Source organism: Saccopteryx bilineata, chromosome 1 (genome assembly GCF_036850765.1).
Source record: "Saccopteryx bilineata isolate mSacBil1 chromosome 1, mSacBil1_pri_phased_curated, whole genome shotgun sequence".
NCBI classification, from domain to species: domain Eukaryota; kingdom Metazoa; phylum Chordata; class Mammalia; order Chiroptera; family Emballonuridae; genus Saccopteryx; species Saccopteryx bilineata.
The window spans coordinates 274,637,822-274,782,000 of record NC_089490.1 but is presented as its reverse complement, the minus strand read 5'-3'; the positions used below and the strand labels follow the sequence as shown (position 1 = coordinate 274,782,000).

The following is a 144,179-nucleotide window of genomic DNA, read 5'->3' as shown; positions in this document are numbered from 1 at the left end:
AATTGCCAGTTTGAGCAAAGGCTCACCTAGCTTGAGTGCAGGGTTGCTGGCTTCAGCATGAGATCATAGACATGACCCCATGGTCTCTGGTTTGAGCTGAGAGGTTGCTGGTTTGAAGCCTAAGATCCCTGGCTTGAGCAAGAGGTCACACTGGCTCAGCTGCAGCCCCCTGGTCAAGGCACATATGTGAAAGCAATCACTGAACAACTAAGGTGCCACAATTAGGAGTGGATGCTTCTCATCTCTCTCCCTTCCTGTCTGTCCTTGTCTGTCCCTCCATATCTCTCTCTCTCTCTCTCTCTCTCACTCTCTCTCTCTCTCTCATAAAAAAAAAATAGGGGAAATGAGTAATTTTACAGCTATCCATGCAGTAATTTATTCAGACTTATTGAACAGCTGCATCACTTTTAGCTCTGTTGGTCTATCTTTCACCCCAGGTTAATGCTGGAAGAGCCAGTTCCCCTATGCAAGACAGGAAAGCACTGGGAGACCCAAGAATGAAACATGGGCTTAGATGAGGCATGGAACATTGTCTCAGTGTATGATGACAGTGAGCAATGACTTCTGGTAGCCAGAAGGCAAGCTTCCCACGTGCCCAGAAGAAAACCTTGCTCATGCAGGATGGTGAAATGATGATCTACCATGCAGCTTGAGGACCATCATTTTCATCTCCTTCAAGGAGACGCCAGCAAAGGTAAATCTTGGAAGAGCTGCATTAGACAGTGCTCTCTCATCCTTAGAAACTTCGAGACATCAGGTAAAGTTATCCCATCTCTGCCTTTCCAACTAAGAAATTAACCTATTCTCTCCAGCCTTCAGAACTATAAAATAAGCTCAATGCACCTATCCAAGAAGATTATCAGGAAGAAAGCAGATAACAAATTACAAGAACATTGTACAGTCTCAAAGCAGATCTGTTAATCAGCTTCATTATTGTGCTTAACTTTCCATTATAGTTCACATCCCATTCACAGCCTGGAACAGGGCAGCCAGGTTCTACCACATGGTCCCTCCCACAACTACAACTGATTGGACCTATTCAGCTGCCAATCATATTCTGTTTCTTGAGGATTTTAATTAAGAATCACAGAGACTGAGAGAAATAGAATGTGAATTATATCTGTTAAGAACTACCACAAACTTCTTGTTGGTAAAACCCAAGATTTGATGAATTTAATAAAATGAAAATAATCTCCTTTTTCTTGAGCTAGTTTAAATGTATTTTCTGTTTGTTTGTTATAGCTAACTAGTTCCAGGTTGAGCTAACACTCAGAGACATTGGTTTCCTGTTCCCATTTAATGAGAGAGCCACAGACGGAGGGGGTGGCTTTCATATTGTCAAATTCTTACAGTGAGTCAGTAATGGATCTGGGTATGACACCAAACTCTTCTTCTGACATATAAACCAGACTTTTTGGCGTATCATATTCATTTGTTGTGTTTAGATAATGACAAATTTTATTCAACAGACTATTAATTATTTTACTCAGCATGAGTATTGAGTAATTGTGTCATCTTATAAGAATAAATGAATATAGGAACTTTTGGAATAGACCTTGTGGCTATTAATCATGCCTTTAATTATTCAATCAAACAGAGTAAAATTTATCTATATTTTAATCTCAAATTTTGATTTTTTTAGTATTCAATGAACCAAAAGATTGGTTCATACTTGGCATTTCAGAAAAGTTTATTAAATGGATAATAAATAGCAATAATGCCAATAAAACAAATAACAATAATAAAGGCTCATGGTTGAGACAGAGGTTAATTTTTTACAGCTCATGTAATGGTGGAACTGAGATCTGAACCCACACAATTCAGGTATAGTGAACATCATGGTACCTCAGCCAGTCCTCTTCACCAGGCTGTACCACCTACCAACTGCCATGAACGTTGATTGCTAATAGCCCTTCACCTAAGAAATTAAGTCCTCCAACCCGTTGGCCCACAGCCAGTGGCTTACTGATAAGGGGTACAAAAGACTGTCCCCTACTTCAAGGGGCTAGCGACTTGGTGGTGTGATTTAAGCTCCACAGCTCCCCTGCCCTGACCTGCATCTTTCCCTGAGACCATCTGCTGCTCAGCTTTCTCCTTCCCTGTTCTGAATCGTTTCTCTTTTACAGGTTTTTACAGAGAAACACTGCCTCTATGTGCATGTGCATCTAAATCTCTGTCTCTGACTCTGTTTCCTAGGAGTATGACCTAAGATAGTTGGGACCATGCCCTCAAAGGTGGAATTATCGCACCTGGAAAACAAGGAGGAGAAGTAAGGTGCCCCACCCACCATCACTCCTAAATGACTCACTTGGGGGAACTGTATTTCCCATCTTAACATTTGTGGCTCAGTCTGAATTCCAAGTCTAAAGGTCATTTCAGCAAGAGTGCGGATGCTGTTAATGGGACACAAGATTAGTCCTTTTAAATGTAAAGAAAAGGCTGTTGCCTGGTCATTTAGGTTCCATGTAAGAGAAATCTACCTCACCCGCAGGAGTAATTTAGCTTGGGCACTATGAGAGCAATATAGCTTTAATGCTCTTAGGTTATACACAAGGTGTTTATTGGTGTCCCATGCACAGTTTAAAAAATAATAAACACAGAGAATAGTCTAATAAAGTTTTGGTCACCAGAGAGTTTCAGACCCATTAAAAATGAGGGTTGAGGCCTGACCTGTGGTAGCACAGTGGATAAAGCATCAACCTGGAAACATTGAGGTCGCCAGTTTGAAACCCTGGGCCTGCCTGGTCAAGGCATATATAGGAGTTGATGCTTTCTGCTCCTCCCCCTTCTCTCTCTCTCTCTCTCTCTCTCTCTCTTTCTCTCTCTCTCTCTCCCTCTCTTTCCTCTCTGAAATGAATAAATAAATTTAAAATGTTAAAAAAATCTTTAAAAATTATTTTTTTTTAAAAATGAGGGTTGGGTCAGCCTACCAGGCAGTTCACCTAAATATGCCAAAGCACTGGTTAAGAGAGAGAAAAATTCAGATCTGGTAGTAGAGGAGGAAACATTTTTAGTCATAGCCTCAGGACCATCTGTGAAAGTGGTGGGAGTAATTTCTCCACCAACTCCTGTTTGTCAGTTTCTGCACACTTGTGATCTCAGAATCATGGGTGGAGTGAATTTAATGTGGGAAACAAGTGGATTTGAGCACTGCATGGGGTGGATTGCTGTAGGCAGAGTGTGTCCCCCCCACATCCCCTTCACCAGGCTGGTACCCCCACCTCCCAGCTTCTGTGTGTCAACTGGTAGCTCACAGCTGCCCCCTTCCCCACAGAATTGTTTTGTGCTGTCTGGAATTGTTTTCTCTGGGAAGTTACACAATCTCTCCCGGGTGTGGCCCAAAACCAATGAGTGATTGATATGACTCTAGAAGCACAACTCTGTGGGGTCTCCCTTCTTTCCTTTCCCATCTCACTCCCTCCCTTCCAGATTTTCCCACAGAGCTGCCCTCAATAAATCATGAGCAAATCCATTTTCAACTCTGCTTTTAAGAAATCTACATAAGCCTGACCAGGTGGTGGTGCAGTGGATAGAGCATCAGACTAGGATGCCGAGGACCCAGGTTCGAGACCCTGAGGTTGCCAGCTTGAGTGTGGGCTCATCTGGTTTGAGCAAAAGCTCACCGGTTTGGACCCAAGGTCGCTGGCTTGAGCAAGGGGTTACTCGGTCTGCTGAAGGCCCGTGGTCAAGGCACATATGAAAAAACAATCAATGAACAACTAAGGTGTCGCAATGTGCAACAAAAAACTAATGATTGATGCTTCTCATCTCTCCATTTCTGTCTTTCTGTCCCTGTCTATCCCTCTTTCTGTCTCTGTAAAAAAAAAAAAAAGAAACCTACCTAAGCCACTGAGTGTTAGGTTAATCTACAGTTAGTTATCATTCCTACAGGAAAAAAAAAATGTAACTATATTTTTCAGTTGGTTGTTACAACTCATCTTAAAATTTTACAGGGTATAATACAATTATGAACTATAGCAACATATGGTACACAAGAGTAAAAGACATAATGATGTTATGGACAACTGAGATGCCAAAATTAAAGTTAAAACCATGATATAATTGATCTACTAAAAAGTAAAAATTCAATATCTGCCTATGCAGAGCACTGAGTCATCAATAAATGACTTTCTAATTACCCAAGAGTCCAAATGGATTATTTTAATTCATTCCTATTGTCACTTGCTAAAATTTTGTCCTATTTGAGGTATAAAGTAAGTTTTGATCTATCTTCTCAAAAGTGACTCTTATTTTTAACAACAAAATTATTTTCTTCATGGTCTTCAAGAACTTACCATCAAAAATTTTGAAAAAGTGTTTAATTATATTTTAAAAATAATGTCTCTCTTATCAATCCAAATTATGACAACTTGTCAGTTACATAGTTTTGCTTATGATTTAAGAATATAGAAATTTTCACAGAAAGTCTTTCATTTAGCAAGGACATGGTGTCTTTGAATATGTGTATATGTTTTCAAATTATGTAAATCAAAGCCCAGATGTTTATGTTGGGGTACCCAGGTAATTTTCAATGAAATAGAAGAAATAAATGACAACACAGAAGTTTACTATAAGAGGGGTTCTTAAAAATAACTCTGTAGCCTGACACCTCCAAGCCCCACCTTACTCCTTCATAGTTTCAAATGTCCTTCAAGCTTTTCTTATTTTTTTAAAATTTATTTATTGATTTGAGAGAGAGAGAGAGAGAGAAACATCAATATGTTCCTATATGAGCCATGACTGGGGATCAAACCCACAACATTGGCTTACCTGGACGATGCTCTAACCCAGTGGTTCTCAAACTTTTTGAAGTCATGGTGCATTTAAAATCGTACAAATAATTGTAGGCACATATATACAAATTTCTGATAAGTATGTTATAATAATTAAGTAAAATATTAAAGAAAAAATATAAAGTCCAAGCATGCTTTTATAGTAATTAAATGAAATAAATATGACAAAATTAAATTTATTCTGACATTAAAAAACATTTTTATGTTATATTTTTTGAGTTATGCTTTTTAGAATTCATAAAAAAGAGGGGTTAAAAAACAAAATGACAAAAAAGTTATCTTCATATATATATATATACACATAGATACATTCTTTGTAAGATTTAGTAAATTTGGCAGGTCCCTTCATAAATGTGTTAAGTTTTTTCATTCTTGTGTTTATGAGAAAAATGAGCCTTATGCGTCTTAGTGATTCCTTCAATGTTCAGGCATATATTTGAAAGGCAAACTCTCATTTCCTTGTCAATTCATTGAAGAATTCCTCTTTTTACTCTTACCTGTGTTGAGTGCAGAAAACCCCTACCATACATATCATCTTAACTTTACACCAAACAAAGGATAGAAGAAACTTGCCTCAGTCTTTCTGGGGAACATGGAGGGTAGTGTAAACAATCCAGCACCACAGCTTAACAGCCTTTTGCAACCTAATTAGGCAGGTGAGGTGGGGGGTTGGGCAGACTGTCAGCTTATAGCCAATTCCCCACACCTCTGTCCCCCCAAAATCTAAACTCCAAAAACCCTGTTGGTTTTTTGGTCCCCAACAGGGACATGTTTCTCTGGAATACTATAGGGCACACCTGAAAATCTTATAGGGTGCACCAGTGCACCCTGGCACACACTTTGAGAGCCACTGTTCAAACCAATTAAGCTATTCAGATATACAAGGTTTTTCTTATTTGTGATTTTATTATAATGTGGTGAGACCACTTAACATGATATTTACACTTTAAAATATTTATATTTAGTTGTAGAATACAGTACTGCTTACAATAAGTACAATGCCGTTCAGATTTCTAGGCTAGAACTGGTTCACGTTGCTTACCTGAAACCTTATGTTCATTGATTAGTAACTCCTCAAAAGGAACTGGGATGCTTTCTTGATCTTTTAGCTTTCTAAAATCTGAACAGTTTGTATCAATACATGATAGGAGTTATCTAGTGCAGTGGTCCCCAACCCCTGGGCCGTGGACTAGTACCAGTCCGTGGGCCATTTGGTACCAGTCCGCAGAGAAAGAATAAATAATTTACATTATTTTTGTTTTATTTATATGATATTTAAGTCTGAACGATGTTTTATTTTTTTAAATGACCAGATTCCCTCTTTTACATCCGTCTAAGACTCACTCTTGATGCTTGTCTCGGTCACATGATACATTTATCCATCCCACCCTAAAGGCCGGTCTGTAAAAATATTTTCTGACATTAAACTGGTCCGTGGCCCAAAGAAGGTTGGGGACCACTGATCTAGTGCATGAAGTTTGGTTAAAATTGCCAGTAAAATCACCTGTCCCTGCTACATTTTTGTGGATAGTTTTGAGAATTAATTCAGAGTTTATACGGACTATTGTTTTTCTTGTGGGTCACTTTTGGTAAATTGCTTTTTATTTATTTTTTTTTTTTTCCATTTTTCTGACGCTGGAAACAGGGAGAGACAGCCAGACAGACTCCCGCATGCGCCCGACCGGGATCCACCCGGCACGCCCACCAGGGGCGACGCTCTGCCCACCAGGGGGCGATGCTCTGCCCATCCTGGGCGTCGCCATGTTGCGACCAGAGCCACTCTAGCGCCTGGGGCAGAGGCCACAGAGCGATCCCCAGCGCCCGGGCCATCTTTGCTCCAACGGAGCCTTGGCTGCGGGAGGGGAAGAGAGAGACAGAGAGGGAAAGCGCAGCGGAGGGGTGGAGAAGCAAATGGGCGCTTCTCCTGTGTGCCCTGGCCGGAATCGAACCCGGGTCCTCCGCACGCTAGGCCGACGCTCTACCGCTGAGCCAACCGGCCAGGGCGTAAATTGCTTTTTAAAAATGTCACTGGCATTAAAATTTCTCTGGATATTGCCTTATGGCTTTTAGGTTCTCTTCTATCTTTAGATATATCTTCAGTTTTACTCTCAATATTCATTTATCTCTGTCTTGTCTTGAATGGTTTTGGTTAAGACTAGTTAGCTTCAAACGTTCTTTGCAAAATAGCAGCTTTCTACGGTTGTTGTTTACCTTTTCTAAGGGTCAGTATTTATATATTTTATTAATTCCTTGCCTTACTTTTATTGTTTCTTTCATTCTGTTTGTTGCACTATTTTTATTCTTTAATTTGGGTATAAAACTTGGCTCATTAATTTTCTGTTTCTTCTTTTATGGCATATAAAATTTGACACAATCAAATTTCCCATAGGAGTTTCTTATGCTGTATCTTAAACGTTTTAATATGTAGCATTTCCATTATAGTTCGGTTCCAAATTTTAAGTTTTATTATGATTCATCTTCTGACCAATGAGCTATATAAAAAATTATGTTAATAGTTATTTCTAATGTATGGTTATTTTTTATATGAGTTTTATTTACTGATTTTAAATTTGTGTTAGTCAGAGAGTTGAAGAATGTGTTTTCTATTACATCAAAAAGGCTTTTTTATATTTAGAAAATGACAGGGTTATTGATCATCACAATATTAATCTTTAAAGATCTTGAAAAATACAGAGCAATGTCAGAGTTTTTTTAAAGGTCAATGAATCTTTGATATAACAAGTCACATCAAATGGCACTCAGAGGCAATAAAAGGACAAAAACAAGGGGCATAAGTCATTACTAGGTACACTAGAAAGATGCCATATTACACACAAACCATTTTAAAGAATTATTCTCAATGCAATCCTTTTAAATAGTTCCAACACCAGCAGAGACATTCTGGAATAAAATACTTCATTATAATATGGTTCCAACCAAGATAACATTTATCTTGAAGTTAGAATATTTTAGATTCTGTCCAATATAAAATATTCAACCGTTAATTAGAAAAGTACCTTATTGACAACAGAACCATGCAGTGAATTGGGCTGTGGATTTTCTGAGCTACCTGAGTCCTCAGGTCATTATCGTGTCTTGTCAAACAGTGTGCTTTGGTGCACTGGTGGACAGAGCAGCTGCCCCTAAGAAGGACGCACACACCCAGCTGGGCCACAGTCTACAGTAAAGTGAAGAAGAACCTGTACTATTGGTCATTTCAGCCACACTGTTCTCCAAATCAAAGAAATAGAGGCAAAAAGAAAAGGGTCAGATGAGAATTGTCATGGAGAATTTGAGTTCCAGGTGGTCATTATTTTTTCTGTTCATTATCAAAGCAATGGCAAAAACCACTAATCTTTATTAACTCTCCCATGCCAAGTTACATTGCAGGCTACAAAGCCTCTTCTCATCTCAGATGTATCAGCGAGGATGGGTGCTGGCCTTGCTCAGCAGAAACTGGCCAACAGCTCTGGTACCAGATGGACACAACAGATAAATCACCTCCCAAGTGGATTTGATGCTGTGGGAAGGTGCCTGGGCCAACAGATCAAGCTGCCCCTAAACTATCTCCACAACTGAATACCTATTCGAGTTCCAAACACCTAAGGCCCCTTTTAGGACTGACCCATGTTTCTTCAAACCCACTCTAATCGGACACATCACTAGGCATGACCTCTAAATGTTTCTATAAACTTGTAGAAACAGTTTGTGCCTCTGCTCAGGCACAAACTCCAGACTATGTCTGTTGTCAGAATGAAGTGATTTGAATACATTAGCTTCCTCCTTAACACTATTCATGAGGGTTATTAACTAAACCACCCAGCAAAGAGCTTCTTCTTTGATTTTTAGTTCAAATTATTATAGCCATTTTTCAGGTCTTTATTTTGCTTAAAACTATCTTTAATTACCAACACTTCTTCCAGAACAAGACATAGCATATTAAAGACATGATTGATCTTTGAATGGCTACTAGCTATCTTTGTTTCTGTGGTCATAGATACAGGCAAACCTGACATGAATTTAAATTCTTGAATTGAAACTGGAAACCAACAGATAACAGAATGTTTTTCCTTGACCTCTTCTTTCCCCAACTTGTGCATTTTTTACACTTTTTCTTTTTAAACACTTTTTTTGGTTTGAAATTGTCCTTTCCCATTTTCTACTTAATCTGCTTCTAATAAAAGAATCACATTTTTTTTAATGTAATGTGTATTAAGCTTTCAACTTGAACAGTTGAATGTTTAAGATGACTGAGGAATGGTCAAACTAATGGCCACTTATCCCCATGTGGCCTTTCCCAACTGTCCCACCTCTGACTTCATCCTTATTCTTCCAGGGACCTCACCCAACTTTGGTCCTTGGACATTGGCCTTAGAGTTCTTCCACACTTCTTGTGAAAATCTCTCTCCTGAGCTCTATTGCTGTCCTTGGCTTATCACCTGCACAGTCACGAAGAAGCCAGCAGGTAGCTCTGTCCCTGCCCTACTTTGATCCTCTTTTTTCCTGGGAACTATTAATGTTCTCAATCATTGGCCTTCTCAGAGTTCAAGTTAGAGTCCCCTCAGGTTAAGCCGAAGAAGATGGCCCCTGGCTGAGGACCTCTATGCACCATCTGACCATGGCTTTCCAGGTCTTATCCTGCCTCCCACTCCTACACCAAGTCATGAGCTGCAGGCCTCCCTCTGAAGGTCAGTCTAAATTGGAAACATTAGCCTTTCTTGTGATAAAAACAGAGAACTTCCCAGTTTTTTTAGGGTATGGTGGCTCTGGAGGACTACAGCAAGATAAGGAAGTTCACAGTAGGATAAAAGTACTGAGAATTTTTATTTTTTCTTGCATCTTGAGGTAGCTACTGACAAGAATGAATAAAAATAGTGAGATTAAACAACCACATAGAAGATCTTTTTTACATAGTTTTTAAAAATCTATTGGACAGTGACAATGAGAGAGCAATAGATAAAGGAGAAACAACAACCACAATATTTCTTTGATGTTAAATGGTGGGTGAGCTTTTCTCTATGGCTTATCTTATTTATCCCCACACCACTACCAAGATAAGAGTACTAGAATTATTTCCAAATAACAGGTAAGGAAACATAAACCTTGAGAGATAGTTTTCCCAAGTAGACATGGCCAGGAATAGACAGAATGAGACTGACCCTTCCAAAATATGGGCTTTGGACATCTGTGCTCTCCCATCTGCCTAGGAGAATGAGTGGAGAGCAGGACAGCAGTCTGTGTGCCCAAACTGTCACCCAGCTGGCATTGCTCAGCTCCACCTGCTAGCTGGGCAGTTGACAGAAAGAGTATACAGCAATGGAGACCATGTGACAAACAGAGGGCAGAGTTCACAGGGAGAAAAGTCAATGAAGGTAACAAGAACTAGTTATCTCCCTACTAGGTAAGTATTTGCTTATTTACAGTTTTACCAACCAAAGTATTTATTCCCCTGCACTTAGAAGAATGAGACCTTTGTAGTTAAAGACACCCTGATGACTTAACTGCCTCTGTCTTGCTCAGATGGCTTTGCCTGTCTGCTCTCAGCATCGCCCAGTGCTTAGCACCAAAAGTCTGAGAGGCAGCCAATGGTGATGACATACCACCTGGGCAATCCTTGCTTGGTCCTGAAATCCCAACCATCTGCTTGGCCCCTCCTATGTCCAAAAACACCCTGGAGTGAGCATGGTATAGGGTCATCATGGCCTGCTTCTTATTTTTCCCACAATGAAGCAGCAATTCAGTGATTGTGTCTTCAGAGACAAGGCAAAATATGTGACACTGGATAATGTCACTTGTTATAGAAGGTGTTGCTTTTTAGCATATGGCTGGCAAGTACAACACAAGGAATTTTAGAGGACACTGTAAGCTAGCTGCTTGCAGACACTGTCTGGGTCTTTGTACTGTAATCACATTAGAAGGATGTAAGAAGTATACCATGAAAACCTAATCAATGTAAGCACAGCTTAGTGACCTATTTATGGTGGCAATTCGATAAACAGATGGAAAATTTCTATCTAGCTAGTAGGCGTAAACTCTGTCCTTGTTAGGGAACCTAATATTTTCGGATGTTGGAAACTGAGACTGCTTCTGGACAACCACTAGGAGATGAAGTGAAAGGTCAGCAGAGTCCAGAGCGGGGCAGTTCAGGGGCTCACTGCTGACCTTCTCCTCTGGCTTTTGCATAAATGGTTTCTGTGATTTGACCATCACAGTTTGTCATGAAGGTTACCTTCAGTTCCTCCTTTTCTCTTATCTGGATAGCTTAAATCAAGTAGAATTGTTACTAATCATCTAGTATGTGAACAAGACCCCAAAAACATATCTGTTATTTTCAATAACCTAATTTCAGCAAGCCAGATGCACCACTTCCCGCGAGAGATCATGTGGGAAGCTTATGACCATGACAGCAGATAATGAGCTCTTTACATAAATCTTCACTCTGCCTCCCACCTCCACACTTCCACTCCTAGGCCTCCAGCCTTCCTAATTGCTCCCAAATTTGCTCAACCTTTCAGGGTATGAATATGAACCAATATTATCCCAGTTCTGCTGAAGGGAAACCAATCATGGATATTTTTCTCCATTCTGGTATTTATGTCATTTTCGTTTCCTCTTACATAAGAGTGCTATAGAGTATTACTCTAAAGTATCAAGAAAATATGGGCTATAAATGCATGATAGCTTCCCCCACTGCCCATGTGCTGATGACTGTAGGTTGCATCTGGTCAGTTTTCACAGACAAATCACTTTGTACTTTAGATGAAACACAGGGTCTCAGAAGCCTGCAGAATTCTGAACCACTGCAAAGGCCTGGTTGGGGGGGGGGGGAGATACCCAGATTTGGGAAAGGAGTCTGCTGTCTCTGGGGACAGATTTGTTCAACATTCAAAGAAAAAGATTAAGTCCCATTCTAGCACACTTGTTCATTCTTAACTGAAACCAAATTCTTAAAAGTTATTATTCGCTCTTGTGGGATTATTGTGTTCTCACGCACACCCAGAAAACCACATCTACACTTAAAACCATCATTTTCAAAGTCCAATTATAAAGCATTATCCCAGTACAGCACAGGCAGGAAAAGAAGCTTCAAGAACTTCATCAGAGCTCAGTTTTCCCAAATGGGTAATGGAGTGCAACCAATCTGCTTACTTAGGAAATTAGCAGAATGTTAAGAATCTTCCCATAGGTGTTTTAATAAAAGTTTAGAACTTGGATATCTCACTCAAAGCCACAAAGCTCAACCTTAGGGAAAAAACAACCACCATAACCACAGCAAAAGGAGTTGTAATATCCATAAACTGCTGGCATTTGCAGGCTAGCCCATCACCAAGGACAGCTCCTCACCGCGCTTTTCTCTGCTCAGCATGGCACCAGCCATCTGACTTTTTATCTTCCCCTTCGCCAGGATTGCATCGACAATGTCTCTGCAGCTCCCAATCCCTCCCTTGAGAAGTCCAGAGGCCTGTCCTCAGTCTTCACTTCTCAGCCTTAACATTACTTGGCAACACCTCCCTTCCTGTGATTCTCTCCCACTGGGTTCCCCTCTGTTACACTGCTGTCAGGGAACTCTTAGCTTCTGCTCCTTTTCACTCTTCTGACTTAACAGTTCTCATTCTTTCGTGTGGTTTGTGCCATCCAGTTAACCTTTATATGAATATCCTGCCTGAAAGTACCTCCTAAACATTAGTCCCCATGCCCAAATTTCGACTGTTCATCTGCACTGATGTTGCATAATCATGTCTCATTCAGCAGGCTGAATGCTGAACTTAGCGTTTCCTCAATTAACTCTACCTCCAAATACTTCTATTTTCCACTCTTTTCAGTCTCCTAATTGAAAGAATATCCTTAATAACTTCCTCTCATACTTTTCCCAGTTGATTTCTGAAGCTCTTCTTTTAAAGTCTCTTTAGTCTGCATTTTATTTCTATTTGCACTGCCATAATTATTACTCATGCATGGATTTTGGATAGTTATATTCTAACTGTCTCTATCCTTTTTCTCTCCAGTTCATAGCAAAACTAATCACTATGAAACCCTGCTTTGAACAAGTCATCCTCTTCTGCCAACTATAAATGGCTGCTCATTTCCTGGCTGATCATGTGTTACTCCTTAGTCTGACTCCCATGCTATCACCTATGACTCTTCAAGCTGCTATATTATTTTAATTTTTATTATTTAGGCATTTTTTTTAATTTAGTGCCTATTGTGAGCCAAGTTTACGGCCACATATTGGCCACTCACTATTTCACTGAGTTATCACGACAACCTGCCACATTTGACACAAGGATTCCATTGTGCAGAAGAGGAGGATGCTAGATAGCAAAGTAAGGTAGCTGAGGCAGTCTTAAGCCTGAGACTCTGCAGTTGTGGTCTTAACCACAGCACATGTCTTCATCCATGTCATTGATAGTTTTGTCCTTATGATTCAACATGTAGCTCTATGTATGTGGTGGAACAAGAGTTCAGTGACTGAATGCATTCAGATTAGATGAAGATTTTCACTCCAGTTCATGTCAGCTTTGCAACAGTGCTCAGAGCAATAGCTTAACTAAATTCATTAAATCACAATGTCAGGATTTTCTTCTTTTAAATGTTAATTAAGTGCCCTCAAGTCCTTCACTTTCCATCATTAAAGGAACTTTGTCTGGTAACAGAAAATAATGAGAATTCCAGTTTTATATTTTCTTTATTAAATCAGGTACCAGCCAAGAGACAACGCCATGGTCTCAATCAACTCTGAACATTGTCAGATAGCGTCAGAGTGAGAGATTGAAAACCAGCCTTGGAATCCTAACACAGGAGGCAAAGGTCAGTGAGGGGATGCTGACTCTTAGACAGAAAATGCCAGTACCAATTGCTTTCCAAGTTTTCTTTTATCTTAAACACTCGTGAGGCATGCTAGAAACATATAAGTAGACTGTGTGGCCAGTAGGCACGGCCACCATCACAGCCGCCTGGCCCGTGTAGGTTCGCATTGGATTCAGACAGTCGGTAAAGAAACAGCAGGGTCGGAGGATGGTGGGCCATCATCTTTAATCCTAGCTTGCACCTGGTGGGCAAGTAAAAACACACACTGGGCTCCAAAACCCACTCATTCAGTGCTCACAAAGCTACTGACTTATCCGAGTTTCCTAGAATCAAAGGTTTCTAGCTCATCAGCCTTACTCACCTCTGTTCCTCACCTCCTTTTCTCTGCACACAAACTGGCTTCTCCTTCAGCAATCCACCATCTTGACTGCTTCTCCTGGCCTCCTCCATGTGGCCTTTCCCTGCTCTCCACTCTAATGCTAATCTCAGGAACCGAGCAAGCAAGCTCCTGGTCTGCCCCACTTTATAGTGCAGAAATCAAAAGCTTTAATCCAATATACAAAATAGGGAAGTCTGTAATACAAAGTCACTTATCTGAGGTATGATGGGATTGCACCACCCCACATCAAAAGGCTTAGTCCTAAAACCAAGCCCCAGGCTATAAGGATCCTGCCTGCCCACAGCCCATCCCCAATACATATTAATATCTATAATTACGCCCATTCCAAGCATAAGGGCAACTAATATCATCACCTGGGTGAAGGGCTTCCACGTGGACAGCGCCATCTTTAACAAAGTGAGCATAATATATTTTATCTGTCCAACATGGACCCCAAATCTCAATCAAAAGTACTTTTTCAGAATAGAATACACATCTTCAAGCTGTTCATTGTACTTTTTACATTTCTGTGTAATCCAGTGTCTGACCTTGGGAAGCTATAGATATTTAACTATCAGGACTGAGGACTTAAGTACGGTATTGGCCTCATCATTGCTCTGAGTGCTTTTCTCCAAAGAAATCCTGGAGTGAGGTGAAGCCTTGCTCTAATAATGCTAATGTGTGTTACTGACAGACTCCACTCAAGTAACTTACTTCTACATATGATCACATCTGTGATTATCTCTCTAAGATAATGTTTTTATAAGTGCAATTTGTGAGCTTAAGTGTATGTTTATGTTAAAGGATTTTGGTATTCATCTGTTTTTTAATTTTGTGGGCTTGTGGGGAGATCTGTTATTTCTGCTCTCACCCACCCTATTATACACCATAGTAAACTCACCTTCAGTCAAACGAGAGCTCTCTCCCAGAGTCACATGGCTTTCTTTGCTTGCATTGTATTTTTTGGGGTGGCCCGAGCTGACTTCAGCTTTGTCACTGATAAAGAAACAGCACAGGGTGCTTTTATGGAGCTGGGGCATTGTGCCCACTGAAATCTGAAACTGGCCTTCGACCAACACCATGTGCAAATGTATTCATTTAGTAGTTCCACCAGCCTGTTGAGGATTCAGCGCCAAGGTCTATCAATGGCTTTATTTGGAAAGAGTCCCTTGCCCCAGCGTGGCTGTAGGTGATAGATATGAATCCAGATCAATATGTGAATAGACAGTAAGTCCATTTTCATTCAGGTTCCAGCAGAGGGTCCCTTTTCAATTTATGGTCTTGCTCAGCAGCTCTTTTCTTTTGTTTCTCATTTACTAGAAGCTTCCAAGTACAATGTGCTCAGGATTGAATTAAATCAATATCCACATTAACATTCTTTCAAAGGCAACAGCCATCAGCCAAGGTTTTCACTTCCTGCGACCTTGCTCCACATGCAGGCTTGGTGCATGACTAGTGCCATCCTTGTGATCCCCCAGCACTGGGCAAGCGTCATCTCCCAGATAAAACCCAAGTTAATTAACCTTTAAGTGAAAATGCCGGGATCCCTGTGACACTCACTTCCTTCTTGCTCATTACGTTCAGCCCGAAAAGCAGCAAGAAGCTGCAATAAATGCATTAATTAGAAAAATGATGAAATGCAGTTGCCTTTATTACCTTGGCAGTTAATCTCCTCGGCAAGGCGCCTGAAAAGTCATCTCATCGGGGGGGAATGGCAGCTGCTCAGAGCCCTGGGACCCTCACTCTTTCATTAGAAGATGAACTCAAGCTTCCACCAGGTAATCACCGCAAAGTAAGGGAGATGCCCAAAGGGTATGTGGTCCTTTCTTCTCCCATGCCACCCTGCCCAAGAAGTCTATCTTAGAAGAAGCCATGAATATTGTAGCCTTTGCCACCATCAGTCAGTACAAACCCCATCACTGACAAGCAGGGATGCTGGATGGCTCTCTAGTAGCTCATGATGCTGAGACTAAAAAAAGAAAGTTCTCTTTGTGATTGAATGGAAATTAATAACAATATTCAGGGACTGCAAGAAGGGGTAACATTTTCAAAGAAAAATTAAAAAGTAGTTAGTTGACATATCCCTTTATCAAGAATATGTGATCAAAGCTAAATAGTGTTCTGCACCGTTTCTCACCCCAGATGGATATGTTGGACGCTGATCTACCTTGTTCAACCAGGGACGTTCACTGGTGTTGAGTTAAACTTCAGCTCCCGGGGGATGTCTGGAGCACTCACTCCCTCTTCTGGGCTGTGGACCAGCCCTATGAGACCCCAGGGTGCTCTTCCTCCTTTATTCCCCTTTGCCATCCAATTCAGGGATCGTGCAGCCTCCTTCCATCTTTCAGTTCCCTTTTCATCTCCACAGACATTATTCACCCCTTACCTTTCTCCCAGTGACCTTCACACATATCACACTGTCACACTCTTTCCAATATGTTGGAACTTATTTGCTTACATCACATTTATGCCCATGTCCTCAGTACCCCAGGAGGTTGCTTACCACGTAGTAGGTTCTCTGTGACCTGCTATAGGACAGAGTAGAGAAAGGAGGCGGACCCCACAGCTGTGCTTGCTAATGGTACAAGATACTGCAGGGTGAGCTGTGAGCTTCAGGTCAAGGCCAGCAAACCTGCTTACAGCCAGACCTCTGCCCCACTCCCTGCAGGCCTGCCAATGTTCTGATTCGCCGTTCTATCTTCTGTATGTCTCACTGAAAAACGTAACCAAATCTCATAAAAGGTGAAGTCCCAGAGTCAGGGATTTTGACATTTTCCATTTTCTCTAAGAAGAAATTATCAAATTATTACACTTATTACCAAAAGTAATTGAAATCCTCTTTTCCCGCAATGAGCTCTAAGCATTTGTCATTGGCAGAACCCTCACAAGCCCTGGTTGGGACCCCCGCACCAGAGGCTTCTGTCACACAGTGATGGATCCAGAAAATTACAGCTACATTTTCTACAAGAAAAAGTATAAGAAAAGTCCAGCTTCTTGAGACTGGTGTCTCTTTTAATGACTCTGAGTGAAGAAGGCACTAACTCACTGAACTATTCTCAGAGGGGTTTGCTCTTCTAACTGGAGAACAGCTTTAAGGTCCCAGAATCCCTCAGTCAGCTTCTTAAGACCTGAGGCCCAGCTGCGGAGCTGCAGCTGGACGCTAGGCCTGGCCTTGAGGCCGGGGCTCCTTGACAGACAGCAGCCCCTTGCCCAACCTCACAGGGACTGGGATGCTCAGGACCGTGTCCTCTATAAATTCCATGCTGAGTGTGGGGCTGAAGCAACATGAGACTGAGAGGAAGTGTGGGTCAGGAGTGGGGGCAGGGAGTAGGTAAAAGAGCCTATAGAGCAGCGGTTCTCAACCTGTGGGTCGTGACCCCGGCGGGGGTCGAACGACCAAGACACAGGAGTTGCCTAAAGCCATCGGAAAATACATATTTATTATACAATACATTTTTAAATAAAATATGTATTTCCGATGGCTTTAGGCGACCCCTGTGTTTTGGTCGTTGGACCCCCGCCGAGGTCGTGACCCACAGGTTGAGAACCACTGCTATAGAGTATCTTAGCAGGGAGGTGGCCCAGATGGGCTCGGGCGCTTACCACCCTTCAAGCTACCCTGCATGGGGGGACTGCTCCTCTCCCTTGCAGCTGCCCAGCATGGCTCAGAGCTAGTGCAAGGATATACTTCTACAGTTGACCTTCACTTTTCTGGTCCCTACATCTCACTGCTCAGACACCCTCTGGTGAAACGTTCCACTCTGGGACTCACCAGAATGGGGACATCCCAGGTAGCACCTCACATGCACTAAGTCAATGAAAGTATTTTTAAAAAGTTTTTTTTTTTTTTGAATGTATCGAGATGTTTGAAGTACAGCATCTGAGTGATGATGCTAGGGCCATTGCCACGGAGCCCCATCCCGCCATTGAGCTGCTGTACACGCAGCTTGGAGAAGGAGGCAGAAACCTCTCGGTCCCACTCTGGGGTAGTGGCATCACTCCTCTATGCCATCTGGACCCAGACAGTGCTGTGCCACCCCCTGATGTCTCCCAGACCTCGACTGGCCTGGGCTGTGAAGCATGAAAATCATCTCCTTTATTACTCATCAGAGCCAATGTCACTGTGATGCTGTCTGACGTCCCCACACTGAGTTAACCTTGACGCTGTTCCATCTGCGCATGCCACCCTCTGCATCTTGTTGCCCCCACACTGGGGGCATCTGTTTGCAGCAGACTCACCCGAAGCGAGCACTACTGCTTCCTGGTATTCACACCTATGTATTTCGACATCTTAATGACTCTTAAATATGCATAACCACTTCCAAAGAAGGCACCCCACACTTTATAATCACTTGCGTAAACCACCAATTTTGAGAGCTCGCCCCTGGAAAAGGGGCACAAATGAGCTGTAAATTTAATTTGCTCTCACATCTGCTGCAGTTACAGCGGGGCCTCCTGGGCTGGCGACTGCCCGAGATTCATATGTCTAACGCCTCCTTTTTGTTGTGACTGTTTTGAATTATAAGAGCTTCCACAGAAATGAATCACCGTTCAGAATTCTGGCTGGGGAAGCAATTTTTTTCTACTTAGCTAAATTGAACCAAATCACATTCAGGCAAAATGCAGAGGCTCAGAAGGAATCCATTACAGGAGCAGTCAGTGTTAGCCGCTGTCCAGTTACCTTCTCACGTAGGGAGAGTTGGCCAGGCTCTGGGATTCTGACCAGCCATGCCCTGCTGCAATTTTCACAGAAAGAAGCTGTCAAAGTTCAAGGTGCACGTCAGTTTCAGGGAGCCAGTCTCCCTCTAACTTTACACGGGGCCACCTCTGTGTTCAGGGTCCACTTTTCCTGCATCCTTCTGCAATAAGTTAATATTATCAAGTAAATGTTCTTAGGACAAAGTGGCCATGTGTGCAAACTGGCCAACATAGCTCCTGCCTGACTGAGCACCCTTATTCCTTATCAAATGAACTACTCGGCATGAATGCTAAATGGCTCACGGCCCTTCAGGGGGTACACGTGATACTGGATTCGAGGATGCTCTAATGGCCTAGGCTCCCAAGAGGCTCGAGGAAAACCCAGCTGGAGGTGATCTATGGAACAGGGTGCAAATGGGAATGGATCTGGGACATCATCAACGGAGAGCAACGAGAAGAGTCATGAGTCAAGTTATCTCTGATATTGGAGCTCTGCAGTAAAAATTTGACCTACATGCATGCAGTTTCATTCATGCAACAGAAACCATGATTGCTGCTGACGCAGGCAAGAGGGTTTCAGCCAAGACACAGAATGATTTGCTGCCCTGAGACCCTGTGTCTGCTCACAGGGCTGGCCTTCGCTCCTGCCCAGCGCTGAATGTTTTGTTTCCCTCCCTAGATTTGACCTCTTCCCCTACTCCAGACTATGTGGGTTGATTTTTCCTCCCAGAGGCTGGCCACAAGCAAGTAGAACTACCCTACATATTCCTCATGTATGAACTTGAATTATGACAAACTTGGGAAGGAGGAACCCTGAACATCTTCTCTGGATAGACAAGGAACCAAGTCTCTGAGAGGGCTTTGCCCCCTCTCCATGTCCTCACTAACTGCTCACATGCCCAGGGACCCTTCATACACCCAGTCCTGCGCCTCAGGCTTTCTGAGAACCTGCATTTAATGGAGGGGGTGTCCAGAAATTTCCCAGGTCCCACGGCTAGTGGATGCCAGGGATGTAGCACCAACTCCTGACCCCCTGCTCTGAGCTGTTCCACTTCCCTTTGTCATATAAGTGGGGGACTGCTCACTGGGAAGTGAAAGGGCCCAGACGTGGCTGAGGCACAACAGCCCAAACACAAGACATGACAACCAGCCTCCCACCTGCTGCATTGCTGCCACGACAGCTGTCCTCCCCGGTGTGCCCAAAGCAGAGTAAAGCAAGGCTGTGCCTTCCCTGATGGCTCCCGGCGCCCCAGTCCTTCCTGACTCAGCGTCAGACACCCCAGGGAGCCATCAGCTGGCCTACCATGCTCAGACCAAGCCTGAGTTGCAGGTGCCCCTCCAGGCAGCACTCAGGGGGAGTGGGCAGACAGTTCAACTCACTGAACATGGCCACAGGGAAGGGCTGGGGTGGCTGCTGCCCTAGCAGGCAGGGTAATCAGGTGAGCAGAGTGACAGGACAGGCACATCGCCAAACAGGCACCTGGGAGGGGTAAGACACTTCAGTTCTTTGCCATTGACAGAGACAATAACTAGTGTGTCTTAACAAGTCAGGGCTATTTCCCAATAATAAAGGGACTCTTCTCCCTCACACACAATGAAGATTCTTGGTATCTTTGGTGGCTTTCTGGAACTTTCCTCCCCGTGTCCGTGACCAGATCAGGAATATGGGCTTAAGCAGCAGAAGGAGTTTGTCCTCTACCCTAGCCCTTCTCTGGCCTCATCCTCTGTACACACCCTTCTAGAACACTCTGCAGAGACCCAGGGCCCCAGATTCCTGGTCCAAACAACAATTTCTGCATCCCCCCAGCCCTTCTCCTGGGCTCAGGGCTCCACCTGGAGCTCACCGCTAGAGGGGGAAGGTGCCATGCAATGAGGTACCCCACAGGAACACTGGTCCTTCGGGCTGTGGGGTGGGGCTGGGGGGCCTGGCAGGTGTGCTGTGAGCCTAGAGCCCACACTCTCCACCCTGGGAGGTCTGAGAATCCCCTATTCAAACTGGACTTCCTCACAGTCAGGCCTTTCAAAAGGCACAGCCACCACGTCTGAAGGAGAAAATGGTTCTGGTCAGCCGTTACAACTATAACCACCCCAGGTCATATCTGTCACTGGCGTGGAGCCTGGAGAGTGGAATTCCCTGGTACCCAGGTCCCGAGTGCTGGCTGCCGTGACTACCCCCTGTGAGGTCCTTTCCCCCCACTGTGCGAACCCCTGGCTCCACCCAGAACCAACATTGTCCAGTTGGCTCTGTCAGAAGGAAATTGTTTGGGAGTTTGTGTCCCAGCACCTGAGTTGACTCAGTGTGCTTTGTCTGGTTCAAGAGGGTGCTTGTTTTCTCTCAGAACCCAGCTTTGAGGAAAAGTAAAGAGAAAAGTTGCTATTTGGCTTTTAAAAGATAGCCTGGCATTTCCACCAAGGTGCAGTTCTAATGGAGGCAGCAGCCCTGCCTCGTCCCCACCTGCTCCTACATCCCTGCATTTATTCCTCCTGGGCAGCAGCTGACAGCCCTGTGAGGCTTAGCCAGGCTTGGGGGATGCAGAGACCTGGGGTCCCTGGGAGCTCAGAGAGAGGTGGGGAGGCGCAGGAGCAGCAGCAGCTGTGGATGGCTGGAGGGGCCATGGGGTCCAAGGTCCCCCACAGAGGAAAAAGTCAAGGCAGAGTTTTAACGGGGAGTGGCACTGGGTTGTGCAAATGAACAAAAGGTGAAGAAGTTTTCCAGAAACTGCTTCAAGTAATAAAGACTGAGAGGAAGGAACAGACAGGAGATGATAACAGACACAAGGTTCTGTGATCCAGGACACAGTGGACTAACAGGGATAAGACTGAAAGTGAGAGTGGAGACAAATCAAGATGGCTTTGAAACCAGGGATGGCTTTGAGGCCATGGTGTGAGGGCACAGTGTGGTGGAGGTGATACTTCTAGGTAAGACGCTATTGCCGTAATCACCTTTACAAGGCATCCCTGATAATGAACAGAAGCCAGGTGCTGAGGTGGGAAGAGCAAGGAAGGGAAGATGTCCTGAGCAAAGGCTCAGCGAATACGGATGACACCAGTATCGGTATTCATGCATCCTTGCAGTAAGGTATGTGCATGCTTGATTAGCATTTTAGAGACAAGAACACAGAGACTTTTAATTTTTTTTTATTTTCCAAGTGAAAGGAGGGGAGAGAGAGAGAGACAGACTCCTGCATGCACCCCCACCAGGATCTGCCTGGCAAACTTCCATCGGGGCCCATGCTCTGCCCATCTGGGGCCATGCTCACATCCAAGCTATTTTTAGTGCCACGGAGCCATACTCAGTGCCCAGGGCCAATGTGCTTGAACCAATCAAGCCATGGCTGGGCGGAGGGAGAAGAGTGTGTGTGAGAGAGAAGAGGGAGAAAAAGATAGTTGCTTCTCCTGTCTGCCTTGACTGAGAATTAAACCCAGGACTTCCACCTGCCGGGCTGACATTCTATCACTAAGCTAACCAGCCAGGGTGGAAGCAAGACATAAAGGTCAAGTCTTTTGCTAGGAAAAGTGCAGGTAACACAGCAGGTTTTGTGCTTGTGTATGACTAACCCCAAAGACCATTTTCTATGCATTGTTTCATAGTGAGATATTAGAAATTAAAAAGAAAATACATCGATCTGTAAGATTTTGTGGTAGATTAATCTGAGAGGCAAGAAAAAGACAGAAAAAAATTAATGAAGCTTGAACACTCATTCAATGTATTAAAACAGGGAAGTCAGGTGGGGATTTATTGGGGGAATAGTTCATAAGCTCAGTATTAGGCTTGTGGGCTTTGTGACAAAAGAGAAGCATTTAAGATGCTTAGGAGATAAATGATGTTGGGGACAGGTGCTAAGCATTTGGAGATGAGACCATAGAGGTGTTAGACTAAAAATAAAAAGCATTCAAAGTGAAAGGCAACAAGCGTTAATTTGAGATCAAAAAGAATATTGATTCGGCAATGACTGATTCAGGCAGAAACACAAATGGTGTTCTGATTAAGAGACAAAAGCAAGACATATTTATAAAAAAAAGGGGACAATTATATTAATAAAAGAAAGATATCTCAATGGGTGCAGATAATATAACGTAGTATCACTAATTCTAAACAATGTTTCTAATTTGTAGTCCAGTAGTCATAATCTGCTTTCTTGTTATCTTTGCAAATAGTTCTTTGGGACAAGGTGGCATTAGGCACAGTCTGAAGGTTATTTTGCCTGTTTTAGTTTTCCAAATATTTGAGGCATGCAAGGCAATTCTCAGATAGCAGCTCTGGCTTCATTTTAAAGTGGCCTCGTGTGTGTGTGTGTGTGTGTGTGTGTGTGTGTGTGTGTGTTAACAGCAGTTAACACACATATTAACAGCAGTTATAGTGCATGGTCTAGGCAGGAAAGTTTGGCTAAGGTCAAGGAGACAAGGGAAATTAATGTTTCCAAAAAGAGTAAGTGTCCATTGTATCAAATTCCTCCAGAAGTCAAGAAAAGAAAAATAAATGTCTGTAATTTGGTGGGATTTTTTTTTATCCTGATTAGAAAGAATCCATGACCATCAAACACATTTCATTAAAAAATGGATTTGAGCCTTGGCCAGTTGACTTAGCGGCAGAGCATTGGCCTGGCTTGTGGAAGTCCCGGGCTTGATTCCCAGCCAGGGCACATAGGAGAGGTGCCCATCTGCTTCTCCATGCTTCCCCCTCTATCTCTCTCTGTCTCTCTCTTCTCTTCCTCAGCCAAGGCTCCACTGGAGCAAAGTAGGCCAGGCACTGAGGATGGCTGCATGGCCTCTGCCTCAGGTGCTAGAATGGATCCAGTTACAATGGAGCTACACCCCTGATGGACAAAGCATTGCCCCCTAGAGGGCATGCTGGGTGAATCCTGGTTGGGTGCATGTGGAAGTCTGTCTGTCTGCCTCCCGCTTCTCACTTCAGAAAAAAAAGTGGATTTGTATGCCATAGAGAAAATCAATAAAGCAGTTTCCCAATAGTGCAGATATAAATACCTCCCACCCCACTGTCCATCTGGAATGTGGACATGACTCAATGATTCACATGCACAAGCAGAACAGAAAAGGGAAGAATCCATGTCCCACCTTGTCAGCCCCTTATCTTGGTTTGTTTTTTTTTTTTTTTTGTATTGAATATTTTTCTGAAGTGCAGAGAGGCAGAGAGACAGACTCCCACATGCGCCTGACCAGGATCCACCCTACATGCCCACTAGGGGGTGATGCTCTGCCCATCTGGGGCATTGCTTCATTGCAACTAGAGCCATTCAAGCACCTGAGGTGGAGGCCATGGAGCCATCCTCAGCGCCCGGGCCAACTTTGCTGCAATGGAGCTCTGGCTGCAGGAGGAGAAGAGAGAGACAGAAAGGAAGGAGAGGGAGAAGGGTGGAGAAGCAAATGAGTGCTTCTCCTGTGTGCCCTGGCTGGGAATCAAACCCGGGACTTCCACACACTGGGCCGATGCTTTATCGCTGAGCCAACCGGCCAGGGCTTGCCCCTTATCTTTTATGTGAGGCCTCTTTGCAATGCCTTCCCTTCCCTTGACCTCTCTTTCTGGACACATCCTCAGGCCAGGTGTCTCTCAGGATTGGTTAACATATAGAGCAATCTGTTTCACTGTACAAAAACTAACCAGAAAAATATATCCCAATGAAAACATGGATGATCAGAGAGTGCACATATGCTGACCCCATATAGAGAGAGCACCAAGTAAGTCTTGATAGCATCCTCAGCATTCAAAAAAATTCTGTCCATTTCTTCCTGTCATGGTCCAATGCAGTGACATCAGAAAACAACAAAACATGACCCCATTACTTCCCCTTGATATCACATCTCCTGCTGTTTAACTGATACTGGGCTCATCTCTATGAATTTCAGGGTCCTTTTCACAAATGACTTTAAACTATTTCATCCAGAACTAAACTCAACTCTTCCTTTCTGAGATCTTGATATCATCCAAGCCTCCTAAATGTTAAGTCACTCAAGAAATGCTTCCCAGGTTACTTTTCTCAGACCTTCTATGTCTCTTTGCCCAGGAAAGGAGACGTGCAGGTAGGTGTCAATCAGGTGCATGTGCTGGAGTGAAGTCAGAAAACTCACTCACATGGAACATAAGGGACGTCTCCTCTGTGTGTGTGTGTGCGCGCGCGCGCGCGCACGCCCACGCCCGTTTGCGTTACTGAAGTTATCCTCTTGGGCACAGCCTTATCTGATGCCGTTTCTTCACCAAAGAGGATAGAAAAGCAAAGGGAATCTTAATTTTGCCAGCTCCCCACTTGTTTTGCTGTGGCAGAGTCACAAGAGGCTGGAGACCAACTCTCTAGTCCAGACAGTTCTGGGAAGCGAAGATCATGGGAAAGCCCAGCTGACGTAGATTATGGGACAACCTCATACCCACGACAGAATTCCTGTGTAAGTGGCACCTTCAGAGGTTCTAAAACAGTTCATCAGTTACACTGTTTATTTAAGCAAACATTTCCTAGACTTGTCTGATCAGAAAAATGACATGCAAAGATTTTTAAATTCAGAATCCCAGGCTCCTACACGAAAGATTCTTTCACAGCCTTTAATAACATGTGATCACACAAATTTGAAAATTTAAGCAATGGCCCTTATATAATATTTGGAGATATAGCTGTCACACAGAAGAGCTGGTATTTGAGACCTTGCTGAGAATTATTTTCATGTATTCTGATCCATGGGGAGTAGGTACAAAAGACAATAGAGGACAAAACAGAATCAAATTGCTTCTGGTTGCTCTTCACGTGGAAAGCCTGGCCCTGTGGAGACTGTAGACATACAGGACCATGTGAGCTGTCCGCATGGAAAAGAAAGCCAGACAAAAGCATATGGAGCTCAAGACAGGACCCCATGGTCCCCTAGGACTCTCTGCCTGCACACGCACAGCACCAGCACTAACCCAGGCATCCTGTTTATTCTTCTCCTGAGATGGTCTTCCCGGGAGTGGTGAGCTAATGAGAACAATGAAATCAAGAGTCTGTTCCCCAGTAATGATTACCTAACTCTCTCTATTTGATCACCCTGGTTCACTCGGAAGTATTTATCACACTGCTCCTCTGTACTGAGTCAGAACCTGGGGAAACACAGAGAACAAAGTAGCCATTGAACTTGGCCTCAGAGAGCTTCTATTCCAGTAGGGGAGAAGGTCATGAACAACCCTTGCATGTTCATCCTGGGCATGTAATTAAGAGCTGGTCATGACAGCTGGGAAGGAGAAGTGGAGGATGCTAAGGGGCAATGTGCCAGGAGCCCAAACTGAAGATATCTGGAAATCCTAGTGTGAGCCTGAAGGGGATGGGCGGAGCCTCCCAGGAAAGGAAACCCCACTGGAAAGTCTTTATTTGGTAGCCATTATTCTTCAAGAATTAATAGTGCACATTCATAATAATATGTGTGTGTGGATTGGTAAAAACCCAGTTTTACAATTCTCTTAGTTACATCAACCACATTAACTCCAAAGCCACTGTTTCTCACCAAGGGCGTCCTGGTGCCCAGGCTTTGCAGGGCTGAGGGCTCCACTCCAAAGGGTGCTTTCTCACCACACCTCTGCCAACTATTATAATGAAGCATTCTTTTCCCTTTTTTGTACTATACAACATTTAGGAAATACAAATAAACTCAGAAAAAGTTTAAATCATCTTTAAAGAAACAACAGCTAACGAGTATTGATATGTACTGAACCCTGCCTGGCGTGTTTGACGTGTGTTATCTTAAGGCAGAGGTTCAGGAACTTGCCCGGGGTCCACAGCTGGGATGTGACCAGGCCACTGTGGACCAGGCCACAGCACCCAGGCTGTGCCTTCCTGCTTCCCAATTTGTGATTCCCCTTCCGGAAATCATTAGCACTTTGTTAAACGAACCATCCTCCAACCTTTTCCCCTGTGTGTATGTACACATTTTTAACAAAAAAAGGTGATATTGCATAGTTTGCTTTTTAAAAAACTATGATGGCGAAGCTCACAAAAAAAATTAAACATTTTAAAGTGAATAATTCAATGGGAAAAAGTTTGGCGATTTCTCTAAAGGTTAAATAAAGGATTATCATAATACTCTATAATTCCACTCCTACGTAAAGACCCCTCCTAAAATTGAAAAAGTACTCAATAAAGACATATTTATAATCAAAATGTAGAAATATATATGTATAATAGCTAAAAGATAGAAATAGACCTAACATTCATCCACAGAGGAATAAACAAGGTAGTATAGCCATACAATGTGTATTTTTCAGCCATAAAATGGAACAAGGTACTGATTCATGGTATTACATGAATAAACTTTTTACAACATTATGCTAACCATAAGAAGACAGATACGAAAGGTCACATATTATATGAATCCATTTATATGAAATACCCAGGATAGATAAGTCCACGGAGACAAAATGCAGCCTGGTGGTTGCTAGGGTATTTAGTACATTTTCTATGTTGTGAAATCACCATCTCTATCTAATTTCAAAATATTTTCATCACTCCAAAGTAAAAGCCTTCTTCCATCAGTAAGCAGTGTCTTATCATTCTTCCCTCCCTACAGTCCCTAGCAACCACCAGGCTGCATTTTGTCTCCGTGGACTTATCTATCCTGGGTATTTCATATAAATGGATTCATATAATATGTGACCTTTTGTATCTGTCTTCTTATGGTTAGCATAATGTTGTAAAAAGTTTATTCATGTAATACCATGAATCAGTACCTTGTTCCATTTTATGGCCGAAAAATACACATTGTATGGCTATACCACTTTGTTTATTACTCTGTGGATGAATGTTAGGTCTATTTCTATCTTTTAGCTATTATACATATATATTTCTACATTTTGATTATAAATATGTCTTTATTGAGTACTTTTTCAATTTTAGGAGGGGTCTATACGTAGGAGTGGAATTATAGAGTATTATGATAATCCTCTATTTAACCTTTAGAGAAATCGCCAAACTGTTTTCCCAGAGGCTGAACCGTTTTACATTGCCACTAACAATGTATAAGGGTGCCAGTTTCTCCACATCCTTACCAACAATTGTTATTTTCATTTCTAAAATGATCATTATAGCCATACTAGAGGGTGTGACATGGTATTACATTGTGGTTTTGATTTTCATTTTTTCTGATGACTAATAATATTTTTTCATGTCTGTTGGCTTTTTGTATATTTTCTTTAAAGAAATTTTCTTTTTAGTCCTGTGCTTATTTTCTTAATTAAGTTTTTTGTCTTTTTGTTGTTGGGTTCTAAGAGTTCTTTTGACATTCTGAATACTAGGCCTTCATCAATATATAGTTTGCAAACACTGTTCCATACATTGCCTTTCGCTTCCTCATATGCCCTTTGATGCACAGAAGTTTTAAGTTTGTAAATATAACTTCTTCATTTTTCCTTTTGTTGCTTATGCTTTAGGTGTCATAGCTAAGAATCCATTGTTAAATACAGGGTCACCAAGATTTACCCCTAAGTTTTCTTCTAAGTTTTATGATTTTAGCTTTTATATTTAGATTATTGATCTATTTTGTATTCATTTTTTAAAAATGGTGTGAGGTAGGAAGAAACTTCATTGCTTTGCATGTGGATGCTCAGTTGTCCTTGAACCACTTATTGAAAAGACTATTCTTCTTCTCATTGAATGGTTTTGTCACCCTTGTTAAAAATTAATTGGCCGTAGATTTATGGGTTGATTTCTAGACTCTCAATTGTGTTTTATTGGTGTGTGTGTGTGTGTGTGTGTGTGTGTGTGTGTGTATATATATATATATCTTTTGCCAGTACCACACAATTTTGATTACTATAGCTGCATATACCTTTTTTTAAAAAAAAAAAAATTGGTTATACTTAATAAAGATGATAACTTCCATAAGACTAAATATTTTTGTATAACCCCATAATAAGTCAACCGTGCTATGCTTTGGTTACCCACATTTGTTTTTTTATCAAGAACACTATAATATATGCCTTTGAGGTTTAATGAATGAGATAACCCAATATATGCCTTAGAATCTCTTGCTAGCAGTAGAATTGTTGGGTCCAAAGATATGCAAAATTCCCAGGCTCTGAGAAGCTATTGCCAAATGCCCTTCCAGAAATACTCTGCTTGTTCATCCTCCCTCTTAGGCTGGAAGAGATAGCTCAGCTCCCATAATCCGCTGCCTTTTACATCAGTCAGACCTCAAGATTATTGTCCTCATTTCTTCTATCTACAACTTTGTTGAATACCAACTCTTCTTATAGTTAGAGCTTCAAAATTAATTGCAGATGGGAAAATGTAATATATTTTTTTCTTTTTTGACTGAGAGATTTAAAAATCCAGCTCTCTTGACAAAGCCTGACAACCCTGTTTGTGGTGTAATGGTCCAGGAAGGGCTGTGCTGCACTGAGTGTCTCCTATCTGTTGAGTTCCCTGAGCTGAAATGATGATGATCCTCTGCATCCTGATCAGGAAACGTCATCTCTCAGTAATTGCCTTGACAATAGAGATAGTGCATCAGTAGTTAATGGTTGACACTATCCAGTATAAATAAAGTTACTGTCTCAACTGAATTATGTTGGTAAACAAAGCCCTCTCAAGGCCACTGGGCAGGAATGATACATCAGAGAGAGAGAATGCATCATTTGACGCAAAAGACAGTCATCCTCCTCTGTACCTCTGAGAAAAAAGCAATTATGAAAATTCCTCCACTGTGTCTGATGCGTCATCAAAACCCCATGGGCTGTGAAGTTTCACTGAGATGGAAACAGCTTCTTTTTTCAAAGAGCTCAGAGCAGTGACTGCTGAACGACACAAGGAGAAGGCAAGCAGAGTTGGGGGTAGCTGCATAATGTGAAAGACAATAAAATCTTCCCACTCTAAATGTCTCTGAATCTGAGCTGTCACTTGCAGCTCAGAGGTTTCCAGCAAAGTTCCTTTCACTGAATAAAAATATTTTAAAATACTCCTCTTTTAGCATTAGAGTACAGAAGAGTAAAGGCACCAAGAAGCTATTTATGAAGTCGAGTCATAAGCAAGTTCAAAGAAGCAATTAACCAAGGTCAGGCTGAGCAGGGAGATTAGACTTCTAGCAGGCTTTCCCCCACTCCCCAGCCCCAGGTCTGCACAGACATCACCTATTGATAAGGAAACACCTTGCTGAATCAGTTCTTCACAGTGCTCCAGGAAGCCACTGCCACGATTCTGGGGACACTCATGACCGAGTCTATTTGGCCATGTCTAGGCTAGTCACTGACCTCTCCACATCACACAGGGTTGAATCTCTTTTCATCTTTGTTTGGCTCCTCTTTCCTCTTATCCTTCTTCCAAAAAGGGACATATGAAAATGAGAGAGAAGAGAATGAGGGACGACTGGATGCCTTAGTCTATTTTCTTGGCCTGATCACCCCACTGAGCACAGAAGTGATGATAGATTCAGTAAGTATATCTGAAGGGAAGTTTTTCCATCCAGAAAGGCAACCATTCAATTGAGTCAATTGGTCACTTTTGCTTGCGAGGCATCAGTTCTAGCTAAGCTGTCAGTACCAAGGACATTCAGAGGACAGAGGTTCTGAAATTTGCATTTACTTCTGTGTTCTCTAAAGAATATTACACAAAACAAATGAGAAATTGGAAACAGAAATATAAGAAAAGCTGAGAGCAAAAATAGGGAAAAGAAAATGTTCTAGATGGAGTGATAGAGTAGTGAATGATAAACTGAGAAAACAAGGAAAGTAGAAAGACATCAAGACACAGCTTTTCATTTATACTTTTTCTTCACAAAGCACTTTGAAAATTATCAGCTCATAATCTCCTAACTATACTTTAGAGGCAAAAGACAGCGCTGCTTTTGTGAGGAAAGAAGAGACCCATCCTGTGGTTTAAGCAGGTCACAGAGCTCATTCATGGCAGACGCTGTTACTTAACCATGTCTCCCAATGGGGACAAGAAAACAAAAGCATAAGGAGGAGCCCAAAAGTGATGAACAGAAGGGAGTTGGTAGAATGACTCAGAGCAGGAGCAATGTTTAAACGTCACAGAAGAAAACAAATTAGAAAGAATCTCCCTGCACAGAGGGGGAAAAGGCAATGTGGAGACAGGGACAGGGCTAGATTCTATAAGTTAATGACACAGCTCTCTCAGGCTCTGTGGCCCTGACTGATTTAGGGAAACAGTTTAGAATAAGTTGATTGAAATCACTGAAGCCAACAGTGAAAAGAACAGTGAATGTGACAGGTAATGGAGAAACTCCCAAATGGAACTCATGAAGGACACATCCTTACCAAGAATTGTGCAGAAATCCCCAGCAGAGTCCACGTAGAAAACACCACAGAAGAAAAGCCAAGGCAAGGGTGACTCATGCAGCAAAGACTTAAATTAAGACCTGTGGTGGCGCAGGGGATAAAGCATCGACCTGGAAATGCTGAGGTCGCCGGTTCGAAACCCTGGGCTTGCCTGGTCAAGGCACATATGGGAGTTGGTGCTTCCAGCTCCTCCCCCTTCTCTCCCTCTCTAAAAATTAATAAATAAAAAAAAGAAGGTTGTCAATCTTTAAAAAAAAAAAAAAAGCCTGACCTGTGGTGGCACAGTGGATAAAGCATCAACCTGGAAATGCTGAGGTCGCCGGTTCGAAACCCTGGGTTTGCCTGGTCAAGGCACATATGGGAGTTGATGCTTCCAGCTCCTCCCCCCCTTCTCTCTTTGTCTCTCCTTTCTCTCTCTCTGTCTCTCCCTCTCCTCTCTAAAAAAAATGAATAAAAAATAAAAATTAAAATTAAAAAAAAGACTTAAATTAAAACTTTGTAGTATTTTGCATTAAAAGAGTCTGCTGGTATGCCTTATTTACCTATTTAACATTTACCTTCCTTCCAAGAGTGTCTTGAGAAAAAAAACACATGAAAGTTAACTCAAAAATTTCCACATAGAAAAATCTGATTTGTGGCAACTTGCTACTTCTAGTATTTTTATTTTAGGGATTTGCCTTCAGAAAACATGGTGATTCACTTTTCTTGGCAAATCTCAGAAGGGAGTAGCTGTTGGTAGCCATTAATCCCTGTGACCTCATTCACTGGTCTCTTCAAAGAGGGCAAAAACCAGAAACAGATTTCAAATGAAAGCTCTTCTAATGAGCAGTGACAGACGTGCAATTTGGAAGTAATGAGCCCTAAGTCTGTAATCAGCCGCTCTGTTAGAAAGTGTCCCCAGATAAGGCAGTCCTCTGAACCTAAATAAACACACATCCCACCTGGGATGTCTTCCTCTCTCCAGACAACTTCCCTCCACCTGTAAAGTCTTGGTGCTTTTTCTGTCCCCTCCCTCCCAAAGAGTCAAGCTTAGCAACCTTGGGAATAATGAGTCTATTTAGTTTATCTGACCCAGTGGTTCTCAAGCAGAGAAGATTCGCCTCTCCAGGGACATGTGGCAATGTCTAAGAACATTTTTGATTCTCATGATGGGCGAGGGGCTGAGTGATACTATATCTGGTGGACAGAGGCCAGCGATGCAGCTCACCATCCTACAGTGCACAGGACGGCCCCTAGGATTATAATCCAGTCCAAAATGTTAATAGAGCAGAAGTCAAAATACCATGACTAACAGAAAGATTTGAACAAATCAGAGCTGTTCCTTTCCGCCTCACCCCCCAACATAGGAACTAGTTCACATGCAAATCTTAAGTCTTCTTCTTTCTCATGAATACAGGATTCCAAGTCATGTGTCCAAACAGGGATATGTGTAGGTGACACCATGGTTTAGCCTTCCTCTAATGTTGAAGCATCATCTTCATGTCTGAGATAAGTCAGGCCATAATTACACAGTGATGTGGGTTGGGGTAGTTCCAGAATACATGAATGCTTGGGAGAGACATCTGCAAAGGGGCTAACTTCAGCTAAGTTTCACATGCCAATTGTCAAAAAGAATCCCCAAAGCTCGCATTCTTACCTGTGTCATTTGCTGCACGACGTGATAAAAGTCATTTACCTTCAGGTTGCCTCATCCTTTCCTGATTGACAAATAGAAATTTTAAGGAAATGAAAGCCATTCTTTAATCCTGGACAGGAGGCTACAGAGAAGTAGAGTCTAGTAGGAGTCTAGAAGAAGTTGTGTATTTTTTTAAGATCTGTGACAAAGACAACAAAGAAACAGGACTTTAAAAACAGGTATATCACAATAGCCAAAAAGGTAGAAACAACCCAAATTCAAATCCAAATCCATCAACTGATAGATGGATAAACAAACTGCAGTATATTCATTTCTTTGTCTATTGAAAGGGATGAAGTATTGAAATGCTCCATAACATGGATGGACTTTGAAAATATTATACCAAATAAAAGAAAGCAGGTGCAAAGGCCATATATCGTATGATTTCTCTTATAAAAAATGTCCACAATATGCAAATCAATTGGGATAGAAATAGCTCAGTGATTGCCAGGGGCTGGGTAGGCGGGGAATCTGGAGTGACTGTTAACGTGAATAGGGTTTCCTTTTGGGGCAATAAAATGTTTTGGAATTAGAAAGAGGTAATAATTTTACAACACTATGAATGTACCAAAAGCCACTGAAATGTATACTTCAAATTGTTAAAATGGTGAATTTTATTTTATATGAATTTTATCTCAGTTTCAAATAAAACATGTTTTGGGAAACTTCACTTGGGACAATCTGATGCAATGAGTTTTATTGAATGGGAGGAAAGTTAAGTATGACAAAACACTCAAAGTCTATTAACTTATGAAAAATAAAGCCAAATAGCAAAAATTATCAATGTGCCAGGTGTTTGTGGATGGTAAATTAAATAGCTCATTCCCCTTGGCGCTGGCTTGCACAGTTTTGAGACAAGATAAATGAATACATATCACTGAACATAAGCCATTCCCTGGCCCTTAGCCAGACATATTGTCCTGTCATTCTCATTCTTAATCCCCCCATGCAGCTCCATTTCATTGTGACTTAGAAAGATTGGAGTGTAGCCATGGTCATCGCCAGCCTTTGGGACAGGTGGCCACCTACTCAACAGAGTTCTATGACCTTCCTCCCCAAGTGTATCTCCATCACTGGCATTAATGTGCTCCCAACCCTGGAGTCAAAACCTTGTGTGTAGGTGGTCCTGGGGAGGAGACAGAGTGCTGTGAGGTGTCATCTGTTAAGTCTGTGTGACACTTAGCAAAGTGCACAGGATAAGGGATGAGTGACCAGCTGTTGAGTTACCTAAAGCATGGTATACTTTCTACAAAGGTTCATCAAGCTGAAGAACCCTGAGGTCTTGCATGGACAGAAGGCAAGAATGCAGACACAGCCATCCTCAAAAGGTGGTGGTTTTAAATAAAAGAAGGTCAGTGTGGCCTACAGGGATCTCCAAATGAGAAGTGGCAGTGCTCTGAAAATTAGTTTCATTGGTTCTACCTGCCCGCAGGCCCCACCTTGATCTGAGCCTTCATCATCCGATGGTCAGACCTGACCTTTGTCCACTCACTTCAGCACCTTCCTCAGAGGCAGATTAAGGTCGGTTGAGGCACAGAAGAAAATATTGGGCCCCTTAAAAAAAAAGAGAGTCAGAGAAAATAAAAATATATGTTAACCGTATTTTTAAATAAATAAAAAATATTATGTACTATTAATAAAAATATTAAATAATCTAAATATTATTTAATAAAAATATTAAATATTAAATATTAAATAAAAAATATTATGTACTATTAATGTTAAAATTGCATATATGAAATCAAACTTGGTGCCATTAGAAAAAAGAGTAAAGTTGGGGTTTTGGGTTTTGTAGGGCCCTTCAGAAATCTGGGCCGAGGGTGTGTGCCCAGTGTGCCCGCTGTTAAATTCGCCTCTGCCTCTCCTTCTTTTTGACGCTGCCTAAAAAGGCAGATTTCAGGCTTCCAGAATGTTCCAGCTACTTGTCAATTTCACAATCAAATTCATAATGTCAGAGTCACTGTAGAGATGTGGAACCTGTTCTGACCAAGACATTCTTTGCAAAGAGGACAGGCTTATCCAGATAGTCTGTCTGGTTGTAGACATACTTTCTTCTGTTCATCGCTGTGCCTCAATTGTGTAAAAATCTGGGATGCAGCTCCGGGGGCCTTGATCTTCCACTTTCCCTTGCTCTCTCAGAGTCAGAAATTCTAAGCTGGCTAACAAAATAGGCCCACATGTCTCTGAGTCCTGTTACAGGGTAGACATGGCCATAAGCATTCCCAATATATTGCTGCTTTAAAGCCTACAGAAAGTTCTTCCTATGCGGAAACTGACACATACAGCACCCACCCTGCTCCCACAACCCATGTGATAAAACAGATTCATAGGGTGGCAGAGAGGAAGCACAGAAAGGCCAAGTGTGCCAGGTCCCCAGCCTATTCAAAACTTAATATGAATGCCTTGTACTGATTGCTCTCCATTCACTCTTGCAACACTGGACCCTGTGAACTGTTCTTCAGGGCTCTCTGGTAGGCTGGCTTTCATTTCTGTTCAGCCAATGAGAGATCAGCAGGAGATTGGAGGAAGGGCAAAGGGAGAGGTCAGTTTTTCTCTTCTCTGTTTCCTGTTCTAGACCATGTTTCTAGAAGCAACTGGGGGTTCTTCTTCATAGCCCCCACGCCCTCTTAGCTCAGATAAAACCATTTCCTTTTCTTTAATTAAACAACAACAAAAACAATAATTTCTGACACCATAGTAGGGTTTTACAGTGGGGAGGGCCTGAGCTTGATTCTGAGTCTGACAAGGAAAAGTGGAAATTTATAATCCAGGGAGGAGTCTAGCTGATCTGACATAATAGGATTCTTGCTAATGAGAGGGCAGGGTGATTAAAAAACTGATCGTTTATCCAAGGTGATTAGGGACGAAGGGTGAGAGATTCTGACTAAACCAATTTAGCAGAATTTTTGCTAAAATTGGGTGATGTGATGAGGGACACAAAAGTCCAAATGGCAGGTCAGAGAAGAGGGCTCAGTGTCCTGTCTAGCGTTTAGTCAAAGAGGGACACTATGCTGCCTTGGCCCTCCAGGTCTAAAGTAAGTCGTCTTCCTTTGACATTTTCTTTCAAAAAGCTCACACTTCCTTTCCTTTCCTTAAGGTCTCCCAAGCTATCTGCGTTAGATTCTATTTTCAGCCGGGACCCAGACTGACGCAGTCCTGCAGCCCAGCCCTGTGCGTGTGCATCCCCGAAGTGCTGTTAGCACCCAACGTTATTTACTGTTTTATATTTGATGTTTCCATTCACCAGAAATCTTCTGAAGATCAACTAACAACAGACACATCCCTCCTTCAGAATGCAGGCATTTGAAAGGTGGATGTTCCCCTGTGATTTACAATGTGCTTTCAAAGCCTCTCAAATGACTGCCTTGTGGATAGGAAAGATTTATCACTGTCACTCCTGCCTCTGAAAACAAGCTTGCACCTCCCATCAGAGGGGTCCAGCAGAAGAGAGAAAAGTCAGATGAAATCAAACTCTGAAGACAGCTGGAAAGGTCATTCCCCATCAGCGTCAGCGTTGGGCCCGTTCACTCTCTGATGAAAACTGATTGTCTTTAAAGGCAATTTCTCTGTTCTGCACAGTGGGGCCACACGTCCATTCTGAGTCCTCTCTGTCACTGAGAACAATGGAAACACATGAGCTCAATGGGTGGAGTGACCCATCTTGTCCTACTGAAAAGAACTGTCATGAGACACAGGGTAGGTAGATCAGAGCTGCATAAACCTACATTAGAGGTTTGCTGGTTTGTTTGTTTTTAACACTCAAAGAGTAAAATAACATCTTTCTTCTATTCATCTCTTTTTTTTTTTTTTGTATTTTTCTGAAGCTAGAAACGGGGAGAGACAGTCAGACAGACTCCCGCATGCGCCTGACCAGGATCCACCCAGCACACCCACCAGGGGGCGACGCTCTGCCCCTCCGGGGGGTCGCTCTGTCACGACCAGAGCCACTCCAGTGCCTGGGGCAGAGGTCAAGGAGCCATCCCTAGCGCCCGGGCCATCTTTGCTCCAATAGAGCCTCGCTGCGGGAGGGGAAGAGAGAGACAGGAAGGAGAGGGGGAGGGGTGGAGAAGCAGATGGGCGCTTCTCCTGTGTGCCCTGGCCGGGAATCGAACCCGGGACTTCTGCACGCCAGGCTGACACTCTACCACTGAGCCAACCGGCCAGGGCTATTCATCTCTTTCTTTACTGACTCCAAAGACCTATAAGGGTTGAATTCTGAAAACTTTTTATTGTGGTTGTTCCAAAGCCACCTTATGGGGAGCCTGGAACATGTATTTTCTATTCTGATAGCCTGGAGGTGGCCCCACTCCTCCTTCCTCTCCACCCAAACTTAAGTGTACCTTTTTTTTTTTTAACAGAAGTTGACAAGGTTCAAGTGCTTTATCCTGTCTGCCTGGTCATCCCAGTGCCCCTTCCAACGCCTGCTGTCAGTCATGTCCCCTAGGTTGCCTGTCTCATTTTGCTATACTTTCTGTAACTCAAAGGCATCTCCCTCCTCAGTGCTGACAGCTGTAGTGGTTGCCAGAAGGAGGCAGAGGCATCGGCCCCCTCCTGCTGCAAAGCAGAATGAGAATTCAGCCTGGAGAATTCCAGCTGAGCCCCTGAAATGAAATCACCTTGACAATAACGATGCTCGGAACCCTTCTGAGCTCACCACATGTTCTAGAAGTAGAATGCGAGGCTGAAGGATACTTTCACTAGAGCAAAAAAAATCTTTTGTTCCATGAAAGACTTAAGAGACTAACAGGCTCATGTTCCCACCTGAAAGCCCAGTGGCAGCTGGACATGAAATAATGCTTTTATCCATAGGCTGGAGTTTACCCAGCATTCAAATATACATGATGGGTGTTGGTACAGTGATGAGGTGAAAGCACAGCTTGTCATGGACAAGGTGATAGACCTAGATGCTCACAGATGGTCCATGAACTAAGTTCCTCCCACCTCCTGTTTTTGTAAACAAAGTTTTATTGGAACACAGCATTCTCAGGTGTTTATATATTGTCTGTGACTGCTTCCCCACTACAATGGTGGTGTTGAGTTGTTGTAACAGAGACTGTGTGGCCTGCAAAGCCTGAACTATGGATTCTCTGCTCTTCAGAGAATAAATTTGCCAAACCCTGTGATAAACAAAGGATGGTAGAATAGCCTTCCTACCACGCCTAAAATCCGGGGGAATGGACTGCTTTATGAACCCTGGTGAGTTCCTTAAACTGTTTGAGCTCAGTATCAGTAAGAGTGAAAGCTGGCTGTTCAGTAGAAATAGTGGAGCCAAGGAGAAAATAAAATATCTTCAAGTAATAACAACAGCAAAAGCCAAAAATGTAGATTTATTTTAATTCTAGAAAAATATATCTCAAAAATGAAAGTGAAATTAAAACATGTTCAGACAAACAAAAATGGACAGAATTCATCAGCATGAGAATCACACTAAAGGAAGTGTTAAAAGGTGTTCTTCGGCCCTGGCCGGTTGGCTCAGCGGTAGAGCGTCGGCCTAGCGTGTGGAGGACCCGGGTTCGATTCCCGGCCAGGGCACACAGGAGAAGCGCCCATTTGCTTCTCCACCCCTCCGCTGCGCTTTCTCTCTCTTCCCTTCCCTCAGCCAAGGCTCCATTGGAGCAAAGATGGCCCGGGCGCTGGGGATGGCTCTGTGGCCTCTGCCCCAGGCGCTAGAGTGGCTCTGGTCACAACATGGCGACGCCCAGGATGGGCAGAGCATCGCTCCCTGGTGGTCAGAGCGTCACCCCTGGTGGGCGTGCCGGGTGGATCCCGGTCGGGCGCATGTGGGAGTCTGTCTGACTGTCTCTCCCTGTTTCCAGCTTCAGAAAAATGAAAAAAAAAAAAAAAGAAAAAAAAAAAAAAAAAAAAGGTGTTCTTCGGGTAGAAAAGAACTCCGGATAAAACCAGAAAGAATGGAGGGAGTGCCAACATTAAAGCCAGGAGTAAATCTAAACAGAGTTTTCATTAAATAATAACAATAAAGAAGGAAAATGAATGACAACAATAATGCATAATGTGGATGGAGGCTAAGTGGAGTTAGGGCAGCCTAAATTTCCTGCATTGGGTGGAAAAAGTGAGAGTATTAATTTATATTAGATTTTGTAAGTCAAAGTTGCCTGCTGCTTTCTCTGGGGTAATCACTGGGTGAAAAAGAGTATATGAGTATGAAGCTAATAAAGGAGGGAATTAGAGTGATTAAAACACGCTTACCGCCTGACCAGGCGGTGGTGCAGTGGATAGAGCATCAGACTGGAATGTGGAGGATCCAGGTTCAAGACCCCAAGGTCGCCAGCTTGAGCGAGGGCTCATCTGGTTTGAGCAAAAGCTCACCAGCTTGGACCCAAGGTCACTGACTTGAGCAAGAGGTTACTCAGTCTGCTGAAGGCCTGTGGTCAAGGCACATATGAGAAAGCAATCAATGAACAACTAAGGTTTCGCAACGAAAAACTGATGATTGATGCTTCTCATCTCTCTCCGTTCCTGTCTATCTGTCCCTATCTATCCCTCTCTCTGATTCTCTCTGTGTCTCTGAAAAAAAACAAACAAACACGCTTACCCATTCCAAGAGAGAAAAACAAAGAACAAAGTCATCTGTTCCAGATATCAGGACTTACCAAAGGTACTATAATTGAGACATTTCTATTGACAGAGAATAAATACATTTTTTAATTGAATGGCCTCTTTGGAAAACTGTGTGGCATCAGAAGCTAAATATGGTCTCTTATTGGATAACAAGGTGGCACTGAGTGGAAGGGGACATGTTGGTCTATTCAGTAATGTGCTGTTTATTGGATATTCATTTGGAAACAAATGTCTCTTTAACCCCTGCCTCATACAGTATATAAAAATCACATGTTGGTGAAATACAAAACAATACAATTTTTAGAAAATAACATAGAAGAATATCTTTATGAATTAAAAGAAGAGATGAATAAAGATTGATAAATAGAACTGTGTTAAACTTTAAAATGTGTTCATTGAGGGGGAAAGAAAAGAAACTACTAAAGGAGTAACAAGGTAAGCTTATTATCATATAACCTTATTATTGTATAAGCTTATTATTGTATTGCATTATGTGTGTTACTTCCATTACATGTAACTACCAAAGTCCTCCTGTCTGGAAGCCCTAGACAATAACAAGGAAAAAACAGACAACTATATGAAAAAAACAGGTAAGAGATTCGAACAGGCACTTCACCAAAGAGAATGTGTTTAATCTTACTAGCCATCTAGGGAAACAAAGATATTAAGACCATGATGGAACATCATAACACACCCTCCAAAATAAATAAATTCAAAGATTGACAGTAACAATCATTAGTCCTGCTGCTTGGAAATCATTTGATGTTACTTACTGAATTTGAATGCCTGCCCTAAGACCCAACCACTATATTTTTGGTTTTTATCAAGGGACATAAATGAAAATATTGGTGGCAGTCTTATCCATAATGGCCCCAAACTGGAAGCAATGATAATGTTCTTCAATAGTGAAATGCATCAATAAGTGGAAGAATGCTAATACCACAAAATATCATGAAGCAATGAAAACAAACAGTATGCAGCTACATTCAACAATGTGAATGAATCTCACAAATATAAATTGAATTGAAAAAAACAAAAACAAATGAATTATATTATATGATCCCACCTGTGTAAATTCAAAAGCAGGCAAAACTGCTCTAAGATGAAGAAGTCACATGGTGGTTAGTTATGATTGTGAGTCAGCATGAGCATGTGGTCCTGGCCATGTTCTGCATCTCTTGGCCTGAATATTGGTAACACAGTAGTATTCATCTGGTAGTAATTTATTGCCTAGACATTTATGATTTGTATATTTTATGTGCATGTGTTGTATTTTAACAACAAAAAAAAGGAAAGATGTGCTTTCAAACACCAAATCTGAAAGTATAAAAACTTCACAAATTAATAGCTGAAGTTTGGGAATCTCTAAGTTACCCTTTTGACTGGATTTTGATATGGGGTGATTCAAATTAGATTATGTTCATGGTACCTGAACTTGGTGCTCTAAAAATCACACAAGTTTATGAAATAAATAAATGGAACTTTGGGTCTAAAAAGAAAAAAAGTTATTGTTATTCTTTAGGAATAGAAGGACCTTCTTGAAGTCATTCTCCAATGAACTGTCAAGCATTGGTCACAGAGATGGCACGGCTTTTGACTCAGAATCCAGTACCTGAAAAGAGAATCCCAGGACTTTCATGAACTTGGATTCTTTCTCTTGACCTCTGCCAGAGAAGGGTTTGTGTTAAACTGTGATGATAATTACATATATATATGGCATAAAGACAGATTTTTATGAAGTAGAGAAAAGAACAGGAAATTTAAAATAAAAACACTGATAGTTTAGCCCCAGTGCAGGTATTTTAACATGGAAGATAAAATATTGATATATAGTATTTTATTATTTTTAAAAGTAAGCAGGAAACATTATAATTTTATGGGCTTGTTTATATAGATTTGAAATAAAAAATAGATGGTTGTATAGTCAGAATTCCCATTGGGGTTGAAAGTGGATAAACCACAGAAAAACAAAAATCAGATAACAAATCAGGTGGGTCTAATTCTCCTTAATAAGTTGTCCAGATAAGGCCTCTTTGAGCTTTTGAGTAATATAGAGGCTCTTCGGGGTGAAAACGTAAGGAGATTCACAGCATCTTCCAGCTCTAGGCTTCTGCGAATAAGCTTGTAGAGCTGGGTCTGCTGGTGTCTTCAGGGAAATTGCTGCCCTGAGCTGTGCCTCTTTTCCTCTGGTCTGTCAGGAGGAGCTCTGTCCAGTTCCGGAAATAGTAAAATCATAGTCAGTGATGAGATTCCTGCCTCAATCTACAGTCACCAGTAACTCTGAGTGAGATCCCATTTAACTCTGATGACATTAGGCACTGTGATACCCCTGGTGAAGGCTTGTGTATTAAGTCCTTTTTACCCTCTCTCACACTCCTCTAAACATTTTTGTCTTCAGTTTTAACCTCTGAAATCATGACAGTCATGTGAAGTCATCCTGACTTCAACTTCAACCCAACACATGTGAGGCAAGATCCATGAAAGGGCCCTTCCAAGAATTCACATCATGGCTTTTCCAAAAAAAAAAAAGTTTCCTAAAACAGAGTAAGACTCTATTAAAAAGAGTTTCTGAGTTGACTAACCTTGGCTAATAGTAGTAACTGGACCCTAGGGCTGAAGTTTTAAATTAGGTGAAATCAGAGGTAAGCACCTGAAAGAGAGTAAACTCTGTAAATCATAGACATCACCATGATTGTCATTATCATCACTACTCTAATTTTCCTCATCACCAGCAGCACCACCACCATCATCAACAATCAGCATCATCCCTACCATTATCATCACCATCGCTGTTATTGTCGTCATCACCATCACCATCATCACAACCATCATTATCACCATCTTTACTATCACTGTCATTCTCATCGTCACTATCAACAACATCATCATCATCACTGCCACCATCACCAATATCATTCTGAAGCAGGTAGATTGCTTCTGTCCTCTTCTTTTTCTTTTTCCAACCGGCCACATTCCTGAATGCTCCACCAGCGCCCTCTGGAACTAAACGTGCCTAACCATGGCCATCGCAGAGGCACTGGTAAAGCAGTGTATTCTCCCTCCTGGACGATGTGAAAACAGCAGGGATGTATGTCAATGGCCAACAATGCACTGTGTGAGACAGCTACATGGCAAACAAGCCTGGATGCATGGCTTTGAGCACAGTGGACACAGAGCAGGAGAACTCTAGTCACAGGAGGCAGTATGACCAGATGGCTGAGAATAAAGATGTTAAGAAACTGACTGCCTGTGATCTTGAAAGTGCAACTGACTGTTGACCTGCAAGGAGCTTTTTTGAGACCTTTTGCCTTGATGTTCTGAATGAAGCTCATTCTGATGCAGGCCTGTTCCATTTATTTATAGTGATGAGATGAAACCCAGGTGAGTTATTTGGCAGCAGGCAATGCTGCTGTTTTTAATCAAAGCAAATAAAAATACAATATCTTTATTGAAAAGATGTATCCTCAAAGCCTTTTACAGACTGCAGATGTGTGTACCTTAATCTTACAGTTCTTTGAAAAGAAAACACACTTGAAAAGCATTCTATATGTTTCTAATTTCATAATAAAATACTTAATTGGTTCTGTCTTTCTGAATCAGGAGAGAAAGGAAAGGGATAAAATAAGCCTGCTGTGACACACAAGCCCCTGCAAGGCGCTGGCGCTGGGGAACGCTGAGTTCAAGGCCACCAAGCCTTAGGCTGCTAAGAGGCAAACTTGATTTCACAATACAAACATGAAAAGTCCAGACAATGACTGAAATACAAGGGCACAAAAGGATGAATAGAAAAGCAGAACCTAATGTATCTCAGGAGATTATAACTAGATTTATCGACTGTCATAAAAGACTTCACACCCACAAGGAAAGGTGAGTTGGATGCCCCCTGGTGTGTCCCACACAACAACAATCGATAGACACTACCATCTAGGCAAAGTGGATAACGATGCTTAAAAAACATTCAGAAACACATCAACTTCCATAATTGCTCTCAAAGAGAATCCTAAAAAGACAAAAATGCCTGGGAATAACTCCCTTTCTGGCTGAAACAGACAGGGGCCAGCAGTTTCATACCGACCTAGGGAAAGGGGTTGATCTGTTGGGTGATGTTGCCAAAGAAAAACATTTGAGTTCTTCAATATTCAGGTCTTGTGACTTAAGTATAGAAACACATATTTTGGTAGATTTCTAACATGATTTCTTCACCCAACTAGACTAGAAAAAATATATGTAATCCCATTTTCAAGTTACTCTTTATTGTTTTTTTAAAAAACTGGTTTGTGTTAGTGCAGATGTAACTTTGTCTTCTCATTAGTTGTTTTACAGTTCTCAGGTGATTCCTACCACCAAATCTATTACTATTTTGAGAAGGTCTTCATTACAAAAAAGAGTAAGTTAGCCAAGCAAGATGAGCAGAGCTGGGGTTCTGGGACTCTGGACCTGAGCTGGAAGAGTTACCGTATTTCCCCATGTATAAGACACATCTTTATGGGAAAAATTTGGTGTCTTAAAAACTGGGTGCGTCTTATATACATACAATGGTTGTAGATGTTTTTACTTGCATTTCCCACTTTTTCATACTTGTTTCTGCACTCATTGTTGAAGGCAATGATTCATAATCAGACACAAATGAGGATAAGCTAATGAATGGGAGTTTTGACAGTGATAAGGAGTTGTATGAATTTTATGATGAATAAAACTTGAGTTCAATAAGTTTATGTAATACTTTTTTTTCAAATTTTGGGCCCCTAAATTAAAGCGCGTCTTATACCTGGGAGCGTCTTATACATGGGGAAGTACGATAAGTGCTTGTAAGGTCTGTGCTGGGTTGAAAAGCGTCTCACCAAAATTCAAGTCTACCTTGAACCTCATGATGTGACTTTATTTATTTTAATGATCTTTTCATATATAATTAGTTAAGATGAGATCATTCTGAATTAGGCTGGCTTCTAACCCCATGGCTGGTGTCCTAATAAAAAGAGAAAACAGAGACATAAGGAAGGAAACTGAGTGAAGGCAGAGGTGAAGAATGGAGCAACGTGTCTACAAGCCAAGGAACAGCCAGGATGGGTGGCCACCAGCAGAAGCTGGAAGACACAGGAAGAAGCCTCCCTGGAGCCTTGAGAGGGAACACAGCTCTGCCAACCCCTTGACTTCGGGCTCTGGTCTCTAGATCTGTGAGAGAATAAACGTTCGTGGTTTCTGACCATCAAGTTTGTGCTACTTAGCGACAGCAGCCTTAAGAAACCAACACTGGGCCCGTAGCCATCAGAAGAATGCAGTCCACAGACCCAGGACCCTTCGGGAATCCATGACCACTGGACATTCAAGTGTCGTTGAAACCTGTGAAGGGAAGAAATTATTAGAGTAGGTTAAACAATGTGTCTCCTAGGAGACACGGACTCCTTCTACCACATGCCCCGTGTTTGTCACTCCTCTGAGTGAGATGTCTTCCTTGTATTAATGGCCAGGCTTATGGAAAACTATTTCTGTTTGATCATCTAACTAGTATTTTCAATGGTCTGAGCCGACCTCCGTATCACTTTGCTGTGGGACTCAGTTTCCTTGTATGTAAAATAAAGAGACAGGCTCATGTTATATTTAGGGAACTTGTGGCTCTATCAGTCTTTTGACTATAAAATTTTTATCAAGACTGAAGCCAGTTTTGCCTCAAATGGGGGCACACAGATGTAAACCATGGGCGGAAGCCACCAGGCCAACCACAGTGCCAGGCACCATGTGGAGTAGCAGCAGACCCCAGGCCCATCCCAACACGAGGTCGGTCTGTCCTGCACAGCACGTGCGTCCCATCCTGGCCACTGGATGTCCCAGTCCTGGTGAGCGCCTGGAGCCATGAGCCCCTGCAGTGTGGGAACCAGGTGCCCCTGTCAGCGGCCCTGAGGGAGTGTTTCTTCCCTCAGCCTGTGAAGTTGACCCTTGGAGTTCCAGCTCGTCCTGACTTGGTGCTGTGCATTACATATATCTTTTAAGATATCTCCTTAGTTTAAGAAAGCTTTATTTATTATTATTATTATTATTATTATTATTATTATTTTCCTGTCTCCTTTCATGTCACAAATGGCCTAAAGAGGTCATTGTTATGGAACTAGGAAATCTCCCTCAAGCTTCATCACATTGTGTTCTTAGGAACTGTCCACCCTCATTAAAGCATGCCAGGTTGGGGAAGGACCAGGGGGTTTTCAGCCCAACCTCAAACTTAATAATCTGTTTTCAGGGAAAAAAATAATTTAATTAAGAAAGCAAATGACAGATCAGAGAAGTGTAATCAAGCAAGCTGGTCTCACAGAGTGCCATTTATTACCTGTTTCCTCTGGAGACCCAGCTTGGAGAAGGAGAGGCAGCGATGAGAGTGGGTTGCAGCCTTGCATAGGGTCAGTCAGTGCTTGTCCCTGAGCCCTGGCCTAGTCACTCCTGGGACCCCGTCCAGCCGCTGGCCTGTAAGGGCTGGGGATACAGGCAGGTAAGGAGGCGAAGAAGGCTGGGGCCTGGGCTGCCCTATATGACTGAACAGACACCCGCTCCCCGTTGTGTATGGCCTGGACGGGAAAGAAGCCTGAAAGCTCTGTGCCTAATGAGCCTAACAGCCTACTTAGAGAATGTACTCCCTCAACGAATTTATCTCATGTGCCAAATTTAATCACCTGGCACTGTATTGAGAAAGGTTCCAAGGCTGAATCAATGCCAAGCACAAAGGGTACTGTTCTAAGGGTGGTACCAGCCACAGGTTCGGGGTGGAGAGAGCAGCAGCTCAGGCATTTTGCAGTTACCACTGGTCTCATTAAAATTTGTGTCCAATGGCAGTTGTTCCGTTATTGCTATTGCATGGCAGGTACATCATTATTTTTTCACTTCTTCCTAAAACAACCTCATGATGTAGGTAAGACAATTTCATGGATTGATTCTGCTCCTGTGTATATTTCTTTCTTTCTTTTTTTTTTGTTATATTCAGATGGGTTCAAATATACCAGGTCTATAATGCTATAATGTATTCATGTCCATTTCTTCAAATCTTTCTAGGGTTGTAACTAATGAGCATTCGATAATAAACTGATTCATCTCAAGACTCAAGGTGTGGATTGTAATTCCTGCTTTTAAATCTTCAAAGGTTAACAAAAAGAAAATACGGTTTCTACAATAAATCCAAGAAACCAAGAATGTGATGTTATTCTGTCCTCTTGGATAGCAATGTTTTTAGACCATCTAACAGTATACCGTTCTTCTTAGTCTGTAACTCCCCTGGAAACTCCCTCTGAGATCCTCTGTGCATCAAGCTTTTTGGCATTAAAACCCCCTTGTGTTGTGAGCTCTTCTCTTAAGGCTGGACACAGTTGCCCAGGTGGAGGGAAGGACACTAGTTGCATCACTGATTTCTAAAATTTATGATCTGATCCATAGACAATTCTAACATTTTCTCCATCCATTTACACTTTGTACATCCTTGCAGACAAAACAAAAATTGAGTGTTACCACTTTTCCCATGTGGTTACAATGTGTTTGACACTCCTCCCCCAAGGGACTGCATTTGTGTTTTCTCCCTTTCAGTTAGGCAGGCGTGTGACTACTTCAGTCAATCAATAGGGTGGATGTGACACTACATGACTTCTGGAGCAAGGTCTTAGGTCATGAGCTTCTTGGTGGTCCCTTTGAGTATCCCCTCTTGGAACACTCCTTCTCAGAGCCCAGACCACACCGTGAGAAACCCAGACCACATAGAGAGGCCGTGTGGGCACTCCTCTTAACCAGCCCAGCAGAGCTCCGCCTTCAAACCATCCAAGTCCACGTGCCAAATGTGTGAGTGAGGAAGCTTCCAGATGGTTCTGGTCTCCAGCCTCAGGTCATCCCAGCCAGTCAAGTGTTTCCAAGTAAGACCTCAGGTCTCCCTTTTGAACTTCACACAATTTCCTGACCCATAAGATTTGTGAGTATAATAAAATGATTGCTGATTTATATGACTAGGCTTGGGGGTGGTTTGCTGTGCAGCACTCAACCTCCAGAATACCTGCGTAACTTTTGGCCACATCACTCAGTCTTGTCCAGAGTCCCACCTCTCAACCTATTTCTATCCTGATGGCACATTCTCTGTCGGTCCTTAAGCATAATTTCTGTGACTGCTCACCCAATCTTACACTATTATTTTTCTCATTATGATATTTTGGTGTATTTAATTCTATTTTTAAAACCCTTTAACTACACTGCTCACAAAAATTAGAGGATATTTCAAAATGAATATGAAGTGATTAATAAAAGAAGTATTTGATTTTTTTATTAAACAAGAACATCAGAAAAGCAAAAGACAAGTCAAAGAATTATGCAAATGAGATGCAAACTCAATTACTGTGATTAAGTAGCAAGTGACATATTGGTGGGGGTGAACAGAAGCATGTCAAACCGGACAAGAGTGCCATACATTGACAACTGTTCAGTAGGTGTATGGTCACCTAAGACTGCCAAAACCCACTGACAGCGATGGGGCATGGACAGGATCAGACTGTCCAGCAGTTCTTATGGGATCCTCTGCCAACTCTTGCTCCAGGGCAACTTCCAGCTCAAGAAGTGTTGTGATACCCTGGCCAGGTGGCTCAGAAATAGAGCTTCAGCCCAGCATGTGGAAGTCTTGGGTTCAATTCCCATCCAGGGCACACAGGAGAAGCACCCATCTGCTTCTTCACCCTTTTCCCTCTCCTTCCTCTCTATCTCTCTCTGTCCCTCCCATAGCCAAGGCTCCACTGGAGCAAAGTTGGTCCGGGCGCTGAGGATGGCTCCATGGCCTCCACCTCAGGCGCTAGAATGGCTCCAGTTACAATGGAGCAATGGCCCAGATGGGTAGAGCATTGCCCCCTGGTGGGCTTGCCAGGTGGATCCCAGTCGGGCGCATGCGGAAGTCTGTCTCTCTGTTTCCCTGCTTCTCACTTCAAAAAAATACAAAAATAAATAAATAAATAAAGAAGTGTTGTGGGAGGCATTGGACGGTTTGCCAGATGTCTTCCCAGTGCATCCCAAGCACGTTCAATGGGATTCAGGTCTGGAGAACGTGAAGGCTTGTCCATGTGTTCAATTCCTGCCTCCTGAAGAATGTTGTTGATGAGATGCACATGGTAGGGCCTTGCATTATCATCCATGAAAAGAAAGTTGTTTCCAACTGCTCCAGCATAGGGTATCACTATGGGGTGCAGGACCTCATCTCGATATCTGACAGCAGTTAGTGAGCTGTTTCTGATGAAGTAGAGGTCAATATGACCACCAATGCTGATGTCAGCCCACACCATGATTCCACCACCACCGAAGGAGTCCCTTTTTCACATGAAACATGGATTCTCCCGTGTGTCTCATTAATGCCAGATCAAGATGCAATGACTGTCAGGCTGCAGACTGAACTATGACTCATCAGAGAAGAGGACAGTTGACCACTCATTACAGGTCCAATGATAATTCTTATCGGCCCACTTTCTATGGGTTCTACAGTGTTCAGGAGATAACGGAACGCACACCATTGGTTGCCGGACATGCAGTCCAATATGATGGAGTCGATTTTGTATGGTCTGGGTGCATATCCATCTATTGCAGTGCTGCGTCTGTTCCTTCTTGCCAAAAAGGTCAAGTAGCAGTCATCTCTTGCTGTTGCGGCAGATGGGTGACCCCGCCCTCATCTTCTTCGTACTGTGCCAGTCTCTTGAAAGTGATTCTACAGTCCACTAATCATGCTTTGGGGTGTTCCAAGTGCTATTGCCATTGTTGTCTGGGTTTGACCAGCATCAAGACGTCCTATGGTTCTTCAGGCTTCGCATTCAGGCAAATCATGTTGCAGGGGCATTGCAAGGGCTGGGAAATTGCAGGATGTGAACTTTCAAGGTCAAGGACCATGCAGATACTTCAATACTTTCAGCCTTTTATACAGTGCATTTTCATCAATGAAATAAAAGTTGGTTTTGCATCTCATCTGCATAATCAAACAACTTTCTTTGACTTGTCATTTGCTTTTCTGATGTTTTTGTTTAATAAAAAAAATCAAATGCTTTTTTTTATCACTTCATATTCATTTTGAATTATCCCCTAATTTTTGTGAGCAGTATATTATGGGACATTTGAATTCTTTTCCCTTTGGGGCAGTTATGGATGATGCTATCCTGAATATCTTTAGGTGTAATTTTATGCTTGAGTTTGGGATTTATTTTACAGAATAGGTTTTCAGAAGTTTAATTACTGGGTTAAAGAGGATTAATGACAAGGCTCTGGAGGCATATTGTCAAATTTAGTTTCAAAGAGTTATAACCCAGTGACACCAATAACATATGAGCATGCCTGTATCACTGTCCCCTCTCCAGTTGAATTAGGTTTTATAATTAAGAGAAATAATAATTAGAAGCATAAAATTCATAGCTTTATTTATCTCACAAACACATGTAGATGTGGAATGACAAGGACAGCTAGAATAATAGGCACATGAAAGCACTGGGTAAAAACAGATCAAGTTCGATTTAGGAGAAGAGAGGGTAGCAACAAGAATGACTGTCAGGCCAGAGGGAGACAGGGAAAGAATGAGGTGGAGTACTGCACTGGAAGGGAAGCTCGGACGCCATGGCCGGGCCAGGATGCACAAAAAGGGAGAGAATCAAAAACGGAGAAAGACTCCCAGCAGCTGTGTGGGTCGCTGTACAGTGCAGATCTACGAGGCTTGGCCAAAACTCACCAAGAGCTGAGTACTAGGGACTTTCAGACAGGGTTTTCAGGAAAGTTGTGTCTGAGAATTAGAGCATCATGTTGCAGAGGCCCAGGCAAGAGTCAATAAAGAATAAGAAAAAAATAAATCTTGACCAGTGGTGTCACTGTGATTGAATCGCCACACTGTTTCTCATTCCATGGTTTCCTCAGAGGGTAGCTAGAGCTTAGAACACATGCTTTAGAGAATAAGCAGTACGAAAAAAGATTACAAAAAAAAATATTCTGAATGAGCAAATTTGGCCGAATAGATTCAAATACCTTTGCCATTGCTTTCCAAAACAACTAACAATTCATCTTCTTCCAGGTAAATGTAGCTCCTAGAACCAGGAAATTTATGAGAATATTCAAAACAGCAATCTAAAGAGCATTTCTTGAAATCTCTTGTTGAATAGCAAGTGCACTACACTGGCCTAGTTATGTCCCAAGTACTGAGGGTTTAAGATAGTCTACCTGAGCTTGTCTGTGGCAGTAGCACGTTATATAAATAAATACCTGCTTAAAAATGCCTCCCGCAGCTGCAACTGATATCACCAGCCATCCAGTTTTCTAAGAACAATATGAGAAAAGCCACCAATTAAGTCTTCTAAACAAGAAGTGAACAACTGATAGATTCATTAGTGTCTTTCCGACTCTGTCTGCTCTGGGTCAGCAGCGGGGACCCATGTAATTCTGCACATGTGATGCTACTGGACCTGCAGGAAATCTGTCCTTTCCCAGAATCCATTCAAGTGCTTGGCACATGCATCTCACATATACAAACAAACTAAAATTCTATTTTCTGCATGGACAGGAAATGGACAAATTAAATATTCTAGTTTGTAGTATAAGTGGTATTTATATGTCAGGTGAGGATTGTTCATTACCCAAAGTCACTTAAATTCATATATTGACCTACAACATGCATGACGATTTCCTGTGTATTATCTCATTCCATTAGCACAATTCTGACAAAAAGCAACTGATATTTCCATTTTTCAAAATTCCAGTCCCAGGTAAGTCTAAATGCTTGCCAACACATGGGGAGCCAATGCTTAGGGAGAAATTATACAACTGCCATACGGTGTGATTTCCAACCAGTGTTCTCCCAGCGCACCTGGGCCCTCAGACCCCTGGCCTCCCTGCCACCCCCTGGCCTGCACCGCACCATTCCATTTTAACTACAAGGTGCTCCCACATGAATTCTACTGCCCGCAGCTCTCAGAGTAAACCTAGCACAGGCCCCTGAAGAGTAACAGGTTTTGTGTGTCTCAGGGGACCTGAGGACAACCTTCAATATCATTTTCTGAAGAGCTCTCTTGTTTCTATCAGCACTCCAAACCGAACAGAAAGGCCTCTTTCTCTTGTCCAAATGCTCTTTGAAGAGATTATCAGTATTTTCCAACTTGCTTTCTCTCTATGTTGACATTCCCCATTTAGGAAAAATGGATTTTTTTCAAGGGTGGAGAGAAGCTCTGAAAAGAACAGAAAGCAACGTGGTTGCTTCTAACACTGCTTGGCTGGACCCTGCAGAAGATGCTTGCTGGGGGGAGGGCCCTAGGCTAACTCGCCCCACCAGAGACCAGTTAGCGGGGCCACTCTGCAGCTCAGCCTATTTTCACATATGAGGATGGGAAACAGAATTAGTTATGGAAGGAACAATGTGACAAAGGATGGAGCAGCAGCACCTCCCAGTTCTATAGCGTCCTTAGCATAGGTCAGTCTTGACTGTAAGTGAGTCCTGTCAGTTGCTCTCAGTCATCTGGGATAGCATACTGTCAGAGGTCACTCACCAATTTGGTCCCACCAGGTGTCCCAGTCTGGGGTGCAGTGCAGGAAGAGACTTTATTCAGTGAGAACAGCTTAGCGGTGAAACAGCAGGCAGTTCAGTGCAGGCTTCTCCCTGAAGTGCAGTTTGTATAAGACGCCCCCATGGAGAGGTGACTGCTAGGCTCTGTTGTTTTAAAATTTGAGCCCAGTTAGCCACCAAGAGCCCCTCTTAGTAGGTACCTTCTTCCTCAGTGTCCACAGGTATGACCAGAGAGCTGTGGTCCAAATGGGGTGGTAATGCCTCCTTAGCCTTCACTCTGACGGTTCCAGTCCCAATAGAGCAACTATGCCCATGACTCTGAAAACCTGACCTTCACCCACCTGCTGAGTTCACAGTAGACTAATCAAAAGGGAATTGCTCTCAACAAAAATTGGTACATTGTTATTAAAAAGCCCACAGACCCCAAGATGGAGAGATTGCAGTTTAACAATTTTGTAGCCAACCAACCATTTTTCATCAAGGAAATAATGAACAGGTATATCATGAAGAATTATGTGATGAGCAATACAGCACATGTTTTAGGGAATCTGGATTCAGAAATATAAATGCTCCTGTCCCCAAATATGCCTGCCAGAAGACACCTTCATCAATCACTTCAGGAGTGCTTTTTCCAAATAAATGACCTTTCACATGGGGCCACCTGCTTCCTCTGAATCAGAGTGCTGTGCTGGTGCAGAGGAAAATATGCTGATTTGTTAACCAGAGACACAGACCAGTAGGACATATTAGTCAGGGGTATGTACTTCTGTGTCTTTGGAGAACTGATATGATGGATGGATGGATGGATGGATGGATGGATGGATGGATGGATGGGTGAATGGATGGATGGTTGGATGAAGTCAGAATTCCACTCGGCAGCAGGCTGGAAACTCAGACTGTGTTTCTAAGTTGCAATCTTGAAGCAGAATTCCTTTTTCTTTGGGGAATGCCAGTCTTCGCTCCTGAGGCCTTCAACTGATTAGGTAAGGCCCACTCATGTTATCAAAGATAATCTTTTAATTTAAAGTCAACTGATTATAGATGTTAATGACATTTAGAAAGTCCCTTCACAGCAACATGTCAAATGGTATCTGACCAAACAACTCGGCACCACAGAGTAGTCATACTGATAGAACATGAATAATTTCTGCTGGTTTGTATTTGCTCTGTCTGGAACTCCACACGTGAGCACAGTCATCCTTCTCCACAGGGCAGCTCTGCTGCTGGGTCCATCAGCCTTCTGCTGCTGAACCAGACAGAGCTTCTTGTGGTGGGAAACTTCACAGGGCAGAGGGCCCAAGGGAGCAACACACAGCTGTTCCAGTGGTTCTCAAGATCAGCCCTCCCCACCCCTAGAAATTTCCTTGAAAAGACCATTTCAAGTTTCAGGTCTGCTCTCTCAACCTGGGGCAGAAGGGGTGGGTGTGGCAAAACTACTCAAATTCACACAAGGAAAATGTTTAAATACAATTTATACACATCGAAATGTTCAGCTCTCCAGTGGACTCTTCCATAGGTTCTGTGACTATCTATCAAGGCACAGAGCATTTTTCTGAGCAGAAAGATGCCTTTTCCTCTCCGTTCAATCCTCCCAAACACTGATGGGATGTCTATCACCAGAGGTCTCTTTTGTTTATTCTAGAAGTTTATGCCAATTTAGTTATACAGTGTCTACTTTTGTCTTTGGCCTGTTCCACTCAATTATTTTTTTTTTATTATAATTTTATTTTTTTAATGGGGTGACATCAATAAATCAGGATACATATATTCAAAGATAACAAGTCCAGGTTATCTTGTCGTTCAATTATGTTGCATACCCACCACCCAAAGTCAGATTGTCCTTTGTCACCTTCTATCTTGTTTTCTTTGTGCCCCTCCCCACCCCCTATCCCTCTCCCATTCCCCCCTCCCCCCCGTAACCACCACACTCTTATCAATGTCTCTTAGTTTCACTATTATGTCCCACCTACGTATGGAATAATACAGTTCCTGTTTTTTTCTGATTTACTTATTTCGCTTCGTATCATGTTATCAAGATCCCACCATTTTGCTGTAAATGTTCCGATGTCATCATTTCTTATGGCTGAGTAGTATTCCATAGTGTATATGTGCCACATCTTCTTTATCCAGTCATCTATTGATGGGCTTTTTGGTTGTTTCCATGTCCTGGCCACTGTGAACAATGCTGCAATAAACATGGGGCTGCATGTGTCTTTACATATAAATGTTTCTGAGTTTTGGGGATATATACCCAGTAGAGGGATTGCTGGGTCATAAGGTAGTTCTATTTGCAGTTTTTTGAGGAACCACCATACTTTCTTCCATAATGGTTGTACTACTTTACATTCCCACCAACAGTGTATGAGGGTTCCTTTTTCTCCACAGCCTCTCCAACATTTGCTATTACCTGACTTGCTAATAACAGCTAATCGAACAGGTGTGAGGTGGTATCTCATTGCCGTTTTGATTTGCATTTCTCTAATAGCTAAAGAAGATGAGCATCTTTTCATATATCTGTTGGCCATTTGTATTTCTTCCTGGGAGAAGTGTCTATTCATATCCTCTTCCCATTTTTTTATTGGATTGTTTGTTTGTTTGTTGTTGAGTTTTATGAGTTCTTTGTATATTTTGGATATTAGGCCCTTATCTGAGCTGTTGTTTGAAAATATCATTTCCCATTTAGTTGGCTTTCTGTTTATTTTGTTATCAGTTTCTCTTGCTGAGCAAAAACTTCTTAGTCTGATGTAGTCCCATTCATTAATTTTTGCCTTCACTTCTCTTGCCATTGGAGTCAAATTCATAAAATGCTCTTTAAAACCCAGGTCCATGAGTTGAGTACCTATGTCTTCTTCTATGTACTTAATTGTTTCAGGTCTTATGTTTAGATCTTTGATCCATTTTGAGTTAATTTTTGTACAGGGGGAGAGACTGTAGTCCAGTTTCATTCTTTTGCATGTGGCTTTCCAGTTTTCCCAGCACCATTTATTGAAGAGGCTTTCTTTTCTCCATTGTGTGTTCTTGGCCCCTTTATCAAAAATTATTTGACTATATATATGTGGTTTTATTTCTGGACTTTCTTTTCTGTTCCATTGGTCTGAGTGTCTATTTTTCTGCCAATACCATGCTGTTTTGATTGTCATGGCCCTATAATAGTCCACTCAATTATTTTTGAGACTCATACATATTACATGTGTATCAGTGGTTCATTCTGTTTATTCCCAAGTAACACTCAACTATATGAACAAAGCATAGTTTATTCATTCTATTGATCAACCATCTAGGTTTGCTATTACAAACATTTTATTAAAGACACTTTATGGATGTACACATTTATTTTGGGCAAATACCTACGTGAGGAATCCATAGGATAGAAGCATATTTAGCACTTTAAGAAACTAACAGCTTGCCAAAGTGGTTGTACCATTTCACATTTCCCCCAACAAGAGTTTAGACATTGTAGTAAAGTGTGTAATAATAGCTCACTGGGTTTTTAATGTGCATTTTCTTGACGATGAATAAAGTTGAGCAGCTTTCATGTGCTTATCCACCACGTATATCTTCTTTTCAGAAGTGCTTATTTGCCTTTTGAAAAATTGTGTAGCCTTACTATTGAGTTCCAGCAGTTCTTTATATATTCTAATACAAATATTTCATCTTATAAACATGTTTTCACAGTCTGTGACTTGCCAGTTTATTTTGTTGATGTTTTGTGATGAAAATATTATTTTTAATTTTGATAAAGTCTAAGGTATAATTTTTGATTCTATGATCATGCCTTTCGTCCCATAAACAAATCTTTGATTATGTCAAGATCAGAAATACAGCCTTTTTTGTTTTTCTGTTTCAGTCTTTACATTTAGGTCTATAATCAAAAATACATTTTCAAATGGAATAAGTGATTAAGGTTCTTTCTTTTTTTAAAAAAATACGAATGTCACACAAATCACATATTAAACTCTGATTTTTAAGGTCTTAATATAGAGCAGCAACATACTGTTTCTTCAATTTTGCTGTTAACTCAGGTTTTGAACACTGGCTTTCATACACCTGGAAGCATCAGATGATGTCATGAGATTCAACTTCTGGCATTTCAAGCTGTGCTACATGGGAACATGAGAACACTTTGACTTACACTCACATTTATTTATCACTCAGTCTCCTTGCTGTCAGAATAGCATTTTATTTCTATCTCTCCCAGGTGTAACATAGCACGTGACAGACAGTCTCCAGATGGTATCACCTTCTTTCATTTCTTTTTTTCTAAACTTTTTAAAAAGTACAAAATATGCATGCTTTCAAGAATGCACACACACACATTTATAAGGCCTTTATATTTGTACAAATATGTATCTTTTTTGGTGCTCTTTATTGCTTCCTAGAGAATCAGTAATATTGTTAATCTAATTTTTTTAGCCTAAATAATGTTAGTATTTCTTATAGAAAAGTTCTGATAGACATTCTCTTCACTTTTATCTTCTGAAATGTATTTATTTGCCTCCATTTTTAAATAATCTTTTTGTTTTAAGATAAATAGTAGATTCATGATCAATTATAAGAAATACAGATAGATTCCATAACTTTCACTTAGTTTTCCTCAATAATAACATCTTGCAAAGTTATAGTGCAATATCATAACATATTGACATTGGTGCAATCAAGGTCCAGAATGTCCCATCACTACAAGGATGTCTGATATTGTCCTTTTTAGTAAAACCTAACTTTCACTTCTCTGTCCACATCAATGACCTCTGGTAACCACTAATTTGTCTTCCTGTTCTATAATTTTATTTCAAGAATAAAATATACAGGATGGAACATTTTTAGACTGCCTTATTTGCACTTTTAAGGCTATTTTTTCAGGATATGAAATCATAGGTTTACATGTGTGTCTGTGTGGCCCTTTTATATTTTATTATTGGCATTTTGGATTTATGGATTGATGTCTTTCATCAATTTACCATTCTGAGAAAAGATCTCATTAAATACTGATTCTTCTTCATTCTCTTTGCTTCTTCATGGACACCAATTACACATATATTAGACCATCTGATATTGTGTTCAAAATTAAGGCACTCTCATTTATATTGCTTTTTTGGTTTTTTTTATTTATTTATTTCCATTTCTTCTGTTTGTATGTCAGTTTGGATACTTTCAACTAACTTGCTCTAAAGTTTATTGATGATTTCCTCAGCTATGTCACACTCTTATTAAACCCAACAAAATATTTATTTCTAATATTGTACTTCTCTTTTCTAGTATTTTACTTGTTTGGTTATTATAGTTACTATGTGTCTGCTGAAATTCACCATCTCCTCATACATACTGCATGTGTTTTCCAATAAGACATTTAGCATATATCTAGTTATTTTAAAGCCCAGGTCAAATAATTCTAACATCTGGGTCATCTCTGGTTCTACTTCTATTAACTGTTTTCATTCTTCATCATAAGATATTAAAACAGTAAAAACTGAAATAAATAATATTTCCCTTTAAAAAGGGCACTTCTTGTGACTATTACTTTGTTCCACAGCTTAGCTGCATCTGAGCTTTTGGCAACTTTAGTTTGCTTCAGTTCACTACTAACTTCACATATTCTGAGAGTGGGCTCAGTATTTTCCATTCTGCAATGCCTGGGTTAGAGCACTAGCAAGATTTCCCAAATTTCTTCATGTTACCCAGACCAACTGATTTTTCACATCATGAGAGCTCCTACTCTGATTTACAACTCAGCTGAAGCACTGTGCATTGCTGGAAAGTCTTCATTGCTTCCCAGCCCAGCCGCAGGCCTTTGGGCACCTGTGAAGATCTTGTGCTATCTAGAAAGCCTTGGAAATTCTTTCAGCTTCCTCCCCAACTGCAGCTCCTGTCCATGGAAAACCTGAAGTATTTGGGAGAGAGGAGGATTCTCTCATGTCTCTTACTTATGCCCAGCACTTGGCAACTGAAAATCCTGAGTGTCTTTGGCTGATTTATCTCATTTCTCATGCATGGTTTCTTTCCTCCTACCGTAGGGGTTGCCTTGGACCTGGAAGAAGTGCCATAAACTTCAACAGAGTCCCTCCACTTTCTGTCTGGCCCTGCAGGCTTTGGTATTTCTATTTGGAGCACTGGATGAGCACCTGTGATAAAGATTCAGGCCACTGGCCCACTGCGACTTTAAAAAACATTAAATTGGCCCTGGCCGGTTGGCTCAGTAGTAGAGCATAAGCCCAGTGTGTGGAAGTCTCGGCTTCAATTCCTGGTCAGGGCACACAGGAGAGGTGACCATCTGCTTCTTCCCCCTCCCCCTCCTCTCTCTCTCTCTCTTCCTCTCCCACAGCAGGGCTCAATTGGTTCAAGTGCATGAGCTGGGCGATGAGGTTGGCTCTATGGAGCCTCAACCTCGGACACTAAAAACAGCTCAGTTGTGAGCGGCCCCAAATGGACAGAGCATTGGCCCCAGGTAAGGGTTGCAAGGTGGATCCAGGTTGGGGTGCATGCAGGAGTCTGTCTCTTTATCTCCCCTATTCTTACTTAAAAAATAAATACAATATTAAAGTGACTTTCACATGAGTCTTCTTCATTTTACTAACTGGAAATGTTGAATGTAGATATTATTAAATTGAAAGGTGAATATATTATTACTACAAACTTTTATAGAAAATAAATTTCAAAAAAGCCCTTATGATTAAAATATATGCTTAATAGTTTTAAAATTAATCTTTGAGCAGAAACATACTATTAAATAATACCTAGAATTGTCTGGTGTTAATTACTCTTACAGAATTTTATGAGAAAAATGTTGAATAAGTCTGAAAGCTTTATAATTTAGAAGGGAAGTGCCTAATGAAATCTGGAATATACAGAAATGCTGTGAGATGGTCTGGGGTGAAACTCTATTTAACAGTGGAAGTAATCTCCAAATTCTTAATATGTGTTGCGTTTCCCTTTCTGCAAGGAAAAGTAAAGAAACCTCACATGTGGAGACATATAATGTGGGCACTGGAAAGACAGCACAGGCATTAAAACCAAGGCAGATTCTAGACTGAGGTCCAAGAGACCGAGTTTGTGTCTACCTCTGCCATGAGCTAGCTCTCTAAGCCCCCCGACCATGCACCACAGACTGGGTGAAATTACTGCAGAAGGGCGACTGTGAGGACAGTGCCGTGGCGTGGCAGGGTCTGGGAAAGAGCCGGGCTGACAGTGCTCTTCGCTGCCCTGTATTCATCTGTCTCGTGCGGTCCTACTGGCTGTGTCCTGGGTACACCAGCATTTTTCTTCCTCCAAAAGATACTGGGAGATGATGGAAGTGTCTACAAACCAAGTCTGACCTTCCTGTCATATTTTCTCGTCCCTTTGCTCAGTCCAACATGGTAAAACATGAGACCTGGGACACAGGAAACATGGTTTATCCTTGACCACTGGCACTTCATGAGGATGCCAGAACCAGCAACATTTCTATAATGGTACCGTGGGCTCTTCACAAGTACACATGTTCACTGATGTTGGTCACCTAGAATGCCTGCATCTCAGATTAGCAGCAGCTATGGTGCTTCTCAGCAGGCTCTTCGAGCAGACTCTGAAGGTGACAGAAACATCACATTCCTCTGTTTTAAGAAAAGTATTTTGTCTTGAAACACTATCAAGCAAACTTTTTAAAAAATCAAATGAAATTATAGATATGGTTTATTCCAATATTAAATAATATCATGCGATCCATGCATAAACTTGACCATTTAAAACAAATTCCCAGGAGTCAAAATTGACTTCTGGTCAAGACAGTAAAGTAGGTAAAATGCTGTGTTCACCTCCTTCCAAGCCAACATTAAAATTACAGCTAAATTATAGGACAACTATCCTTGAGAAGCCCCTGAAGACTACCTGAATAGAAAACCCTTATAACTGAAGATATAAAGAAGCAATGTTGAGACTGCAAAAATTATAAGGAAAACTTACCAACATCAGAAAAAAAAGGAGATATCTCTATAGATTTTGCATCATTAAAAGCATTATTCTAATAAATTTGAAAATTAAAAAAATAATCAAAACTCTGCCCTCCCCCCCCCAAAAAAAAAAACAGGAACAACAACAGACAAAAGAAAGCAATCTAAATAATTCCAGTTCAGTGGTGAACAATTACTAATGCTGTCCATTAACAAACCACCAGGACCCTGCCGGAGCACCACTGTGCCCTTCACTAATGCAAAGAAGCGTCTCCAAGGTAAAGTGTCTCCTGAGCTTCCAGTCTCATTATCTGAACGGGCGTTTTTCAGGGGTACTGTCTGTATTTTCTATAGAAAAAAAAGTTTTTGGCTCCACCAAAATTTTTTGGTTGACTCTTAGAAAAATGTTACTTAAGTATTTGGCTTCATTAAGACAAAAGACAAGTCCCAGGATGCCAAGAGCCACAGGAAGTCCTGAAAGAATACAGAAGTTCCCCACTGCACCTCCATCTGAGATACATGTTTGCAGTCCTGTTTCTGCCACAATATTTCTAGGTAAGTTGCATTGTCCTTATGTTAAACAGGAAGGGGGAATTTCTCAACTGCTATCAAAAGTTCTCTGCCATAAGCCTTTCTCATACTCATTGGATGTGTTACCACCACCAGCTGACACAGCCTTTTACTTCCTTGAAAGTTCTTTCCTTAAAATATACACCAGCAGCACATTTGGGAAAAAAAGGGCATTGGGTTAATCTGAAATACAGCTTGAGGTCCTTCAGTGTCTCTTCTCTCCTGTAACTGTGTTTCTCTGTATGGTTGTAGAAGGGCCTCAGGGTGGGTGGCTGGTTCCAGGCCCAAGACCAAGCCACAGGCGCCCCCTACTGGGAAAGGTAAGTAAGATGACTGCAGGCCTCATTTTGGAGCAAAGAAGCCAGGTAACTGATGTATTTCTCATTGAAAACACAGGGAATTTAAAAATCAAATAAACAAGCACACACCTGGAGCCAGGCATAACGGTTTTGTGAAATTTGAGGGAAAAGGATGCCAGGTAAAGGACAAATACAAACCTTAATCTGTGAATAAAAACAAACCTTTTGCAACGTTTCTTTTTTCTTGAGTTCTTTATAAAATAGTAATAAACAGCTAAAGAAAGCCAGAAAAAAAAGGGGGAGATAAAAAGCAAGGTACTGAAAGTTTCTGGAACTGTATTTATCTCACTTTAGTTTTCCTAATACCCATATTTCTATATAGAAATTAGTTAAGCATTTCAAAATTGCACCAAAATCCAGTCAACTTATTTCCTCATGCAAATGGGCTTTATAAACAAAAAGATACATTAAAAATATTACTTGGGATTATGGCCAAGATATTGGAATTAATTTTCATTCTTTTTAAAAATACAACTTCTGAAAGGTCAAGAGTGAGTGCCTTGCCAATTCTATTTTTTGCTCCACTGACAATTGAACAAACAGACTTTTAATATGCAGATAAAGGCCAGCGCTCAGCTCAGCGGCAGGAACTCAGAGGGGGTGTGAGCACCCGCACAGACCCCATGTGCCATGCTTTCCAGTTTCCTGTGAAGGCGGCTCTCCAGTGCAGACATTCTTCTTGCTTTTTTTTTTAATTTGCCATTTTTACCTTTATTTATTTATTTATTTTTAAAGACTTTATTTATTCATTTTAGAGAGGGGAGGGAGAGAGAGAGAAGGAGGGAGGAGCAGGAAGCATCAACTCCCATATGTGCCTTGACCGGGCAAGCCCAGGGTTTTGAACTGGTGTTCTAAGTCCACGCTTTATCCACTGCACCACCACAGGCCAGGCTCTCCTTGTTTCTTAAACAAGAGTTACTGTGAAGTTGGCATTCTAAAAGCTGACCTACAAGAGGGGCTCATGACCTTCTATGATGCACTGAATTTTGCATCTTAAGATGGGGACCAGGGTTGCGTTTGTTCCTCTCCAGCAGCTCTCTCTCAGCTGATCACACATCTCTGGAAGAGGCTGACCCTAGAACTCATGCCACAATGGATCCCAACGCTGCTTTCCTAGATGTTTCCACATTAACGAGATTATGGGCCAAGTGAAACACCCTACAAATGGCAGGTTTCCCCCCTCCTCAAAATCTCTTTCCTCTTCTCCTCAGTGTCCCAGGGTGAGGTAAAGAAGACAAACCACCGTGCCAACCGCTGAATTCTTGATGGGAGCTTCCGAAATTGCAGTGCAGCTCTGACCACATGCTTAGTAGGCAGGGGGCTGTCTCAACCTTTCCCACTGACCTTGCCCTTGACCTTCCTCATGCCCAGGTCAGGTATGGGGGCTAGCAGGGGGCTTCACCTAGGCTAAGTGCCTTTTTGTGAAAACTCTATCCTCTTTCTCCAATAACATTTTTCACCCAAAAGTGAAGCATCAAAAAATATTGAAAACAGAAGCTCCATCTCCACACATGCTGCAGATGGCTTTTCCAGTCTACCTGAATCATTACCAGCTAGAAGCAGCGGTCATTGGGACTTGGACGTGAGCTGCAAAGTATAGAATTGTGACAATTCCAGTTCCATGCGGACTTTTCCTGGATGTGGACTTTTCCTGGACTCCTGCTCCTTGTGACAGCTCCTAACAGACTGAACTGGAGTTGGGTTGCACTTATCAGGGATTTGGCATGGTGTTGGGGCCAACTTGGACTTGGTGAACATGTTAAGGATACTACTCTTTTATGGATTCTTGCTGTATTGGCCAAGAATTTGCTTAAAGGCTTTAATCGCTGTAAAAAAAAAAAAAAAAAAAAAAAAAAAAAGAAGACTGGATGGAGAGGATGTGGCGCATGTACACCGTGGTATACCATTCAGCTATAAGAAATGATGACATTGGATCACTTACAACAAAATGGTGGGATCTTGATAACATTGTACTGAGTGAGGTGGGTGGGTCGGAAAAAACCGGGAACTGCAGGATTCCATACATTGGTGGGACATAATGATAAGACTAAGACACATGGATGGGAGTGTAGTGGTTGGGGGGTGGGGGGAGGGAAGGAGGGAGAGGAGGAGGGGGGTAGGGGCACAAAGAAAACTAGATAGAAGGTGACGGAGGACAATCTGACTTTGGGTGATGGGTATGCAACAGAATTGAATGACAAGATAACCTGGACATGTTTTCTTTGAATATATGTACCCTGATTTATTGATGTCACCCCATTAAAATTAATAAAAATTTATATAAAAAAATATCTAGGGATACAGGTCAGGAGGTCTTTCTTCCCACAGAAACATGGAGTATATCTACTAATAGTCACCCTATAAGGAAAGTTTGGAGAGGTCAGAATTGGTGTGTTCAAAACATTTGCAAACATGACTGTTGTTTTCTATTAAGATAAAGTGAATTCTCAGTTATCTGCTAGTGGTTGATGGGCAAGCCAAGGAGAGGTTTTCCCTACCACATGTGAAAGGTACCCTGGGGGAGGACACATCTGGATTTGGTATTATCTATTTTTTTTGTCAACTGTTTTGCCAACACCCAGCCTGCTTTCACTGGTCCACACAGTCAAGGTGGCCTTAAATCCAGTGGGAACAAAGCTGTGTGAGTGGATTGGGTACCTCCTAACCCCTAACCTCGTCATAGAGCATGCACTTACTGCCTCTGAACACCAAGCCCTGACACATTACTAGGTGTGGTTTTCTTAAGGAGCTGTCAGAAAACTTAAATGTGATCTTTTTCCAACAATCAGGATGGTTACTTCGAGGTTTTGCTGCATTTTTATTAGGGTTGGGTTTAAGAATTTCACTGGTGCTGGCTTAGAGTTCAGAGAATCCTAGAACAGGCTGAGTTAGGAGTTTGGGTACACAAGCCACCATGGGGAGAAAGTTGGGTAGAGGAAGTGGCTTCAGACCCCAGGACATGCTGTCTGCTGGCCAAAACTTCCCTCCAGAATTGTGAGCTGTCAGTGGGAAACAGAGCCCTGCTGGGCAGGCATGTGGGGTTCCTGACTCCAGGTCAGGCAGCCCTCTCCTCCCTCCCTCCCTCTGGCATCCAGAATCCAAGGCCAGAATGAACAGATTCTCCATACTTCTTCACACTTAGGCTTCTAAAGGGAATTCACTTTGAATGGCTAAATATGATTCAGCTTTTCACATAACACAAAGCCCTCCTTTCACCAAGCCTCCCACCCTCGGGACAAGTTCCTGAGGGGAAATGTGGGCACACAGGACCCAACCCCATGCCAGCAGGGGGAACAGAGCAGGGAGGTGAGCGTAAATTGCCTCCCGTGTTGTGTTTCCCTTGCGGGTTATTCCAGGAAAGGAGTGGAGAAGAGCCGGTGTGCTAAGTCGGGGTAGTTGGGAGTAAACACCGCCTCCCCCACCCCCGCCTCCCCCCACCCCGGCCTCCCCGGGCCTGCGGGGCTCCAGAGGGAAGCTGCTGCCAGGAGCCTGGATACAGACCTGCCCCTGGCGAGCAGGGTCTGAGTGACAGGGACGAGAGGGAGACCGACATTCCAGTGTGTGACCTGTTTTAATTTTTAATTTACTACTCGCATACAACACATGATTAACATGAAAAGATTACGTAATAAAATACATTGGATTACAATTTAAACTATTAAAATGAATATATCATAATACAAATTTACATATAAAAACATGACAATCAAGAGGGCAGTTACTCTGAGTGCCAAAGGTGTGTGCGTTCAGGGTGTGCACTGTGGCGCCCCGTTGTTCTTTTGACAGTTATACACTCATGATTCAGGGTGAGGTTATCTCAGAGCAGCAATTGATAACTATTTGTTATGAAAAAAAAAATTCCTAAAGACCACAAAAAATCTAAAAACAAAAACGACAGGAGATTCAGTTCAAAATGGTGAGAGGCAGTTACTATGCTCTCTCGCGCCCACTTCCTCCCACGTTCCCACTGAAATGAACAGAGAAAGGGGAGAGTGGGAGAGCCTATGTAGGGAGGAGCCCAGAGCAGAGGGCAGGCGCCCCTGCAGAACAGGGCAGCAGAAGCTCTCAGGCTCCCCAGCTGATGAAGACTCTACACCAAAACACCAGATTCCCAGTTTGGCATTTGTGGGATCTGGCGAGGCCATGCCCCTTGAGAACCGCTGGTCTGGGGACCACCCAGCCAGGTCTGCCTGCCATCGTCCCTCTGGGCAGAGCCCCTGGGAGGGTGCTGGGTGGCAGTACATTTCCCAGGAAGAGAAAGGCCCACCTGGCCCCAAGCCTGGCCCCCAGAGCTAAGGTGCTGGGGAGCCCAAGCAGCGCCTGCCCTAGGTCCTAACATTGATCACAAAGACCCAAACTGTAAAAGCAAGCAGGCACTTTCATGTTCACCAAATTGAACTGCCCCACCTTCTCAAGGGCACCTCACCTGCAATTCTACCTTTCCTTACAGAGCACTACAAAACTGTGCTGAACACACTGCGATAGTGACAGGTATATAATTCATAAAAACAAGCACAGCTTACTAAGACAGAAACTTCATGCTATAAAAGTAGGTCTTTCTTAAAATTCTCTTCAGGGGCAGGAAAAATAAACTTCCTGTTTGTTTCACAATCAAAACTGACCACAGTGAGTTTCTCTAATCAGGCCTCAGGCAAATGGAAGAGGAGTGTTTAGGTTAAAGGCTGCTTAACCTTTGAAACTCCTCACTGAAACCTTTCTTGTATCTGTAGTCTTAGGCACGCTGACTGAACTCACATGTATATATAAACTATTCACACTAAAGATTCTTTACAATATGGTTCTACATGAGAATGCATTAGAAATGTTATTTTTAAAAAGACTGAGTATGTTCAATGTGGGCAGGATAATCTGCTTTCATACCTATCAGGAGAGCACTCTCAAGGACCTTCCCATCCGTTACCACTTACCCCTGGACAAGGTTTTGTTTTTTGGTCAAAGTATTTTGCTTTAGGATCATTAAAAAATATCTAGGATGAAATATGACTAAATAGGTATTTTCTTCTATTTATTTTTTGGGGAAGGGGGTATTCTCACAAATGTCATTATTTGTCTAGTTAGCCTTTCTATATTTTTTTCTCATTTACTTCTGGAGATATGGCCTATGTGGTAGTACCAACTCCATTCAACGCCTGAAAGCTGAATGGAAATGTCTCCCAGACAGCCAGGCTCTCAGGGTGTCAACTGTGCACCTAAGCTTGGCCCAGGCGAGCACCTGTGTTCTGACCTGCGTAGGTCATGGGTGAGTCTGCAGTGCCCTCTAATGGCCACAGTGCAGCACTTTTCATCCTCAAGTACAGATCCTCCATCTTCTCTTCAAGTTAAATTGAGGTCCACTGTCACATCCTCTCTTAACAAAGTAAGCTATGTGACCAAGTTGTCGCAGGGTGAGAAATGACAGCCTAAAGTATTGTCCACAGGGTAACTTCATGCTCGGAATGAAAAATCGGGATGTTCCCAGGAATGTGCATTGGGAAAAGGTTCAACTGTCCATAAAGGTCACTGGCCACAGCTCTGTCACTGCTCCACTTGGAAGAGCCCGTCAGGCTCCCAGGCTGTTACTGCCCAGTGTGGCCAGACCAGAGCTTGGCTAGAACAAGCTGCTGCAGGGCAGCACGACAGCCTGTCACGGCTGCTTAGGAAGGTCTGTGGGATGCAGCTTGGGTGCCCAGAACCTGTGTGCCTCCTGGTACACAGACCTCTATGATAGCCTAAAGCCCCACCCACCTCCAGGTTCAAATGCTTATTTACTTTTTTATTTTTTAATTAAAGAACCCTACAACCACATTCTGCTTGAATACCAGAAATTAAATGTATTAACAGTTTAAAACTGCTCACCCTCTGAGGGTGATAGTACACAGGTAAGTCCAGGCCAATTTATCATCAGGTCACGATAAGATGCTGACAAACGCCACACACTACATGGTCGAAGAATGGCAACCAGCAGAAAATGTCAGGTGTTACCTATTCTCCACCAACTAGAAACACATAAAACTGCTGAAAGTAAAAAAGAATGAACTTTTTTTGACAAAGCCATCTACTAAGCAAATTTCCCCAAAAAACATGCCTGCTGACCTGCTATTCTCTTCCTGACCTCCTTTTCACTTTGCATCACTCTAAGCCAACTGTTAAGTCGGAAATGCTCAGAGGTCGTCACCACCCACAGGATGCAAAGCCCAACCATTACCTGGCCAGCTCGCCTCACCTGACCCTGCAGCTTCACGCCCTGATGGCCAATGCCTGCCTTCTGGGCTCTGGCAAAGGAATATCCAAGGTGATACTATTCCACCACCTCCTGCCCACTGGCGCTTCCTCCTCTGCCCTTTGGGAAGTGATTTTTCTCCCTAGCCGAACACACAAGCACACACACGGTCTTAAATAGCCTTCATACACTATCAACTTCCTAATTTCTGCTTTATCTTGTCTGAACTCCAGACTGGCCTATAAAGGCTCCCTACCACCACCACTTGGATGTCTCACAATCCCCTCATCCCTAACTAGCACCTAGGATTTGTGATTCCTACCACCCACCTGTGCACCCAGTCTTACCTCCAGAAGCCCAACTCAGTAACCTTAAATTTTTTTACCCGTCCCTCAGCCCAGAGAATACCTCCAAAGAAATATCTGGAATCCATCTACCACCATCTCTCCCCTCTATCTACTGACAGGATCTGCTTCATCTCTTGCCCTCTCATACTCCTTTGCCACAGAAGAGTCCCACTGAACTGTAATGTCATGTGCCATCTCTGCTCAATCTCTGAACAAGCCCAGGGCTGCCTAGGTCAGTGACTCCCAGTTCCCTGTGCAACCAAACACCTGTCCCTTAAACGGCATGTCTGGCTGTTTACACAGGAGGGTCTTCTCTTCTCAGAGCCGCACTCAGCTGTCCGGGAGGAACACTCAGCCCCGGGACTGGGAGAAGACTGGCTCCCTTCTCTCAGGTCCTGGCTCAGGTGTTATCTCCGCAGAGGGCCCCTTCTGGACCAACACCTAGAAAGAGCAGAGTCTACCCTGCTATTCTACTGTAAACCTCCATGTTTATTTCACTGAACTCATCAAAATTTTTAACTTTTGATTTACTGGGGTAATTGCTTAGGTTTTTCTCTACTAATAGATCACAGAGCTTTGAGAGCTTGTTCCTTACTGTCTGCTCACCAGCCCCTCCCAGCGAGGCAACAGCACAGAGCACACACGCAATAAATACTGGTAGAAAAATGAATGCACCAAAAGCTTCCAAAGGGTTATACACAGTTGTTCATAAATCTGTTTGTTGTTTTAATTACTTAAGAAACACAAAGAAGGAGTAAAACACTTCTCAAATGCAATTTGTAAAGGGCAGCAACCATAATTAAACAAACATCCAGTCAGAGGGCCAGTCAACACTTAGTTATCTGGTATCTGCTATCACTAAGAGCATCTTGGAGAATACTCAGAATGGTGAAATACTGGCAAAGCAGCACACTTCTGTCCACATGCAAGGTCTCCTTTGGAATGGCCGTCTTCTGTCTGCAGTTAGAGTAAAGTAACAACACCAACTGTCATCTTCACTGATCAGAACAATAATGTACATGGCTTACTTTTATTTTTTATTATAAAAAAACACATACAAGAGATTTAAGAAATGATGAATACAAGACAAATCAGAACCACGGTGAGTTATTAAACCCATTTTCTCTGTACAAATACTAAAATTCCGAAAGCGGAACATCATCGAATGTGACACACATTATCGCACTGTCCGTATGTACATGGCCAAAAGCGCTGCCGCACAGGCCGTCTCTGAATCCGTATGAACACGTCACTGATACAGAACCTGCCGGGAACTACTTCTCAGTCTCCTTTTTCTGATAGGTAAATAGTTTAAGGAACTCCTGTAAAGAAAACGCATTAAGGTGAATTTCTAGAGGCTCCCCTGTGTTTTACTTGGATCGGTTGTGCATGACACCTCGAGACAAACTTCTGTAGCCCATTTCCAGCTAAGGTAGTGGAAGAGTCTTCTAGTTATTTTTTTAGCCAATTTAGCTTTCCCTAGTCAGTCATTTGAGCACAAATGCCAGAATTAGCTCAGGAACCAAATCAATGCTTTCATATTAAATTCATTATAAAATGCCACTCAATTTTAAAAAGCGACTAAAAGGACACTTTCTGCAGCAAAAAGGGCTAAGTTCAAGTTTTTGTTGTTGGACCAAGACACAATAATACAGTCCACATGCCATGTAATCATGACAGCCTTACGTGACTTAAGCATGTGGTTTAGGGAAACACGGCCGGGCCACTGCGCTCTTCTCCAGTCTCCTTGCCGCACAAGGAGAGCCTCTTGGCATTTTCTCTTCTGTATCTTTCTTGTGAAACCTTGGTTTGCTGAAAGCCGATTCATCTATTTGTACTCAGGATATGTGAAGGCACTTCTCTAGGTGCAGTGGCAGGTGGCGGGCTAGCCGAGGTCCTCTGTACACAATGCGCCGACTTCCTCCAGGGAGCTGACTACTGCGGAGGGGACACTGTGAGAGGTCTCTTTGCGCCAAGCTTCTAGGATCTTGGATATTTCTGCTGGATTGCTGGGACTCAAGTCACAAAGAGCATACACGGCTGCTAGCTGTATACCCCATGGTATATCTGGAAAGAATTTTCACATTTGTTGTTACATAAAAACATGTTCATTATTCAAAATTTTAATGGAGTAATCTATTGAGTACTATTCAAATACAAACCACTTTCTGCCAGCAATGAAAACTAAGTATAAAAGACAAGATCCACAATGAAAAATTAACTTAAGACCTGTCCACAAATGTTTTAAAAAAAATAAAGCAGAACCGCTCCGTGTAGGTTTCCGGGCGTGGCTCATGTGCCGAGACCGGCGAGTGTGTCACTGGAGGGCACAGGGTTGCAAAGCTCACGTCTCTCACGACCAACATTGGCTAAGTTTTCCAAAGCATTCTGGAAGCATCCCACTCCCATAATGAACTTTTAATAAAATGTGGATCCCAAAACATTTGTCAGGTAAATGACTCCATTAAAATTCACTGGGAAGTGTTTATAAAGGGACTTTGGAAATGAAAAGCATGATGAAATGAGAACAAATGAAAAGCTACCCTTGTACCATACTAGGTAACAGTGTATGACCATAGATCATAGCATATAAGTATAGATTATAGCTAGGTTACAGATTATGGTTTATAGAGCTCTCATTTAGTACAAGTCAATCTAGGACTTATTTAATTAAAATCTAATTTAGTTCATTTCAGTTAATGCCTACTTCACAGAAATACTTTAGTTTAAAAATTTAGGAGTAATTTCATTAAAATTATTAACTATACATTTCAGATTACTATTAGTGATATGATGTCCAATAGGGAAAATCGCTACTATTTAAAATAAACAACAGCATCACAAAACCCACTCACTCAAAATGTTAATGATGAACATGTAGACAGTACTGCCTCTTTAAAATTATAGGGTAATTGAAGGCACAGTGAGGATCGTAGTAAGAAAAATAAGTCTCATGGTAAAGAAACACAGCGATTTATAGAACAAGTTTAATAAGCAAGGACGTCTGGGTGAGGAGCTGGAGCTCTGAATCAAATGTCAATACTGAGAACATGGTCAGACTGCAGCTTATAATACTACCCTCACCTCATCGAGGGCTATGAGACACAGCACGGCACCTAGGCCGATGAGCACACAGGAAGGGTTAGTTAGAACAATGAAAGTGTTTTATAAGCAGAAATGTTACCTTCATCCTGGGCATGCTGTATGAACATACCAATAACCGAACTAATATTTTTCACGGCAGATGGAAACCCTTCCTTCAAGCCCAACTGGCCTAAACGACCTAAGGGGAAAAATACACCAAAATATAAACAATCTTTGATTAAATGTTAACTTTTCACAAGAATTTAAAATATTTTCTTTCATAAAATATTGTGTAAATTAAGTTTGATGATCCTGAATTGAGGTTAAAATGTGTACCTACCTATTCTTAAGTGAAAACAGGTTCAATAGTCAAAGGATCAAACTCAATAAAGCAATCTGTCTTACAGGAATGACCAAAATGACTAGTCATCTCTTTGACTCACTCATACAAATAATATACAATGCTTTGCTTTCTCATTTAAGTCATAATAAAGGGAATTTAGTAAGATAAGTGATTTCAGTAAGCTCAATGTGAAATGACTAAGTTCTATTAAGTTAAAAGACCACCTCTAAGAGACTGTGGTCCCATCAACCACATCCTCTGCTGCTACAATGTAGCTGGTGTAACACTACTGTTGTTACATTGTGGAACAGTGGCTCTCAGTGTGGTTTACAGACTCCTGGAATTATCAAAGTCAAAATGATTTCCACAACAACAAGAAGGTTATGTGCCTTCTTTCAGGGCTGAGCCGTGGACTGACAATGAGAAAGCAGTGACTGATCAAGGACCCTCAGTACCCATCAAGGCAGAGGCATTACGCTGCACGAAGGTCCCTCTTCATCACTTTTCATTCCCTTCGTGAAGAAGTCAGTTATTCCTATTAAATCTAGTCTCTGGGCATGCAGAGGTTATGATGGAGAGAAAGGGCCCATGAAGCGTTCCCCCTGCTTCACAACAGGCACACTGCTTGTCTCCAGGAGAAGCTCTTGTGCCGATGTTTCAGTTGGGAGGGGAAGTAGGTCCTTTTTCCATGAAACACCACTTTTCACTGAAAAAACTGATTGACAAACTACAGCTATTCAGACAGAGGCAGACATTTTCTTTAAAAAGTTTAGAATAAAGCAGGCCTGTCACTGCAAGGAAATTTATCATTGTTGTCAATGATAAAATTTGAGTCTTTAAGCAAAATGAGAATTTTAGGAATACGTCCATCAGCCAGCCTGAACTTGACAGCTTCAAATACTTCAGACTTCTCTGATGAGATCAATGTGAATCAATTATTTTCCAAGTGTGTAATGTGCATTACAAAATCAAGAGCGGACAAAAGATGCTTTCTATGTGCAAGTGTCTTAGACCAGTGGTTGGCAAACTAATTAGTCAACAGAGCCAAATATCAACAGTACAACGATTGAAATTTCTTTTGAGAGCCAAATTTTTAAAATGTAAACTATATAGATAGGTACACTCCTTATTGAGGTAGCACCGCACGTGGTATTTTGTGGCAGAGCCACACTCAAGGGGCCAAAGAGCCGCATGTGGCTCAGAAGCCGTAGTTTGCCAACCAGGGTCTTAGAACAACAGACTTCACTGTAATAGAGGAGAAAGCTCACTGGTAATGAGTCAGGTTTCACACTGCCAAAAAAGAGAATGTCTACGATTATCTGAAAAGACGATAAAATGCTCCTTTTATCTATCACACACCTGTATGAGACTGGGGTTCCTGCGCATGCTTCAACCAAACAACACAGTACAAGATACCATGAATGCAGAGAAGGTATGAGAAAGCCTGCTGTCCTCCTTACACCAGACAGTAAAGAGATTCTCAACAAAACAGTGTCGCTCCTCCTTACCATTATTTTGTTTTAGAAAGTTATTTTTCATTAAAAATGTCATGTTAAAATGAGCTTATGAATTCTAAATGAATACTTTTAAATTTTCTCAGCTTTAACTTTTAATACAGTACTAATTGACAGCTACAACCTGAAGTGACAAAATTCTCTTGAGTTCTCAACGGGTAAACTAAATTCAACTCAAGACTAACGTGCACAAATGACACCCTTCACCCAGTTCCCACTCATCTGGATCCTTCTTTCGATTCAGGGGTCCTGGAGAAACCAACTTACTTCAAAGCGAATTCTTTTAATTTTATTTATTTATTTATTCATTTTTAGAGAGGAGAGAGAGAGAGGGAGAGAGAGAGACAGAGGGAGAAAGAGACAGAGAGAGAGAAGGGGGGAGGAGCAGGAAGCATCAACTCCCATATGTGCCTTGACCAGGCAAGCCCAGGGTTTCGAACCGGCGACCTCAGCATTTCCAGGTCGATGCTTTATCCACTGCGCCACCACAGGTCAGGCTCAAAGCGAATTCTTATCCCCTCCCTCAAGTTCAGGCCCCATCCTCCATGCCCCCTTCTCTCACAGAGGAGGATTCTGAGACACACCGCGGAGGCACATTTAGCTGAGTCTTTGTCCAGTATCCAGGTTCTCTCTCAATACAACTGTGGGGCACAGTCATTTTCCTCTCATCTAAGTTTTTATGGTTGAACTAATAATCAAATTAACAGGATACAGATTAAAGAGAAAAAATAACCCAATTTTTTATCTATCTACAGAGGTTCCATAAGAATATGAGACCAGCCTGACCAGGCAGTGGTGCAGTGGATAGAGCATCAGACTGGGATGCGGAGGACCCAGGTGAGACCCCGAGGTCCCAGCTTGAGTGTGGGCTCATCTGGTTTGAGCAAAGCTCACCAGCTTGGACCCAAGGTCGCTGGCTTGAGCAAGGGGTTACTCGGTCTGCTGAAGGCCCATGGTCAAGGCACATATGAGAAAGCAATCAATGAACAACTAAGGTGTCTCAACAAAAAACAGATGATTGATGTTTCTCATCTCTCTCCGTTCTTGTCTGTCTGTCCCTATCTGTCCCTCTCTCTGTAAAAAAAAAAAAAGAATATGAGACCAGAGGACAGAGAGGACAGATCAGGCAATTGAGGCTTACATGCCACCTTGAACTAAGGAGGGGGTAGGGGTAGGGGTAAACATCAAAGGACAGGAAGGCAACTCTCATGGAGATGGGAAGGCAAACGTTTGGTAAGTAAATGTTTGCTGGGCCATCTTTAACAATGGGACACAGAGAGGACTTTAATCAAAGGGACCTTGACAGAATCCCTCTGTCTACCACACCTAGCTTATATTAAATTATATCTCCCTTCCTGGAGCATGTCCTCTATCTGAATTCTTTTAGACAAGTTCAAAGTAAAATAAACAGTTTTCCTTGAGTCTTGTGTATCCTGAAAATAACCAGCTTAAAATGATCAATAACCCAAAAGGTGTACTTTAGGGTGGCAAACTGCTCCCCATCAGTACAAACATCCCGCAGGTTTACACATGAACTCAGTCCATCACCCTCATCTCTACTCTGAATATGAAGAAACTGAGGCATAGGACACTGAAGGAATCCTGGGGTCTTCAAACCTACGCCGGGCGGTAGGGACCAGGTTGAGCAGCACTGCAAAAGTGGGCGGTTTTTATAAAAAGTTTGACGACCCTGCAAGGAACCAGGTTCATGTTAGTTACATGTACCTTAAATGCTGTTGCAGACGGCTAGTAAATTTCTACTAGTCTGTGAATACATGGATAATTCCTAATCCAAGATGAAACTGCAAACATCTGGACAATTCCTAGGCAGTCTTTCACTGAGGCTAAAAAGTAATGTACTTCAGAGATTAGAATTCAAGTTACAATCACTCTTAGAAATCTCTTTGCAATTCTACCAAACTGCTAACTGTATGCCACTATGGCCTCTGAGACAGTCTATCAGATGTATTGGATACCTAACTACTAGTAGAGACATGGACAGGGCATGTTCCTAACACAGCTGTGGGGTCTTCTGGCCATGGGAGGCATTTGTTCACAGAGTATATACCTGACTCCACTATAACGGCTCCCTTTCTTTCAACTACAAGTGCTTGAAAAATTGGGTTTTATATGCTATTTAAATTATAGAGCTACCTGGGTAAAATAAAAGAAAATCAGGCCCTGGCCAGTTGGCTCAGCAGTCGAGTATTGGCCTGCCGTGTAGATGTCCTGGGTTCGATTTTCGGCCAGGGCACACAGAAGCGCCCATCTGCTTCTCCACCTTTCCCTCTCTCCTTACCCCTCTCCTTTCTCGCTGTCTCTCTTTTCCCCTCCTGCCAAGGCTCCACTGGAGCAAAGTTGGCCCGGGCACTGAGGATAGTTCCATGGCCTCTGCCTCAGGCACTAGAATGGCTCTGGCTGCAAAAGAGCAACGCCCAGATGGGCAGAGCATCGCCCTCTAGTGGGCATGCCGGGTGGATCCTGGTCAGGCGCATGTGAGAGTCTGTCTCTCTGCCTCCCCGCTTCTCACTTCAGAAAAATTAAAAAAAAAAGAGAGAGAGAGAGAAAATCGTAAGTCTGAGGTATGGCTTGGGGTGAAAGACTGAAATAATAATGACCCGACAAAGATGATGGATAAATTTGCTAAAAAGATGGGAAAAAAAGTCCACCTGCAGACGACATGTGAGTCCAAAGCTGCTCGGACATATAAAAATACCAGTAAGAAATGTGTTCATCACAACCTCAAAGACAACAACTGTGCTGCTTCTCGAGGAGGCAGGAGGACAGCTGAGAGCCTGCGGGGAGGGTGACCCCATCTACAGGGCAGAACTATGACAAAGACAAAGTCACCCAGATTTCTACTCCAGCTTTTAGTGCAGGTTTGCTAAGGAAAGGGTGAGTTGAGACAATTCTAAAGAAAAACTGAAAGACCTAGAAAGAGAAAGGAAACTGACAAGTAAAGGCCACTTCATATTTCAGCCTGACCTGCAAACACTTGACATGAGAAAGTACTGTCATGCTTCTAGGCTCCGGAAATATCGAGTGGGCCATTTCAGGATTTAATATGTTCTTTGGGGCAAAAATGATATAGCCTTACACTCCACAGAACCAGACGGCAGGCAAAGCTCTGGCCCCGCTTCGCTCCCTTCCCCCATTTATATAGGTATAGCTATCCTTCTGGTACCCCACAGGTTCCCTCTGACATCAGCCTAACCTTTCCGGGCCGCCATTCCGTCAGGAAATGGGCAGAGTGGAACAGTTCTATTCCTCCTCCTGTTCCTATGGATCTAAGCAAGTCAAACATTCCCCAAAATGGTCTTTAATAAATTATCCATAAGGAGGTTAGAAGAAACCCCACTTAATAGTTATATATGGCCATTTGCTAACAGCAACATTCATACCCCAAAATCTGATATTAGGTAATACTGAACATTTTGACAGAACGCATGTTTTATTTCCCATGGAGGAAAAATCAAATTAACTAGAATTTTTCAAATTTAGAGTTAAGAATAAAGACAATTCCTTAATTTTATATAATCAGTATGACTATTAAATCATGGCCTACCAGCTTCATCATTTGCTAAATTCTTTAGTCAAAGTTAGCTTCAGAAAATGCAAGAAGATTCTCTAAAACTTTCTTCTTAGAAACAGGTCACACATCAAAATGGCCAGGCCTGTGCAGGATGGTACCCATAAATCCAACCCTAACACCACTGCCCAGAACTCTACTAGGTCCAAAGAGCAGGCCTCACCTGATTTTGCCCTTCCCCTCAGCCATCATCCCTGCCACCACCACCCCCTGCCCCACATACACACTACACCCTCAGCATCTAGCAACTGCTTTGCTACAGGTTCAGTTCCAACAGATAACCAGGGCCAGTAAAGCTTAGCCACTGCTCTCCAGCACCACCGGCCACAAGTAGAACAGCACAGCTGTCCCTCCAGCCCTCCCCATACCCGCTTTTTCCAGGCACGTTATTAGCTCAGCCTACACATTTCCATCTGCAGGCCTAAGCAGGATTCACTAGTCCTAACTTGGCTCTTATTTTTGACATTACACTTCCTTTCTATTTATCCAACTTTGAACCATATTTATATAGGTATATACTATCCTTTTGTTATACATTACTATTAACTATTATTTATTACTATTCCTATAATATATAAAATTATATTATAACTCTAAATTATGTAAGTATACATATATTACTCTAAATAAAAAATTACATTTTATAAATTATTTTCTCAAAAGCCAGAATTTTAAAGATTTAAAGAATAAACTAACCTGATTTTGACTAAAACTACAAGTCAGTGTTTTTCCCTTGAATTACACGTTGTTTTTAGAAAAACTATTTACACAGTCTTCTTAATTCTCATATCGGTTACTTTTTAAGGTATACATTTAAAAATATTTATATAATCTTGAGTTTTCTTTAGATCCTAAGAATTAGTATTCTTTTTTTTTTTTTCTTTTCTTTTAGTATCTCTCCTAATTTTTTCAATTCTCAAAAATGTTTTGCAATTTAAAATTAATTAGTTCAAAATACAAACACTTTCTTGAGTCCATAAGAGAAGGAGCTACTGATACCAGAATTGCCCAATATATAGACACCACCTGACTACCAAGTAGCTTCCTATTTGGGACTAAAAACTATTCCTCGGGGTATCTTGAACTGAATTCAGCAAAATGTTTTGAGACAGTAGTAACCCACAGAGCAGATTATTCATTTCCATTTTTGTGTTTTCATTTATCCTCTAATTCAAAAACAGTCTTTAGCAAGCCTTTGATTCTCACACTATCTTGTTTAGTAACTTAATTCTAAGTGAAAATTAGATGTCTACCTTGTAATCAGGTTGTTGTCATGAATCATTTTATATTTACTGAGCACAATGTTCTTACGTTTGCGTATAAAAGATACAGAGCAGGAATGTATATTTGTTAACATACTAACAAAATTAGTCCTGGATAATATTTCCTACTGTAATTTATTTATAAGGCTTACTTATATAACTTAAATATTCTCAAACTTTATTTCAAATAGTATTAAAGCTATTTAAAAAGTTTTTTCTTAATTTATTGATTTTAGAAAAAGGAGGGAGGGTGAGGGAGAGGACATCAATTTGTTGTTGCATTTATTTATGCATTTATTGGTTGATTCTTGTATGCGCCTTGACCAGGGATCAAACACACCACTTTGGCATATTGGGATGACATTCCCAAATGAGCTATCCTGTCAGGGCCTTGAAGCTTAAATTAAACTCCAAAGATACCTAAAAATCATGGTAACTATCTTCTAATATCTGAACCTTGTGTTGAGTGCCCAGGGGCAGTGAGTACATGCTACATACACAGATGTCAAAATATAGAGCCTGCTAATCATTAATAGGTCGCATTTCCGATAATAGTAAAATTTAAAAAGAAAGATCTGTGATTTTAGGGAGGAGTAGAATAAATGTCAACTAAAGTTCTTTCTTAGATCTGAGATTAAAAAGACCTATGTCTCATTTAAACAAAGTTGTTTTTTTGTTTTGTATTTTTCTGAAGCTGGAAACGGGGAGAGATAGACAGACTCCCGCATGCGCCCGACCAGGATCCACCCGGCACGCCCACCAGGGGCGAAGCTCTGCCCACCAGGGGGCGATGCTCTGCCCCTCCAGGGCATCGCTCTGTTGTGACCAGAGCCACTCTAGCGCCTGGGGCAGAGGCCAAGGAGCCATCCCCAGCCCCCGGGCCATCTTTGCTCCAATGGAGCCTCGCTGCGGGAGGGGAAGAGAGAGACAGAGAGGAAGGAGAGGGGGAGGGGTGGAGAAGCAGATGGGCGCTTCTCCTGTGTGCCCTGGCCGGGAATCGAACCCGGGACTTCTGCACGCCAGGCTGACGCTCTACCACTGAGCCAATCGGCCAGGGCCTAAACAAAGATTTTAATTTCTGTATATTCAGCTTAGAGAAAAACAAAACTATTTTCCGATTATAGAAGTATATAAAAGTGATCCTTAGTGGACATGGGCAAATATGAAAAAATAGGACATAGCCTTGTTTTAGAAACCAAATGAACCTATAGTATAATTAATAGCCATCTATGATCCTGGTGTATATATGCAAGCGCATACATGTGTGTATATTCATATTAGTATCTGAGAAGCAAGACTTCAACTATAAAAAATATATACCAACATTAAAAATCTTAGTCTCTGAGAAAGAGGGATGAAAACATTATGAAGAAAAAGTATGAGTAAAGAAAATGAATTAACTACAAAAGTATCTACAGAATGGCTGCAAAAATCATCATTATGATGAAGTTTCAGTCAACATATATTATTATAAACTTATTCCATCATCCAAGAATATCATCAGCAAGAAAAAAATTTAACCAGAAAAACAACTCACCGATCAGCCTCAGTATGGATGCTATAATAACGTCAGGAATATATGCAATGTTCGCATGCCCTTTTCTGTATTTTATCCACTTATCCATTACAGGCCATAGCTCCTTACTAAAAGTAACAACAATACACATATGTATATTAAAGTACTTATGCTTATCATCACTTAAATATTAAGAACTTATCTTAAAAATGGTCTGCAAGAGGTAGACAGTGAATAAGAGAAATTTCTGAAGATGTCATTTTTTATTGAATAGGTTAAAATGAGAATAGTCACCAGAAGCTCACAAACTCTCCAACTATTTTGATATTTGTGCTGACACTGGTTTAAAAGAGGCTACAAACATCCACATTTGCATCTTTATTCTGTTTTAACCATTTTTACAAGACTTTGCATAAAGAAGCTGAACAATGTCCCCAAATTACAGAACTAGAAGAAATCCAGATGTTAATGCAGCGCTGTGTTTCAAAAGCCAAGTTTTGATGGCAGAAGCAAGGTTAAACAGGCTGTTTTGTATAGAGAACTAAACCAGTGGAAATAATAATAAAAAAAACCCTTAAATGGATTAAAGAAACTTCCTAATCTTGAAAAATAGTGCCAATTCCTGTTTTCTCTTCTTTCAAAAATGTGTTTTCTTCTTACATAGAATAGTTAAATGCAGACAAACAAAAAATATATAAACCAAAAACATCCCAAATAACACATTCTCAGATAATTATCACCATTCTGATTTTAGATTTCATTCCATGTACTTCTACATGTGCATGTACGTAAAACAAACAAACAAAAAACATGGTGGAAGTGATCACAAGTGCTTTGAAATCTGGATCTGGAATCACTCAGGAAGAGATCCTGATATTCAACACTGTCCTCACCACCTGCAGGAGGCCTGAACAAAAACACCTCTGACCTGCACCATCCTTGGTGGCCTCCTCCGTCAAGTCATTGGGGACAAAGGGACCCCTGCCTCCTGGGCTCCCATTCCCATTTAGAGTCAGGAAGATGAGGCCTAGGTAGGCACGCACACATCGTTACACAGAAGGCACTTACTCAATAGACTTCTGTCATTCTCTTAGTAACAGACTGAAACACTTTGATGTTAATAGATAAAAACCCATTTATAGCCATTTTAATGGGGCTATATCTCATTATATAATTCTATTCCCTATTGCTGACATTTAAATGTATAATCTTTCCCTAGTGTTGAGGGAAAAAAGGAAAGAACAAATTTTCATAGAATAAATTCTTCCAGTATTTCAAAGATATGGACTATCAAAGCTTTGGTGAATCAGTCATAAACTCCTTCAAACCAGCCTTTCTTGTTCAAAACTATAGAAAATTAAGAACTACAGAACAGAAATCTATCTTCTCCATTCTCCCAAAGATGGTATACAACTAGTATCAAAATTCTAGATGCACAGAGATATTTATTCATCACTTATTTCTCTCTCGAAACCCCAGGTGAGAACTGTTAACCTGGAGTTTCAAATATTTCAGTTCAAGCGGGGCATCTGTATATTAAGATAATGACTATGTTCAGTTCTATAAATATTTGTTGAGCATCTCCCTTGCATGAGCACTGCCCCACATGCTAGGTTATGCCAGTAAACCAGAGGGGTCTTTGAGTCACTTCTCCTTGCGAGAGATAGGAGTAACAGACTATAATGAAAAGTAGTAGCAGTACCACGAAAAAATGAGCAGGGAGATATGATAGCGATACAAATACTTGAAAGGTAGCTTTATTAACTCTTATCCGAATCAAAATGTCATTTGTAAATGTTTCAGCTGCCTTAAACAGCAAAAATTATTCAAACCACAATTCAGCAATCATTCAAGAGACTACCTACAATTCAAATAACCCAACTTTACTATAAGATGAAAAACAGCCTTATACCTTATAATGTTATCATGTGTCCAAATCCATTTCTGATGGCAGCAGAGCAGATCAATGGCAAATATGTACTCCCAAGTGTTGTCACTTAGGTCCTCACCAAATCTTTCACTGGACTGAAATTCTGTTTTTGGACATAACTGTATGGTCAAAAGCAGCTTAGAAACCATGAAGCCAACATCTGCAGGAGCATTCTAAAAACAACAAAAATAAATAAAATTTAGAGTTTCAAGTATAACACATTTTATGTGAATAGCCTCAAAGAGTAAAACAAGCATCAGACAATTATAATTTAACTTTAAAGACATTTTCTGAAAGCTGTATTTTGAATAAGGAACTATGTTTCTCTTAGGTATGGCATGTGTCCTAAAATGGCATTAGAATGGGGGCTGACAGGTCAGTAAAAAGTTCCAAGCAGGATACACAATCCTGTCAGACAGAAAAGAAACTAGCTACAATACAGACTGGAATGCAAATTTTCATTAACTGTAATCAGAGATTTAAAGTTATAAAGTTTTTTTTTTTTAAATTACACGTGTAGTCTAGTACTTTTTTTTTTAATTTTTATTTTATTTATTCATTTTTAAAGAGGAGAGAGAGACAGAGAGGGAGAGAGAGGAGAGACAGAGAGAGAGAAGGGGGGAGGAGCTGGAAGCATCAACTCCCATATGTGCCTTGACCAGGCAAGCCCAGGGTTTCGAACCAGCGACCTCAGCATTTCCAGGTCAACACTTTATCCACTGCGCCACCACAGGTCAGGCCTAAAGTTATAAAGTGTTTTTTTTTTTTATTTAAACCGCCCTGGCCGGTTGGCTCAGTGGTAGAGCGTCGGCCTGGCATGCGGAAGTCCAGGGTTCGATTCCTGGCCAGGGCACACAGGAGAGGCACCCATCTGCTTCTCCATCCCTCCCCCTCTCCTTCCTCTCTCTCTCTTCCCCTCCCGCAGCCAAGGCTCCATTGGAGCAAAAGATGGCCTGGGCCCCAGGCGCTAGAGTGGCTCTGGTCGCGACAGAGCGATGCCCCGGAGGGGCAGAGCATCACCCCCTGGTGGGTGTGCCAGGTGGATCCCGGTCGGGCGCATGCGGGAGTCTGTCTGACTGCCTCCCCATTTCCAGCTTCAGAAAAATACAAAAAAAAAAAAATTTTTTTAAACCTTTAAATAATGTAAATTCCATCTTTTTCTGACTCTAAATTAGTCTTTTTCCAGAAACTCTTAAGATTGAATAAAGACAACACTAAACATTATCTATATTCTTTCAAATCTGTGTATGTTTTAAAATATTTATCCAAGATTTTGCATGTATTGGTAGTCTGAATGTTCCTTTTAATTGCTGAATAGTAACTCATTATATAAATATACCAGTTATCCCATTCACTCATTGAAAGACATCTAGATTATTTCCAGCATTAGACCATAGTTAATGCTGCGATAAGCATTCATGTACAAGTCTTTGTGTGGATATAAATTTGACTTTTCTTGGGTAGATACCAGCAGTGGATTCATAATTGTTTTCTTTTTTGTGTTTTTTATTCAGTTTCGTTATTAAAAATTAACGAGGAGCTTTCAATCTTTTCTTATTTTTGAAAAAGACTGGTGTTACAGTTCTTTAAAGAGGAGATAAAATGCAGGTGGAACCTGTGCAAGCTTTTCATACAGTCTGTTTTCAATCATCTTTTCATTATGATCACTGGAAACAACGGATTTATTCAAGTATTCTATCCTAAAACCGAAAAATCAGTTTTATTTTGATAATAAATCACCCTACGTTTCCACATCTGTTGCTCTAGAGTTGCAGACAGAGTCTCCTCAGTCCTGTAAAAGTGGACACTTCTGCTGCGTCCTCAGACAGTGTTGGATATTTTTGCTTATCACTTTTTTCATTCATCTGACCTATCAGTTTTGTTAGTAATTTTATAGACAATGTTTTTTCTTCTATGTTTTTTGGTCTCTACTTGATTGACTTTTATTCTCTTTTAAGCTATATTCCTTTTTTCTAGATTCCATCTGACTTTTAATTTTTAAAATGATCATCAGCCAACTTTGTTTAATAATAAAGATATTTAAACCATTTTAATAAACACAGGTTTTTCAAAAACCAGAGCTCTTTTTTATGAAAAATTTTCAAGAACCTTTAAAAAATTGTAATCTTACTTTTGAGTTTCTATTTGTGCTCAGATTGTCCAGGACTGTGTATTTAAATTTCCAAGCCATTTTTATAAAATTTTAATAAAATCTTTGATTTATGTTTAATTTTATTGATTACCAGAGAACTGTTGACTTTTTATAATTAACATTTTTGTGTGGCCAACCTCATGACTGGTTTTTGTCAATGTGCCACAGGCATGTGAAATAAAGCAACAGGCCCTGGACGGCTGGCTCAGTGTTAGAGTGTCAGTCTGGCCCGTGGATGTCCCGGGTTTGATTCCCGGTCAGAGCACACAGGAAAACCGACCATCTACTTCAGGGGTCCCAAACTACAGCCCGTGGGCCGCATGCGGCCCCCTGAGGCCATTTATCCAGCCCCTGCCGCACTTCTGGAAGGGGCACCTCTTTCATTGGTGGTCAGTGAGAGGAGCATAGTTCCCATTTAAATACTGGTCAGTTTGTTGATTTAAATTTACATGTTCTTTATTTTAAATATTGTATTTGTTCCCGTTTTGTTTTTTTTACTTTAAAATAAGATATGTGCAGTGTGCATAGGGATTTGTTTATAGTTTTTTTTATAGTCCAACCCTCCAATGGTCTGAGGGACAGTGAACTGGCCCCCTGTGTAAAAAGTTTGGGGACCCCTGATCTACTTCTCCACCTCTCTCCTTTCTCTCCCCTCCCCTCCTCGCCCCTCCTGCAGACATGGCATGCATGGTTCAAGCAATCTGGCCCTAGGTGCTGAGGATGGCTCCATGGTCTTGCCTCAGGCACTTAAATGGCTCAGTTCAGAGCAACAGAGCGGCCCCAGATGGGCAGAGCATTGCCCCTAGTTGGCTTGCCAGGTGGATCCTGGTCACGGCGCATGCAGGAGTCTGTCTACCTCCCTGCCTCCCCACCTCTCACTTAATAAAAAAAAAGAAAAGTTAAGAAGAAAACAACTATTCTTCATTTAAGTTTACCTTTTATATTACTGAATTCCACTATGTCTTGACTGATTTTTGTCTATCAGATCTATTGAATTCTCTAAGATAATTTGGAAGTCTTGTACTATAATAATATCCCCCTCCCGTACTCCTCATTTTCTATAGGCTTGTCTTCATATATTTATTTGATACAGGGTAAATATATTTATTAAAATTCTACCTTCTCCATAAATAATGTCTCTTATTATCAAATCATCACATCTGGCTTCATCCTGAACAGGTCAAAAGAGAAGACTCCTTTGCACAAGCAGAGAACGATGCAGGTGCCAAGGGGCCCTGCAGGCAGCCTGGGAGAGTAGGCTTTTTCTTTAGTCTTTATAAGAAAACAGAAGTCTAATAAATATTAACATTGAAAACTACTAAAACACTAACCTAGATACTATATTAGCACATCAGTTACTAAAAAAAATAATAAAACAGAACAAAATAGAACAAATAAATTTCAATGAGAAAAATACAGAATATTAGACTCAGAAAAATCCTGAAAAAGTTTAACAGGAAAAAGTTGATACCAATTTTTTCACCTCTCTTAATATGTATTGTAGAAGCAAATTATTTACAGCTCTCTTCAAAGTTCTCACATACATACATATGTATAATCTCATCAGTCATAAATCACAGCACAAAATAAACTGTAAACACAATTCACAGGTATACAACTCTTCCCAAAGGGCTTCATGCATGCTTAAGCTTAGACTAATGCAAAAGCTTAGACTAAAATAATATTTTAAAGGATCTAACGCAAGGAATTTATTATCTCTAAAAGGCCTATCAACTAATGCAAAATGAAATACAAAACCAAGTAAGAACATTTATGTGCGATCTACAAAGAATGTTTTACAAGATGTAAAAAATAACCTCACCTTTTCCCAATTGAGAAAAGCTCTCAAACAGTTCAGAACCTCTCCTTTAGCACGTTGCCTGGCAACTAGCTGCATTGCTTTACTGATCACAGATTGAGAGATAAATATATCATGCCACATGTTTGCAATAAACAAAGTCAATTTTTCTGACTCTGGAAAATCTGTAAGAAAGAAAATAAGAATAAAACTTTATGTCTGACCAAGTAAATAACACACTACAAGTAAATGTTAGTAATTTCTCTCGTGCCTTAAAAGGTCTCCTACCCAATGAGGCCCTGTTTAGGTTATTCAAAAATCAGTTTCTCTCTTCTCCACCCCCTTTTCGGCAAACTTTCTTTAATACACAGATATACATCCCTGTATGAAAAGGTCAATAAATTTTAAACCATGAAGAAAAGGCAACCATCCTCTCCAGCCTGCCCCAGTCCCAGAATACTCTCATTTGGTTAGTGTTATTTAAGGACATTTGTGTGTGTGATGTGTGTGTTGTGTGTGTGTGTGCACATGCGCGCGCACACATTTATAAGAGAACTCACTTGAACAATAAAGCTTTGGTTTGAAGAGAGATTTTTTTAAATTATGGACAATAATCCTTTGCTATAAATATCTTTTCCCACAGTGTGGCTTGTGAGCCATAATAAAGTTGTGGGTAAAGCATCCCAAGAGAGAAACCTGTAACACAGGGCCTGAGGTGAGAATGGGCAGTTTTGCGTGAGGACGAGCCAGAAATCCAGCTTGTGCTCAGGAGAGTCTGTGTCCTCTCCTTTTTGCTGCCCACCTCTGAAAAAACCTCATGTACGCCTGTATGCTGTTGCCATGTATCAGCCCACTGAATGCACGTATTTGGTTTTGGTGTTTAATGAAGCCCTAACAGTTAGCATAAACCTGTAACTATTTGTTGAATAAGTCAGTGACTGAACGAGTAACCAAAGTGGCAACAAACACAGCAGCCTCATTCACAACTCCAGAAGTGATATAGTCAATTTTCCTAACTTATAAGCCCCAAACATTATAATAAAAGATTATAAATCTTTGCAATTGAGGTAAGACTTTCTGATATAGTATTAAAATGTATTTGTATACCATTTTACTGTTTAAAAATCTCTCCAGCAATGATCTGATGAAATGAAGAATAACTCCTAATCTGATCACCAGTAGAGACCGAAGAAATGACAGTAAAGGGAAAAGAGAATCAAAGGACAACCAGCCTTTCTATACTTCTCTCCCATCTCTTCTTTTCACCAGCTTATGAATCCATCTTGTTATTTTCTATCTTTCCCAAACTACAGCAGTGTGGTTTGTCACTTACTTTAAATCATTCTCTTATCTTGTGTCAACTATATTTGACTCCAAAGTAGCTGCACAAGGATTAAAACAAATATGAAGTAATGAGAGATCCTATATTCTATACAAGTGAAATGCTGACATAGGTAAGCTGAAGTCCAGAAATTCTCCTACCAAAAACCAGGAATGAACAGGTATACCTAAGGCTTTATATGCCTTAATGTACAAGCTATTACACAACTTAAAATGATACACAGAAATTGCTTAGCTAAACACAGATTCAAGTATAATGAGGTAAAAAATCCATAATATATCTTCAATACAAAAAAAGCTGTTATATGAGCATACCTTCCTTAAGTAGGCTGTAGCAGAACAAGCGAGCTCTTTCCACGTCTCCAAGTTGACGACAAATACCCACATACACTCTGCAGAGTGCATGAATGTAATTGTGCTCCAGAGATGTCTTTTGAAGTTTTAGTTCTGAGAGAATAGAGTGAAGCAAGCACTCTGCTAAATGCTGGAGTGGGAAGAAAAAAAAAATGAAAAGGCCACATACACTGACATTTATATTTAGCCTACTAAATAGCTTCAAGTTACAAAATTTAGTAACAACTGAAAAAATGAAACATGCACTCTATCAGAAGGTAGCGGAGGGCAGTAACCAGACCAATTTGCTTAATAGGTAAGCCAAAAGGCTCTCTGGGGGCTAAGAAGTTCACACCTGTTAGCTGTCCGATCAGCTATGCTGCAAGTGCTAGAAGGCAGATCTGTGCATACCTGCTGTCACTATCACTACTCCAACCAATTAGTGTCCCGGTTTTTGCTATAACAATTTGTTCCGTGAGCATGTATTAAACCTACCCTAGTCTACTCTCAATTTCTCAACTCCAGTGTACTCTATACATTAACCCTGTTTATATCTTAAAAATATTATTAGGTGACATTTTTCTTGCTCAGGAAGAGAAGCATTAAGTAATTTGACATTAATCCATTTGAAAATAAACATTTTTTCAAACTTACTTATACTGCTCTGTATGCTTTCTGAAAGTAAACAATCTTAAGAAAAAAATTTATACCATTATGACTTGGAGAATGTGCAGATAACCAATAACCTAAGATCATATGGCACTGGAAGTCATCCACACAAGGTGTCAAAATGGGCATTTAGAAAATGTAAGCCTATAGAAGTCGTTATGAACTATAATAGAGCTGCACAGCCCTCTCATCTTGAAATTGAACATCTGATCCTGTTTGATTTGAGACATACACTAAGGGAGGGAGAAGGAGAAACCATACCCATATGTTGTTTTTTCAAATGTGAGTATATGACATTATTCACAGAAAAGGAAGGCTCTATTAGGTGATAATCAGTTAACGCTTTCAAGTAAATAATTTCAAACATTTACACGTCAGAATCAATGGGAAATATGCAATTTTAGTTCTGACAGATATTTTCTTTAAAAGTTTAAGTTGGTAGATAACCACAAATTATTAAATCTCTGGTGTTATCACATCTCAAACATATAAAATCCTGGCTAGAAAAAGTCTAATCTCAATGTTTGTATGGGTAACTGTCATTACTGAACTACTTCTGTTGGAGTCCTCTGCCACCCTCCTAACAGCAGACAGCCTGTCCTTGAGGATGATGAGCAGCTCCTAAGCTCTTAGAAAACAGCTGCCACCTACCTTCTTTGTTGTGCTGAAGTCAAAGACAACTTCTTTCTCTTGATCTCTCATTACAGGCTTTTGGGAGATATTTCCCACATACACATGACTCCGAATGACAGGCAACAGATCAAACGAGGACTCTGAGATCTTCTTCAGGGCTTCAGATATAGCTTTATCGTGGGACTCTACAGTTTCTTTGGGGTTCAGAGGCAACTGTGAATCTGTACTGGCAGCCAGAACAGAACCTGGTTCCTCATCAGTTACTGTGACTTCAGCTTGAGGGAGATCCCCGTGGGGTTGCTTATCATCCCCTTCTGAAGTGGCGCTACCTATTTCTGGTTCTGGGGATCCGCTGTCCAGGCGCAATCTTTTAGCACTCCTCGGTGTACACGCTGTCAATGTCCTTTTCCCACTTGAATCCTGTGAAGTCCCCAAATCTCTTAACTTATCCTGGTTACAGTCACCACCAGAGCTGCCTCCCGTTTTGACAAAGGCGGTTGACATGGAAGTGATTGCTTTGAACCCTGTTATAGAGCTGACTGGCCCTGGTAAATTCTGACGGTCAGCAGGCGGCCCCCGTGTGAGTTGAATATTCCCTTTAAGGATGTTGAGAGTGCGGGCTCTGGCAGATAACTCTGGGTACATGGTGTCAAGGATTTTAACAGAATTCTCCTGGGGCCCGGCCACAGCAGCATGGGCCGACGCACAAGCAGGCAGTCTGCCGGGCACAGGAAGGGCATGCTTTGGGGTGGTAGCACAAAACTGCAAAGGAGATGACAACATCCTCTCCCCGGCAGGTACAACAGATGGGGGCAGGGACATGCATGAAGGGGAGGCACGCCCTGGATCTTCCAGCAAAGGAGACACTGTGGATGGCACTGGGATCTCACACAATGGAGAAAGCTGGTTAGTAGGAGAGGTGGGTGAGGAAGGACTGGGACTCGATATCAGAGGAGAAACTGGGTGTGAGGCCCTGGGAGGTGTGGCAATCAAAGGAGCAAGAAGGGGTGGCAAAGGGGGTCCCACTTCCTGGCGTATTTTACTCAGAGTGTCAGCAGAACATTCTGTAGGGGTAGAGGTGTCAGCATTGGCCAGAACAGTCTGAGTTTGAGGTCTCTGGGTTTTTGTGTTACCTCTGTCCCCTGGAGATGACTGAGAAACTTCACCTGTATTAGTTTCAAGTCTGCCAGGTGCTGAACTCTTTATCGGTTTGCATGACAGATCTTTACTCGAAATCTTTGATCGATTCTTGTTTTTGCCAAATGGCTCCAGTTTCGAGTTATAATATGTGTGATCAGATGCAACAATCTGAGACTCAAAGATTTGATCATAAATTTCAGAACTAATCCTTATGCTAGGTTTAACAGGTCTATTCCGCAAACGACTTTTATCAAAGTTAGAACTCTGACCACTGCTGGAAATATCCTCTGGGGTGTCTGGAATATTACTGCCACATGAGGGCTCCTGAAATGGAGAGCCGGGGTGGCTGGTCTCTGGGGACTTGTCCTCCACAGAAGTGACTGAAACAAAACCAGCTCCTGGCTCTCCTCCACCTGGGGAAGTAGGGTTGTCACACAGGATAACCTGGTCCATCTCTGGCATGAGAGCTACCTCATTTATGATGGTCCAGTTGTCCCCCTTTTCAATGACTACATTTTGGTCCTTGTTTATCAGCACATTTATCACTTCAGAAGTCACCGTGGATATCTGACACTGAAATGCCCTTTCTTCCTCACAACCAGCACTATGCTCGGCTATCTGCTCGGCTCCTGAGTCGGAGCACTGGGGTGGGGGCTCTGCCAGTTCTGACAAAACTTCATCCCCACCATCAATCAGCCTGGTCACACCTGAGTTTCCCTCAGGCCTATCTTGGGTGTTTTCAATAGTAGATGCCCCACTAGTGGGAGAACTGCCCTTAGCGTCCATGCCAGCTGTTGATGGGAGTGGATCTGAAGGGTGCAGCGTGGAGCCACTTGTTTGCTGAGGTGAGACTTGTTCTTTTGTGTGTTCGGCTGTCAAGCTGTCCTGTATACTGAAGAGCAATAAATTACTAGCATCTTTTCCATCTGAGTCCTCATAGTTGGACTGAAGTTCTTGTCCAATCTTGGTGAGAACCTCGGACAATGTTTCCAAAGAACACTGAGTGAGCTGACTAGCATCCCTTAAAGGGCAATCATCTTCCTCTGATTCAATCCACTCTTCACAGGTTTTGAGTGTTTCTTCTTCTTCACAGAGTTCCTTTGTGTCCTTTTCTCCTGATATTTCACTTTGCTCTAATTCTCTGTTCATTGCTTTGTTTAGGGTTTCTTTGCTAGAAAATTCTGAAACAGAGTCCCCTGAGCTATAATCTCTTAACTGACAACTTTCAAGAAACATAGCCACTTCTGATGTAGACAGTTTGTCTATCTCAGAGAGCGTACTGATGTTGAAGTCCTGCAGCGCTGAGGCCAGACAGCCCACCTCTGCGAAAGGCCTGGTCTCCGTGGCACTAGCATCTGTAGCTCCCACCTCTCTTTTGGAGACCCTGGCAGCATCCCGCTGCTGGCTACCCATCATGGCTTCAGGCTCATTTTCACCCTCGCTGCAGCTAGGGGCCTCACTCTCCTCTACTTCGGTGTCACCACCCCCCTCCCGAATGCCTGTGTAACAATACAGAGGACCAGGAAGGCTACTTTGGGGGAGAACATGTGTCTCTTCATCTTTTCTGCCAACCACGGGTAAAAAGGCAGCGCCCGTAGTGCCTGGACCTTCAGAAGAGGCACTGCCAGGAGCTGGCGACGGCTGCTCCAGGGCCTTCTCTGGGTTTTGCTCTACACTAGGAGAGTCCTTTGAAATGGCCAGCACTTCACCGTCAGACCTGCCTGAGTCTTCACAGGACATTTCTTCAACAGGAAAACCTGACACTGCCATTTCTGTGGCTGGAGGAAACTTATCAGCACTCACCCCAGAGGTGTCCGGCTCTGTGGCATTTAGACATGGGCTCTGCTCCTGTAGCTCTGCCTGCACTGTGGGTCCCATCAAATTTTGGTTTGGGACTGGGATATTTTCAGAAAAGAAAGTTAATTTACTGTTTGCAGAACAATCAGAATTTTCTACTGGTAAAGAACCACTTGGAGAATCGGAATCTAATTTTCTCCAAGAGGTTGAAACGTCTAGTGAAGTCTTTTTTGTGGCAGCCACCTCCTCGATGTTCTGGGTTGTCTTCTGTCTTCCTCCACATTTTGTTCTAGGTGACACATTATCATTTCCTGTTGCCGAGGCAGGCTTGTTCCTACGTGGTCTGAAAGGTTCCGTTCTCGCACTCTGACACGTTTCAGGCCTGGCCTGCTTAGTGATAACTGACACTTGGTTAGGCAACAATGATGCTGACCCTCTATTTTCTAAGGATGGTATTGTCTTTTGTAACTGATGGTTGGTCTCTTGTCCATGTTCTGATGTAACTCTAAGTGTTGCTTCGCCACCTCTCCTTAATAGATCATCATGGTGCCAAGAAGTGCTTTTAACAAAGCCAAAACCACTCTTGATCAAGCCAGACTGAGCTTCTTCTAATGGTGTGAAATCTGACTGACCTGGTGTGTGCTCCACTCCTGGACCCTGGCTTTCACACTGTCCATCTTTCATGGCTTTCATAAATACTGACTGAGAAGGGCCACACAATTTGGTCATGCCTTTTACAATTTTTGTACAGTCAACCCCACTGCTACTCTGACCATGAAAATCTGATGCTCCCAGTTCAGGGTTCAGAGCACACAAGCTATTCTTCAGGTCACTTGCTCCTGTAGAACACTTTGGTGGCTCAGACTGCAGACCTGACATGATTGAAGTTCTAGCTTGTAACTTCTGTTCTGAATGACAACCTTCAGGAGAAATTACTTCAGTAGAAACATGTGTATCATGACCACACTTCAACCCAGAGGAAGACTGGGTATTACTGTAGACTGACAATGCTCTTGAGGTAGAAGAAAATTTGGCTTCAACATCAAGCTCTGTTGCATCCATTACATCACCTGCATCTTCTTCAGGTTCACGTGATTCTCCTAAAACAAACCCTTGAGTATCTTCTCTTTCCTTTCCTATTTCTCTAGATAGTCCTTGAAGATGGTCAGAAACTGATATACAATCTGATTCACAAGTGATTTCATTAGTTGTCCACTTAGTAAAATCGGATTTGGGTGATCCTCTCATTCTGGATAATGGGCTTCTTCCTTCAGATATCATGAGTTCATTTAATGGCCTCTTGCCAAGGGGAGAGTAACACATGTCTAACTTGCCGAGGGCCAGCTCCTTCCCTTGTGCGAGGCTGCCAGATAACTTCTCAACATTCATTCTTCCTGTGGGTTTATGAGGTGTTTCCTCCTCAGTGGGCACTGACTTATCCAGCTCCCTAACTTCTCTTTGTCTTTTTACCTCACCTAAAATGCCTCTTTTTGTACCACTCATGAATTGAGATGACACTGTCCAATGTTTCTCAGGAGCTAAGGACAATGAGGCTAAAGGTTCACTCATTGTTGCTGTGAATGTCCCACACCCAACTGTTGTCACTTCATTTCCTTCCAATGTCTTTAGAGCTTGGGTGACTTCATGTGTTTTGGGGTTTTCCTCCCATGTACCACTTCCTTTATTTTTTCTGGATGAGTCAAAACAATCCTGTGCCTCAGTTGCATCATCTTCTGAAACAGACTCAGCAGAATTTCTATGTTGGGCTGAGTCATTGTCACTGGAATCAGTATATTCTCCAAAGTAGGTTTCCTTAAAAAAAATGAGTTATACTAGTTAAGTAATTAAATACAAATTTAACCAAATATAATACAAATTAAATGCATTTTAAAAATTACATGCTTCCTGAAGAACTCTTCAGAGCACATATAGAGACAGGTAGTTTACTCTCTGGAATTGCTACAAGGGATTGGGAAGTCTCAACCACATGTAAGACACTGCTTTGCACTCTCCTAGAAGAAGCCCACCTCTCCCAGTCACCCTCACTCATACCTCTTCTCCTGTAACAGGTTCTTCCAAGTTTTTAGGCCACAAATGGTCTAGGGTGTGCTTTCTTCTCCTAACCTCCAAACAGTCCTATTTCTCAACTACTTTCCCATCTGCTGCCAAAAAGGCTTCCAATTCTTTTCCTCCACCTCCCAGTCACTCCTCCACACGTATCTGACTCACACCTGACTCGCACCCACAGCATTGCCCTCTACACACCAACTAGGCCCTTACTCGAGGTGACAACTCAAGGGCAGCTCTTGTCACACTCACAAGTGATGCACCTTGAATGCTGTTATCACCCAGACCTGCTCCACCCCTTCAATAGTGTTTGCAGTGACAGTGACAACTTTCCCTCCTGCCATCCTGTCTCCACCCCTGCTCCAGAAACCCTGCTGGACCCCCAACCACCTCCCTCTTGTACTAACTACTCCATCACATGTGGCTCACAGGTAAGCCAATACATCAACTGCCTGGCCTCCCTGTTCTATAAGGGAAAGGCAGTCTGGGGAAAAGCTGACAGAAACATTCCTATTAAAGAACTCTGTCCGCCCCTCTCGAGTTCTAGAATACAATCACCTGGTTTTCCTCCACTGTCCTGCCCCTGGTTTTCAATCTTTCCTCTTCCCTTTTTCTTTTTGGTCACATATGTACTGACAGTTTCTCAGGAATCAATCTGGGACCCCATCTCCCTCCTCTGCACTCTCACTGAATGACATTGCACAATCCCATGGCTTAAGCTGCACCCAAATGCTGATGTATCCTGAACATGTGTCTCACCACAGCCCTCCTCTGAGGCCATGTCCATAGATCTAAAATACATATTACAGATGTACACTTTAACATTTTACACATTATCTCCCCACCTAAGCAGGGCTTCTTAAATTTGTTATTTTTCAACATTCCTTTTTTTAAAATTTTTATTTATTCATTTTAGAAAGGAGGGGGGGGGAGAGAGAGAGGAGAGAGAGAAGGGGAGAGGAGCAGGAAGCATCAACTCTCATATGTGCCTTGACCAGACAAGCCCAGAGTTTTGAACCGGAAACCTCAGCATTTCCAGGTCAACGCTTTATCCACTGCGCCACCACAGGTCAGGCATTTTTCAACATTCTTGACTCTCCATTTCCCCTAACCACAGTGAACATCTCACCAACAGCTACTCATTAAACCTCATAACATTTTTCAAACCATCCCTACCTCTTTATAACTTTGATGGGTTAAGGTGTCAAGAACTAAAGAAACTGCTGATTAAATGATTTCCTTATTGATGCTCCTTTCCTGACTATCCCCACACCCTACCCATTCAGATAGGGACTAAAGTAAACTTTCAAATGAAAATCTATCATCAGGTTGACTTCTTGGATCCATCAAAAACTTTACATTACCTTCAGGATAAAATGGAAAGTCATCAGGGTACACACGGCCCTTCTAGACCTGGTATGTGTGAATGTTCCCCAGCATCAATTTTACCCTAGATCTATACTTATGTAAAGAGCACTGTAGCCTGACCAGGCAGTGGCGCAATGGATAGAGTGTCCAACTGGGTTGCAGAGGACCCAGGTTTGAAACCACCAAGGTTGCCAGCCTGTGTATGGGCTCATCTGGCTTGAGAGCAGGCTCGCTGGCTTGAGCATGGGATCATAGACATGACCCCATGGACACTACCTTGAGCCCAAAGGTCGCTAGCTTAAAGCTCAAGGTCACTGGCTTAAGCAAGGGGTCATATGTTCTGCTGGAGCTCCCCAGTCAAGGCACATATGAGAAAACAATCAATGAACAACTGAGGAGGCGCAACAAAGAATTGATGCTTCTCATCTTTCTCTCTTCCTGTCTGTCTGTCCATATCTGTCCTTCTGTCTCTGTCACACACATACACACACACAAAAAGAACAATGCACCTGAAACATCTCACTCCCTCTTCAATACTCAGCTAGGCCCTTACTTTCCAGAGGTATCTCCCACTCCTCCCCTCCACCTGGCCTCTATTCAGGACCAAGCTCCGTCTATATCTTCAGCAGAGTACACTTCCTAGCACTGAAGTGCTCTACCAAGGCTGTGTAATCACCTGTTTCTTATGGCCCAACCACCACACAAAATCCAAGTAAGTGGAAACTATACCCTATGTCACCTCTGCCTTCCTAGAGCTTAGCACGATGTCTAGAACACAACAGACATGCATTAAGTTTCCTGAATGAAGGAAGTAACTCAAAGTTATTTACCTGTTCCTTAAGCCAAAAAGAATACAACTGTTTCATTAAAACTAACTTCCTAAGAAATTATAATAAACCATTCTGCAAACACACAAAAAGATTATGAGTTTATAAAGTGAAAATGGGGAATTCAGAAAACTAGGTTAATATATATTATATACATGATTTTACCCATCTCTGGCATACTCCATGGCTGCAAAACTGTATTTAATTCATTCTATATCTGTTTAGTGCCAGACACGAGAGAGAAGGACAAACAATTAAGACACAGTCCTCCCACAGGAGACTTACAATCTGATTGTGGATAAAGACAAACTTGCAACCATAACAGAAAGTGAAAATGTCATACGAAACATGTTGGTCCTCAGGGCTCTGGCAGGCCTGTTAAATTCTCTTATTACTCCCTAATAAAATCTGATCTGAGTTCCACAAATGTTCTCCAAGTATGGCTAACATAATAGAATAGACACTGTGCCCACTTGGTGACTCAAATTCAAAGTGCAAACTCACAGGTGCAAGCAAAGAAGGTAAGGTGCCCTGACGTGGTAAGGACCCCAGAGGGGGTGATGGCACTGGAGACAAAAGAGGAGGGGGAAGTTTGAAGAAGTCAACTGCAGCTTGAAGATCTTCATCAAAAAAGTGATCGTGGTCTGGTAAGGCAGCACTTTCCTCATCATTCCTCTGCATTAGAGCCTCAGGAGGCCTCTCCTCACTGTGGTGAGCTTCTGCACTGGGCCTCTCTCTTCCCGCACTTTCCTGTGTGGAGAAGCCACCCTCTATCTCCACGGACATCTCTGGCAGACACGTCTGCACAGCAGAGGCTCTGGGAGGACTGCCTTCCACCTGGGTGGGTGTGTCATCCTCCCTGGACTCTCTGGGTCTGGGCTGTTCTTGGGCAGGTTTTGCTGTAGAAAAAAAGTAAGTACCAAGTATTTATAATATCAGGAAAACTTTTTTAAAAATCCCAACTTACTCTAACAGTTCAAAATGCTTGTAATATTACGTCCAAGTAAAAACTTATTTTAGAGAACTGATTCCTTTCTAAAGACTATCCTAAAAAATTTGAACATACTTCACATAAGCCTTCTTCGCTCCCAACAAACAGGATGAGAAGACAGGTGGATAGATGGATGGATGGGTGGGATACTCATGACCTCTCCACAGCATAAAGCACCCACAACAGTGTTACAGGTGCTGGGCCCTCATGACATGTGTACTCTCTTGGTGAGCCAGTAGTACCTACAACCGGTAGTACCTACAACCAGTAGTACCTGGGAGAAACAGCTTTGTGCATGAATGTTGGCAGGGAACATAATTTCCTGTCTAATAAGCGATCTAAAATCAAGCCTATCTTATGACATTTATACAATGCTCTAATTAAGGAACTAGGTCACATGAACACTTTTTAGTATAAGCAACAGAAAAGTTATTATAAAAAGCCAATGCTTTTTGTGTCTGGATTTTGGTGAACTGCAGTGGTGCTAATTATTAGTAAAGACATGTGAGCCCTGGGAAATAATTAGAAACATCTATTTGTATATTTGAAAGCTGTAAAAATATGTATTACAGAAGGACTCAGGACTCCTAGGAGAAGTGGCTGATACAGGGTTGGGGAGAGGAATACAAGCTGGGCCTGAAACATCCTGCAGTCTCAGAAAGTAAGGAGGTACTCAGAACACAAGGCTACACAGAAAGGGCCCAGGAGCCAACCGTAAAAACCAAAGCTGGGCCAATCTGAGTAATACATAATGGCAGTGCTAAATTATGATGCATAAAATAATACCCACGAGACTATACTGACAAATAAAAAAGTGAATGACTAAATAAATGGTAGAAAAGGGATAGTCTTTCTTATAGAAGAATTCCAGGTAATAAATGCAAAAGACATGAGGGGAAACACAACAAAATCTAATGGACAAAGTAGTCATTATAGTAAATAAGATCCACAAATGGCTGCTAAAATCAGTGGGCTAAGTTGCAAAAAAGAGTATTTGCAGAGTGTCAAAGAATCTTCCTGAAAATAATTAATAGCAACTTTACAATGGAAAAACCTGGCAGATGCCCCCATAAGCCAGTGACCAAGATTAACATCTCCACATCCCCTATTCCCAGGTACAGCACCCTAAATAGGCAGAGTGCATTATCACGATGGAGTTCTTCCCGTAATACATGGCCTCAACCGAATACGTGAAAACATCAGATAAGCTAAAACTGACAGGCTTTCTACAAAATCATCCACACTCTCTAAAAGTATAAAAAACACGAGAGACAAGGAAAGACAGATGAACTGCCAGGCTGGGGGAGATGAAAGAATGATGGCTAAATGCAATATGGGATCTTGGAAAGGAAAAATGACATTGGTAGAAACAGTTGAAACTCAGATGAGGTTTATTTCCATTAACAGTACTAGGCTAAGTATTCTGGTTTTGATTACTGGTGATTAAAAACATTAAACTTCAGGAAAGCTGGATGAGGGGTAATAAGGCAATTTTCTGCATTATATTTGTCATTTTCTCATATGAAAACAAACAAAAGAATATATTTTATGGTAGATATTTTCCATTCTACTTGAAAAAGCTAACATTAAGAAAGACTTAATCCTTGAAATAGTTTGTTTTTAAATAAACATATAAAAGTATTAAATGAAATGTCCCTTTTAATAGCTTTTAATAACATAAAATCAAGTGCTTATAATAAAGTAGGACCACTGACTAATACAGAAGACTGAAAAGGACACCAGGCTGCTTCTGCCTAAACAGAGAATAGGTAAATTCTACACTGAGGAGGATAATTTAGCAGGCGCAGGCTCCACCTGCTTATATTACCAGAGCTACTACCCAGGAGATAATGTGAGGAGAGACAGTCCCTTTAAAAGAACTACATCAAAAATTTTCTGTTGGCCTCACAAGTTCTGAAATCCACAAAAATGAGAATCATGAACTTGCCTACGAACGTTTTCCTTAGGGAACGTCACTTTAGAACCTGGGAGGAAAAACTAGGTGCATGTCTCTACAAACTTAGATCTTCAATATCTTTTTTTTTTTATAGCAGCAAATCTAAGAAACTAGTAAACAAAAAGAAGTTAAGAACTTTAATCTTATGCAAGACAACAATCTTCTCCCTTTCCACTGCAAGTGACTAATATCTAATTCCAAATCTTAAATTTTGAATACACTGTAACTGAGAATGTGGTAGAAAGCCTCCGTGACTCTTTACTGCAAATCAAGATACACCACAGATTAAGGCAAATCTCTGAAAATGTATTAGCTAAGTGTGCTGCAGAAAATAATGGGATATGAGTTTTTTACCTAATCACATCAGTATCCTAAAGGAGGCTACGAAGGCAAGAGTAGATTGTAATTAAAATTTCAACCAAGGTAACTAATAAGTTACACAAAAAGCAAGTTGAGCTAATTGGATAGATAGAACTCATAAAATGACTGGGAAAGCTGGTATGTCCTTAGTCTTCTGCACAGACCTGCCAAATACACCTCCACTGTGGGTCCTGCCAGTTTCTTTGAATGTTCTCCGATGAAAGCCACTATTAAAAATTAAAACCCAGGCCCTGGCCGGTTGGCTCAGTGGTAGAGCGTCGGCCTGGCGTGCAGAAGTCCCGGGTTCGATTCCTGACCAGGGCACACAGGAGAAGCGCCCATCTGCTTCTCCACCCCTCCCCCTCTCCTTCCTCTCTGTTTCTCTCTTCCCCTCCCGCAGCCAAGGCTCCATTGGAGCAAAGATGGCCCAGGCGCTGGGGATGGCTCCTTGGCCTCTGCCCCAGACGCTAGAGTGGCTCTGGTCGCAACAGAGCGATGCCCCGGAGGGGCAGAGCATCGCCCCCTGGTGGGCGGGCCGGGTGGATCCCGGTCGGGTGCATGCGGGAGTCTGTCTGTCTCTCCCTGTTTCCAGCTTCAGAAAAAAAATACAAAAAAATAAAAAAATAAAACCCAAATGCATTTACTGAGATTGGTAGAAGTCACACTGCAGTTTTATATAATTAAAAGTACCCATGCTAAGCTTGGTTCATTCTTTAGTAGAAACAGACAATAAAAACTAAAAGCAGACAATACCCATGGCAAACATCTCTACTTTCATGTACAATATGTACTTCTGGAAGCTTCTCTCTCACCTGGGACACATCTGCTCCTTTCACCAGGTACTCTGTGTGCTGTGTTTATACAGAGCCAGAGTTCCTTCAGAAGTAGTTTTACTTTTCCTGGAAAAGAGAATGAAGTATTAAAGACATATTAGTTGGCTCCATCTATGCAAGGCCAATAGATAGTCCTGTGAAATCAGGACTTATGAGGAATTGAGAAAACAAAGTAACTTAAACATCTTCCCAAGTCAGCCATTGTGAATAATTCAGTTAGCTGAATTAGAAAGATATTTTATGGTAGATAGAAAGACTGACAGAAAGATCTTTAATGCTCTAGCCAAATATTGATGGTTGAATACAGGCTTGGGTTTTGTTTGAGGAAAGAGGGAATACGGGAGTCAAAACACCAAATCTACATGTTGCTAATGGCTTCTACCACCTTTACATGTATGTGTGGAACAAATACAGCTTTGCCCTGTGCGTTTTACACAAGAGTGATACAGGATCAGGGAAGAAAGCAGATTTAATGGCTGATATAAGAGATTTGGGCTCTATGTATTCTGCAAAGAAAAAGAGAGCAGTATCTCCTCAGTTACCTGAGGTTAACAGAAAAGCCTCAGAGTCGATCATGCTGCAATCAACTTGGGGGCCTCACAGAGCACAGAAAAACCATTAGAGGTCTCAAGGAAAAAGGAGGTGGGAGATAAAATGTGTGTGCGTAAACAAAATGGATACGGAGAGAGAATTATACAAAGAAGCATATGCTTTTAAAAGCAAAGCAAAGCCTTGGAATTTTTATAAATTTTCAAACGGTTCTATCTGGATTCCTAAAACAGTTAAGAACCACTGGTTCAAGATGAAAGGTCAACAGTAGTTATAAGTAAGACAGACCCAATAAAGTTCACAGAACATTAAGAATATTAACTGCAGTATTAAAATGAGTTTAACATTAATATACAAATTAAAAAAAGAACCCTTCCAAAGCAAAATCTATTCATAAAAATATCAAAAGCTTGCGAAATCTGCAGAAAAAGCCCATACAAATTAAAATTCAACTAATAAGCTATAAGTATTAGGCAATTTCAGGCCACCTCAAAGTTCTATTACAGTTTCCTTGAACTTAAGTTCTTAAATTAACCTGAAGCACGTACTAAAAATACAGAAATCTTTAATCCAGTCTAGAGAGGTTAAAGCCAAGGAATCAAGAATTTTGAGTAGGTCAACCTGTGGAAGCTGGTGAACTGCACCACATCAAATAACAAGGTTCAGAGAGACAGGAGCAGAGGGGAGGACAGAGGCATCGGGTGGGTTTGAAAAGCGGGACATTTCCAATATCCCCTAAGACAATCAACCTCTGAACATTGTCATGTGAGAGGCACATCCATTTTTGAGTTCCAAATTCTGTGATTCAAGCAGCTTATCTACATTGTGATTTAACCTACCCCAAAGCCTGCTTCCAAACACTGTAATCCCCTTTGCTTAAATGACCTGACCAGGATCCCTGCTTATTACGTATACCCAAAGCAGCAAACAAGGAAACCTTGAAAAAAAAGAAAAAAAGTTACTTTTCTATTCTTATGGAGGCTATTAACCAGAGCTACACCTATTCAAACTGAGCACTATTTCATTAATTCTAATCTACAAAAAAGTTACCATCCCCAGCAAAGCAAAAAAAAAAAACTTCATTGTGTCTTCATTACTTGAGAAGAGAAAACCTCATAAACTGAACCACACACACCTTATTCTTTTAAAGCACTTCCTTTATCAAAATCTAAGGCATCTGTCAATACTTTTGGACTTTTCTGTTCCACTGATTTGTCAGTTTCCACATAAATATATTTCTTTAATCAAAATATTTACTTAATTATGTTTTAATATCTGCTCAAATTTTTCCTTTTCAAAAATATTATTATTCTGAACACTGAATACCTATTCCTCCAGATAAAGCTTCACCATCTGCTTGTCCTTTCTCATATAAAACCTCAGTGAGATTTTAAGTGAGACCGCATATTTCTGAATACATTGGGGGAAATCCATATCCTTATCTGGAGTCTCTCAATCCAGGAACATAAAATGTTCATTTACATATTCAGGTCTTCATGCTCTTCAGGAGTGCTTCTCAGTTAACCTCAAAGGCATAGCATACTGCTTTTAGGTCTCCTAGATACTGCTAGCTCTGTTGCCATCTGAGAATGGGTTGTTCTTATTCCATTCCTGCTCTAATAGTTACATGGCATGTGTGATCGATGTTTATATCTACACTGTCCCACCTCCTACAGTTGTATTTTCCGGCTGAGACTTTTCAATTTTCTAATCATATCATTTGAAATTATGACAATTCTGACTGTTCTTTATTAGTATATACAGCTCCTAGTCTTTTGTTTACTCTCCCTCACTGCCTGAGGCCTCGCATATATACAGAACAGAGATATAAGCACCCTTGTCTTGTTCCTGACAGCAATGTTCCTGTCTCACATTTCTCAAGTGCAAATTATTTTTTTTATTACATCACCAAATTTTTTATGAGGAATTAGTGCTGAATTGAGACAATTTTTCTCCTAACCAACCAGTTGTTGCAGTATTCCTCAGAGAAATTCTTAAGAATTTGTCTGTATTCTCAATGACTAGTATAGATTTGAGTTCTTATAACCCCCTAAGTGACAGAAATCTGAGTCTTGAGAATGTGTATATATGTTATTCTTAACTGATTGTGGTACAGGAATATGCTAGTCTAAGAAAATAAGACAGATAGCACTGCATATTTTTCTACATTCTGAAACAAATAAAATAATAAAGACATTCATTTTCACTGAAGGCTTTACGGAACTCATCTGTAAGCCACCTGGATCTTCTATGGTGTTAGAGATTTAACTAATTTTTTTACTTTTATTTCTTCCAGGTTACTTTTCTGATAATCAGATAATACTCTGAGTCAAATTCAGTATGTTTTCATAGAAAATTGCCCATTTCATTAACATGATCAAGTCTGCATATAAATTTGTGAATTAAGATTCTCCAACTATAATATAAATTTTATGTTTATTATAATCATTGTAACTTACATCCTGACTCTGAAGATTTTTGTATATATTAAAAAAAAAAAAAAAAAAAAAAAAGATTCTCCAACTATAGCCCTGGCTGGCTGTCTCAGTGGTAGAGCGTCGGCCTGGCGTGTAGGAGTCCTGGGTTCAAATCCCAGCCAGGGCACACAGGAGAAGTGGCCATCTGCTTCTCCACCCCTCTCCTTCTCTTTCCTATCTGTCTCTTTCTTCCCCTCCCGCAGCCAAGGCTCCATTGGAGCAAAGTTGGCTCGGGCGCTGAGGATGGCTCCATGGCCTCTGCTTCAGGTGCTAGAATGGCTCTGGTCGCAACAGAGCAACGCCCCAGATGGGCAGAGCATTGCCCCCTGGTGGGCATGCCAGGTGGATCCCGGTCGGGCGCATGCGGGAGTCTGTCTGACTGCCTCCCCGTTTCAACTTCAGAAAAATACAAAAAAAAACCAACAACAAAAAAAGATTCTCCAACTATAACTTTATAGCTTTCAATCCCTGATGTTGTTGGATTTTTATTCCTTTCTTTCTTGATCAGACTCACCAGTATTACAAAGAACCAGTAACTGGTTTTAAGGGTCTCAAATCAATTGCTTACTTTCCTGTCTCATTAACTTATGTTTTCATCTTAATCAACTGTTTCTTCTATTTTCCTGAGATGTCTACTGTATATTCCTACCTTCTAAATCATTCATTTTCTGTAATTCTTGCTTTCTAAAATAATCAATGAAGACCACAAATCATTCCTTTGAAATACCATATTGGCAATGCCTCAAAAATTTAATAAATACTGCCTTCTTGTTGTTTATTTCCAAAACAGTTTAGTATTTACATTTTTATCTTGTTATCCAAGAGGAATTTGTTTGGTTTATGTGTTTACACTTATCAGACAGATAAAATTTTGGGGCATGGGAAATATTTTTACTAGTATCTTATTAAACATCAATATCTTAGTGTTTTATATAATATTAGTAAATAGTCAGCTTTTACATGTTTTATTTTATATTATAGGATTATGGTTTAAGAGTCATATTATATGTAAATCATCAATTTTGCAGTTATGATTCAAATTCTATCTCCTATTCTGTCTGTATTGCTATTTATGAGAAACGTAAATCTTCATGAAACAGATTTGGCCATTGCCCCTAGAATTTCCAAGTGTTTTACATGACATAGTTTCATGCTCTTTGATCCATGATAGCAGTCTCTTCTCTGTAAACTGTACCTTTAATCAATCTAGATATTCCTTTTTAATCCATGTAAACTCATTTCTATGCTTGAATTATTTTTTACCTTACATTACAAATTTCAAGTTAGCATTTGCTTGGAATTTCTCCATTCATCCCTTTATACTAATCTTTCTACTTCACTTGATTTTAAATGCATTTCCTATCAGAGATGGAAATCATACACAAAAGTCATGCTCAACATTGGGAAGGCCTTTGCAATATAAATACCGTATCTATGCTCTGCTCTGGGATGTTTCCTTCTATTATTTCTTGATCACCTTCCTCCTTCGGCTCTGTTCTCCTGAGAAGACCTAACAGATGACTACATATTATGACATCCAGCTATATACTCCAGATTCTTATCTTTTCTCTAATACTTTTTATTTCCTTGTTCTTTTTTACCATCTTCTCAGAGATACCCACAATAGGTCTGCTATCTTTTATTTGTCCACTGAACCTTTCAGTCTTTCTAGTGGGTATATTTCTACAGTCAGATTTTTAATGGTTCAGAACCTCAACTCCAATTTTATAGTAGCAGCCTATGTACATGCTCTTAGACTGCTTCTAAGGATACAACTCAATTTCTAATATTTTATGTGGTTCATAATTTCATACTGTTTCCTCAGGGACCAGCTCTTCTTGAGTTTTGGTGCTTTTTTTCTTGCCACTGCTTTTTCTCTATTTTGGATGAAAGTTTAGGCAGGACATCTTTGATAACCTGAGTATGTTTCCTCAGCCTACATTTTTAGTCCTATACTCGCAGTAAATGTAGGTTCTCACTCATTAGCCTATAGAACCCTGCCTTCAGGTGGGAGACAAAGTAAACTCTGTTGTGAGGACTTACATGGAATATATACGGTCTACTGGAAAGTTCTGTCCGTTTTTGGAATAAAACAAAATACAAATTTTTCTTACCGTCAATAAACTTTATTAAATAATATAATTGCCATTATTATTAATGATTTCTTGCCAGCATGAGGGCAATTTGTATATCCCATTTTTGAAAAATGTTTTATCTTTTGATGCGAGAAATTGAACCAGTGCGTTTGATATCTTCTTCATTTTTGAATTTTTTGCCCTTCAAAAAATTTTGTAAGGACAAAAACAAGTGATAGAGGGTGCTAAGTCCGGGGAATATGGTGGATGCGACAGAATTTCCCAGCCTAGTTCTGCAATTTTTTGAGGAGTCCTCAAAGCAGCATGTGGCCTGGCATTATCATGATGCAGTATGATGTTCTTTCTATTGAACATTGTCGGCCTCTTTTCTTGGACTGCTGTCTTTAAATTATTCAGTTGCTGACAATACTTCTCTGAATTGAGCTTTTCGTTCGGTTTTAAAAGCTCATAATGTATTGGTCCTCGAACGTCCCACCATATACACAACATTCTCTTATTCAGAGTCAAATTTGGTTTAGAGGTGGAAGGGCTAGGTTTTCCAGGTTCACAATATGCCCTTTTCCTTACGATGTTTTCGTAGGTAATCTACTTTTCATCCCCAGTTATCATCGGGTTCAAGAAGGGCTCAATTTTGTTCCGAGCAAGCAGAGATGTGCATATGACGACTCAATCATCCAAATTCTTCTGACTTAATTCATGTGGCACCCATCTTGAATATTTCCACACCAATCCTATCTTCCGAATACGGTCCAAAATGGTTTGCTGAACTGAATTAAGCCTTTCTGCAATCTCCGATGTTGTCAGAAAAGGATCTTGCTCCAACATGGTCTTAACAACATCGTCATCGATCAAAGATGGTCGCCCAGAAAGTGGCTTATCAGAAAGGTCGAAATCACCTGTTTCGAATTTTTCGAACCATCTTCTGCATGTCCTATTAGAAACTGTACCTTCACCAAACACTTTCAATAAATTTCTACACACTTCTGTAGCATTTCTTCCTTGTTGAAATTCGTAAAAATTACAGTGGCGTAAATGAACTTTATCAGTAGTCATGGGTACACTATCGCTTCACACATAAGACTAACGTGAATCAACTTTGTTTTAGTTAATTTGCTACGTCAGTATGTATACATTAAGTCAGGGGTCTCAAACTCAACTCAGCATGTGGGCCGCAGAGCAAGATCACAGCCGTTCGGCGGGCCGCACTAGGTCTACAAAAGGCAACTGTTACGCAACACTTTTCTCACTGTAGTTGAAAACAAAAAAAAACTCAGTACAACAAGCACAATCGTACCTGCAGTTTACTCAGTGTCACAAAACGACCAGAAACTGTAGTTCACATCACAATGCTGTTAACTAAGCTAATATCTAGCTAGGATGCTAGAGAAATGAAAAATACAAGTAGGCCCCTAGGCTTACTTAATTTTATCCAAAATATTTTGAACTTCATGGATTAGTCTGCGAGCCGCACAAAATTGTTCAGCGGGCCGCATGCGGCCCGCGGGCCACGAATTTGAGACCCCTGCATTAAGTGATAAAAATAGAGAAGCACACATGCGCCAAATAAACATGTGCTTACGTGTCGAAACTTGTTGTGACAGAAACGGACAGAACTTTCCAGTAGACCTGATATAAACATCTCAATTCCTGGGACAAGAAACAGCTGTCCTTCAAAGTAACCATAATTCCCCCACTTTTTCCAGCACTTTGGGTGCCTCTCATGGTGTAACTAACACTTGAGACAACTGAACTTTGGGTCACAGTCTGTGGACAAATGTCAGAAGCTATTTCTGAACCCTGCAGTTGCACACTTTCACCCCTTAATCAATGGTGTGGAAATGCGGCTCTTGTGCGCCTCCCCCCCACCCCGCCACCTCTGCTTTGAGGAAACACAGGGATTCTATTATAAAGACTTACTTTTTGAGGTTGCTATTTTCTCTGTAATTTGGGATTTAATTACCAACTGACACCAACTGCTTTACATTTCCTCATTAATTTCTCCCACTAGTGCTAAACTTTAAGTATCAAGAAGAGCTACATTTCATTATCTGCCATTTTTACTGGCATTTGAAAGGAAGGAAAGGCAAAAGTAGACTCAGGCAGCCTTTTTTAAAGTGAAATCAGCACTGCCTAATATGTACATCTCTTTCAGACGTCAAGTAATAACAAAGAAAAGCATTCAAGATACATTTTAAAATTGGGAATTAAACCCATCAAGGTTCATAGCTTAATAATCAGCAGATTTCTAAAGACTTTATTTATTTGGAAAAAGTAAAATGCACAAAAAACAATATCCCTGCCCTCATAGTGAGGAAAGATAAAAACAAAACAATTTTACTTGAGAGAGTAACACGTTTTTTGAAGAAAATAAAACAGAAGTAGGAACAGGGAGCAACTATAGGAAGGGGGTGGGAGGGCCAGGTTGGAAATAGTAAGGCCTGAGAAGAGCCAAATCCTAGAGCAAACCTGTCAGTTAAAAAGAGAACATTAAATTAAACAGCTGACTATTACCTGGGAAAGTCAAGTGTTGTCCAGCACTCATTCTCAGCAACAGCTATTACTAAGTCTCACTTTCCACACATAAGAGCAGGAAGAATGAAGTCAAAAGCACACAAATTATGTATCAGTGACTGTGATAAATCAGTGCCCAGGCAACCGTGAAATGCTAAAGCCTTAAACCACGGGAAAAAAATGATCCCATGCTATTAAAAATATATATATTAAATGAAGAATAAAAGGATAAAGGAGACTTCTGGAGATACTCTACACTGTACACAATAATATAGGTGGTTTTAATAATACCTATTTAGAAAAATACATTAGTGACATACAAACACCATTATTTACATTTTAAATTCATTTCTAACAAAAAAGAGAAGGTTGACAGAGAAGAAACTCATAATCCCCCTTTTAAAAATAGAGAACAAAAACACCAAGAAGAAAAATAAAAGAGTACACGGTGCATAAAAAAAATATTAAAGTGAAAACCCCAATTTCTCAACTTCCAGGGTCCTGTCTCCTCATCTACAAGATCACTCAAGGATAAAAGGTGCACTTGCATCTGTAATCTCCTTGTGATTTTTGTGACTACCACTTTACTTTTCCTTGTAACTTTTGGACTTCCCTAAATTATTCTTCTGCTTTTTTTTTTTTAATTTATGTATTGACTTTAGAGGGAGAGAAAGGGAAAGAGAGATATAGAAACAGTGATATGTTCCTGTGTGTGCCCTGACCAGGAATCAAACTGACAGCTTCTGCACATTGGGATGATGTTCTAACCAACTGAGCTATCTGACCAGGGCTGGTCTTCCCTCAATTCTTGTCTTCCAAAAATACACTTACTCCAGTTTTCCTGACTGACATTAACAATTTTTATTTGAGACCTAATAAATTTAAGAAATTAACTTGATAAATTGTAAACTAATCAAAAAACTACTTATTTATTGGAAAGTGTGGAAATTATATCTAATTTATTTTCATTACCCAAACAATCCTGCTTTTTCATGCTTTCTTTCACTGTTATTTTTTTTCAGTTATTTTATCAGACAGTATGGTGATAAAATATATAGATTTAATGAAGACATGACATAAGACACCATGAAAAATCTACTAAGCCCTGGAACTGTTGCAATAAGAGCAACAAGCAACCCCCAGACCACTAAAAGTAGTGCACAGAAATAAAAACAGAACTTGGAATATACTTACTTTTATCTACGCTTCCGTAAGAATCACTTGAAATTTGTGTTCCAATATGTCTCAATTCTAAAAATGTAGGGAAAATACACTTAAAAAAGAATACTATATATCAAAACAGAATTTTTATGTAAGCCAGTAACTTAATACTCACCTTTTTCATTTTTCTGTTTAGAAAATTCATCAAGCCTTTCCTGTGAAAACAAAACATTAACAATGTTTGCAAAGTACAGAAGTGCAGCCATTCTAGACCTACTGTAAGGGGGCGGCCTGATGGGCACTGCTGGCTGTTTTCAGCGGGGACCTCCCTGCTGATTCCTGCATGATTAGGACGCTGCATTTACAAAGGACACGAAGAAGCCCTGAAGTCAGAAATTTAACACGTGTGTACTGTTATCTGTTACCTGTGTCTTCTTAAACTCCTTTTCAAGTATTTTCTTTTCATTCCTTAGTTGCTTGAAGTCCTGCGTTTGCTTGACAGCAGCCTCTTTATTTTAGAAGTGAAGGGAAGAAAAAACATAATTTACGAACTTTATAACTATCATTAATAAAATATTCAAAATCTAATCTGAGAGTTTTTCTCATTTGTTAAAACTTTGAAAAAAATTTGTAAAAGATTACTGTTCTTTCAGTATTTTATCCACATGGTTAAATGCAGAAACACTTTAACTTAAAATATTATCTCTATTATCTATAAAACCATAGTACTGGCACAGGCCCTTCTAAGAATTCTTTGCAATCTCAGCATAAGCCAACCCAAATCCTCTAGTCAGGCAAGAATCCAACACGCACAACCTTTAGAGAGGGGGAAGTTATGTCCCCCTCCACCTTGTTCTTCAACAATCAGCAACATTCAAGGTTTACAGATTTTAGAACTGAAATTTTATCTTAGAATACAGTTAACACCATTCTCTTTATTTGAGAGAAGGGACAATCTCCTCTATGCTTACGATACTGTTATTCTTTTTTGGAATTCCTTTCATAGAGCTAATAGTTCTGAGTGCTAATACCTTTATTACAGATCTACAGTGGATCCTCGAACTTCACTGAGGGTAGGGGTGCCGACCACCAAGTAGTTAAAAATCCTCATATAATTTTGAATCCCCAAAACTTAACTACTAATAGCCTACTATTAATCAGAGGCTTTACCAACATAAATAGTCTCTTCACACATGTTGTACGTTATGTGTATTATATATTATGTTCTTACAACAAAGCTAGAGAAAAATGTTAAGAAATTAATTTTGATTCCTGACCAGGGCACACAGGAGAAGCGCCCATCTGCTTATCCACCCTTCCCCCTTTCCTTTCTCTCTCTCTCTCTCTTCTCCTCCCACAGCCAAGGTTCCATTGGAGCAAAGTTGGCCCGAGTGCTGAGGATGGCTCTATGGCCTCCCTCTCAGGCACTAGAATGGCTCCAGTTGCAAAGGAGCAATGCCCCAGATGAGCATGCTGGGTGGATCCTGGTTGTACGCATGCAGGAGTCTGTCTCCCTGCCTCCCTAATTCTCACTTCAGAAAAATAGGAAAAAAAAATTCATAAGAAAAATATATTTATTTACAGTTTTTACTGAAAATACTCCATGTGTAAGTAGACCCACAGAGTTAAAACTCAAGTGTTCAGGGTAAAATGTACTTTTAAAGCATTTTTATAGCTGTTCACTGAATCTTCAGCCAATGATACATTCCTGTTTTTGGTTCTGAAGCAAAGTCTGTGTACACTCTAAGCAACAGTATTACTGACTACTTGAATACTGTATTTCTCTATGTGTAAGACACACTTCGTTTTCCTGAAAATCTTGGGGTCTAAAAACTAGTTGCGTCTTATACAGTGGTTCTAGGTTTTTTTGTTTGTTGTAGTTTTCTGAAGTTGGAAACAGGGAGGCAGTCAGACAGACTCCCACATGCGCCCGACCGAGATCCACCCGGCATGCCCACCGGGGGGCGATGCTCTGCCCATCTGGGGCATTGCTCTGTTGCAACCAGAGCTATTCTAGCACCTGAGGCAGAGGCCACAGAGCCATCCTCAGCGCCTGGCCAACTTTGCTCCAATGGAGCCTCGGCTGCAGGAGGGGAAGAGAGACAGAGAGGAAGGAGAGGGGGAGGGGTGGAGAAGCAAATGGGTGCTTCTCCTGTGTGCCCTGGCCGGGAATCGAACCTGGGACTCCTGCACACCAGGCCGATGCTCTACCACTGAGCCAACCAGCCAGGGCTGGTTTTAGGTTTTTTTACTTCCATTTCCCATACTTGTTTTTGTGCTCATTGTTGAAGAGTGATTCTTCATCATACACAGATGAGGACAAGCTAATAGATGGGAGTTTTGACAGTGATAAGGAGCTGTATGAATTTTATGATGAATAAAACTTGCGTTCAGTAACTTTACATAATCCATTTCTTTTCAAATTTCGGGCCCCAAAATTAAGGTGCGTCTTATACATGGGGAAATACGGTATGTTCATACACAATCACTATGAAAAGTAAATTCTCAAAAAACACCAGAGTAACAATCCTTTCCCAAATCATTTTAACAAGCCTGAGTATTTCTTTACCTGATTATTGCCCTACTGTTTACTAGGGAAAAATATTTTATGACATGAAAAATAAAGGCTACACTTTTGCTTCAAAAGAATTGTTTTAAAAGCTGCTTGTAGCCTGACCAGGTGGTGGCGCAGTGGATAGAGCGTTGGAGTGGGATGCGGAAGACCCAGGTTCGAGACCCTGAGGTCGCCAGCTTGAGCGCGGGCTCATCTGGCTTGAGCAAAAGCCCACCAGCATGAACCCAAGGCCGCTGGCTCCAGCAGGGGTTACTCAGTCTGCTGAAGGCCCACAGTCAAGGCACATATGAGAGGGCAATCGGTGAACAACTAAGGTCTTGCAACGCGCAATGAAAAACTAATGATTGATGCTTCTCATCTCTCTCTGTTCCTATCTGTCTGTCCCTGTCTGTCCCTCTCTCTGACTCACTCTATGTCTCTGTAAAAAATAAATAAAAAATAAAAGCTGCTTGTAGTCTCACAGACATTTCAGACCTCTTTAAAAACATTTCCATGAATACGTATCTCCACATACTAGCAAAAGGTGGCAATATTTAGAAAGAACATAGTACTATCATACTTACTGCTATACTATCAATTCTGCAACAACCAAGTCAAAGGAAAAAATTGTTAACAAAATATTTATAGAGTTATGGTCTAAAAACATCCGGTTCAATCTAGGTAAACTGATGACTAGATATATTGTCTTTTATCTATATGTCCTGATCCAACTAAATTTAAATCCTTCCTTCACACTCGAAACGAAAAATATACCATTCTCTGAAGCAGATACAGTATGATGAAAGAGCAAACAGCAGGGTCAGTAAGCCACAGCAGGTAAGAGGATAGCACAAGCCCACACTGGAATAAAACATGGGCGGGGGATGGGTCTGGCAGAGCCCCGCTCGTCTCTACTGGATGTTATTTCCACATCCCAACCACACAATGGAGGAAGAAATCAGAAGAAAAAAAATTTTGCATTCAATTCCTGAAAAGGTTTTTAGATACCCCACGAGAACTGACTGGATCCTCCCATGGCCCCTCTGCACTCTGCCTACTCAACATGGACCAGAAGCCCCTAACCAAACAGTGGAGTGTGGGGAGGACGGAGGACAAAGTGACCATTTCCCAAAATAAGGAATTTCATGCAAATCTCTCCATGGGTGTTGTCATAACTATCTAAATACATCAAGTTTTTTGGTACTAAAAATAGCAACCTTCTCTACTAACCACTGATTTCATTAGAAAAAAAAAGAGAAAGCCCCATGAGATTTAACTTTCAAAATTAAATTTTTCTTCTTATATCTGCCTAGACCGGGGGGGGGGGGGGGGGGGGGGGTTGCTACAGCAGAATGAGTGAGCCCTTGCTCAAGCCAGTGACCTTTGGGTTCAAGCCAGCGACCATGGGGTTATGTCTATGATCCCCACGCCCAAGCCAGCGACCCTGCGCTCAAGCTGGTGAGCCCGTGCTCAAGCTGGTGAGCCTGCACTCAAGTTGATGAGCCTGTGCTCAAGTCAGCAACCTTGGTTTTGAAACTGGGTCCTCTGCGTCCCAGTCCAACACTATTCACTGCGCCACCGCCTGGTCAAACTCAAAATTAAATTATTTATAATACACTTTGTATTAATTAGTTCCTGCTTTTTATAGTAAAAGTATAGGCTGCTATTATTTTGAGTGCAACAACATTTTAAGGATTTGCCACATTCCATTTTTATGCTACTTTCTAGTAACTGAAAGGAATCTAGTAATCAAATTTTTTCCAAACAGTACCCTTAATGCAATACCCAGGGATGCACCACCAAAACCATAGCAACTCCACTCTCAATCAACTACTACAACCTCTTACAGTTATCAGTGAGCAACTAGATAACAATAGTGCCAATTACCTTCCAGCTTCTTCACCTTGGCTTCTAGTTTCTTCTTCCTAACAATAAAATTTTTGTGTTAAAATGATCAAAAGTAATATATATACATATACATGTATGTGTGTGTGTGTACATAAATAACAAAAACTATACATTACAGTTTGTAGTACATTTGTTTTTAATTACTGAGATTTATATATATATCAAAGTAAATGTCAGTCACAACGAATATCACCCATCAACCATTAAAGCTACCAGAAATTTTTCTAAATGTAGAGCAAACCTATGAAAAAATAGTACACTGTTTAGTATGTAATAGTTCTAAAACGGTTTAAAGAAATCTGTCTTTTTCTCCCTGAACTGTAGTGGCCTCATCTGTGAACCAAGCTGATGTGTTCAGATGGTCTCCTGGAGTCAGTGCAGCCTCTAGGTAGCTAATACTACATTTGGAAGCATGGATGGCAGGAGTGCTCACCGCACCACCGTGATAGGCCATGGCTGGAGATGTACACTTGTTTTAGGATAAATCTGAGTCAGAAAAGGGAGGTAACTCTTGAAGAAAGAGCCTCTGAGTTATTGCTATATCAAAATTTAACTACTGTATGTGTTGCTCACAAGTTTGTTGAGTAATGTGAACAATAATACATAGTATTATTTTAAATTTTAAAATAATAAACTGGATGCTTCCGAACAGCCCTTTTTATAAATGGTAACAAAGACACCCATTCCGTATGCCATTTGTTAAAGGAGTGATAAAAAGAAAGAAGTGGATAATGTTTCTACACACAGATCAACAAGCATACATGCCACACACAGTCATAAACATGGTTACAGAAGTCTTTCTTTGTGCAGCCTTTTGACACGTGATAGCTTATTTAACCCTCCTTATAATCCTTCAAAGGTAATTATAATTTCCATTTGACAGATGTGGACTCCAAGGCTGAGAGACATTCAACAAACCCGAAGACAAATAAAAGAAACACTCCTGACCTAAAACTTTTCAAAGACGAAAACCCTGTTTCCATAGTAATTTTAAAAATACTTACTGAGCATCAGTTCTCAAGCATTCTTCCTTTATACGAGCATACTCCTGATGAGTATCCTGGTACAACTTTAGAGAACTCTAAAAAACAAGTTAATAGATATATACTGTCAATTTGAAGGTCATGACTATCAGTAACAACTTATTTTGACATTGAAATGCTAAATTATTATCGTTCAACAATATGAAATTAACTAAATTAATACTATGTTGGGCAGAAAACCAAAGTACAATTCATTGAACATTTTTAAAGACTATAACCAGATCCTTACTAGATGTTACTTGATTAATAATATAATCAAACAAAGCTAAAAATTTAAAATATACTGATTTTAAGGCAACTCCAAATCTTCATAATACTGAATAGCTAATACTTTCGTCTCAACCAATTAAAATTCAACAAAACCTAAAGAAATTTTAAGAGCTTAATATAAGCTATTACTATTATGAAAAAATATACAAGTCATTATACTTAACAGTAACTGGAGAAAATGTGTTAAAACCAATCAATACATACACCTTGATAGACACTATGTAATGGAAAAGAACTGTTATTTAATAGCAATATAATGTAATATAATATAATACTGTTCAATAAACACAATATAATGTATATATGACATATCTTTAATCATCATAGCTATAAGAGGTAGACTTTATGGTCTCCTTTCACAGATGAGGAGTCTGAGGGTCCACACACTAACTCAGTCTTCCAAAGTCACAGTGAGTGAGTATAGAGGGCTTATCACTCTTAGGTCTGACTCCAGTTCCTATTTCCTCAGAGAGGGCTGATGAAATTACTATATAATCAGAGGTAGACAAAATTCAATGTCATGATCTTTTGTGTTCAAGTTTCACTGCATAGTCAAATATATAATACAGAAAGTCTTAAGAAATAGAAAAATTAATCACTGTTAAGGCAGATAAGACCTCGGCTAGGTGCATGGCATTACTAGATGCCGTAACTTGAAGACTGGGAGGCACAAATACTATCCTAAGAACACAGAAAACAGGCAGAGAAACCAAGATCATCCCAACTTGGCTATAGCTTGTCTTATGCAAACCACCTCACTTTATTGGCTTCAGATTTTTAACTGTAAAAGCGAGAGATTCTCTTCTAAGATTCCTATAGTGTAAACCAATATATATATATATATATAGAGAGAGAGAGAGAGAGAGAGACACACACACACACACACACACACAAGATTATATTTTAAATAGTTTTATTACAACTTGACCTTGAAATGAAAAACATAATTTCTCTACCTTTAAGTTTAAAATTTTACATGTTATTTTATACTTAAAGCAAAACAAACAAAAACAATGTGAAAAGAAAAGCAATGCAGGATACATAAAGCCATAAAAATTCACAGCTAGATGGTTCCTCTACCGAACCTCTCATAAAGCAAAAACAACTGACACAGATTTACAGATTTAGTTATTACTGCAAGGACCAAGGCATAAATCAACTAGTTCAATGTTCCTAAGTATAGTAACACACTTAAAGAGTCTTGACTAGCATTATTTCCTTTGTTAACTTTTAAAATGTCTCCTCCCATTACAGTGAATTAGCACCTGTTAATTAACTGAAGGTAAACCTCTGGAGGAAAATTACTTTAGGTACCTTTTTCTCTTCTAGCTCAGCTTTTAAAGATCCAAGTTCTTCTTGACATTTCTGCAGAGGAGAAATTTTTTGAAGCATCTGTTCCACTTGGTGATGCAGAGTACTGTTCTCTCTAAAAATAAGACAATGCATTAATATTATCACACAGAAGAATCTACAGTGATTTATTAAATTTATCTATCGATGATTTTAGATTATTTTCTAAACCAAAACAAAAAGAATTTCTTTTCTTAAATGCATTCTATTTATACCAACATAACTCTCACATTGCTTTTTATTTCTTTGGTATTCTAGTCTTGTTCTAATAAAAGTATATTGAAAAGCCACTACAGACGCAGACACCACAGATCTGTTGGAGAATTATACTAAAGGGCAATCTGCCAAGTAAGTTGGCTTTTCCAATCTTGAACTCATTCCATTATTCAAAATGATAGACAATTTTACAATTCAGTTTGGATAATTTTGACTCAGTTTGCAATCATTCTTTTTGCCTCTTGATAAATGTAATCAAGTCTATTTTAAATTATCTCAAATATACAAGATAAACAAGCCTATTAAACATTCACATAGAAGACAATAATTATATAGCAATAAGCTTCATCTCAATGGCAACACAATCAGTAAAAATTGATTGAAAAGTCAAACCAAGCCATAATTTAAGACCTTAGTAAGAAATTCATTTGGACAATTTAATAGTAAGGAAAACATGAATCGTCTTTTATTATGTGCCCCAAAGCACCATTCTAAATAATGTATCAATCCTAATATGGTACTTTGTACCCATTTAAAAATCTAGGCTGATAAATACCTCCCTTGAAAAAACTATGAAAACAGATGGCTTACCTTCTGGCAAACTGCAGCTGTAAAACTTGTTAAAGAAAAGTCTGAGAATTTTATCTACTGATACTTGTCTGAAGACAAAACTCACTTAAAAATAGAATATGTTCAATGTACATAGAGGCAAGATCATAATTCCTAGAAAACAATACCCAAAGTTCCATCTATAATATACATATAGCATAGCAATAAAGATTTTTACTGAGTTATTCCTATTTATAACATGTACCAAAAGTGATATTATGAAGCTAATAGAAAAACCTTGAATCCTGTATATATCAGAACCTCCAAAATAATCTGTCCTTTGCTTCTCCAACAGTCCAGAGCGTAATTTCATCAAACAAGACTTACGTTTTTACAAAACCATACATAACTATATTCAATGAGTAATGAGTAGTCAGGGAGAACATAAAATATAGATAATCCCTCACTTTTATAATACATAATTTGATAATTTATTTTCCATCTCAAGCTGACAATAATGTTCTAAGATAGCAAAGAATAACTCCTTTAAGTTTTCTCTCCTATAAATTCCTATTCATATCACAATATGGCAAATGGTTGCAACAAGTTTGTATCCTCTTTCAGAATGTAAGCTTCTCAAGAGTAATTATTGCAATCTTTGCAAGAAAGAAAAGTTCAAAAAACATGTAATGAAATATACTCTTCCCTTTAGAAAGAGGAATAAACAAAAAGAGTCAGATTTACACACAAAAAAGTTAGAAATCAAGTTATATAAAAAAGCTATATAACCCTGCAACACTGGTACCTCAAGCTGTAGAGCAAATACTAAATACCTAAGGTACAATAAATATATTATTTGGGCAAATACCATATGTCTTAAAAAAAATCTATATTTACCTACAGCTGAGATAGAGCAGATCACATCATACAATGAAAATTAAAGAATACACTGAGGTTGCCGGATCGAAACCCTGGGCTTGCCTGGTCAAGGCACATATGGGAGTTGATGCTTCCTGCTCCTCCCCCTTCTCTCTCTCTCCCCTCTCTCTAAAAATCAATTAAAAAATCAATAAAAAAAAAAAAAAAGAAACTAGTTTCCATTCCATAAAAAAAAAAAAAAGAAAATTAAAGAATAAATGAAGCCTTGGCCGAGTAGCTCAAGTGGTTAGTGTCACCCCTACACATCAAGGTTGTGAGTTCGATCCCTAGTCAGAGCACCTATAAATATTGACCAATGAATGCATAAATAAGTGGAACAAAATATCAATGTTTTACTGTCTCTCTCCTCTTCTTCTCTAAAAAAAATTAAATACTTGAAAGTTTTATCAATTTTACTAACTTATCCTATCAATTTTGATTTTTGAAATTCTGCAAATTTTAGAAAAGTAAATAATTTTTCTGATTACTCATATAATCTCAAAGATTATGCCATTTCACCCAAAAAGGATATAATAAACACATACGCTCCTAATACTGGACTTGATTGCCTGCTTATTTTCCTATGTAGCTAATTAAAAGTACCCGTAATACTGTTTCTGTATAGTTTTTATAAGTAAAGATATCACTCCTGCAATAGTACCCATTTACAGTTAAATAGAATGATAAACAAATAAAGCCAAAGAAATTTCAATCACATATTTTTTAATGTAAAAATTCATTTACGAAAAGTATATCTCAATGTTATAGCTTGACTTTCTTGTTCTATCACACAAATAGATATGATGGTACCAACACAAACAGGCCAGCCCAGGGTGCCAGAAGTAAAATGGAAGCAGGCCTGGAGCGACTGCCAAAGGTGAGCAGCAGAGTCTGCCCCATGTTAAAGCTGAAGCTGTACTTCAGTGAAACCCTGGAAACATATATGTGTCTTTACAAGAGCAATTTTATTTTTATGGGAGAGAAATAACTCGGGGTGTCATCACCACAAGATAAAAAGGATCAATTATACACACTATTTTCACCCTGCCAAGAAATTATTTAACCAGAGGCCAACGACACCACAGGTGCTCTGCATGGTTACTAAACAAACGGTGACTACGAGCCTGAGTGTCTTGTGAACACAAAATCACACTATGACTTGGCCTATATACATTAATCTCCACAAGTCAAAACAGTGATTAACACAAGTCAGTTTTCTAACATTCTGAATATTCCTACAGGGCTCCTCTTGCAGAAATCTCCAAATATTCTGATACTCTTCACATTATTCCCAAGCCTTAAAAATATGTGGCACATACTTGGTACAAATGAAAAAGACCTATTCATTAAAAAGTCTATGAAACCTTAAAAAAACCAAAATCAATGACAAAAACAAATTCTGAAATAAGGAGCCCAGCAACCTTTATCACAAAACATATATAGTTTTTAAAAGACCAGCTGTTCACTGTGCTTATTACAAACACTCCCTAATGCCAGTAAATGCTGCCCTTCACAAGACAACTATGAAAAATTCACATTTCTTTAAAAATCATAAATAAGTTAATTTAAGATTTCAAAAGAAAAAGACAGTTAAAGGATATCATCACACTTCTTCTGATACTCTGTTAACAAATTACTGCAACAAAGAAAAGAATTGTTACACTATGTTAAAACTATGTTTCAAATATGCTTATTTCTTATCCAATAAATTCATGTTTAACTATATACAATATATATTACCTTAAATTCCTTAAAAACATTGCATCAATATGATGAGCTTTTCATATAAAATCCCTTTGATCTAACTAATGCTTTAGCCCAGTGGTTCCCAACCCTGGGGCTGTGGACCGGTACCAGTCCACAGAAAAAGAATAAATAACTTACATTATTTCCGTTTTATTTATATTTAAGTCTGAACGATGTTTTATTTTTAAAAAATGACCAGATTCCTTCTGTTACATCCGTCTAAGACTCACTCTTGACACTTATCTCGGTCACGTGATACATTTATCCGTCCCACCCTAAAGGCTGGTCCGTGAAAATATTTTCTGACATTTAACCGGTTCGTGGCCTAAAAAAGGCTGGGGACCACTGCTTTAGCCTATAAATTATGGTGACTTCTATAGAGATAAAAAAAAAAAAAATTAAATCTCATACCACAGCTATGAAATACTGTGAGGAAATTGGGACCCTATCCTAAAGTTAAGAAGGCTTTGAAGATAGCAAACACTTTTAATAAAATCCCTAGTTCAGCAAAAATCATTTCTTAGGCCATGAGACTTGTCACAAAAGTCATTAACAGAAGGTTAACAATGATGAAAGCGGTTTCATTATAATCAACACAACACCACATAGGCCTCAAGGGAAACTCCAGGTCATCTTTCAAGCCCTGAGGGTCTAACATAGCTTCCTGCTTCAGCCAATCGGTCAGGTCCATGAAGTTCAGTAAAACACACGAAAACATACTCACTCTGTATTAATAATTTTTTGCTTCAAGGTAATTAATGCTTCAACATATTCATTTAAATTCTGAAAGAAAAAAGAACACTATAGTCAGCTGCTTGTTTTTATATAAATCACTTTAAATTTTACTGCAAAACGTCATTTATTATAAAATATAAACATATTGCTTACTATATTATATTACATAAATACATAAATATGTAAATCTATCATTTCCATTGTGTATAATACACAGACATATGCTGTGTGATCCTGAGCCCATGCTGCCTCTCTCTGAATCTCTTCTACCAGAATGATGGAACTCTAACAGCATCATAGTTGTACAGCTGCTCTGTGTGCTCTTGATTTCAGTGTGGTTTACTTAGTGTACAATGCAAAACATTAACAAGTTTGGGAATCAGTGACACCGGGTTTCTCTCAGCCACATTTCAGAGAAATTAGTCTTCTCCCATTTAGCAGGAGACTTGTTTTTCAAAGTTTCTTCCTGGTACACTGTGAACACCTGGGGCAGGACCAAGAACAAAGGGACTTATGTATACTGGCTGCCTGCTTCTCTCATTTAGGCTCCCATTCAGTGGCAGCCAATCCTTTTGCTGTCTAGGAAGAGACTGGAAACAATTTCTCTCAGGATCTGAGGAAATCTAGCCTGGAGATAAAGGTACTGACATCAGATGTTATTTAATCAATAAATGGCTCACCCCGACCCACTGCAATAAAGTTCAGAGAGAAACTTGTAACATGAAAGACCAAAAGAAGCCAAAGAAACTTGGACTAAGCAAAAACTGAGAAAACCACAAAAAAAAAATAATATGATCTGGGGTAAATTATATTAAATTCATGAAACAAAAAAAGCTGTTTTTAAAAGAAATAATCAAAGCTCTTGAAACTTAAAAAAAAAAAAAAAAAAAGCTCTTAAAAATTAAGACTATAAACACCCACCAGCATGGCTAAAATCACAATGACAGGCAATAACAAGTGTTGGATAGGATGTAGAGAAATTGGAATCCTCATACATTGCTGGTGGAATATGAAATGGTGCAGCTGCTGTGGAAAATAGTTTGGCAGTTCCTCAAAATGTTAAAAAGAGTAAAGCATATGATCCAGCAATTCCACTCCTAGGTATATACCCAAGAGAACTGAAAACACATGTCCGGCCAAACTTGTACTCTCTTATTTATAGCAGTATTATTCACACTAGCCAAAAAGTAAAAATACACTGTGTCCATCCACTGATGAATGGATAAACAAAATACAATGTGATTATTTGGCAATGAAAAGGAATGAATGACACATGCTACAACATGGATGAACCTTGAAAACATTATGCTAAGTGAAGAAGATTCCATTCATTTAAATTGTTTATAGTAGGCAAATCCAGACACAGAAAGTAGATTAGTGGTTGCAAGGGAAGGTCAAGAGAACAGGGAATGAATGTTAATACAAGGTAGGGCAAAAGTAGGTTTACAGTTATTTGTACGGAAAATAATACAAGAATACTCACAACTGTAAACCTACTTTTTGCCCCATCCTATACTGAAGAGGTTTCTTGGTGGGGACATAAGGATGTGTACGTGAACATATTTCACAATTACATAGTGATGATAGGATTAGATAACTGTGAACATAACAAATACCACTGAATTGTACAAATTAAAAAATGAATTTTATAGTATGTGAATTATATCTAAATAAAATTGTTATAATTAATTAAAAACAAAGAAGCAAAATAGGAGATGTGACGATAACATTGAAAAAACGGTCCCCCAAAATAAAGCAAACTACAGATATGAAAAAGAATAAGAAAAATAAAAATCAGAGTGTGTCAGTATAAGAGGTCCCACATGCCCAAAAAGAAGAGTTCCAGAGAAAGAATAAAAGAAAAGATGGGGAGACAAAAAAATACTGATGTTCAAGAAAAAAATCCCAGAAATGAAGTCAGATGATTCCAAATTCAAAGGGCCCAACTCGGGGATACAAATAGGATCCAAATTATGACACATAAGTATAAAATTTCAGAACAGCAGAGACAAAGCGAAGAGACTATAAGACTCCCAAGAGAAAAGAAAAAAGTCATATAAAAAGAATGGATAATCAGAATGGCTTCAAACTTCAACAGCAATCTAGAAATTGAGACACCTAGAGACCTATAATGCAAGCCTTCAAAATTTTGAAGACCAATGAATTCCTAGTAAAAAGTCAATCCAAACTATCAATCAACAGTTAAAGCAAATTAGACATTTTCAAATACGCATAGCCTCCATAAAATTACTTCACAGAAATCTTTGCTCAACGACGTACTGAAGGATGTGAACACATGCCACCAAAATCATGGATAAACCGACAGAGGACAATGATTTGGGGCACAGAGCAGAGGTGAAGAAACTATAGCAAGGCAGCTGAGTGCGAGATTAGAGCTGTAGGCTCAGGAGGGAATTTTTCTCCTATGAAGAAACAGAATCTACCGGAATGGAAGCATTAAAAGAATATTTATACCTAACTGGCACAGAACTACAAGTGAATGTACATAGTTGGTTTTCGTCATGCATTTAAATTATGATTTTTTTTTGTAAAAGTGACTGATTCTCTTTTACCATTCCACTTCAAGTTCTTTGCTAGTCGATCTCCTCTTCCCCACCTTGCTTCCAGATGTCATCTGTAACGCAAAGTACTATGCCAAAGACATTCCAAAGATCTCAGACTCTGGGGTCACACACAGCTGAATTCAAATTCCTGTTCCTCCACTTTCTGGCTGAGTGACCTTGGGCAAATTTACTAAAGTTCCCCCTGTTTCAGAACCTTTTCTAACTGTACAGATAAGGAGACAAACACTGGGAGGCCAAACAACTATCTTGCTATCAGGTTTAAATAGTGAGATGAGCCAGTGTTTACCCCAACTCTCAGCACAAAGTAAGCACTCCTTAACATTTCTAAGATGAGGAGGTTAAATTAAGGATATAATCATTAATCAGGGGAAACAGGAAAGTTAATGTAATCATAATTTGCTCCAGAGCTTAGCCCTGAATAACATATAGTTAGGTCAGCTCCCATAGTAACCTAACTGTAATTGTAACTACACTGAGAACTAGGGGGGCAGAGAAGGGGTGCTCAGGTGCACTGGGGTACAGGGCAGAAAGAGCTCAATTCTCACCTTCCAAAGTCAGAAATCAAATGACATGCTTAAAAATGAAAAATAAATAACAACACAAGTCTATTATTTAACAATAATGAAAGTTCATTATGAAAAACACATTGTGCAAACAAAAGTGCTGTCTCTTGGGAAGGGGGAATAAATGGGACTGGAGTATGTCTTAACAAATCTTGTATATCTAGCTGTCTCTCCAAACTACGTTCATGTATAACTAATAAAAACAAAAAACTAAATTCACAAAGCAGTATACAAGAATAAAAACATGATAAATGAAGATAATATTTGGTTTCCTACAGCATTCAAGTCCCTACCTTCTTTTCCTAAGGCCTGGTTGGATGGCAGTTCAAATTTAGTAAGACACTGCAGTGTCCTAATAAAACATTCTATTTTCCTCGAATCTGATTCAAATGTTACTTATGTTGACTGCAACCAAGGTCTCCAACTAGAGCAGGGTTTGGGACCTATGGCTCGTGAGCCAGATGTGCCTCTTTTGATGGCCGCATCTGGCTCGCAGACAAATCTCTAACAAAAAAAATAATAATGTTAAAAATAGAAAACAGTCTCATGTATTACAATCCATTCATTTCCTACTGCTCATGTTCATGGTTGCGGGTGGCTGGAGCCAATCACAGCTGTCCTCCGGGACAACACCAAATTTTTATTGGATAATGCGTAATGTACACGGGTCGTTGTATGGATCTCACAGAATTATATTTTAAAATATGTGGTGTTCGTGGCTGTCAGCCAAAAAGGTTCCTGACTCCTGACCTAGAGAATCTCAGAGTTCAGAATGCTCAGCTATCTGTGTCTAGGTGAAGGGCCCTAGAGCCCACCCACTCATTCTCAGGTGCATGAACTGTGTCTTACTATTGCCCACCTCCAGGGAAGGAAGCAAGGTACTCTTCCTCTCTAAGAAAGGCTATGGTGATGTGATTACTGCTTTTCTCCCAGCAGCCCTGCTCTCTTCTGAATTTCTATTCCAATGTGTATTGGAAGTCAGACTTACTCCCAATTCTCTCTCCTCTCCTTCCAAAACTACCAGCTTTTGTTTTTCTTTGCCCTCTGGTTGAGTTCCTCAACCTATGCTTTATACTCCCTCACTGGCCCACTGACACAATTCCCAGAGAAGCTTAATACTCAGCCTTTCTATTCACCATTCACTCCCTTTCTATAGTCTACTGTTTTAATTTTATCCATACAATCTCTTCCTGAATGTCACTGTGAATATGTAGTACTGAATTAAAAAAAAAATCCACCATATGCTTCCTATCTTCCCTTCCCATCTTGGGGACATGGAATCAACAGTGGCCGAGCATACAGGGGAGGGGAGGAGCAGCGGGACTGCCGTGGAAAGGAGAAAGCCAGCAGGCCTGGCCAGGATAGTTTACAAAACGGTATTACTAAATAAGTAAAATCTAAAGACACACAGCAAATAAATAAATAAATAAATTGGGAAAAAGCAAGCTGCCTGACTCACCACTACTGTAACACTGCTATCATTTTGGCCTGGAAGATTAGCTGTCCAGTGCATTCTGGGATATCTGGCAGCATCTTGGCCTCTCCTCACTAGCTAGCCAGAGCATCCTCAAGTTGTACGTGCAGAAGAGTCACTCTGCAGCCTGAGACTGCTATACTCAGAAAGGCCTGCTTACAGAGGGCCCTTGGTTGGAGTCTGGGAACTGGAGGGTTCCCAGCCCAGTCTCTTCAGCTTGGTCTTCCACTGCTATACCTTGTGCCTAATCCATCATAAACTACTTTCTCATCTCCAATCCTCTGCACACAACATGTCCCTGTCCACAACATGCTCCTTACATTTCTAACCTCTTAATTAATTACAAATCATCCTTCAGATTTCAATTTGGGATCACTTCCTTTTATGAAGCCTTTAGTTATACCTCCCAGATGCTCAAGATACCTTGTACATCATCCAACATAGTACTTACTGCATTATTCATGGTCTGGTTGCTTTCTCACTCATCTGTAACACCTAGAACACGAGCTTCATGCCTCTTCTGTTCTTGACTGTGTTCCAAAGCACACCATAGCATCACAGATGCAGTAATGCTCAATAAATGACTGCTAAATGAATGGATTACCATTCTGTGAGCATCCCTGTCATATAACCATTTACAAATCAATATGTCTATGGAGACATATGTGTGAAGTTCCAAATGATGAAGTCCAAACCACTAGCAATTATTGATGGGAGTCCAGCATAAAGTTAATATAAATGATGCTCAAATCTGCTCCAAGGAGAGATAAACACCATCTATTCTGAAGCTATTCTAGTTACAGTAGCTAAGCAGTATAACCATATGCTTCAAATTCTCATCTGGATCCTCAAGAGTTAAAATGTTTGGCTCTGTGATCAATGAAATTAGTAAGGAAAAAAAATGGGGGGGTTCTCTTTCATCACAATAAAGTGACTTATGGCAGTGTGACTTAAAACCACTCAACTTAAGAGTTGTTTATTTGTGCATGTCATCAGAGTAAGGTCCACACTGGTTTATAACTACTAAAGTTTAGCAACCCATATGACCAGTAACCCATAGCTCTCTCATGAACCATGCAATCACTTAGAGAAAACAGAGATGAGGTGATGTGTGAGTCTACAAGTAAAAAAGATGCACAACGTGTAATCATCTATACACCGCTGAACCAAGCCATGATCTCAGCAAATGCACTGTACCTCTTCAACCACTAAGAAAAAAAGGGTAGGGAAGAATAGAAGATGAAAAAAGATTTCCAGTGCGAACAACTGTTCAACTCAGGACAGGGATAGGTAGCTTCCCATTACAGTTCAGAATAAAGTCATAGCACTGACATGAGTGCCTTCTGCAAGGAAGGCACCTGTAGTATGTTGTACATTTTCTGCAAGATCCAGAAGTTTCAGGGTGCTAAAACTCACACAGCGAGATATCGTATCTGTATGGACCTCTTCAATTTCTCCTGTGCATATTTTAACTGGAGCATAGGACTAGCTGCAGGACGCAGCACCTGCAGAAACATCTTTCCTAAGGTGGTAACTGACCTCTTAATGACAAATGCAATTACCTGTTCTCAATTCTCATGCTTTCCCAAACTGATTTCCTATAGATTTCATGTTTTCTTTATGTTTTCTCATCATTCCATGCTAGCCTTTGTCATGACCCAGTATTTTTCCTTCACTGACTCCTCACGATGGCATGTAGTCCCATGAATTACCAAAAAGGTTTCAAAGTTTCTTTTAAGTGAAGAACATACTCCATCATTCTCCTATTTTCATCGTCCCTCAAAATTCTTACAATGAACTCAGTGCCCACCTAACCTGGCCTCTTCTCTACTTTCTTGGAAGTATGTTAGGGTATCCTGAAGACACTGTGCTTCACAAACACCAAATGGGAAAATAGCAAAAATCTTGTTTGGACGTCATTTCAAAACGTCAGTCCCACATTTCCAACACCTCTGCTCGCTTGGTTTCACTTTCTCCTGTCTCTATCACAATTTTAAATCTCTGCGCCTTCTATCTCCCTGACTTGAGATCTGTCCACTCTAAAGTTTCTTATAATCAGAACCTTTCTCTCCTCCATTCCCAGGCCCAAGAAAGTTCAATTAGCCCAGGATTTTATTATCACTAGTTTGCATTCGTAAAATAACTTACCAGAGCTAGTTGCACCTCCTCAAATCCATCCTGCACACCACCAACTGTTATTTTTACTGTAAGCACTGCTTTTATGTGGTAACTATGCAAAACCCTTCACAGCTCTATAATGCTGATAGAAATAAGAACAAAATTTTAAGGTGGTAACCATTCAAGGTCCTCTATAATCTGCCATGAATCTATTTTTCTGCCTTATTTTGCAATATTAAAGACTTGTTCCAGAAACTCTACTCAAAACTATGCACCCTCTTCCCCTAAAAAGATATTTCAGGCACCAGAAAGCCCAAATGCAATAGTGTGTCCAGATCTAGGGAACAGGCCTGCAAACTAAAACCCTTTGCCTGTGTTTGTAAACAATGTTTCAGTGGAACACACCACACCCATTTCTGGCTGCATTTGCACTGCAATGGCAGAGTAGTTTCTTTGAGTAGTAATGAACAAGACCACCACAACAAATATTTATGATCTTGTTCCATGCAGAAAAAGTCTGCAGACAGCTGGGTTTAGAGGTCTAACAGGATTACTCCTATTGCTGTTTTGAGAAACAACAGTGGGAATGTGGCAAGGGTGGAAGGAGAGACTCCTTAAGAGATTACTACAATAATCTCCAGGGCACAGATTACAGTGGTTCACACAAGTTTGGAAACAGTGGGGATGGTGAGAAGTAAACTGACAACAAAGGCGGAGCCAACAGAATGAGTTGATGGATCAAATGCAAGTCTGAGAGAAAGAGAGGAGGAAACCAAGCATAACATCTAGTGGCTGGCCTAAGCAACTAGGATACATTTGCTACATTTAAGGAAGATGGGGAATACTAATGGTTTTTTTTTTACCAGGTTTTTGTAAGGAAATCAGATTCACAATTTAAAAGAATAATTCGTACCAGTTGCTTTCCTACACTAAAACCTCCAATGACTCACTATTCTTTCAGAGTAAAAGTCGCAATTCTCACAATGGCTACAAAGGCTACAAAGGCCTGAATGATCTAGCACAGGGGTCGGGAACCTTTTTGGCTGAGAGATCCATGAACACCACATATTTTAAAATGTAATTCCGTGAGAGCCATACAACAACCCATGTATGTTACACATTATCTAATAAAAATTTGGTGTTGTCCCAGAGGACAGCTGTGATTAGCTCCAGCCACCCGCAACCATGAACATGAGCGGTAGAAAATGAATGGATTGTAATACAGGAAAATATTTTATATTTTTAACGTTATTATTATTATTTTTGTTAAAGATTTGCCTGCGAGCCAGATGCAGCTATCAAAAGAGGCACATCTGGCTCACGAGACATAGGTTCCCGACCCCTGATCTAGCTCTCCTTTTTGAGACTTAATCAGATTACCTGACTGGTAAAAATTGTGTCTCCCCAAAAATCAATTATGTTGAAAGATATACTCAATGTAATGGTATTTGGATTTAGGGCCTTTAGGAAGTAACTAGGTTATAAGCACAGAACCCTCATGAATGGAATAATGTCCTTATAAAAGAGACCCCAGAGTGCTCTTCTGCTATGTTAGAACACAGCCAGAGGACAGTCATAAATCAGGAATTGGGCCTCTCTAGTACCATATCTGCTGGTGCCTTGGTCCCAGACTTCTCAGCCACCAGAACAATGAGAATTAAATTTATTACTTATAGACCAGTTTATAGTACTGTATAGCCCAGAATGGATGAAGACACCAACAACTATTCCACCCTAGATACATGGCCTCCTTGCTACTTCCAAGTATACTAAACTAGCTTCTGTGTCAGGCCTCCACACTTGATATACACAAAGCTTACTCTCTCACCACCCCCACCCAACCCTAATCAAACACAACCCTCTCTGTGAAGCTTTCCCAGGACTCCATAATTATCCCAGCCATTAGTTCTTTCTTCCCCCACCTCTCCCCTCCTCTCTGCTTAATTTATCTACCATGCCTATATTACATACATACATGTAACTTGGTTAATTTTTCCTCCCCCCCCACCTCCAAGAATGGAAGCTCCAAGAAAGCAACAGTATTTGTCTTTCCCCCCCTCATTGCTACTGTAATCACACTGCCTGAAACAAAGCATGTGATCAACAATATTTGTTGAATAAACCAACCCAAAGAATAGTATTAAAGATTTAAGATAATTTCACTCATGGTCCCAAAATTTTGAGGCAAAAATTAAACCACATTGCAAATACCTATACCTTGCAAATCAATACTCTAGTATTAGTTCTCCTAATCCAGAGTGTCAATTCATGACTCCCTTTTCTTTACCCCCACTCTCAAAAATTAAAGTGTCAAAATGTTTGAAATCAGTTCATAGATAATGCACTAAAACAAAACAACGGCAAAAATAAAAAACTTAAAAAATCCTACCAGTCCTTTCCTTTCTGACCTCATCAGCACGCTTCCCTCTGCATCATGCTCACACCAACCAGGCCCTGTTCTACTTCTCAAAGACACTGTGCTCCTCACTTCAGTAACCTTTCCACTTGTTAATCCCTCTATCTAGGAAGCTCCTCCCACACCTATTCTAGACTGCCCCTTCTCATCAATTATCTCCCCAAGTCACCTCCTCAAAAACGCCCTGCCTGCCACCCTTGCCAAAAGACAAGACCACCATTTCAACTCCTTTATTTTCTTCCTAAATCTTAAAACCTTCTGCAATTTTATTTGCACACATAAATCTTACTTATGAGAGCAGATCTATTTTGTTTACCACTATGCGTCCCTCGTGCCTCGAACACTATATAGAACAGGTGATGATTTAATTACATTTAAAACAGTTCCACTTTACCATTAAAGACACTGAGAGTAAGAAGTTCAAAAAAAAAAAAAAAAAGACCCCAATCATTAGACAACTAGGAGAATCTAGCTGGAAAAAAATATTTGCGACTATTCCCACTACCTGACAAGGCCTGAAGCCAGAAACTAGTAACCCACCTTCTGTCTCACAACAGCGAACACTCCACGCCGCCCTTAGAAACTCCCAGCATCTGTACGCCTTTTTAATTGATGTGACCCTCCCGGCCAAACCATTGGTCGCGTAAGATCCTGCCTCCAGGCAACAAATATTTAAAAACAGGATAGAACAAGCAAAAACCTCATCCTCGGAGAGAAATCTCCCCTCAGCATTTCGTCTACCACTCATCAACCGAAATACAAGCCCCGAGGAGCCCTGAGGCAGGTCAGTGGAGGAGGAGACCCTCCAGAACTCCCTTACTCCGCCCCCGCCTGCATCGCCGCAAATCAACCCTGGAATCCAACCCTAAATAAAGCAAAGAAAGCTATCCCCAAAATAATTGCTGTAAAAAGAGGAGAGAGAACCAGGGAGGGGAGGGGACATACGGGTGGGAAGGAAGCTTCCGCCCAGGAGCGGGAGCAGCGCGCAGGGCGCGGCCCGTGCAGACGGACCCCAGCCCCGCGTCCAGGCGGGCCCACCCAACCCCTCCGCCTCCCCTGTTACGGGAAGGCACCGCACCTGCTGCAGGGACGCGCAGCCCTGACACCGCGTAAGGTCCGCCGCCGCCCCGGGAGCCGCCGAGTGGGTCTCGCCTGGCATCATGGTGCCGCCGCCGGGCCCGGGGGGCCCGCGCGCCTCAGGGACCCGAGGCCTTGTCCCTGTACTGCCTCTGCTGATGCCGCCGAGGCCGCCGCCTGCCAGGCCGCTTCCCGCCGTGTCCGGGCGGGTCCATCCGTGCACAGAGGTCCCCGTGGAGCGGGCTAAGGGCTCTCCCAGCCAGAGCAGCCTCGGGCACTAGAGAGAAACGCTACCCGGTGCGGCCCCCGAGCGCGACACAGCACAGCCAGGACCCCGCCCCGCCCTGGCTCGCTCCTCCTTCTCCTCGAGCCGTGGGGCTGTCCAAAATTCCGCCTGAGCAAAATAAAAAGCAGAGCCGGGCTGATGGAGAAGGGTCACGCCCACAAAGGAATAGTCAGGGAATCGAAGGTGCACGCCCTCCACCGTTTACGGGTTAATATTTTATTGCTGGCTTGCTGCGTGACAGACTTTTCATAAGCACCTAAATTCTTCAACGAAGGGGCGGTGCCCTGCGATTACGTCATTTAAGACGCCTCCTATACTGGAAGGGCCCCACATTGAACGGATAAATGCGCTATTTATAACTAACTAGACGGGGCCGTACTGTGCGGATTCGGCCCAGTTTGGAGGGTCCGGGAGGACTACAGTTCCCGACGCTCCGCGCGCTGGGCGGACTCGGAGCGGATCCGCCGGCCGCGTTCGGTGCACTTCATGCCTAGTCGAGGCCTTCGCTGCTGGTGGCCCTTTATTCCAACAACCATGTTTTTCCTCCCGCCGCCCCTGCCGTGGTTCACTTGCCGTCCAAACTCCTACTCGGTACCAAAACAGCAGTGCCTAGTCGTTCTTGGCCTTTCCGGCACCGTTGATGGTCAATAGCCAGCTTCTACCAAGTCCCAGTTTAGTATCTCTTGGGAGGGGAGAAAAAACAAAAGAAATCCTCTCCCTCGTCGCAATTATTGGTTAAAATCAGGCCCCCGATGCTTTTGCTTGAACCTCAGTTTTCCACGTCTTCAGTCCCTTCACTACCACCGGAATATCTTAATAATCACAGCTGGTTACCATCCCTACTATCTGAAACCAACCTGGGTTCCAGACGTCTAGGTATTGTCTAAATTCTTCGCATTCAATACAAGCATTGTCTGTGTTAAGTAGACTTGCGGACCTTACCAACTTCTTCCTAAGTTTAGAATGGAAATTGCATCTGGAAACTCCCCTTTCAAGGAAGCAGCCTGGATTTCTTCCCTTGCTTACACACTTTGGCTGTCAGCTAGATCTGTTACTGACATCTATGACAACCCACTACCTGATTGAAGAAGTCCACTGACTGATCCACATATCCATGAACACAAAGCAAGAGGAAGATTAAAAGAGAAAGATGTGCCCTGGCCAGTTGGCTCAGTGGTAGAGCGTCGGCCTGGCGTGCGGAGGTCCCGGGTTAATTCCCGACCAGGGCACACAGGAGAAGCGCCCATCTGCTTCTCCACTCCTCCCCCTCTCCTTCCTCTCTGTCTCTCTCTTCCCCTCCTGCAGCCAAGACTCCATTGGAGCAAAGATGGCCCAGGCGCTGGGGATGGCTTTGTGGCCTCTGCCTCAGGCACTAGAATGGCTCTGATTGCAACAGAGCGACGCCCCAAGATGGGCAGAGCATTGCCCCCTGGTGGGCCTGCCACGTGGATCCCCGTGGGGCGCATGCGGGAGTCTGTATGACTGCCTCCCCGTTTCCAGCTTCAGAAAAAATGCAAAAAAAAAAAAAAAAAAAAGAGAGAGAGAGAAAGATGTGAACACATGCATAGCTGGACACAGACACATCTTGGAAGACAGATACCAATAAGAATCCCCAATTTGGAATGTAGTGAAGAATGAAACTTTATTCAGAATAGCTAAATTGTGATACAATATGGCTGAAAAAATAGCACAGCTGTAGACAGCTCATCTGTGACACAGCAAGGCTGAGAAAAGAGCAGGCTGTGAGGTGGCCCTGGGGCTAGGGGCCTCTGATTAGACAGCTCTGCTCTGCTCCTGTCTGGTCTGCACCATACCATTCACTGGCCTGCTCCACTCCCTGTGTGTTCAGTATTTCAGCTCAGCCAGGGTAACACAGCTTTAGGTGGAAGGGAAAAGTACACTGTCAGAGTCAAGGAGAGCTGGCTTTTATGGGCAGCACACACTTGATAGCTCTTAATTGGTCTCTCCTCATGCAAATGAGGACTCCCAAGTTCTCACAGAAAAAAGGAATGCCCTGGTTGGTTAGAAAAGAGTAGTTCTGATTGGTTGGAGCTGTGTACCTCCAATTAAATGGGGGAAAGCCTCAATTCTATTGGTTGACATAGTTGAATAAGATTCCATGAAGGCCTGTTTAAGGGCTGGTTCACATGGCCAAAACACAGTGCAAGCAGGCAGGCAGTTCAGTGCAAGCTTTCCCTGAATTGTAGTTTGTGTGAGTGGTTCATAGATATGGCTGCTGGGCTATTTTTTTGTTGTTTTAATTTTAATTTTAGTTCGGTTAGCCACCAGGAGCCCTTCTTAGTGGGTGTCTTCTTTTTCAGAGTTCTTTAGACATGACACATTAGAGAAACGGAAGCAGAGACCTATGTGGTCCTGATGACTACATTTTGGGCCTCTGTTCCCAGAAAGTTTCACAATAACTTACACTTTATTTAAAGTTTCCTAAATTGGTATTTTTTCAAGAGTACCATTGTGGGGGAGGCACCAGCTTACCGTACAACTTTATCTCCTTCTATTTTGTCTATCTACACACACTGCATACCTACTGCTGCCAGAATTCAGAACTGCTGCATTCCTGCCTAAGCACGCTTGCCCTTGTCTTCTCTTTGCCTGGAACACCTTCCTTCCAGCTCTACATGTGATGATCCACATGTCCTTCTAGATCCTACATTTTACCTGCAAACCCCCAAGTAACATCTGCCTTCTTTTTCACTCCTCACCCCTGAGTAATTTTGTATAACACTACAGTTTTACTTTGAGTATAGCGATTTTATTTTAATATCTTAGAGGTGAGTTTTCCTTTTAAATCCTGCAAAGTGCTGTATATAATGGGTGCTCAATGAGTGTCAGCATGAATCAAATTTGTTGCAACTAAATGAAAGGAAAAAAAGAATAAACACTTGTGTTCAGAAATGGAAGTGTTTGTTTCTACTGCTACCTTTCTCAAAATCAGTTAAGACCTTTAAAGAAAGAAACAAAAGTTTTGTTTGTGTATAGCAGGGTGCGCAAACTCTATGTTAAGGGCTACATAGTAAATATTTTGGGCTTTGTGGTCTATACAGGTCTCTGTTCCATATTTGTCTGTATCATATTTTGGCTTTTAAAGATTCCTTTAAAATGTAAAAAAAAAATGGCCATGCCAAACAGGTGTACAAAAACACGTGCAATTATAGGAAATAAAGGAAACTGATGTAGGTCATTAGTTGAGGAATGCTGAAAATTACATTGTTCCTCTTTCCTATATGATGGACCATGCATGTTTTGTCATTGTGTTGGAAATAAACATATGTCTACACTGCAGAAAGTAGTGAACAGTGGCTTTGGAACCACATACCTGGCTTTATATTCTTAAGCTAATAATTTATTTGAGTTATTTCCTTATAGAGGATTACCTATAATTTAGGTGAAAAGTGACAAGGACAGGGCTGAATCCTTAGAATCTACTATACAGAGAGTCCTTAACAATTTATTTGAGGCATTTTTTCCATTTTGGAAAACAGAAGAACTTTATGCTTTTCTGTCAAGATGTCTTAAGACCTGGAGGGATTTTGGGCTCTGATTTGGGGACTTCCCTGCGCCTCTAGAGTCCAGGAAAGTCTCAGTTTTGGCCACACAGCCACCTCATCACCTTCCAGGTTCTTAGTAACTTCTTGAAACAAATTCTTTAGACTATAACATAACTGAGAGGTGACTGAAGATTTAACTAATTAATCTATGCTTCCAGTGAAAGGGCTCATAGATTTGGTGTAGAAGCCAAGGGTTTCTTTCTTTCTTCTTTTTTTAATCATAATTCAAAATGGATAGCTATTTGTTCTTAGCTTTATAAAGAGCTACTCTTTCATTTGATACATTTACCCCTAAGAAAAATAAGCTACATTTTCTTTCTTGTAAACCCTGAGAGATGTTTTATGGAGTAGTTTGTAACTCTAGCAGTCTACAAATTCAGTGATATTATCTAATTATGTAAAATTAATCTCTAGCCCTGTGCGGTAATGCTACCATGTGCCCACAAGATGTCCATCTTTCCCTGTCTGTAGTTTAGACACGAATTTAATTTCCTGCCCTATTTATGATATATTAGCCCCCTTCACATAGGAGTGGAAAGGCCAACTCTGGAGCATCCCAGGGTAGGAGGCATTTTGAGGGAACCATCTGCCATTTGCCATCCATCAAAGCTTGGTGCTAAGCTACTTTACCCCAGTGTTTCTCACTGCCCTGGGTGATGGTGGCATTCTGCTTTGTGCTCAGGAGTCAGCAATAGGTCCCATGCCTTTGCTTATGGGCCCTGCTGTCACCCTCACAGGGATGCAAAGCCTTGGGGAGAGGGGCAAACATTGCTTCTTACTGGAAGATTGAGTTTATTCAGACATCAGAAGAATTCTGATTTTTGTTTGTTTTAAAACATAGTTGGAATAGAATGCAAAGCTGATGAGATTGTTAAAAGATGAAGCACAATTTGAAAGGCCTTTCATGGTTGCAGTACCTCCTTCAGGAGAGTAAAGGCTCTCTCTGTCTGGTATGCTAGTTTGTGAACATCGAGCAGCTGGAGCAGCTCATCATGTGAGAGCTGGTGGTCTCCAGGATTTGGAGAAGGGAGAGAGGGCTCAGGCAGGTGAGAGGATTTTGTCAGGGGGAGCTGATGTGCCAGGGTATATCCCTCCTCCTTCAAAGAAGAGTGTGGGAGAAGGAAGAGAAGTGGTCCCTTCATCTTAGGCCAGTGAGGGATCATGCAGTATGCCCTTCAGAGTGCCCTATGTGCCAGAGTGATTGAAGGGTACCTACCATAGGAAAGCTGGAGGAGGCAGGAGGTTCTGGGAGCTGTGTGCCAAGGTTCACCAGGAGCAAGCTGCACTCTCACCAGCATTGCTAAGAGTTTTCTGTGCAGTAGATACAGAGGCCTCTCAATGGGAGCTGTCCAGGGACCCAAAAGGACAGCCAGGAGGGAAGACAGACACCTAGCAGGGGTTCTAGATGCCCAGGGCTGAGGCAGAATGTAAGTAGGCAGCCTTTAGTAAGACGATGCTGTGATAGCCACCATCGAAAGACCTGAAGGTGCCCGTCCACCACTAGAAAGGCCGGCTTTGGTCATCTAGGAGTCAGCATCAAGGAGTCCTGCTGATGGTGTCTCTACCCACATCTCCAGCTCTCCCTCCACAGCAGTCACTACCACCCCAAGACTGCCGGCTCCTCCTGCTGTAAGGAGCCTCCTGCTGCAATAAGTTACCGCTTTTTCACAGTTACTGCTCCTGATCAGCCACTGCCGTTAGCCACCCAGCTTTGAGTGGCATCTGGCTGTGTACAAGGGTGACACAGTGAAGAGGAGAGAGGCAGACAGGCTCTGGATTCAAATGCACTGCCTCCCCATAGAGCAGGAACCAAATTCAGACTCCCACAGATGAAAGGCTCCACTGTATCTGGTCTATGCTTTGTGCTATCCCCCAACCTCCCACCCACCCTCTGGATCTTCTGGACAGGCTCTGCCTCATCACTCAGGTCTCAGCCTAAAAATTACCTGCTCAGAGCGTCCCAGCACACATCACTCAGACATATTACTCTTTCATGGGCTTCAGAATTATATCACTACTCCCAGGGAAAAAAATAAAGCAAATGTAAAAGATATGAAATGGTTTATTATATCTACGCCTTGACTTTCTACTTGTCCCCTCTGGAAGGTGAGCATGGAGAGCAAGTTCTCATGCTGCTTGTCCTTCTTGAAGCTCAGAGCCTAAGGCAGCACTTGGCACACTGCAGGCAACAGTGAGTGCTTGTTCAGGAAATGGACAAATATGCCTCTTTCTACAACTCTAAGGAGTGTATGTTAACTTACACATGAGTAACAGACTGTAAAGCCAGTATCTGCGGCCACTATCACAGCCACCTGGCCCATGCAGGTTCACATTGGATTCGGACAGACGGTAATGAAACAATGGAGCCAAGAACTGGTGGGCCATCATCTTTAATCCTAGCTTGCACCCGGCAGGCAAGTAAGAACATACACTGGGCTCCAAGACCCACTCATTCAGTGCTCACAAAGCTACTGACTTATCTGAGTTTCCTAGAATCAAAGGTTTCTAGCTCACCAGCCTTATTCACCTCTGTTCCCCATCTCCATCTCTCTGCACAAACTCTGCACAAACTGGCTTCTCACTCAGCACTCCACCATCTTGGCTGCTTCTCCTGGCCTCCTCCACGTGACCTTTCTCTGCTCTCTGCTCTAATGCTAATCTCAGGAACCGAGAGAGAACAAGCTCCTGGTCTGCCCCACTTTATAGTATAGAAATCAAAACCTTTAATCCAATATACACACAAGGAAATCTCTGATACAAAGTCACTTATCTGAGGCATAATGGGTTTCCTCATGAGAGTGCATCAGCCCACATCAAAAAGGGTGAGAAAGGCTTAGTTCTAAAAACCAAGCCCCAGGATACAAGGATCCTGCTTGCCCACAGCCCATCCCCTAATATATATTAATATAATCACACCCATCCCAAGAAGAAGGGCAACTTATATCACCTGGGCAACAGGCTTCCCCATGGGCAATGCCATCTTTAACAAAGGGAGCATAATATATTTTATCTGCCTAGCACAGACCCAGTGTGATTAAATAGCTTATCTCACATGTTACAGGAAAGAAGTGGCAATGCTGAGACTTAACACTGTAGCCCCAGGGACCTGCAGTGGCCATGGCACCACTCTGCATCTGGTCTTGGCTTCCACCTTGCTTTATAAGTCTCTGAAACCAGCAAATTGCTTTGCATACTGAAGGCTTGCAAAAAAGTATCAATGACATGGAAAGAAATGTCTCTTTCTAATGTGTCCCTAAGGTTAGAGCCCTGTAAAAATGTGATCTACCAGCCACCTCCTTACCCTGAGAGGTCCCACGACCTCCCAAAACAGAGGCATATGGCTGATTCATCACGACTTTCAGACTCAGCATGCCAGAAGGATCACCTCTCCCAGATGTTCAGCTTCTCCCTCCTACTTCCGAGAAGCCACTTCCCTTTGGCATCCTACGGCATCAATTGGTTAACTTCTTCCTTTCACCAAATTCCATTATTCCAGGTCTCGCTTCTCTCCTTTCTGTCTGCCTGCCTGTCTATCTGGGCCCTTCACCCAACTGCACCCAGCCATGTTGTGTGGTACTCCTCTCTTTGAAGCTGTGACTTTAGGACCCCAGGGAGCCTTCAGATAACTTCAGGATGAGTCTACAGATAATCTGAGGGACTGCTAAAGATAAAGTATTATTCTGTTAAAGAAAAAAAAATCATGACATTTGATAGAGAATGGTGAAACAATTCAAGATCGCAGTGCTAGTGCAGGCCCACTGCAGTGGGGTTTTTCAGTGGAGTTTTGCAATGGGAGACAGAGGGATTGGCTCACCTCCAAATATAACAAAGGAAAGTGGGAGTTTATGGCTGAGGAGCAGGGTGGAGTCAGTGGAGGGAATATTTCTAAGAGGACACATCAAGGGGAAGGGGGATTCTGGCCAAACCAGCCTAACAGGATTTCTGCTGAAGGCATCCTGGGTGATCAGCAGTCACCTGGAAATGGTGGAGGATGAGGAATGTGATCAGATTTCAAGGGTTATCAGATACTGTAGATAGGGATTCTTGCTAAACTAACTCAGCAGGATTCCTGCTCATGTTGTGCAATGCAGAGATGAACATGGAGGCCCAGGAATCAGGGCCTAATTGAGAAGAGAGTTCTAAGGAGTTTGGTCAGAAAGAGATTTTTTCAGAAGAAGAGATAGCTACTTTTGGGGGAATCTTCTCCCCCATCTCTACTTCAACCCTAGAAAATCTGCTATGGGGGATCTGTATGGCCAATATCCTCGGCCACCATCATAGCCGCCTGGCCCATGCAGGTTCGCATTGGATTCAAACAGATGGTAATGAAACAATGGAGGCAAGAACTGGTGGGCCATTAGCTTTAATTCTAGCTTGCACCTGGCAGGCAAGTAAAAACACACACTGGGCTTCAAAACCCACTCATTCAGTGCTCACAAAGCTACTGACTTATCCGAGTTTCCTAAAATCAAAGGTTTCTAACCTCACCAGTCTCATTCACCTCTGTTCCCCATCACCTTCTCTCTACACAAACTCTGCACAAACTAGCTTCTCTTTCAGCATGCCGCCATCTTGGCTGCTTCTCCTGGCCTCCTCCATGTGGCCTTTCTCTGCTCTCCTCTCTAATGTTAATCTCAGGAACCGAGAGAGCAAGTCTGCCCCACTTTATAGTGCAGAAATCAAAACCTTTAATCCAATATACAAATTAGGGAAGTCTCTAATACAAAGTCACTTATCTGAAGCATGATGGCATTGTACCAACCCACATCAAAAAGGGTGGGAAAGGCCCAGTCCCAAAACCAAGCCCCAGGCTACAAGGATCTCACCTGCCTACAGCCCGCCCCCAACACACATCAATATCACCTGGGCGATGGCTTCCATGTGGGCAGTGCCATCTTTAACAAAGTGAGCATAATACATTTTATCAGCCCAACTATCCACCCCTATGCTCACTTTACTACCCACAATCTACACCACCGACATCCCTGTGCAAGGAAATTAGGCACATTATACAAATTACAAATACATGACAAATCATACAATTTCAACAATTACAAAGGTACATTTCACCAGTCTCTCAGCACTTTGCCAAAAGTGCAAAATGTCCTCGGCCTTGTTTCCAGCCATGGGAAAAACTTGCTGGGCAGAGGAGTGCTTCCAGCAAAGCCACCCCTCACCCCCATCAGGGTATTTCACATTGTCCAAAATCCGTAAGTCCATCCAACAAAGAAGCCAGTGCCCACTCCGGTCATAGTCCAGGAAATTAGTCCATGCACATGAGGCGTCAGCTATCCCCCTCATTCCTGCCATCCTGGCAGGTCTTACACTGTCCCAAAGAGGAGCACATGGCAATGGCAGTCAGCATCTCCATCTCTGCTCTGGAGAACATGATGGCATACACCCCTATGTCCCCAAATTGCAGACCTATCAGGGGCATAGCAAGTACTCCTTGCTGCTGGGCTCTCATCTTCTGGAGACTGAGGATTGCAACTCCAGCCCAATTCTCCTCATTCTCTGAAGAGGAACTCAAAACACCAGCTCCCACTGCCGGGCTTGAGCCCCGGGCTGCTGCCTGCTTCTGCTTCTCAGGCCTTGCAGCCACAGCTCCGGCCTCAGCCCTGGCCTCCTGCCACTTCTGGCTCTCCACAACGTCCAGGCATGCTGCAACTCACGAACCTGTGATTCCTTCTCCAGTGGCTGCTCCATTTCCAAGCAAATCTCCAAACCTGGTCGGCCTCCTCCTCCAGTGCTTCCTTCAGCTCCAGAGTCAGCAGCTGTTTCTCCCACATTTGCTCCAGCTCCTTCCACTGCTCGGTTTGCAGGTCCCGGGCAGCCTCTTCCACAGAGCTCAGTTTCCTCACGCATGATTGTAAAAGTCAGCCAGCCTATGGCCCCCAAAAGGACCGCCATGGGGAACCACAACAGCAGCCAGTCCTCTACCTTGCACATCAAGGGTGGCAGCTCCATATCGATCTCTGAATCCTGCCACAGACTACGCCATGTAAAGCCAGGAGTCGCCATTGTGGCCGTTCACATGCAGGTTCGCATTGGATTCGGACAGGTGGTAATGTAACAATGGAGCCAAGAACTGATGGACCATTAGCTTTAATCCTAGCTTGCACCCAGCGGGCAAGTAAAAACACACTGGGCTCCAAAACCCATTCATTCAGTGCTCACAAAGCTACTGACTTATCTGAGTTTCCTAGAATCAAAGGTTTCTAGCTCACCAGTCTCATTCACCTCTATTCTCCATTTCCTCTCTGCACAAACTGGCTTCTCACTCAGCACTCCACCATCCTGGCTGCTTCTCCTGGCCTCCTCCATGTGGCCTTTCTCTGCTCTCTGCTCTCTCCTCTAATGCTAATCTCTGGAACTGAGAGAGCAAGCTCCCAGTCTGCCCCACTTTATAGTTTAGAAATCAAAACCTTTAATCCAATATACAAAATAGGGAAGTCTCTAATACAAAGTCACTTATCTGAGGCATGATGAGATTGCACCACCCCACATCAAAAAGGGTGGGAAAGATCCAATCCCAAAACCAAGCCCCAGGCTACAAGGATCCTGCCTGCCCACAGCCGGCCTTCAACACATATCAATATCACCTGGGCGATAGGCTTCCATGTGGGCATCGCCATCCCCAACAAAGTGAGCATAATATATTTTATCTGCCCAACAGGATCCTCCACAGTATCTAAAGTGAGGATTTTACTCCCAAGAGAAGCATGGGGACATCTTTCTCAGAGCCGTGGCTCAGGCATAGTTTGACGGAATGCCTGTCCAGGTGAGGCTCAGCCCTAGGAAATCCACCGGGGCATTACTGAAACAGGTTTGTATATAACTCCATGGTTACCACTCTCCGCTGAGAGAGTGGGCTTCAGCACAGGGGGCAGAAGCAAGGCAGACTTCCATCAGGGATTTGTGGAGAGAGACCCAACACAGTGCCTGAAGGCTGGTCCACTGGCACCTGCCTAGAGGTTTAACTCCTCTGATGCCAATCCTTTTAGGCAAGTCTGAAGGAAGGGGTTTCTAATAGACATTGTCCAAAAAAGACAGTGCTTCTTTTGAGATGGGCTTCCTGTTTTACTCTGTGGGAATGAATGCCACTGTGAGAAGCTGGACCACCAGCACCCAGGTGGCCATCCTACCTGCAGGGACTCTCCCACCAATCTTAGTCCCCAGCCAGACCCTGTAGAGCTGCACTGGGGGCTCAGAACTCACCCCGTGGGCACCTGCCACCACCTCATCCCACCCAGCAGATACTCAAAACCCTCTGCTAACATCTCCTGTGATTTTCACACAGCTTCCTGCCATTCACTGTGCTACTGTTTTTTGGAGACAGAGACTATTTCTAATTCTTCTCTTGGTCTTCGTCCTCCCTGGCCATCTGTCCCAACCACTTCAGCTTCTGTGTCCTCTGAGCCAAATGGACTTGGGTCCTGCAGCCTCTGCTGGTATGTCCTGCATCCTTGTGCTCTCTTAGGACCCACTCTGAAAATAATCTGATTCTATGACACCTTTAATTCCCAGAATCCCACTTCAGTCTTAGGATTCCAGCTTACCATTATCTAAAGGGCCATCCATATTAAACAGTATTCACCACTGTTTTTTATTGTTATTAAATGAGAGGTCGGGTGATTCCCATTCAAGGTTTAGCACAAATGGCCCATTGGTATCATAAGTCACATCTGAGGAAACATTTACCCGCATTTGTGAGCTTGGCAGTACGCACATTTTCAGTTTGGGCACATCAGAAGGATGTGAAGGTCATGGCTGCTCTGAAATGGGTCTCTGAGGGATTCTGGGTGTCAATATTCACAAATGTCAAATTCTCACTCCACATCAGGGTTCCCAACCTCAGCACTCTGCCACTGGACATCTCAGTTGTGGGTGCTGCCCTGAGCAGCATCCCTCCACTCTACACACTAGATTCCAGGAGTACCGACCCCCTTGTGATAATTGGAGCTCTCTCCAGACCTTGCCCAATGTTCCCAGTGGGGTTGGGGATACAAAATACCCCCTGGTTGATACATCGTATCAACTTTTTTACTTTTGTTGGTGGCTGGGGGGGGGGGATTTGGAGCCAAGGAGAGATTTTTTTAGGATAGAGGATGCTCATTGCAGCATTGAGTCCTCATCTTGCATGACTCATGGCAGCATCTGAAACAGTGATATGTCATTCTTTCCTCTTTGACCCCAGGTCTTCATTAGGAATTCCACTTTCTGAATGCTCCTCCCACCTGGATACTCCTTGGTCTCTTGTGTGATCCTCCACATCCCCAGAGCTGCTCGTGTGGGTGTGCCCGGAGCTCTGGCCTGTACCTTCTCTCCTCCCGTGCACTCACTCCCTGTGCGATTTCCTCCCGTCATGTGGCTGTAAGTACCAGCCAACACATTCTGGCCTGGGCCCTGGCCTGAACCATGGAGATATATGCTGATCTGCCTGTGTGCTGCCTCCTTGCATGAATAAGAGGCATCCTAAATGTCTCCACGCCAGTTAACAGCCCACGTTCTCCCTCTTGCAGACCCAAGACCTAGGAGAATCCTTTACTCATCTACTTTCTCTTTCCCCACATCCAACTTATGGGCAGCAGGGCAGCCGTACAGTCAAAGCACCCACAGCTCCATGTCATGTATGCCGTCCTTACCCCTACCATACTTGTGTGCCTGTATCTGTCCCCTACACTCATCCAAATGACGCATTCAAACCGTATCGAATCATATTTGTCTTTGGATCAAGAAAGTAAAATCACATTAGAAATCACAACATGTTTTCTCCCTGTTTTTTTCACTTCTCTCTCCTACTTGCCTTAATCCAGCATCAGGAGTTCGAGCTGCAACGTGATGTCAGCACCACCTGCGTCCGGGTCTTCATGGTGCTTTTCCCCTCCCGGGATGCTTCTCCTCAGTGTCTGCTGGGTTTTCACTTTCACCTCAGACAGAGGGGCTTGACTTACAAATTTATCCAGAGCAGCAATTCTGGTCCATTTCTTTCCCTGTCCTTGCTTCCTTGTCCTCTGAGCTCTCATCACCACCTGGAGTTGCCCATTTGCTTGTTGGAAGCCTCCCTCCACTAGAATGAATGCTTCAGGGAAGAGAAACCCACTTTCTGATTCTTCCATGTCCCCAGTACACTACCTAGGTCATGCTTCACAAGTAGCAGCTATTCAACAAATGGTTGTTGACAAAAATAAATAAATAAATCAATAAGTGAATAAATGAATAAATGAGTCTATATCTGTATAAAAGTATAACCCAGTGAGATTGAAACCAAGAGATTCATCCCTTGGTGTTTACCCAAGTGAGTTGAAAACTTATGTCCACACAAAAGCCTGCACAGAAATGCTTATAATAACAGTATTTAAAACTGTCAAAGCTTGAATGCAATCATGATGTTCTTCAGTAGGTGAATGAATAAATAAATTGTAGTACATTCAGACAATGAAACATTACACAGCATTAAAAGTAAATGAGCTTTCAAACCATGAGAAGACATAAAGGAATCTCAAATGCACATTACAAAGTGAAAGATGCCAATCTGAAAGGGCTGCATACTGTATGATTCCAACTATATAATATTATGGAAAAGGCAAAACTGTGAAGACAGTAAAAAGATCGTGGTTGCCGGGTACTGGGGTGAGGGGTAGATAAACAGAGGAAGCACAGAGAATTTTTTTAGGGCAGTGAAACAACTCTGTCTGATACTGTAGTGGTGGGAACCTATCATTATACATCTGTCCAAACCTACAGCACCAAGAGTGAACTACACTAAACTATGGACTAGGGGTGATTATAATGTATCGATTCAGGCTCATCAGTTGTAACAGATAATACAATCTGGTGACAGGTGTTGATTGTAGGGGAGGGTATACCCTGTGGAAGCAGGAAGTATGTGGGGAATACCCGTACCTTCCACTCTATTTTGCTATGAACCTAAAAATGCTCTAAAAAAATCTAATAACAACAGCAACAACAATAAAAACCAAGAACAAAGTTACAGGCAGTGGGAATAACAGAAGAAAGTTTTCAAGTCAGAAATAAATGTGGCATGGTAAAGCATCAGAAACCAACTTGGAATGGAGTGCACTGGGCATTGATTAGTTGAGGTGAAGGGGTGAGCACAGACCTGATCACACAGGAGCTTGTAACCCAGGGTACAAATGTTTTAGATTGTACTTCACTTATATGTGGAATCTAATGAACAAAATAAACTAACAAAATAGAAACTGACTCACAGATACAGAGATCAGATGGACAATTGTCAGAGGAGAGGGGGTGCTGGGTGAAAAAGGTGATGGGATTAACCCCCCAAAAGAAAATAGAACTCATGTACACATATTACCAAAGAGAAAAGGGAGGAGGTAGAAGAGAGCAAAGGAGGGACAAATGGTGATGGAAGAGGAGATTTGACTTGGGGCGGTGAACACACAATACAATATGTAGAAACATATACCTGAAACCAATATAATTTTATTAACCAATGTCACTTCAATAAATTCAATAAATTTAAAAAAAAAAACACAACTTTTTATTGCAGTTGTCATTTGAAAATAGGCTGGGAGGCTGGGTGCCATTTCCTGAGCTGAGAAAAAAGAAAAAGCCTGTGGTAGGAAATCAAGAGTGTGCTACCTCAAAGATGTATTTAACTTCCTTCTGGATTTAACAAGGAAGAATGATACAATGAAATTACCTGGAAAATTAACATTTTGAGTTTCTTACTGACCTTAAGATGCTATGATTCTCAAAACTTCCTTATTTCTGAAATTAGGGTTCAGATTATGAATTGGGAAGATTTTATTCTAAGATCATTGAATGTAGCACATTTGGTCATTTATCCAGGCAGAGATGGTGACAGAAAAAAAAATGTAAATGTTTTTCATTTAAAATAAATGTCTAGTAATTGTTCATATTTTAGATACAATGATATCAAACATTTTTGGCTAAAAATTTTCCTTTGGCCTTATCCTCAAGCCCTGACATAAGCAATATGGTGCTCAACTCTAACCTGGCCTTACAGATACATGGGGGAAGGCTCCAAGGCTTGTAGACAATCTTTCAACATATACTTGAGTGAAAAAAATTAGCTTATTTTATTTATTTATTTATTTTTTAAAAGATTGGAAAGTATGACCCCAAACGTCTCTTGGATGTCTGGTTGAATGGTTGTTATGTTCTTAATTTCTACTCAAAGAAGAGCTGTTTTATCCAGTAACAAATTTTATGGATGTTGAGGAAAAAATTCAAATACCTGTTTAAGCATGGATTGAAATTTCTTTGAAAATTCAGAAGATCTGAGAAGGACTTTTGGTGAAGACAGATCACATCCCCATCAAGCTCTGAAGGTATGAATTGCAGGTTGTCAAGTCTATCCT

At 41.4% G+C, this 144,179-nt stretch overlaps 1 protein-coding gene across 1 annotated transcript; it reads right to left on the bottom strand.

The window, feature by feature from the left end:
• Window positions 1-65,532: 65,532 nt before the first annotated feature.
• On the bottom strand, window positions 65,533-129,283 carry ICE1 (interactor of little elongation complex ELL subunit 1). The gene is made up of 19 exons (XM_066243410.1): window positions 128,960-129,283; window positions 118,715-118,773; window positions 117,846-117,880; window positions 115,369-115,387; window positions 114,526-114,637; window positions 112,903-112,979; window positions 111,878-111,915; window positions 107,862-107,944; window positions 107,612-107,651; window positions 107,470-107,526; window positions 98,622-98,708; window positions 95,006-95,400; window positions 87,321-92,051; window positions 85,983-86,151; window positions 84,351-84,511; window positions 80,359-80,549; window positions 78,468-78,574; window positions 70,323-70,421; window positions 65,533-69,205 (listed from the first exon to the last, which is right to left on the bottom strand). Exons 1-19 carry the CDS (start codon window positions 129,041-129,043, stop codon window positions 69,024-69,026), a joined length of 6,726 nt encoding a protein of 2,241 aa, XP_066099507.1. The 5' UTR covers window positions 129,044-129,283; the 3' UTR covers window positions 65,533-69,023.
• Between the last annotated feature and the right edge of the window lie 14,896 nt (window positions 129,284-144,179).

Coding starts and splice junctions, on each gene's coding strand:
- ICE1 (XM_066243410.1), bottom strand. CDS start 129,043: ATGATGCCAGGCGAGACCCACTCGGCGGCTCCCGGGGCGGCGGCGGAC. Junction 107,652..107,861: donor AGGAGTTTAAGAAGACACAG/GTAACAGATAAC, acceptor TTGTTTTCACAG/GAAAGGCTTGATGAATTTTC. Junction 98,709..107,469: donor TTACGGAAGCGTAGATAAAA/GTAAGTATATTC, acceptor TCTCTTTTCCAG/GAAAAGTAAAACTACTTCTG.